Source organism: Equus asinus, chromosome 7, assembly GCF_041296235.1.
Source record: "Equus asinus isolate D_3611 breed Donkey chromosome 7, EquAss-T2T_v2, whole genome shotgun sequence".
Lineage (NCBI taxonomy): Eukaryota > Metazoa > Chordata > Mammalia > Perissodactyla > Equidae > Equus > Equus asinus.
The window spans coordinates 83,187,330-83,288,561 of record NC_091796.1 but is presented as its reverse complement, the minus strand read 5'-3'; the positions used below and the strand labels follow the sequence as shown (position 1 = coordinate 83,288,561).

Here is a 101,232-nt window from a genome sequence, read left to right as displayed (position 1 = left end):
TCTGTCAGTTCCTCAGACACACACACACACACACACACTCACTTTTCAAGTGTGCATATGTCTGCACAACATATACAGGCAGGGGCACTCTGGGAACCTCAGTTTCTTCATCTATAAAATAAGGTTAATAATCCTTTCGCCCCTGAGGATTGTGGGGATGACATAGGTGGAAGGGCCTGACCAAATGACTGTAGTTTCCGCAGAGGCCGCTAAGGTCACGAACCTCTTTTGCAGACGTTGGGCTCCACATCTGGATGCTCCCACTCCCGGTGGCCGGCCTAGAAGAGGGGAACAGAGCTGTGAACCCCTCTCCGCCGGCCGGCACTGCATGCTCTCGGTCCGGCGGGCCCCGGCGGGGCATTAAGGGTCGGCGTGCGGAGCGCCCCTTGCACGCGCTGCGGGGCCGGCGCGCTCAGCTCTGCGCCTCGGCCACCTCCGGGCCGGCCCGGCGCTAGGCGCTCCCTAGGACTCGGGTCTGGAGCGGCGTCGGCAGTGGGCGGGGCCGGCCCGCAGCCCCGCCCCGTTCACGGCCCCTGAAACCCAGCAGCCGAAAAGCTTCAGTCCCAGAAGGGAGCTGCTGTCTGAGAAGCAAGCCGCATCCTCGCTGCCAGCCATAAGAGAAGGGGGATCGCTCTGGGCTCCCGACGGACCCTCCCCAGGGACCCGCCTGCCCCCCGCCGCCCCGCCCCGCCGGGCGCTCCGCATCAGGTTCCCCAGCCGCAGCCTTACCTGCCGGCTCCCGACTCCCCAGGGCTTGCAGAAGATGCTCAGGCCACCGGCGGGGACCTCGAGGTCGCAGTGAGGGGGCATCCGGCCCCCCATTCAGCTCCTCTCCTCCTGTGCTAGGGCCTCCCCAGGGGGGCGAGCATGGTGGTTTTCCCTTGGAGCCTCCTGGCTTGGGACGTCTGAGAAGATGCCTGCCATGAGGCTGTTCACTTGCTTCCTGCAGCTCCTGGCTGGGCTGGCGCTGCCTGCTGTGCCCCCGCAGGTAAGACCCACCCCGCCACCCCCAGCCTGGCTCCCCTGACCTTCCCACCCCCAGCACTAGAAGCAGGGGCTCTGAAATCACAGACTCACTCTGGGGAGTGGCTCCTCCAAGGATGTCCACACACTTCCCAGGAGCCAGCTGGACCACGCCGTCTGGGAGGAGACCTCAGGCTGCACTGTCCCAGACTCTAGCTCCGGGGTCTGTCTTGGTGGGGGCAGGGAAGCCACAGGGAAGGGAGGGAGGTTTCCTGTCTGGCCCCTGGAGCTCTGGTGGCTTTGCTAAAAGCATCTCTCCACTAATCTCAGGCGGGTCCCTGGCCTTGTGGTCAGGGTCGAGGCCCCGTGACAAGGCAGGCGCCCCCAGGACCTCTGACCTGGCCTGACAGAGGGAAAGCCTGCTGAAGAGGCCATTGGTGGGGAGGCTGGGCCCTGCCCCCACCAGTGCTCTGGGCTGAGCCCAGGGCTCCTGGGTGGGCTGGGGGTGAGACAGGAGGTCATGCTGTGCCCTCTTTCCCGGGTGGGCAGCCGGAGGTCCTCAGTGCAGGGCCTGGGGAAGTGAGCAGGGCCCTTTTCCCAGGAGCCGGGTGAGTCTGGCCGGGAGCCAGCTTGGGCAGTGAAATCCTGACAAAGCCCATGAGCTCCCTTCCCACTACGCTGTCCTGCTGCCCCGGGAGTCCCCAGCCCCAGCCCAGGAGTGGGTGGGCTGGGCGGTCCCACAGGGGTGGAAGAGCCCCACCACCGCCACCCATCTGCTGGCTGCAGGATTGGCCAGAGGTGTAACGTTACCAGCAGCACCAGCTCATGGCGCCACCCGCTCCAGCCCCTCGGCTCCCACTAGCTGATCACCTCGCCCTGGGCTCTGGCACCCAGCCAAGGCGGGCTGCACAGGGCCCAGCAGGGCTGGGTGGAAGGGAGACCCCAAAGGATTGCAAGATCTTTGGGGCACAGAAAACAAAGTCTCCAAAGCCTCCAGCCTGCCACCCTTTCCAAAAGAGGAAACTGAGGCCAAAGAGAGGGGTGGGACCACCCAGGGTCCAGTGAGTTTTTAGTTGCACCTGGAAAGAGGCGGCTCTGAGACTGAGCAGAGAGTGTGTGCAGCAGGGGGAAAGGAGCCCAGAGGGGCCTCTACGTTCTTGTCAACACACTTGGCCCCAGAGCGCAGAGACCCAAGTGGTTCCCTCATCTCTGCACCTTTCTGTCCACAGCAGTGGGCCTTGTCTGCTGGGAACGGCTCGTCAGAGGTGGAAGGTAAGCCGGCTGGGCTGGGGGTATGTGTGCTCATCCAGCCCTCCCTCCCAGGCCTCTGCGGAGGATGGGAAGAGACTGGCATGAAGGGTGGGTACTGGCTGAGACTGAGTTGGAGAGAATCTGCAAGCTGCCTGACATCCTGGCTGATGAGGTTGGCAGGGCCTGAGAGCTCCCCCGTTGTGACCTAGAGGCCTAGAGAGGTGTATTCCTGGGCCGGGGTCACCCAGCACACAGAGAACAGGGCTGGGGCCAGTATGCCCAGGATGCATCCACTTGGCTCAGAGTGCCTTCCCAGCATGTGGAAGGGGCCAGATGGGGTCTTGGAGGGCAGTTCGGGCAGTGAGTGCTGGGGGCCACACTGGCAGTCTGGGAGTGGATGCCGTTGGCCATCAGTCAAGGGGATCAGTGAGGGCTGAGGGGACCTTCCCAGCAGCCCAGCCCTGGCCCGTCTGCAGCGATCTGACGAGGCCTTTCCATTGATTACAAACAGACAGAACATGAGTCGGGCCCTCCCTGACCCCTCCACTCCCCACCCCGGGTGGCATCAAGAGGAAATCTTCAAAGGGCAACATGTTTGCCAAAAAGGCATACGTGCAGAAGGCAGGAGGTGCATGCCAGGCCCCCTGCCTCGCTCTTCCCTCCCGGCCTCTCCGAGACGTGCAGCGAGTCCACACACCACTGCTGAGGCTTCCTACTGTGCGTGTAGGGGAGAGGGAGTGTGTAGCGACGTGCACACGCACGCGTGTGATAGCCTCCGCAGGCTGGGAACACCCTCTCTCTGCTGGCCTGCCTGCCCGCCCACCAGCTGCCTGCGGGCACTTGGGCACCGAGTGGTGGGGGAGGTAGCAGCCCTTGACTTCACTGACGCCCTCCCCCTCCCCTGCTGTGCCCTCTGGGGTTTGGGGAGGGACCCATCACCCATCTCCACCCCATGGCCTTTATGATGCTTTCAGCGTATTTCAGGCAACAGCTACCAAAGAAATCTGAGTCTCAGTTTCCTCATCTGTAAAATGGGAGCCTTAGACTACATGATATTTCAGGTTATTTTTCTAAGATTGTAGGATTATCTGACTCCCTAGAGGAGTCACAGGAGTATATATATCTCCCAGGGACCAGCGTGAGGAGGCCTGGAAGTGTCAATTCCTTAGGGCAGCTCACCTGTCAACCTCATCAGTCAGGAAGCCTCTATGGTGGCCAGGGGAAGTACCATGAGCTTTGGACCCCAGCTATCAAAATCTGAAAATGCCATGCCCTCCCACAAATGCCAGACAAGAGACAACGTGGTCTGCACTTTGCAGCCATGGACATTGATTTTTACTATTACTATTCTAATAATAGCGTTGGGCGTTTACCAGAATTCTATGCTGAGCACAGGCTGTGAACTAGGAAGGCATTTGTATTCTCCTCATTTTATAGATAAAGAACCTGATGCTCAGAGAGGCCCTTGGGGTCATCTAAAGCATCAGATACTCCTCAGTATATGTGGCAGAGCCGAGTGCATGGCACCAGGCCTCCCCATGGCTCATGGCAGGCTGGCTGTGTGCCCCGCCAGTGACCATGGAGAGCACACCTGCTGGGCTCAGGCTGATGGCCAGCAGCTCTGAGACAGCCCGAGGGCCCCTCCCCAGCAGCCTCTCCAGAAGCTTGCTCTCAGGATTAAACATTTCCCTTCTTGGGTCTCCTCTGTCCTGGGTGGTAGGCAGCTGGAGCCAGGTGGGAGGCCTATAGGACCAGCGGGAGAGCTGAGGGCCCACTTGTGGCCCTTGTGGGACCGCCTAGCCCCACTCAGGTGCCTGACTGGGCCACAGTCTCCCATTCCTTTCCCTGCAACCCCTGCCTCTGGAGCAGGTCTGGGGCCAGAGGAAGTGCATTCAGGAGCAGCTGAGCAGAGTTCTTTCCTGAGGGCTCAGCCCACATCTGGGAGCGGTCGCATGCTCCCTCAGCCGGCCCCTCGCCCAGCCCCCTTTGTTTCTCTCTCACACCCATGCAGCGGCCTCCACCGATGAATTGCCCTCTTTCCCGGGGGCTGCCAGGTAAACCAGGCCCAGCCCACCTTCTTTTCAGCCCTCCCCCAGCATGGTCTGGCCATGTGGCCCAGAAAGTGGTGGATTTCGGGGCCCTGGAGCCTGGGACCTGTTGACACAGTCTGCATGGTGGGGTGTGGGGGTGAAGACAGGAAATCTCTTCTACCGCCAAGGCCCAGCCGGCTCTGCTTAACCTGGCCCAGCCGGGTGGGAGTCTGTTGGTGGAATGGTAGGGGACTGGGGTGCCCCTTCTCTGCTGCTGTCCCCTCCCTGATGGCTGGTCCCAGGGCAGGAGCCTGAGCCTCCTGTGGCACTTTGGCAGCTGGCTATTTCTCTGCTGTTATTTATGTTTTCCAAGGCGGAGATTAAGCGCTAGAGTTACATGGTGCTCGTGAAGATTTTAGACTAAACACGCGCTCATGGAGTTAGGATGGGGAGGTGCTCCTCTGACCTCGCACTGCAAAGGCCGCCTTCCCCCAGGCTTTGGGGCTGCCTAGAGGGAGAGCGCCTTGTTTCCCACTTGGATCCAGGGAGAATGTCCCTGTGGCTGGAGAGGTGGGCTCAGGGGAAGCGTCTGGTCCCCTTCCCATTCCTGGACCTAGTCCTAGTGCCCCCTGAGCAGACAGGGCAGAATGGAGCAGCAGACGCTCAGATAAGCACGGTTTATTGCCTCTGTGCCCGCCTCTGCCAGCTCCACGTGGACATACCGCCTCCTGGGTATTTTCCACCAGCTTGCAGCCTTTCCCAAGGGCCTCTGCGAGGGCTGAAGTTTATTTTTCCTCTGAGATTACTCTGAGACTCACGTCCGCAGAGGCTCAATGGAATGGACTTCGGCCCCTTCTGCCTCCTAGGAAGGGCCGTGGAAGGAAGCGAGGGGCTGCCAGGAGAGGCCATTGCTCTAGGGCAGAGGCTGCAGGGTCCCCAGGTAGCCCAGCTTTCCTGCCCTCCCCCACCGGCTGAGGATGACCAGCAGGTGTAGGGCAGGATGACCCAGGGCTGGAGATGTTTCTCTGCCACAGTCTCAAGGCTGGGTTGGGATGTGTGCGCAAAGTCACAGACCGTCGTCAGAGCTGGGAGAGAGCTTAGCAACCATCTGCTCCCAGCCTTCTTTTTCCCCAGCTGAGGAAACTGATATACCCAGAGAGGTTAAGTGACTTCCCCACGGTCACACAGCCAGTGTAGGGCCAGGACTAGAAGCCAAGTCTCCTGGCTTTAGCTACTCACTTCCTGGGAGCCTCCATTTGGGGCCAGGCCCCAGGCCTTCCCCTGAAAGAGCAGCATCTTTTGAGAGGTTCCAGATCAGCCCCTAAAAGATCCTGGTCACAACCACCAGGACGTTGTGGTGGTCCGGGACATCCCTGATAATCCTCAGTGTACTGTCATCTAATCAATCAGTTCTTACTTAGCCTCTGTTTACCGGAGGCTTGGGGCCCTGTCCTCACGGAGCCTCAACTTGGTTGTAAAGGAGATAAGAGCCACCAGTGGGCGAGATAAAGCAAGCCCTCAGGGCCGAGTTATGCTCAAAGGAGGAACATCTGTTCCTGCTGGAAAAGTTGGAGAAGCCTTCTGGGAGGAGGTGGCGGTGGGCCTTGAGAAACGGCTGGTGGGCTTTATTTGGTTAGAAATGAGAAGGGGGCAAGGAGCAGAGCCCAAAGGTGGGAATTATGGTGATGCGGCATCCACTGGTGCAAGGGTTGGTCCGACTAAAACGGCGAGTGGGGATGGGGCACGTGGCTGGCTGGTCTTGGCTGCCAGGCAGAAGAGCTGGTCCAGGGCCGCTGGAGGGGCGGGGGGGGGCGGGGGGGGCGGGTGGGAAATAAGGGCTAAGGGGAAGGCTAACCCTCCCTGTGGGACTCTGCAAGCCAATCTTGCAGAACTCGCAGAACTGACTGCTGCAAATTCTCCAAGACCAAGGAAGCACCGGGTCAGGCCTGAGAAAAACCCAGAAGGCCTGGGGAGCTGCCAGAGCTGCTCCTCAGAGCTCCAGAGACACCAAGGCAGATGTGCGAGCCTGAGTTGAGAACAGAGCAGACAGCTCAGGGCCCCGAGAAATTCTGTTCCACTGGCATTTCCATCCAGCAGATGAGCCAAGAGGGAAACAGTCCTCCCAGAGGGATCACGTCAGGAGCTCGGAGCAGAGGGAGCTCAGATAGGCTGGGGGCTTCGTGGAGGAGGGGGTGGAGGCTGAACCTGGAAGGCCCTGCAGGACCTGGGGAGCTGGGGCTGGGGCTTCGAGGAGCAGGCCCCTCCTGGCCTGACCCAGCTGTCTGTGCCTCCTCGTAGTGGTGCCCTTCCATGAAGTGTGGGGCCGCAGCTACTGCCGGACGCTGGAGAGGTTGGTGGACATCGTGTCCGAGTACCCCAGCGAGGTGGAGCACATGTTCAGCCCATCCTGCGTCTCGCTGCTGCGCTGCACTGGCTGCTGTGGTGATGAGAACCTGCACTGTGCGCCCGTGGAGACGGTCAACGTCACCATGCAGGTAGGGAGAGTCCCCTCCTCATGCCCTGGCCTGCTCAGGGGGCCACCCAGCGAGGGAAGGAGGGCAGCCCAAGGTCACAGGACTGGAACTGACTCCAGCACAGTGCCCTCCTTCCTGAGCCCCCGCCCGGGGTTTGAGCCCACTCACCTCCTCCCTTACCAGCTTACTCAGGCCCTGGCTTAGCCCTCCCCCAGGACCCAGGATATCTGGTTGAGGTTGGAAAAGAAATCTGCTCAGATTCAAGAAGCCTCTGTTTGTACCAGGAGCATCGGGCGCCCTCTCAAGCCAGCTCAGGCCCTGCACTTTGCTTGCACGCAGGCACGCACACACACGATGGTTTGTCGAGTGCTTTCTGAACAATGCCAAGCACTGTGCCAGGCCCTTCATAGGTGTTACCTCAACTCTCATTCCTTCAAGACAAGTGTTCCCATTTCACAGATGAGGAACTTGAGGTTCAGAGATGTTATTTCACTTGCTCAGCAGGTGAAAGAGCTGAGATTTGAACATGGGTCTTTCTGACTGCAGAGCATGGGCCCCCTTCCTACACTATGGCTATGCTGGTGGCCCTGGGTGGGGAGGGACAGGGGTGTCCCTCAGATGGCCATGCAGGTAGGAGGGCTGTTTGCCCCACCCTTAAAGCAGAATGAGGGCCTGCATCCAAAGGCTGGTGAGGAATAGGGAGTCTTGTCCTCCCCCCACAGAGAGGATGGAGAGAGTGTTGGAAACCACTGGCCACCCCCCCAATCCAGGCATCCAACCTTTCTCTCCCTACAGCTCTTGAAGATCCGCTCTGGGGACCGGCCCTCCTACGTGGAGCTGACCTTCTCTCAGCACGTGCGCTGCGAGTGCAGGTAGGTCCTCAGGGTGGTAGGGACAGGACCCATGCAACTGGCAGCCTCAGCTGCAGCCTGCACTTCCTTCCCGGCTGGGAAACAGGGACTAATGGCCGCTGCCTTTTGTCCCACCATCGGCCGGTTTTGCCTGGGGAGGTGGTCCCAGCAGCTGGAGCACAGCTGTTGAGAAGCTACAGGGCTACAGGGGCAGAGGAAGCCTGGGTCCCTCCCAGACTTTCAGGGGCTCGGAGCATGTCACCTCCTCCCCGAGATGGGAGGCTGCTGCCCAGCCCTGGAAGAGGCACCTGGGCAAAGACGTTGTAAGCTGGGACTTCGTTCTGGCCAGGCTGGTGCCCCTGGGAGGGGGCAGCTGGGCAGAGGAGCGCAGAGAAGGACAAGCCCTGGTGGAAGGACGGGGCAGAAGGAAAGAGGCACTGGGCTTCCCTTAGAATTGAGTCCTCACCTGGCAAATCCTCTGCCCAGTGCCAGTCTCGCTGCCCATGCCCAGGGTACCCTGAACATTCGTTACCAGGAGTAGCCGGCCTGGCACCGCCAACCAGGCTGAGGGAAGAGAGAAATGGGCAGAGATGCTCTCCTGGTGCCAGTGGGCCACAATGGAGGCACCAGACTGGGGTCCTGAGCCCTATCCTGGGGCAGGAAGAGGGGAGGACTACCGCTTATTGTGCATCTACTCTGTGCCTAGCCCCACACGAGGCACTTTTCTCACTTATTCAACAAACATTTATTGAGTGCCTACCGCAGCCAGGCACTGTCCTAGATGCTTGGGATACAGTGGTGAGCAAGACAGACAAGGTATCTGCTCTCAGAACCACCCTGGGAGGTAGGTACTCTTGGCATCCCCATTTTACAGATGGGGAGACTAAGGTTTGGTCCGGTTGCATGATTTGCCACTGCTAGTGCACGACCCCCAGCCTGTCTTCCCCTAAGCCTGCCCTTTTTTCCTGCTGCCTCTCATGGCCATTACCACATGCTCTAGGAGCCCCAGTGCTGCCCTGGGCTTGGCCCTGCCTAGTGTCTAGGGCTCTGGCTGCCCTTTTTGGACCTGAACCCAGGCTCTAGGCCCTCTTTATTGTACTGCTCTTGGGGGCCCTGCCTCGATCTGTTTCCTCCAGTCCCTCCCAGCCAGGGCTTAGCCATATGACAGCCGTTCAGTAGTGAACCCCCCAAGGCACAGTGCCAGATGGTGACCTTTCACCTTCTACCTCAACTATGCCCTCATAGCCACTCTGTTGGGGCAGGCAGACCAGGAGACTGAGGCTCCAAGGGTGTCTCTGACTTGCCCAAGATGGCAGACACATGGCCAGGCCGTCCCAGGAGGCCCCAGTACCATGCCCTGGCTCCCAAGGGAGACAGCCAGCCCAGGGCAGCATTCCCTGGCCCCGAAGCAGACTGTTAATACACTGTCCCACGCCCCCAGCCCCGTTCCCAGGGAAGACTGAGGCCCTGTCCCCTTCCAATGGGCTGGGCAACAGGGACACCTTTCTTCTTGCTTCTGGGCCAACAGCCACAGTGCCGGGAGGCAGAGCCAGGACATGCCTGGTGACCATGGGGCTTGTGCTCACCTCCCCTCACCCTGCCCTCATCCACTCCCCGTGCTGTTGCCTGCAGCGTCACACATCCCCAGGGCAGGGGTGGCAGTTGTGCCCTGACAGGCAGCCTTAGCTCGTGCCAACCATCCTCCAGTCCATGGCCTTGGCCCTTATTCACTGTCCTTGAGGAGACTCCCAGAGTGCACCCTGGGAGGCAGGGCAGGAGCCAGGGAAGGAAGTGACCAGAGAAGGCAACAGAGAACAGGCTCACAGGTCCCCAGACTTGATGCCAAGATGCTGAGGAGCAGAAGGATGTAGAGAGGAGCCGGGAGAGGGATTTGGTACCTCTCTTGGGGAGGTCACCAGAGTCTTGAGTGGAGCTGAAGCCCAGAGCCCTCTGGCTGTCTCTCCCTCGCTAGCTCCATGCTACCCCCTAGTGGCTACATTGCCAACTGCAGGGCCAGGACTGGCCTGTCCGAGGCGAGCTACAGGGGTAGGGAGGAAGCCCCCACTTACCTCTCGCCTGATTCTCCCCTGCCTCTCTCTCTATCTGTTTTCCTAGGCCTCTTCGGGAGAAGATGAAGCCAGAAAGGTAAGTGGTCTGGCTGGGGCTCCAGGTTTTTCTCGGGCCTGCCAGTCCCTGTCCTAGCATGGGGGCCCCCAGCCACTTTGTCCTGACGCTTTTGGCTTATTGCAGGAGGAGACCCAAGGGCAGGGGGAAGAGGAAGAGAGAGAAGCAGAGACCCACAGACTGCCACCTGTGAGTGCGAGGGGGGACCATGGATGGCAAGGAGGCTGGGCCAGAGGGGAGCCCCGCCCTGCCAGCAGGGGTCAGTGGTCGGAAGGGGAAAGCAAGGCCCAGGCAGTGGACCCAGGAGTCATCAGGAGACCTTAGTTCTTGTCCTGGCTTAGCCCTGAGTCTCTGTGTGGCCTCCAGCAAATCATGTCACCTCTCTGAGTCTAGTTTTCCTCTGTGTGGAGAATGAGGGGTCAAGGGCCCAGCAAGCATTCAGTCAGTCATTCTGTGAATATTTACCAAGCATTTACTGTGTGCCAGATTCATCAGTGACCAAACCGACAAGATTCCTGCTCTCCAGTGCTTACACTGGAAAAGTTGTTGGAAAAGTCCAACAGCTGAAAACTTATCCATAGCTGCTTCCTGGCGGCCCTGGGAAAGGTGCAACCCCTCACTGGCTCCCAGGCCAGTATTTCTGCCCACCCCCAGGAGGCCTTGGGGTCCACTCACTTCCTCTTTCCCTTTCCATGTTACCTGCCTATCTTGGCTTCATACCTGGAGTCCCAGGCTGGAGTCCAGGCCGGGGTGTGGCTGAGGTAGAAGGACTAGAGAAGGGAAAACCCGAATCCATGGGAGTAAATAGTAAAAATAAAATATTTCATATGCACTGGAACTCACTCACACTGCCCTTCTCCTTCAGGGCCTGTCTCCTCCCCCTCTAAGACCCCAGGAAGGCATTTCATGCCGGGGGATTGGAGCTGACCCAAGCCCCACCCCATGAGCCTGCCCCTCCGTGAGCAGAGACTTCCACCCCACTCCCTGTAGACAGGGATTCTGGGGAAGTTGGTTCCCTGAAGACATGTGGCCCTTCTTTCTCCCCTGGGCCCAGGCAGCAACTTGGAGAAGGAGCTGGCAGTGTAGTCAATGCAGGGCTGCCCCCAGGCTGGGCAGCCCCACATAGAAAGTGTCTCATTGCTCCATCTGCCAGGACAGCATTCTTGAAAAGTCTCATTCAGGAATCTCCTGAAAGAATTTCAAAAACCTATGTGCTCCCTTGTTCTTTTTTTTTTTCCTTAAGATTGGCCCTGAGCTAACATCTGTTGCCAATCTTCTTTTTTTCCCTTCTTCTCCCCAAATCCCCCAGCACATAGTTGTATATCCTAGTTGTGAGTGCCTCTGGTTGTGCTATGTGGGACGCCACCTCAGCATGGCCTCATGAGCAGTGCCATGTCGGCGCCCAGGATCCCAACCAGCGAAACCCTGGGCCACTGAGGCGGAGCGCGCGAACTTAACCACTTGGCCAGGGGGCCGGCCCCATTCGTTTTTAAGTTGACATTGAACTTTTCCATCAAAATTGTAAATAGTTGCAAAGGATATCATTTCTCGCATGTTATATATAAATATAAAAATACTGTAAATATTTTTAAATGTTATAAATATTTAATATAGAGCCCCTATATAACTCTTCAGGTGTATCCTATGAATAGGACATCCTAATTTCCTACTTACCATCATGCACTTTTAAAAAATGAACAGCAACAACAAAAAAATATGAACACTCTCATTAATAGTTGCATATTCACATTGCTTCTTTTTTTCTTGAACTTGTATTTCCATTTCACTTTGCCCATAGACTTTTAGCTTAATGAAATATTTTTTTAATGTTCAGAAGTCTAATGTATCACCTTGCCGTGTATACCCACCACAACAATGGTATATAAGTCTGAATTATTTAAAATTTCCCTTGAACATAAAACTCTAAATTAAATTTTCTCCTGGAGTGAATTCTCACAATAATTACTAGTAGTACAGATTGATCAAATCAGCACAAATGCATCACATTTTAATAAATGCTAAACATGAAAGTGCAATCAGTCTTATCAGGAGTGGCTCTCAATGAGATGGATGTGGCCACCTCTTTTCAATTAGCTAATGAATGTTGCCTCCTGCCAGACAAGACAGCGTCCAGCGCTCCTTCCCTCCCTGTCCGTCCTTGTTTATAGACGATAAAGGATGAGAAACCGCACCCACGTAAATAAGTGAGTGGAACTAGATGTCACTCAATCACTTGAACTCCTTCCAAGTTCTTTGCCAAAAACCTCAAGGTGATGTGCCAACAAAAATGACTTCTCCTGACATAATTAGCTGACAATTCAGTCAAGTTGTTCTTCAGTTTTGTTGAAAGCAAGGACTCGGAAACCGCCTGACTTGTGAAAGGCTTGGTTGCCCAGTGGTTCGCCATATCTCCCTTCTCCATAGCTGCACCTCAAATTGTTCTTTTGTTCAGTGTGTCCCCCCAAAATACTTTTTTACCTTGGGGCAAAGTACGGTAGCAGGGTTTGCAGTGGCAAGATGCTTCCTTCCTTTCTTGGGGGAGAAGGGCAGGTGTGGCTCGGTGGTGGGGAAGCCGACCTCAGGCGGGGAAGATGGTGGGGAAGCAGATGTCGCGGGCAGACAGTTTTCAGGCAGAGCACACGTGGAGGCTGAAAACTGATTCCTTTAAAACCATCAGTACTCACATACACCTTGGGCAATCTTCCTGTACATCTAGGGGTACCTGAAGCCCCGTTTGAAAACTGCTGTCCCAGAGTAACCAGAGGCATTAGTGCATGGAGCCAGATTGGGTTCAAAGCTGGCTCTGTCACTGACTAGCTGAGTGACCTTGGGCAAGTTTCTTAACCTCTCTGAGCCTCAGTTTCCTCATCTGCAAAAGGCTGGTAGTAACAGTGCCTTCCTCATGGGATGCTGTTAAGGGTAAATGAGAGAGTGCTTGGCGCAGGCTGGGGCAGCTGGGTAAGTGCTTGGTGAAGCATAGCTCCTGGCTTCTTGGCGTCGGTGCAAGCAGAGGTCCAGGAGTGCTGCAGTCTCCCCACGCTGCCTGCTGCAGCTCCTGCTCCGGCCATCTGCCTGCCCTCCCCTAGGAGGGACCCCGCCCTCTGCAGTGGGCTCATCCCCCGTCTGTGTTTGTTCTCTGCAGGTGCGGCAATACTGTTCCCCGGAGGTAACCAGCCCCTCGGAGGAGAGAGAGACCCCACACCCGGCTCGTGTATTTATTACCGTCACATTCTTGGTCACCTCCCTGCTGGCACCTGCCCTCTATTTATTAGCCAATTGTATCCCTGCTGAATGACTCGCCCCCTCCGAGATGAGGGGCAGGGAGGGACAGGACCCTCAGGAATTCAGTGCCTTAAACAGAACGTGAGAGAAGGAAAGAAGGCAGCCACAGACCCGTGTGTGCCTTAGCTTGGGAAGAAGCAGGACATGTGGCTTTGTGAGGGGCAGGCCAGGCCCCAGGGGCCCTGGGGGTCTGCAGGGGGCTGGCGAGGGAAGGGGAGGGGGACCCCCTGCCACTACTGGTCCTTGGGCTCCGCTCCGACAGGCGGCCTTTGTTTTGGGAGCTCCTGCCCAGAGTGGGGGTGGAGGGGCCTGCTCAGGCCACCACAGTCCAGCTGGGCACAAAGGCAGGCGGGGTGCAGGGGGTCCCACTGCTTCCTCCTGGCAGCAGCTCCGCACCCTGGAGATCAGAACGTTCAGCTCTGGAGAACAGTGGTTGCCTGGGGGCCTTTGCCACTCCTTGTCCCCTATGGTCTCTCCTCATATCTTACCACTGCTTGTACTGGGACATTGTTCTTTGTGGCCAAGGCGTCACCATCCTGCCCCTCTCAGGGACACAGGCCAAGAGTGGGCCCCAGGCTGGACAGGGAGCAAGCTGCCCCTGCGTAGCTGTCTGACTGCCAAGCCAGATTCTCTTGAATAAACTATTCTAGTCTGGAAACAGCTTTTCCAGGGGAGTGTCTCTGCCGGATAGTGGACAACAGCAGAGAATGGAAGCCGGACAGAGGAAAGGCTCCTGGGCTCCCGGCCTGCCCTGGAGGTGGCTCCGGCCTGCTCTTGCAGCGTCCTGGGCTGTCTTCCTCCCAGCTGCTTTTGGCAGAACCCCAAGGTCCGCTCCTCCCATAAGGAGTGGTTCCCAAGATGTGATCTTGACCCCAAATTGGGGGGCCCTGGCCCCAGCCACCCCTGAACACCCTCAAATGCAGGAGCACAGACCCCTTCCCCTACCCCCAGTGCCACCCCACCCCCAGCCCAGTGCCAGGCCCTCTGGACCCCGCATGAATGGGGCCCCCAATCTCCTCAGGTCCTGGTCGCCGGCTGCTCAGGCTCTGAAGGCAGGGATCCCCAGGGGCTGCTCCATTTTTTCTTCCTTTCACCTCTCATCTTTCTCTGCCTTCTCTTGAACGCCTTGGCATGAAGCAAAAAAAAATTCCTTTTTTTCTTTCCTCAGTCCAAACCACTTACCATCAGACTCCCATGTGCCTGTGACCCACAAGGTGTGTTTGTTTTTATGTCATAAGTGGTGCAGGAAGGGGAGTTCCCATTTTCTGATTGGGGGCTGCTCAAGACAAACCCTCAGGGGCCCAGGGGGCAGGGGACCACCTTCAACTTTGGAGGGAAGCCATAGACAGTCCGGTGGGGCGGGGTGGGGTGGGGTGGGGTAAGGTGGCTCTGCTGAGGCAGCTCATGAGGCCTGGGCACCCCTGGAGGACACTCTGGTCAGAATGTGCTTCTGGCTGGTGATCACAGAGGGGGTGTGGGCCAGCCCCGGGGGATGCACTTTGCAGAAGGAACACACTTTCTCTCCTGCTTCTCCGCTCTTGGGCTGCAGCCATTCTGAGGCATTGCCTTTGACAGATTGAGAGCTGAGCAGAGCACCCCTTCCCCTTGGCCAGGCCTCCAGCTCGGCCCCAGGGACCCCAGCTCAGCCCCTGTAGCATCTCCAAGGCTGTCAGCCTCACAAGTCACCCACTTGGAGGTTAGCCTCCCCACCAAGGCCAGCAACCCTGTGGAGACCTAGATAGAAACCGGGGAGCTCCTGGAGGCCAGATGCAAAGATCTGCATCCATGGCCGGGAGCCTCACAGCGGACGAGTAGGAAAAGAACTGACTGGTCCATTTGACTGGATCAGTGGTCCTTTCAGGTCATTTGGGTCCTAGAGGGCCTGTCTCATTTGCTTCTTTCGTATTCGTAGAGCCCCACCTGTGTACCTGACGCTGTCCTGGGCACCGAGGATCCAGTGGGGATAAAACACACAGGGACCTGCTCTCACAGATCTTGTATGGAGTGGAGAGACACACTGTAGTCCTGTGTTACAGGATATTGGGTAGGCTTTATTCCTGCTCAAATTGGTGACTGGACCCAGAGCTGAGGAGAAAGGGGTCTTGAGTATCCCCCACTCTAAAACAAAGGAAAACCTGTTTAAGGCTGAACACATCTGCCTACAGGGTTTATTGAGAGATGGCTGAAGTGATTCCACTGGTCCCAAACATCACCCAGATCCCCCTTCCTCAGTCTCCATGAGCAGAAGACCAGGGTTTTGTGGGGCGTGGGGCTGGGGGGGTCACTGGAGACCTGGTTTGCTGGTTTCTCCCTCCGTGCCTCACTGGAGCTGGATTTGCCATTCAGATTAGCCCATGTGCTATCCAAGTGGGAACTGAGGGGAGTGGAGAACTGAAGAGTGACAGAGGACAGAGGGAGGGACACCTTGGAGCATCCAGCAAGGGTTTCCTGCAGGTCAGGGGGACATGGTGGGAGGTGAATGGCCATGAGCTGCCTTGCCCATGACATTCCCCTCCCAAGAAGGAGGCCTACAGGCGAGGAGACCCCACGGGCTGTAGACTGTGCATGTAGGATTGGGGCAGTGGCCGAGTAGGGGGGTTAGATGCGGAGCTGGAAAGGAGCACATCAGGGAACAGTGCTGTGGGGTGGCCTGCGGTGTGCCCACAAGACAGTTGGCATATGGATGCTCGTCATGTCAGGCACATTCATAGCCAGAGAAGAGATGGCCACAGCTAAGAGGGAATTTCCCCAATTCCTCCTTCCTGACCCTGGTTGAAAGGAGAGAAAGGGAATGTGGAGAGGGAAGCGGGTACAAGGGCAGACCATGCCCCTCTCCGCTCCCTTGAGCCAAATCCAGGTCTTGCCTTGGGGAGGGAAAGGGGTTGGTCTTAAATTGGAGGGACCAGCTAGATGGGGCTGGACCTTTAATGAATTAAAGTGACAGGAACATTAGAAGAACTGCTCAAGATGCTGTTAAGAGACAGGAAAAGGAGAATCAATACAGTTCATCTAGAAGCAATAATGAAAGAAAAAAACTGGTTTGTTTGTACTCCCACTCTTTACTCAATAAGCAAGTTACACACATAAACAAAGAAATTAATAAGAAAGTGTCTTATTGCCAAAGTGTGGTTCTGGCGTATTAGAGATGGCCTTAAATTCTCTGACATTCCTCCCCTTGAAAAGGGAGGTCTCTGTTCCCTCCCTTTGAATCTGAGTTGACCTGGGTCTGCTTTGATCAATATAATATAACAGAAGGGACCCTATAATAGTTCCAAGTTCTTTTAAGAGGCCTGGCAGCTTCTGCCTTGGTCTCTTGGAACCCTGAGCTGCCATGTAAGAAGTCCAGCTATCGTGAGGTCACCATGTTGGAAGGAAGCCCAGGCCAGCCATACAGAGGTGTGGAGAGAGAGAATGAGAGGGAGAGATGCTCAGCTGGCCTCCAGCTGTTCCAACTCCCAGCCATCACAGTCGAAGCCCCAGACCCCATGGAGCAGAGAGAAGCTCTACCTACTGTGCCATGTTGGATTTCCTAACCCATAGAATCATGAGATAGAATAATCACAAATCGCTTGGGGGCAGTTTGTTATGCAGCAATAGAGGCTGAATGGAAAATAAGGAAAGGGGATGAGAGAGTGTTTGGGGCAAGGTACTCTGGACCAGGAGGTCACAGAAGGCTTCTCTGTGGAGGTGACATTTATGGTGAAGTTTGAAGGACAAGAAGGAGTCAGTCATGCGAAGATCACTCCAAAACAGAGGACAAGAGCACTCCAAACAGAAGACACTGATGCAAAGGCCTAGAAGGAATTCCAGTGTGGCGGGAGCAGGATGGGCAAGGGAAGGAGGCACGTGAGACGTGATGTTAGAGGTTGGCAGAGGCCAGATCATGAAGGGCTTTGCAGGGTAAGGAGTTTGAGTTTTGTTATAATGTGGAGGAAAACCATTGGAGGGTTTCAAGCAGGAGATGAAGTGATATCATGTACATTTTTGAAAGATCACTGCCTTCTGCATGAAGAAATAGACCTTAGGGGCACAAGACTAGGGGTACAAATATCACTTAGAAGGCTGTAGCAAATCCTGGCAACCCATTATGGTGGCTTGGTCTCGGAAGAAGTACTGGAGATGGAGAGAAACAGAGAGTTTGGTCCTAATTTTGCATGTGGTCTGGTTACCCTGGTCATTCATTCATTCATGAGCAGTTTTGAGCCTACTAAGATGAGCCATTTTGTAGTAGACACTTGTGAGGAGGCAAAATATATTAGCATGTGAATGTCTTCCCAGTTTCTCCATTTACCAAAGAAAATCCCGTTCTGCAAGAAATAAGAGAATAAGGAGAGAGGTCTTAGCTGCAGAGGCTGAGTTGATCTACCTAAGAACTAAGAGAGAAGGTAAGCCCAGAGGGGGAAGTAGACTTCAGGGCCAGATCTAGAGAAAGAGCTTGGGGTTTCGTTGTGGAGCTTCTGATGATTTAAGACCACTTGGGGAAAGAAGGAGGGGTTTTGGGAAGTGCTGTTACATTTCCCTCATGTTGAAGGCCCTGATGTTCTCTGAGAGATGCTCACTCAGTGAGACACTAGGCAGAGACCAAGGCCTGTGGATTATTTGGATGAGCTAGAGTTACAGAGAGAAGTAAGACGTTGTCTCTGATCTCAGAAAGTTGGTCAAAGAAATCAGATATGCACAGGTGGTTATAAGAGAAGGAAAGAAGGCCACCTTGCTTAAGCAGATGCAGATGAAGTGCTACTAAAGAAATCACAGGTGTCTGAGATGATTCACACCTGGGGAAAATGAGGGCCGGCTTTGCAAAGTCCGTGGCATGTGAGCTGTCACTTGAGGAACGGGCAAGATTGAGGGTGGGGAGATGACCGGGAAGGCATTCTAGGTGGAGCAACCAGTTAACAAAGACCCAGAGGTGGAAAACCCATGGCTGCACGGGGATTTTCAAGTGTTCAGTTTGGCTGATGCTTAGGGCATGTGAAGCAGAAGAGTGATGGATAAGGCTGGAAGGTAGGCTGGGCCCTGGACACCGTCCTGGGGAGTTAGGGCTTCGCTAAGCAGTGGGAAACACTGAAATTTTTAAGCAGGAGAGTGACGTGATCTTGGAATTCGAGGCTGAAAGAAAATTTACAAATAATCCGTTTCCACCTTCTCATTTTACAAATGAAGAAGCTGAGGCCCAGACTCATGGCCCCAAAGCCATGAAAGTTAAGTGAGCCAGAATTTAACATTTTACCAGTAAGTGACTGAGATAGAATTGAATCCAGATCTGTCTCCAAGGCCTGTGCTTTCTACCCCTCACCACATCATCTCCTCAGGATGGAGAGCAGGGGAGGAGGGGAAAAGAACCGTGTCTGCTCCAAGCCCGAGAGGCAGGCCAGACATCTGTGAGGTGGGTCGGCGTGGGTCAGCAGAATAGGCCCCTCCACAAACTCTGGTGGGAAATCAAGGCTCCAGACAGGGCGGAGACAGGACAGAGCCGCAGTGTGGAAAGATGGCTGTCTGTCAGCACCAGAGCCCAGCAGCTGTTTTCCTAGTGAAGGCTGACCCTTCCCTTTCCTGAGGGAAGCCTGGAGCACCCCCCTTCCCCCCGACATTGGCTGTGACTGAGGCAGAGAAGGGCCTGGCCCCTGCTAGCCATCTGTGGGCCCCACCTCAGAGACCAATGGGCTCCAGGCCAAAAAGATGGTGTGTTTCTAATCCCTGAGGTGACTCTGTTACCATGGAAACCACCAGGCAGGACAGTCAGGGAGGGAAGAGGTTGAAGTCTTCCTCCCAGAGTTGGACCTACTCCCTGTTTCTGTCAGTGAGAGGGTGTTACCTGGGTGACAGGGAGAGGGTCCTGCTGCCATACTGACCTCTCATCGAGGCAGGAGAATCAGCCCCTGTCCTTAGACAGAGTAGGAGAGAACCCCCTGCCCTGCCCCCCCACCCCCACCCCATGCTCTGTCTTCCTTTTCTCCTTCTCTCTCCTCTAAGGCCCCTGCCCCCACCACGGCCCCCCCCCCACCCCCCCTCCCCACCCCCCGCCGCCCAGCAGTCAGCCTGGGCCACCCATGAGTTACCATGTGGGCAACACGGTAAGGGGAGCCCCTGGGCTCACACAGCCCCAGGCTCGCAGGGCTGGTTGTTTACAGACATGTGACCGCCTGACGCTCCCAGCTGGGGTCTGAGGTTTAGACTGTAATGGTGATATCCTTCCTTCCCTGAGCTCTTTATCCCTTTCAAAGCTGTCTCCGCCACAATCCCCTTCTGAAGTCTTCTCACTTGCGAGACAAGCTGGAAGGAAGCACTGAGAGGGTGAAAAATGTGCTCAAGGAATTTCAGCCCCAGAGTCTCTGGAGGGCCAGGGGGCTGACAGCTGGCCAGGGGGCTGACAGCTGGCCATGGCTGCCCCACGGCAAGGCAGACTGAGGCCTCTCAGGCTCCCATTCTCTTGTGGACCCAGGGCCAGCCTTGTGGGGTCATGGAAGCCATCACTCAGGAGGGAGGGCCCAGTCAGAACCTGGAGGTGCATCCTCGAGCTGTCCTCCCGGGTCAACTGGAAATACCACTTCTCACCAGACCTGGGCAGGCTGAGGAGGGGCTAGGACTCTTCTCTGGCAACCAAGCCCCACGTCCAAACCCAGGAGACTCTAGATGCCTTTGGGATCCTTCTTTAGAAACCAGCCCTGGCCTATCAAGATTAGCTCCAGCCGCAAAGGGTCTCCTGAGCTGTTTCCCTGAGACCTTTCATCTTTAAATATGTGTAGATGTGTGTAGACTTCCCTGCCATCCCCTCCCCTTCCCCCTGAGAAGATAACATTCCCAGCCTCTTAGGAAAAGACTCATTGTTATGTGGCCGTAATAACAAGTACCTCTTAGAACCAGTTATAAACCTGGTTTAGGTGACCACTCGTTTCAGTAACCACGCTCATGAAATCGCGTGCTCAATCAGTTATGAAAATAACCAGTCAGCACCAGCCTCGCTCCAGCCTTCCAGGGTCAAAGGTCAACTAATTCTTAAACCCTCTGAAAATTGACCCGTCCCTGAACTCCGCGCTTCCCCAAAGCCTGTGTGAGATCACCTCTCTGCCTCACTCAGACTGTGCCTTGCAAGCACAGCTGTCCCTTGCTGAAGCCAGCAGGAAACTCAGCCTCTTGTTTCAGATGTTGAGAGGTTACGTCTTCCTTCAGTTCTTCCTCCAAAAAATCTTTTTTATAATCGATCAGAAATTCTTCCAAAAGTCAGAACACAAGCAATACATTTTTTTCCAGCTTTGGTATAAAGTTGGCCTAGGCTGGGGCCAGAAGCCCCTTCCTTCTTATTCCTTTGTCCCCTCCCAACATCCCAGCTCCATCCTGGACCCACGTGCAGCATCCACAAGACAAGTAAACCTCTCTTTTGATAAAGTGGATCCCTTCCCTTGGCATAATTTTTATCATGTTGCATTACGTCAAAAGACCCCCCTACTCCCACCACCGCAAGGCATGAAGACAGGGAGAAAGGAAGAGGTGGAGGAGACATCCTGTCACGTACCCTTAATTTCTGATACCAAAACGAGATCATAATATACTCGTTATTTTATAACTTGCTTTCTAAACTTAATATCTTGTAAACGTTTCCCCATGACATTAGATATTCTTCCATAATATGACTTTTTGAGTACTGAATTGCATTGCAGCATTTGGATGTCCCACAATTTAATGAATTGACCCATCATTGAATATTTAGGTTCTCTTTTTTGTTGTTATTATAATAAACAATGCTATGATGAACATCCCTGTGGAAATGTCTTTCTGCATAGAAGTCTCTTCCGTCATAAAAATTACAACAGCAGCAGAAATCAAACCCACCCCTCAGTTGCACATCCTCCCTCCAGGGGCCTCCCTATCTTTCTCTTGTGCTTTGGATCTACACGTTTTGAGAGTTGTCTACACTCTCGGACTCTTTCTTGGCATTTCCACTCGCTAGCATAACACAGCCTTGTGAAGGTGACTCCAGGGATCTCCATGGTGACAATCAGCGTTTCCAATTTTCATCTTACTCAACAGTGTGCGTTGTTCTTAGACTTGAACTCACAGTCCCTTCCTCAGCCTGGAAGATTCCATGAGGTCTGACCTCTGCCCACCTCTCCAGCCTTATCTCATGCCATGCGCCCTCTTTCTCTAAGGTCCAACACATTTGTCTTGTCTTCTTAGTTCCTGGAATTTGTGGTGCCCCCTCAGGGCCTTTGCTCATGCTGCTTCCTCTGCCAGGAAATCCCTTCCCCGCCTCCCACACCCAACCCCTCAACCTTGCTGACTAATACACATGCATCCTGCATCACTCAGCTCAAAGGCACTTCCTCAGGAGAGTCTCCCAAACCACCCCCCTCCATGCCCTCCACCCCCCCATCAAACTGGGTCTAGTCCACATCAGAGCTGTATGGAGCACTGTCTACTTCCTTGTAGCACTGATCACTATATTCTGAAAAACAATGCTATAATTTCATGTACATATATTTAATATATATATTTAAAGTTAATTTTAATAATTTTGATTAATTTTAATATTAGCTTTTAACAAGTAATTTGCCAATTTACTTTGCTCTTTAAAAACAGAACATCACAGGTTTTGTAGAGCTTTGTTTGACCACTACCTGTCCCTCCATCAAGTCCAGGTCTGGGCCACCCTTCCCCGGATGTCACCACTGTTAGGAGCTTCAGGTGATCAGCATAGTGGTCCAGAGCTCAGGTTCTGGAGCTGAACTGCTAAGGTTTGATTCCTAGCGCTCCTACTTCCTGACCGTGTAAGCTTAAGCAGATTACTTAACCTCTCCCTGCCTCAGTTTTATCATCTGTAAAGTAAGAATTAATAATAGTAACTAATAGTGTAGTTTTAAGATTTACATAAGATGTTCCACGTTAAGTGATTAGGATAGTGCCAGGCTCACGGTAAGTGATGAATAGATGTTAGCTATTTCTATATGTGATGGTTGACTTTATGTGTCAGCTTGGCTGGGTCTTGGGGTGCCCGGATACTTGATTAAACATTATTTCTGGATGTGTCTGTGAGGGTGTTTCCAGATGAGATTAGCATGTGAATTGGTAGACTGGGTAAGGCAGATTGTCCTGCCTGATGTGGGTGGGCATCACCCAGTCCATTGAGGGCCTGAAGCGAACAAAAAGGTGGAGGGAAAATTCGCTCTCTCTGCCTGACTGAGCTGGACACTGATGTTCTCCTGACCTCGGCCTGAGATGTACGACGCCATCGGTTCTCCTGGTTCTCAGGCCTTTAGATTTGGACTGGAACTTATACAACCAGTTCTCTTGGTTCTCAGCCTTTCAGATTCAGCCTGGTTCTATGCCACAGGCTTTTCTAGGTCTCTAGCTGGCACATGGCAAACTGTGGGACTTCTTGGCCTCGATAACTGTGTGAGTCAATTTCTTATAATAAGACATCTATTGGGCCAGCCTGGTGGCCTAGTGGTTAAGTACAGAATGCTCTGCTTTGGGGGCCTGGGTTCGGTTCCCAGGCGCAGACCTACACCACTTGGTGGTGGCCATGCTGTGGAGGCATTCCACATACAAAATAGAGGAAGGGTGGCACAGACATCAGGTCATGGTGAATCTTCCTCAAGCAAAAAGAGGAAGATTGGCAACAGATGTTAGCTCAGGGTGAACCTTCCTCAGCAAAAAAAAAGAAAGGAAGAAAGAAAGAAATCTATTTATCTATCTATATATCGTATTAGTTCTATTTCTCTGGAGAATCCTGATGAATACACTATAATATATAGTATTGTTTTGTGTGTGTGTTTTAAAAATACAAATATAAATGGCATCATACAGTAGGTGGCATTTCAGAACTGACTTTTTACTCAACAATATATTTTTGAGATCTTGCATATTCACACACATAGATTTAGTTCTAGTTCATTCTTTGAAAATGCTGAATGATAATAATAATTCAATATATGACCATACCAATTTTATTAGATATTTCCATAAGATATTGAATTTGGATTTTTTTCTCATTTTTTGGTATTGCAAGCAATGCTGCAATTAATATCCTTATGTATCTGGGCAAGTGTTTTCCTAGATTAAATATCTGGAAGTGGGATTGTTAGGTCATAGATTATGTGTATTTCCACTTTAAATGGTTCTGTTAAATCACCCTCCAAAATGTACTAATTTACATATTCCTCCCCATGGGGAATATTTAAAAGACACTTTCTGCCTGAGGATCATGCTGACGTTCTTTGATACTTTCTTCTAAAAATTTGAAGTTGTTCTCTTTTTATAAATTTAAATTTGAAATTTGAATTCATTTTTGCATATGGTACAAAGTAGGGATCAATGCTTTCTTCCCATATGTTAAGTCAACTGTCCCAACACGTCTCATGAAGAATTTGTCCTTGCTCCACTGATCTGAAATGCCTTCTTTATCCTAAGTCAAATCCCCCTAGATGTGCGAGGTTGTTTTTGAACTCCAGTCTGTTCTCATCATCTATTTCTATGTACCAATGCCACCTGTTTTCAAAATTGCCGCTTTCTAATATGCCTTTTGATCTGATAAGACAAGCTCCTAACCCTCACCATTTGTTCTTTTTCAACGGGCTACTGTTGCACGTTTATACATACTGTGTAAAATCACATGAGATATTATGTATCTATATGTCTGTTTATTACTAGTTTTTCTCCATTAGAATGAAACCTCCGTGAAGGCTTTTTTTGGTTTGTTTTCTTCACTGCCAGATCCTCAGTACCTAGAACAGGGTCAGACCCTTTGTAGCCTTCCACAAGGTTTTGTTAAGCGAATAAATAAACATATGAATTTTAGAAGCATTCTGTCAAGTTCTATGAGGAGCCCTTTGGTATTTTGATTGGGATTACATTGAAGTTTTAAATCAATTTGGGGAGAAGCAACATCTTTACAATGGTAGTCATCCCCTTATTGAACACAACACATCTCTCCATGTTTTTGGGTCTTTTTTGTGTCTTTCAATAAACTTTTATTCTTTTCTCCATGAGGGTCTTATATATTTCTAATAAGTTTATTCCTAAGTATTTCATAGTTTTTGTTACTATGGTGAATGGGATTTTAAAATTGTTATTACATTTTCCAATTGTTATTGCTGATATATGGGAAAGCTCTCGATTTGTAAATATTGATCTGGTGTGCAGCCGCTTTGCTGGACTCACCAGTTGTTGCTGCGGGTTTTCCAAGTGGATAATCATATCATCACAAATGGCAGTTTGGCCTCTTGTTTTCCAATCTTTAAACCTCTTGTTTATTTTTAATTTCTTACTGTGTTAATTGTAACTTCCAGGATATTGTTGAAGAGTAGAAGCATTGGTTCATTTCTGACTGCACTGGGCGTATCATTCAAGGCAGGTCAAGAAATGCTGCAGTAACAATCCCCAAATCTAGTGACTCAACACAATAAAAATTTATTTCTCACATCACATGTCCAACACAAGGCATGGTACCAGGAAGAGCTCCTTTTTGTCATTTCTCAGAGCCCTAGGCTGATGGGGCCTCCGTGCCTCCATGGACATGAGCATCCATGGTCACGGAGGAAAGGGCAAGGGGGAGCATGCGCTGGCTTTTGAAGTTTCCACCCTGAAATGACTCACATTCCGTCCACTAGCATTTCAAATCACGTCCTGTGGGCAAGCCTAACTTCGAAAGGGGTAGAGAAGTGTGATGCTACCATATGCCAGAAGGACAACTGGACCATGGGAATGCTTCTAATGCTCCACCATTACAGATGGCGTTTGCTCTAAGTTTCTGGTAGATAATCCTTCTACAAGTTAAGAAGTTCATGAGTTTGTTTAAAGTTTAAGTAAAGAGTTTGTCCTTATCAAGAATGAGTGTTAAATTTTATCAAATGATTTTATGCCATCTGTTTGATGTGCAAATGTTATTTTTCTTCCTTAATTTGTTAAGGCATTTAGACATGTTGTTTCTCTTCCCAGAACACTCTCCTCCATTGCTCTCTCCAAACACTTTCTGGTTAATTCCTTCTCGTTTTTCAGAGTTCATTCATTCAATTCAGCAAATATTTATTGAGCAACACTCTCTATGTACCAGATGCTGTTCTAGGCACTTGGGATACATGAGTGAACAAAGCAGATAAAAGTCCTTGCCCACGTGGATCTTACACTGAGGGGAGAAAAGAAAATAAACATATAAACATAAATAAGTAAGTTATATAGCATGCTATTGGTGTTGAGTGCAATGGAAAAGAAGCAAGCTGGGTAAGGGAGAATGGAGGTGTGGGGAGGGTGTAGTCAGAGTAGGTCTCTCAAAAAAGTGACATCAGGGCAATGACTCAAAGCAGGGGCAGGGAGCTGCCAGGTATGTTCCAGAAGCCGTGAGGAAGCTCGACTGGCTGGAATTGAGCAAGAGAGGTTGGTAGGAGATGAAGCTGGAGAAACAGTGGGAAAGGGTTGCAATGAGGACCTTGGCGGTCACAGTAGGGACTTTCAGATTTCTTGGAATAAGATGGGACCCCTTGCAGAGTTTTGAGGAGAAGAGGGACAGAATCTGACTGGTATTTCAAAAGCACCCCTCTGAGATAGTGTTGAGAACTGCTTTTAGGGTGGCAAGGGCAGAAACAGGAAGCCAGGAGGCATCTCCAATAGTAGATAAGGTATGAGATGAAGATGCCCCTACAAGAGGCATACCAGTGGAGGGGTTGAGAAGTGCTCAGATTCTGGACATATTATGAAGGAAAACCTATTATGATACGCTAATAGATTAAATGTGGGGTGTAAGAAAATAAGAGAAGCCAGGATAGCTCCAAAATTTTTGGCCTGAGCCATTGGAAGGATGGAGCTGGAAGAGGCTTTAGGTAGGAAGGTTTCAGGTGGGGCAGGATCAAGAGCTCAGTTTCTTTTCTTTTTACTTTCATTATGATAATTTTTAAATTGAGATATAATTCACACATCATAAAATTCACCCCTTTAAAATGTGAATTTGGTGGTTCTTAGTATATTTACAAGTTGTACAACCATCACACCATCTAATTCTAGAACACGTATTGACCCCCCCAAAAGAAACCCATACACATTAGCTACTCCTGTTTCCTCCCTCCCTGATATCTACTTTCTGTCTCTATGAACTTGCCTATTCTGGAAATTTTTATAAATGGAATCATACAATATGTGGCCTTTTGTGTCTGGCTTCTTTCACTCAGCATAATGTTTTCAAGGTTCATCCATGTTGTAGCACAAATCAGCACTTCATTCTATTTTATGGCTGGATAATATTCCATTGTATGGATATATCACATTTTATTCATCCATTCATCAATTGATGGACTTGTGGGTTGTCCACTTTTTGGTTATTATGAATAATGCTCCTGTGAACATGCATGTATACGTTTTCATGTGGACATATGTTCAGGTCTCTTGAGTATACAAGTAGGAGGGAATTGTTGGATCATATGGTGACTCTATGTTTAACTTTTTGAGGAACTTTCTAATTGTTTGCCAAAGCAGCTGCACCATTTACATTCTGACCAGCAACGTATGATGGTTCCAATTTCTCCAGATCCTTGCCAACACTTGTTATTGTCTATCTTTTTTATTTTAGCCATCCTAGTGGGTGTGAATTTGCATCTCATTGTGGTTTTAATTGCATTCCCCTAATGGCCTAAAATGTTGAGCATCTTCTTAACTGCTTATTGGCCATTTGTATATCTTCTTTGGAGAAATTTCTACTCAAATCTTTGCCCATTTTTAAATTATATTATTTGTCTTTCTATTGTTCAGTTGTAAAATTTCTTTCTATATTCTGAATACTAGACCCTTATCAGATATTTGATTTGCAAATGTTTTCTATAATTCTCTAGGCTGTGTTTTAAGAGTTTAGTTCCAGGCTCGTTGAATTTGAGATGTTTTATTAGACTCTTAAATACTTAAGTTTGGTAGAGAAGGCTAAGAGATACAGAAGATATAAGATATCTGTAAATAGATATACAGAATCGTCAGTGTATGAAAACATACTATTTAACGTGAGATTAGGTGCAATCGTTCATCAAGAGAGCAAAGATAGAGAGACGGAAGAAGATGTCAAGGACTGAGCCCTGAGACACTCTAACATTCAGAAGTTGGTGAGGAGGGGAAGAGCCATTAAATGAGATGGAGAAGAGGCTGCAGCGAGACAGGAGGCAATCAAGACAGTATGGGTCTTGGGAGCCTGGGGAGAAAGTGCACAGAGAACAGGTTGTGATCACCTGGGTCGGATGCTCCTGAGAGGTTAAGTAAGGTGAGGACTGAGAAACAACCATTGGGTTTAGCAACTAGGAGATCATCGGTAGCCTGACCAAGAGCAATTTCAGAGGAATGTTGAGGAAGAAAGCCTCATCAGAGTGGGTTCAAGAAAGAGTAGGAGAAGAGAAACTGGAGACAGCAGGTATAGACACCTCTTTTGAGGAGTTTTGCTGCAAACCTAGGGTGGTAGATAGAGAAGTGAGGACAAAAGTGTTTTTTGTTTTGTTTTGTTTTTAAGATGAGAGAATAAGCATTATATTTGTATCAGATGGGAATGATCCAGTGGGAGCAAAAATGAACCATGTAGGAGAGGGGAGGATTGCTGGAGCAGTGTCCTGGAGTAGGTGACCAGGCAAGATTGATTCCAAGTGGAAGGCTGGCCTTCAATGGGGGCACAGAAAGGTCATCTATGGCAAGAGGTGGAGGCAGCATGTGGGTGCAGACCTGGCAGGTGATGGACAGCAGGCAGGGTAGAAGTCTGTGCTCCCATGTTTTCATGGGAAGGAGGAAGCAACGTCTCTGGCTGAGAGTGAGAATGGGGAGGAGGGGTGGGAGTCCGAAAAGGGGCGCGGTATGAGAAGGTGTCTCCGGGAGAGCAAGAACACCAGGGAAGGACAGTAAGACTCCAGGCAGCACTTGGGTGCAGGGAGGTCTGTGTGCTCAGCTCGGATGTCACTTCCTCCAAAGCCTTCTGACGCCTAGACGAGGTCTCTCCCTTTGTTATAAGTCTCCAAGCCCCTGTAGTGCTTCTCTCTCACAACTGTCATCACAACGGGGACGAAGTAGCAACTGTAGTCTTTAGTTCTTTACTCCCTGTATCCCTCACTAGACTGCAAACCCCGTGAGGACGTGAGCAAACACTGTCTACTCTCTCTCTGTATCTCGGCATCAAGCTCTCCTTGCATAGTAGTCTCTCAACACATAATTATTAAATAGGTGAGTAAATGAATGAAATAACGAATGAGAAAAGTCCTGGAAGTGGCATGTGTGCTTTTTTAGTCGGTCTAGATTTCTGAAGCAGTCTCTCCGGCATCCCTGGGTAATTACGGACCTCCTCTCTCTGCAACACTCTTTCCACCAGCCCTCGCCCTCGCCCCCGCCTTCGCCCCCCGTTTCGCCCTCACCCTACCCTTCCCCCCGCCCCCCCCTCCCCCGCACAGCTGACGCTGCGGCTTTAAGGGCCGGCAGAAGCCGAGCTGGACGCTGATTGGTGGTTTATTCTAACGGCTAGAGGATGAGCTCATCAGCAGCCAATGGCCGCGCTGCACCCGGCCAGACCCCTGCACCGGGCTGGAGGGCGCTAAGCAGCGGTCCGCGATGCACGCTTTCCCGTCGGGGTGACGGGACGGTGGCGGCAGGGGTAGGTCTGGCCGCGCGGACCGGGCTCCTGGCTCGGGCAGGTACAGTGTTTGCCCGGCTCCTCCCCCATTCCCCTCCCCCAGGGGAGGATGCCCCCTCTTCTCACTCCCCCACCCGCCTTCCTCGGCCCGACCCCAGCGGGCGGTGCACCTTGCGTCCCAGGGCCTCGCGGGCTGCACGCGCGGCTGTCTGTGTCCAGGTGCGGCCGTGCGGCTCTGCCCCGCAGGACCCGGCCCGGCGCAGTGGCCCCTGAAGCTGGGGCCTGACTCGAGCCGCCCAGCCCATCGGCCTTGGCACTCCCAACACAGGCTGTCCAAGCTGCAGGTCCGGGGTGGCTGGGCCATGCTGGGAGGGTGCGGCTTCCCTCCCTCCCTCCCTCCCTCTCTCCCGCTCCTGGCCAGGGTCCGGCTCCCCGCTGGCTTGGGTGTGTGGTTTCCCTCCCCGCCCCACTCCTCATCTCCCCTTGCTCTCTCCACAGAGGCAGAAATGGCCTGGGTTGGAAGTCTGGCCCTGCCCCTTCCCAGTGGGGCCTGAGAGAGCAGAGGTGCCGAGGCTGCGATGAAGGCAGAGGCAGCTCTGCTGGCCTCTGAGCGCTTTCCTTTCCCGCAGCCGCTGCTCTTGTCCCTTTGGCCGCTTGTATCACACACTGTTCAGGGACCAGCTGCTGTCAGGTCCTTGGAGGCCACGTGGCCTCCTGGCCTTCTCAAGTCAGAGCCATCCCCTCCCTAGGGCTGGGTTGGCCCTGCCCTTCTTCCTCTAACTCCAACCAGAATCTGCCTCTCAGTCATTTCATTTGCCCACAGGCTTTAAGGCCTGGCCTTGTGCCCAGCTCTCTGCCAGGCTCTGCTGGGGGTCCTCACTCGCTGACCACACTGACCTCAGCACCAAGGGAATCGAAATAAAGCAGGAGCAATCCATCCTGTTCCCAGAGGTGCCACTGAGCTGAACCCTGAAGGATAAATGAGATTCCCGCAGGAGGAGAAGGGAGGGCAGAACAGGCAGGATGAAGGGAACAGTGTGAGGAATGACCTTTGAGGCCGAGGCCCCTGCCTTGGCCTCAGAGTGTGTGGCCTCCTTATGTTTACTGTGTACACTGGTTTGTTCTACGGAGTCCCCGTGAAAGCAGCTCTCTCCAGGGCCCAACAAAGAGTAGGTGCTCCAGAAATACTTCTTGAACTGAATTTGAATTGAAAGGGAGAGCCCCAAGCGTGTTATTATTCTATTACCACCACCACTTAAGAAAGATCTGGCTCAGGGAAGGGACATTACCCACATTAGCTCTGATCCCTCCAGCCCTTGGAGGTGAGTATTAGTCTCCCAATATTCAGTGGAGGAAACCAGGGTGCAGATGAGGTGTTCCCAGCTGGGTCCTCCCTGGTGCATCTGTTCATTCCAGGTTGCAGCCGCAGGACAGCAGCCATGAGCCTGGTGGCCTGCGAGTGCCCACCTGGCCCTGGCCTGGAGCCTGAGCCCTGCTCACAAGTGCGGTCCCAGGCCCGCATATACCTGGAGCAGATTTGCAACCGGGTGGCTCCGGGGGCACCTGACATGACCAAGCGCGACTACCTGGTGGATGCAGCCACGCAGATCCGGCTGGCATTGGAGCGCGATGTCAGTGAGGACTACGAGGCAGCCTTCAACCACTACCAGAACGGCGTGGATGTCCTGCTGCGAGGCGTGCATGGTGAGGGCCGGGCTGGGCAGCGGCCTGTGGGGAAGGGCCAGCGGGGGGCTAGTCCCATCATCCCTGCATCTGTGCTGGGCGCGTCTGTGCAGGGCCAGCATAGAGCCCTGCAGGACTCTGTGAAGAACGATAATAAGAGCTAGCATTTACTGAGCAGTTCCTATACGCTAGGCCCTGGTGTGAGGTCTTTACCTGTGTTCACTCATTTGAGCCTCACAGTAATAGAAATTACTATATATGTTGTTGCACATAGTTCCAAGTATATAGGAACTATTTTTATTCCTATTTTCCAGATGAGTAAACTGAGGCCTAGGGCAGTTAAATAGCTTGCTTAAGGTTCCATAGCTATCAAGTGGCAAAGCAGGGTATGAAGGTGTTGGCTTGGGGCGGGGGGGCTGGGTGCTTCCGTGCCCTGGGCCTAGGCTGGGCTCCTGCCCTCTGGGACTTACATTATAATGGGGAAGACTGTTGAGTTGGTGATGGAAGAGCAATGAGGGAGGGAAGAGGGAAACTTAGGCCAGGCTGGGCCAGCAGAGGGTATTTTCTAGAAGTCAAAACTCAGATCTGATTACTACACAATGATAGGTGTGCTGTCCAGCTCCAGGGCTGGGTAGTGCTCCAGGAAGAGACAGCAAAGGCCTGGAGGGGCAGGGGAGGCCTGTTCTGGGCAAAGTGAGGCATTTCCAGGCTGGGGGAGAGGCTGGCCCTGAGGCCAGCTGGAGACCCCTGAGGGCTGTGGTGGCCCGGAGGTGGGTCCTGATTCACCTTCCTACCTTCCTGCTGATGAGACCCCTCAACACCTAGGCTTCAAGCCTGTCCAGTGAATTTCTTTGTCCCCAATCCTGATCCCCACTCTGGCCTTTTTCTTGGGCTTCAGAGATGGAAGAAGGTGTGCTCTCTGGGAGCTTCTGTCTTCTCCTTTGAAAATGGACATGGAAGTCCCCACTCTGTCCCTTCCTAGCATGTGATGGCAGCCAGCAAGGTGGTGGGGCCCAACTGTAAAGTGCTGTAGGCTGAGGGGTGTCGGCGGTTCCCAACCTCTCCTGCCATCTTCCTTTTTCCTCCTTCCCTGCTGGTCTCCCACCTAGAAGATGGGCTCAAGAACAGATGTGGGGTCAGAATCTGCTGACCAGCCTCAGAAAGTGGCGCTGTCTCCTGTGGAGGACAGAGGGTGGCCAATGAGAGCAGGAACCCCAACCTTCCAAGACGGGGGGTGGGTCTTGGTGACCTCTTTCCCCCCACAGTTGACCCCAACAAGGAGCGATGTGAGGCCGTAAAGCTGAAAATTACCAAGTACCTGCGGCGGGCAGAGGAGATCTTCAACTGTCACCTGCAGAGGACGCTGGGCAGCGGAACCAGCCCAGGCACGGTGAGGGGACCCCTCCCCAAATGCCTGAGGGCTCTAAGGGGAGAGAGCTGAGGCCCCCCTCATGGCCAGAGCGCCAGCTCCTGCTGTCCTCCTTCTGGCTTCCTCTCTCTCCCACACCCTCCTTCGTTCATTCACTTTCAGACACGTTGAGTGAATCATCTCTAGTCCAGTCTCGCGCCCTCACAGAGTACACACACACCCCCCCCACCCTTACACACAGCTTGTACACATGCTCACGTGTGTCCACAGTCTCCCAGATCTGTTTGTGTTTGAATGGGCCACAGTGAGTATCTGCAGCATGAATGCCCACGTGTGCATACACGTGTGAATGCACGCACACACAAATGTGCACAAGTGCTTTCCCCGTATGGCTTTTCCTAACCAGTGGGCAGTCAGAGAGGGTTTAAAATGCACGCACACCTCTCACACCCACAGACACGCACACATACTCCTAGGCTCGCTGCATCTTGTAAGTTGCCTTTCCCCAAAGTACGTGGCTGGGGCACATGCCTTGGTCTTCGGGGTGTGTTCCCTGAGACCCACCTGTTCCCAGGTTACTTCCCCACCCCTGGGGGCATCTGCCTCCTGTGGATGGGGCTTTCGAGGGACAGGACGGGTTCGAAAGCTCTGAGAACTCCCTAGGCCTGGAAAGAGGACTGGGTGGGGGCCGAGTGAAGAAGGCAGTGTGGCCACCCTGGACCAGCGTGGGCCCCCTGCTGGTCAGGGCCAGCTTCTCCACTCAGCCTGTCCCCGTGAGGTGGGGTCTGCCTGTACCCTAGTCCTGCCTGCTGTGGCCACTGCTCTCCTGCAGCCGGAGGCGCTGCCCACTGCCTGGTAAGAAGGCAGTGGCTGAGGAGGCCTGGGCCCTGAGGCTACATGGCCTGTCTCCACCTCCACAGGGTTTCAGCAGCCTGAGGCTCCGGCCCATCCGCACACTGAGTTCTGCCCTGGAGCAGCTGAGGGGCTGCAGGGTGGTCGGGGTCATCGGCAAGGTGAGTGAGCAGACACCTGTGGGTGTGGGAGGAGCTGGTGTGTGCCGTTAGGGGTAATGGGTGGGGAGAGCGCTACCCCCCAGTCCTCCAGTGGGGGCTGGAAAGGGCTCAGAGGACCCAAGAGGAGGAGAGCAGCTGTGTCCAGTGGTTTCCCACCCCTCCCCCATCCCAGCACACACTGTCAGGTCCCCGAAAAGGCAGATACCCCTCACCACAACCCTCCAGCTCAGACACAGAAAACCGCCCCCTCAGAGATTCAAGACGGAAGCCACAGGAGAAGCTGTGCCTAGGGCCCCCTGCCAGCACCTACTGCCCACTCACTCCCGCTTCCTGCTTCCCACAGGCCACCACCCTGCACTCACTCTGCACCCCAGGGCTGCGGCCAAGAGTCTCCCCACCAAGCACAGCCAAGAAGTTCCTGTGGCAGGAATGTGCTCATCTCCAGAAACCTGTCCAGCAGAGGGTCCAAGCTGGCTGGTGGCAACTCTGCCCCTCCTCCCCTAGCACCCCCAGCCTCATCCGGACCCCCTCTGGAACCCCTTCCCTCAACTCAAGGCAGACAGGAAGATAGGAGCTGACATTCCAATTCGTACCTGGGACACTCTTTAGAGTGGAAGAATCAGAAGGACAAACGGTTGGGTCAATTGGGATCTGAGCCAACATTCGATTGCCCTCTGCCCCAACGAGGGAGACCTGAGTACTCCCTAAAGCTGTTCTTTCCCAAACTGGCTGTTTATTAGAATCACCTGGGGAGCTTCCTAAAAACACAGATGCCCGAGCTCCACCCCAGGCCTGTTGAGTCAGAATTTCTAGGGTTGAGCCCAGGAATCTGTGATTTAAACACTCATCAGGGGATTTGATGTGCCTGGGAGCCCACAGAGAAAACACCACAGTGTGCTTCCTCACACGCCGGAGAATGAAGTGCTGTCCGGGCAATGCACAGCGTGGCCACGGGCAAATCCCTTCACCTCTCCGAGCATTGGTTTCCTCATCTGTAAGTGGGGTAAGAATTCTCCCCCCCATGGGGTGATGTGGGAACTAAAATGAAATCATTTTTGGGAAAGGCCTGGCACACGCTAAAACATTTCATACATGTTTGATGGCTCTAAATGCTGGTGACAAGAGCGAGTCAGGAGGCTGTAGGCTTCCCGTCCCCCAGCTTTGCTCCAGCTGCTTCTCCCGGGTCCCTGGAACAGGCCCCAGGCTGTCAGCCAAGGCCCAGCCAGCTTCCATCTGCGAGGTCCTTCCCACTGCACTGGTCCATGTGGCTCAACCAAGCACAGCCGCTCCCAGGGACAGGCTGGGTAGGAGACTGCCACCACCATTTACCTGTGTGGGATCCCACTGAACCATACCTGTTATGGAGAGAGGGGTTCCAGGTCAAATAAGTCTGAGAAACAGTGAGTTAAAGTTACTTTACTTTGTTTTTGTAATTATAGGAGTTTTCAGAGCTTTTAGGATGCAAATGTACACTGTGAGTTTCCAAGAGGGAGGTCTATGACAGAATTCCCCGAATTTATGTTAACCCCAGGACACGCATATGCAAAGCATTTTCATGTCAGAATCCAGTGTTCTGAGGCCTGTGCATATGGAAACCACAAATTTAGGCTAAGTTCAACCATTCTATCTGGAGCTGGCCGTTCTTTTCTGTTTCACCCTTTCTTGGGCATTCAACTTACCTACTCCACCTCCCTCCTGAGATCCTGCTTCCTTTTCCTGTATCATTCCCAAGCCAGGAGCACCAGCTTCCCCAAATTAGGAGAAGTGTTAAGGCCGATGGGCCCCAGTCCCTGCAGCCAGGCCTGGCTGTGTGGTCGCAGAGTTCCATTCCACAGCCCTGCCCAGGCAGATCCGGGCGGGAGGGCCCTGCCGGCCAGCAGCAGCCCGCAGAGCAGAGAAGCAAAGGGCTCACTCAGGAATCCTTGAGTGCCCTCAGAGATGCCCAGTTGTTAGGGTTAACTGGGCCAGGGAGGGGGTCTCTAGGGGCTGAAGAGGTACTGGCAGGGCTAGGGGGTAGCAGGGAACAGCGATCTGGGGGGCTCGGGAACTAGGTAAGCAGCTGGCCAGAATACCCCGGGGATTTGCTCTCAGGGAGCGTGGGGGTCCTGGGAGACATCACTGCGCATTTGCTGAGCCTTGTCCAGGAGCCAGGCTCTGAGTCAGGGATGGGGAAGAAAAAAGCCATCCAAGTCATGTCTTGTTTTTTGGCTCAAACACCGGGGTGTCTTTTTTTCATTCTTATTAGTTACCAACATTTAAAAATTGGCAGCTTTCATATAGAAGTCCAGATTTCCTGCTTCTCCTGAAAATGGGAAGATCTGGAAATGCTGGCTCACATTCCCGCATGGCAGCAGGGAGTGGAGGAGGGGCTGCTGCTTTAAGGGCACCAGCCCTCCAGTGGGTGCCTGTTCCTGCCCCGCCCACTTGGCTCATGTGCCCGGCCCCTGGGGGCCTTGGAGTTTGAGACCCTGTTTGAAACTTTTGGACTTGTTTGCTCCATGAGAGTTTCCTCCTGGGATTCTGATACTGTGGGCATTTTTAAATAAAGGGTTAATGTGTTTCACCAAAACTTTAATTGTCCCCACGTCCTAAGAACTCACCTTTTCTAAAAAGATGAGAGCAGGTCCCCAGAACCCGTCCACCTTCCCAACAGCCACACTCACCTGACGATCATAGGTCACAAAGCAGTTGCATTAAACCCTCTCAGTCGCCCAGGGGAAAAAGGCGTTATACCATGCAGTGTGCTAGAGTGGTCGCTAGCCACATAAGACTATTTAAATTAAAATTCATTGAAATCAAGTATTCCGTTTCTCACTTGCACCAGCACATTGCAAGGGCTCCATAGCCACCCATGGCTCTTGGCTTCTATTGGACACTGCAGATGTATAATATTTCCATCACGGCAGCATGCTCTATCGGACAGTGCTGCATTTTAATAATTGTCTTACCAAGAATGAAACTGAGGTTCATAGAGGTCAAGTGATGAGCTGGGGCTCTGTCCGTCATAGAATTGAGCAAAAGAGGAAGGGGATTTTTTTGTTTGCTTGATGTAACGGGAAAATGCTCCCTCTGCAACCCTTTTGAGATGTAATGAAACAGGAAAAACAAAAATTCCCCACCATCCTACCTAACTCCAAGACAATTACTGTTAATGTTTTGGTTTAATTCTTCCTAGGTAGGTAGGTTTAAATATGTGTGTGTGTATATATATATATATATGTACATATATATTTTAACACACGTTTTTCAGTATACTGATCAAGTTTTATTTCTGGCTTCCCCCACCATCACTGCTGGCTTTTTGGACTCTGTAAATGGGAGGACCTTGCCCAGGACAAGGTGGCAGGGAATCCCACTTGGCCAGGGACGTGGGGAATTATCTGGGCTGTCAGTACTTGTGGGAAACTCTGTTCTCCTAAATGACTCCAGAGTTTTCTTCCTTTCTTTTTCAAACATTGCACAAATTTAGTGAAGGAGCTGGAGCCGGGCTCCGGCTGTTGGAGGAGAGACCTCTGGTGGTCAGAAGGGCCGCCTCCCTCCTGCTGCGGAAAGGGCCCTGGCGCTCCTCGACTCCCTCACCTTCATTTCTCTGATGATGAGAAAACTGAGGCCCAGAGGGGAGGGCACATACCAAGGTCACCTGGTTGTGGCCCTAGTTGCAGTTAGGTCTCCAGGGCTCTGGGATCAGCCTGCCTGGATTCAAATCCTGTCTCTACCCCTTTTTAGCAGTGGGCTTGTAGGCAACATAACCTCTCTGAACCTCAATTTCTTCATCAATAAAATGGGTCACTAGTAACACTCACCTGGTAGGTCTGTGGGAGTAAAATTAAATAATCTAAGTAAAGCGCTTAGCACAGAGTAAAGGCTCTGTAGCCGGTGTGGGTTCCCCTACGATCATAATCGTCAGTACAGATTACTGAGGGTGTGCTGTGTGGTGGGCACCGGCTGCTGCTGCTGTCGAGTCGTCTGCTTTACTAGAATCCTCCTAGTGACCTTCTGAAGGAGGTACTGCCGCGACCCCATTTTGCCATTAAGAAGAACAAAGTTCAGAGAGGTGATGCGACTTGGCAAATGTGATAACTGGCATTCTTAAGATGGTCTTTACGTTCACAGAGGGCCTTCCCATTTATGGCCTCAACCAACCAGGGATGAGGGAAGCTGGGCATTTCTGATTCCTGTTTGATAGATGAGAAAATCAATTCACTCACCTAAGAGCTAAACCCAGTGCCCCTGTCCCCCCCTGATCCCAGGCTGCATCTTCATCACTGTCCTCCCACACGCCATCATGGGGAGTGTCTGCAGGGCCAAGGAGTCACACCACCAGGGTGCCGGTCTTGCCCCCGCCTGCTGCTCATCTGGGCTGAATCTTCCGCCTTTCTGCCCCAGTGTGCCAGCGTACCCTCTCCTAGGGCTGGGGTCCACCCCTGCCCACCATGGAGATGAGTCAGGGCCCAGCTCAAGGCCCTGACCCCTGCCTCTACCCCAAACCAACAAGGGTAGGAGCAGGCTGCTCTCCAAAGACAGCCTCCAGAGAGAGAGAGACTGTTTAAAAGGGGTGGGGCGGGCAGAGCAAGAGACCTGAAGGAGCAGGTGAACACTGCGTGCTCCCAGCTCAGCACATGGGTGAACTGGGGCCACACTCTCAGAGCCTCAGCTTGTTCACCTGTAAAATAAGAGATCAGAAGGGGTTGACTGAGGTCCCTTCCAGCCATGACACCTTCAGAGCCTGCAAGATGGACCACTCACCACGCATGCGTGGAGCCCCTACAACATCCCCATGCTGTGCAGGGCTCTGGGAATACAGAACCGGATAGTGTGGTCCCTGTCCTCACGGAGCTCACAGTCCATTGGGGAGACAGGAAATTAGATGCAGTGTGATAGCGCTCCCCTAGGGGCGAGCCCAGAGAGTACTGGAGACAGATTAGGGGCCCCAGCTCAACCTGAGGGTTGGGAAGGCTTCCTGACAGTGGTGGCACCTGAGCTAAGATCTGCAGGTCTAACAAGGGTAGATGAGCAGGACAGGATCAATGTCAACTTGGGGTCGGGAGACATACTTGGTACCACCAAAGCCTGCCCTCCCTGCCCTACCCTTGAAATGAGTCAGCCTCAGTGGAGGACCCAGGGGGCCTGGGGCTGGGACCATGGGGCCCCGGGAACTAACATGTGCCTTTACTGTTGCCTCTTGGACCTTGGCAGGTGCAGCTGGTCCAGGATCCAGCGACTGGAGGGACCTTCGTGGTGAAGGCAGGTGCCACCCAGTCCCATGTCACTCTGCATTCCCCTTGGGACTTTCTCAGAGCTCTTGGGAAGCTCACCCTCTGGAGAACCCTGTACCCAGAACGTGTATCTCAAGCCCCTGCTCCTTCCAAATCCAAAAGCTGCTTGTTCTGCCCCTGAGCATGCCCCCCGCCTCCCAGCCAGACACACACACACATCCTGCCTCATCTTTGGCCTGGAGGGTGGAGGACCTGGATGCCACGGTGGAAATAGGGTGAGGGCCAGGTCAGGAACTGGGGAGGCAGTTGCTCCTCAAGGTGGCTCCCATCCCTCATCCGGTTTCCCCTGAAGCTGGGGCCAGGACATCCCCCAGCAGAGCAGCCTCTGGACTGTCCCCAGCTGATCTGCCTGCCCCGTCCCCTCCCCAGAGCCTGTCCAGGTGCCATGTGGCAAGCCGGGAGCGGCTAACCATCATCCCACATGGTGTCCCCTACATGACCAAGCTGCTGCGGTACTTTGTGAGTGAGGACTCCATCTTCCTGCACCTGGAGCATGTGCAAGGTGAGGGGGCCTGAGGGCCCTGTCAGCTCCTCAGGCCTTTGGGGTGTTGTCCTCTTTCATCCCCTTAAAATGCCAAGCCCTGAGGAGGGGGGTGACTTGCCCCAGATGTGCAGCACAGAGTAGGGGACCCAGGCTTTCTGGAGGGGCATGGCAGGATCAGGCTCTCGTGGGCCTCTGTGGTGCCAAGGAGGCAGGGCACGTCCTGGGGAAGATGTTCACATCCTAGGCGGACAAGAGAACATTTACACAGATGTCCCCTTTGTCACCATTTCCTCCAATCTTGGCTGTCTTCATTTTTCTAGTCTGTGCCCATCCATAAGAATGGCCACATGGTCTGGGGGTGACTGAAGCTGTAAGGACAGGAACTGGGCCACGTGGCAGCTATTTATTGATCACCTATTAGAGGTGATTTTTTTAATGAGGTACATGTCCTTGGGTCATGACCTGTAGTCATCACAGCTCCATGCCTGGCCTTCTTTTATTTTATTTCGCTTTAATTTTATTATACTATTCTCCCCAAAAAAGAAAAAAAAATTGTAACATGTTGAACACCAGTGAACCTACCACCCAAAACAAGGACAGTAACAATGATTTACATCTGCTTAGGGGTTAAGCACCAATTTTATGCCCGGTTGTGGCACAGGGGTCCTCCAGATGAGTCGAGAGGAGGGAGAGAGCCTTCTAGGCTGAGGGAAGGAGGGAGCAGAGGGTCGATGCCACAGAGAGGGGAGGCAGGAGTGGGACAGGGACCTGGCGTCCATGCTCTTCTTCTCCCCTGTCCCCATGCTCGCCGCTCCCTCTGCATGGCCCAGGAGGCACTCTGTGGTCCCACGTGCTCTCCCAGGCGTGCCCCCAACAGTCTGGGCTCAGATCTGGCTCCAGCCTGGAGAGGATGAAGGCTCAGCTCAACTGCCCCCTCAGCCTCCGGACCCCAGCACTGTTTCCCCTGGGCCACACCCACCTGCAGGACAGAATCACCCCGGAGCCTCCACGGACTTCTCAGAGCCTTCCCCCAGCCAGGGATGCCCCATCCATCAGACCCCAGAGAGAGGCTGAAGGTGAACCCTCAGCCAGGACCAGCACCGCGTGCTCCTCGGACCTTCCAAAGGCCCCAAGTAGCCACCTACACCTCCAAGCCAGGTGGGCACCTGGCCAGAGCCCGGACATGGGGCCCTCTTGGGGGCTTCCTTGGGTTCGTGAGGGGGCTGGCCAGGTGCTGGGGGGCTGTGGCGGAGGCAGAGGTCAGAGCCGCCCCTCAGGGGATGGGGCCAGCCTGGGGTCTGCTGGAGGAGCCTGGAGCGTGAGAGAAGAGCAGGTGAAGCAGTGGGCGGCAGAGACGCTGGTGGCACTGGAGGCGCTGCATGAGCAGGGGGTGCTGTGCCGGGACCTCAATCCCCGGAACCTGCTCCTGGATCAGGCAGGTAGGTGCCCCAGGCCAGCAGGGAGGGGAGTAGGCCACCCTCCCCCTCCCCCCTCCCTGAGGTGGGGGCCCCTGAAGACAGAGAACGAGAGCTCCCCAAAGTCAAAGGGAACGCAGGGGCTATCTGCTTCTTGCCATGCCTCCCCCCAGCCTTTTCATGCTGGCCTCTGCCGAGTCTGGTTGGCAAGGTTGAGCCTGGGAAGCAAGCCCCTTTCCCCCACGAGTCCAGGGCAGCAGCTGCTAGGAACACCTGGTCATCTCTGGGCCTCAGGGGGCCGTGCCCCTAGGGAGGCTCTGCCCGGTGTGGTCACTGGCTCCTGCCCTGTGACTGCTGGCGGGAGCCCTGGAGTACCCTCCCCCATGCCAGCTGCTCAACAATGACCACAATTTTTGTCGCCCTTATTCTTCACTGCACACACTGGATGGAAGGTCATGTCCGGCTCACGTACTTCGGCCAGTGGTCTGAGGTAGAGCCCCAGTTCTGCAGGGAGGCCCTGGACAACCTCTACAGCGCCCCAGGCAAGAAGGGGGGTGCCGGGGGCCTCTAGATCTTGGGTGCCTTGGTGTGGGCTAAGCTGGGGGCCGAAGGAATGTGCCACGTCTGGGTGGGATGAGTAGGGTGGAGACCTGCCCTCTTGGGTGAGTCTGGGACATGTGTGTTCTTGTTCCCACAGAGGTGGGTGGGATTTCTGAGCTGACGGATGCCTGTGACTGGTGGAGCTTTGGGTCTCTACTGTATGAACTGCTGACTGGCACGGTGAGTAGCCGGGCAGGGTCTGGAGCCCTGGTGGGTGTCACTGAGTGCAGAATGGGCTGGGCTTGGTCCAACCAGCCAGTGTTGTGGCTGGGGCTGCCTGGTCTCCAAGACCTGGCCATTGGGCCGGGTGTCTTGCTAGCATAGCTGTTCCCCCCAGCTGCCCGCTCAGGCCATGAGAGATGCAGGAAGCCACTCCCACCCAGGCCATGGACACACTTAGCACCCCCACCACACTAGTGACTATAGCTAGAGCCTGTCAACTTATATGAATGAGAGTTGAGTTGGGATGGTCAAGGAAGGTTTCTGGAAGAGAAAACTCTGGCCTACGTCTGGAGGGAGGGTGGGGCTTGGCACAGCCCTTCTTTCCTGGAAGGCCACTGACTCATCCCCCAAGCTTCCTCTCCCCATCCACACCTTCCTGAGCTGTAACCCCCAGACTTTGGTTGGAGGACAGGAGAGGGCGTCCTTCATTCAGGCCAGCAGCTGCTCTGTCCAAGAGCTCAAAGTTCGCCCTGCAAACACCTGTGTTCAGGATGGCAGCCTCTGAGCCTCCTCCTTTAGCTCAGCACCGCACCTGGGACTGGTCAGGTCAGGCAGAATGGGAGAGGCCAAACTGCATCTGAGCAAGAAATGACAGGAGTGGATGCAGTGTGACCTGCAGCCCAGATACAACCAGTGCATCCTGGCTCCCTCTGGCTTCCGTCCCATAGCCCGCGCCTCTGAGAGCCCTGGATGCAAATCTCGCCATAGAGTGGTTCTCCCCCCTTGGTCTCCCGCCACCTGTCTAGCCCAGGGCTCCTGGCCTGCCTCCTGGTTGCTTCTTGCAGCTCTTCCTGACCTCCAGACAGACCTCTCTGCTCTCCACAGCTGCCCCCTTCTGGAGCATGGGGAGGTTCTGCCTTCTTCCCTTGTCTCCACCCTGCCTTGGCCCTGAGTAGCCAGGGGAGTTTTTTCTATAAGGAGACAAGTTCCATTGCTGTTCTTGATAGAGTGCTTGCCCTGATTGCAACCCAAGATTGATGCTTCGAGGAAGCTTAGAGCCAGAAGGACCTGGGTTCAAACCCTGAACTCAGCACAAGTCCTTTACCTCTCTGGGCTTACTTATTGTCTTTAAAATGGGGATACTCGTACTTGCTTTGGGGGTTGTTGTGGGAATTATGGATAATGGATGTCAGGCATCATCCACAGCCTGGCATACAGTAGATCCAAAGCAAAAGGCCACGATCAACATCATCATCATCATCATTCCCATGGGATGTGGCACTGGGGGGTAAATAAAGTCCTGGCTGCCACTGGAGTGTACGGACTTTCCTGGGGTTGTCTCCTCAGAGGCTCTTCACTATGTCTTCCTAGGCACTGTCCCAGAGCCATCCCTCAGGAATCCAGCCCCACACCCAGCTCCAGCTGCCCGAGTGGCTCAGTTGCCCAGCAGCCTCCCTGCTGACGGAGGTGAGGTACAGCCAGCCCAGAGGAGGCAGCTTGGCCTGAGGGCGGGTGCTGGGAGGGTAGAACCCTGTGTGTGAGCAAGCTGTGCTGCGTACTGGATGTCTGATGTGGGTGCAGGAGGGTAGTAGGGATGACAGATTTCTGTATGTTGGTGGCCAAACACAACCAAAGTCCCCCCAGGGGGACTGGGGGTCCTGTGGGCTGGGCTGGCAGGGACTGAGCCCCTGGGTCCATGGTGACTGGAGTCCCTGGAGGTCAGCCCATGCCTCAGCAGTGGGTGGGGCTGGGAAGGCCTGCTGAGTGCTGACCCGGGCCTTTCTCCGCAGCTGCTGCAGTTTGATCCCACTCGGCGCCTGGGCGCCGGAGGAGGTGGTGTCAACAAACTCAAGTCCCACCCCTTTTTCAGTACTATCCAGTGGAGCAAACTGGTGGGGTAAGAGGGGGTGGAGCAGGCGATGGAAGCAGCTGGACTGGTCTGGATCGCCTCTCTTCTCTTTGCCTTCACCCCGAGTGGGCCCCTCTAATCAGTGGCCCTCAGGCAAAGAACGCAGGCCAGCTGCCTTTCCTGCTCAGCCCCTAGAAGTAACCTCAGAAGTAACCATCGCCACTACCCCGGAAGGGCCTAGGGAGTGGCCCTGGCCAGCTCTTGGAGAAATCCTTTTTAGTCACTCCTGAGGGGGAGGGACAGGGGGATCTCACCTTGCTAGGCAGCTTGGACCCCTTCACCCATCCGTCCTCCACCCATCAGTCAACAGATACCTGTTGGGCACACACCTTGTACCTCGAACACAGACCTACCACGTTAAAGGGTGCCTTCCACCACATTAGCTCTGAACTACTGACCACCTGCTGAGCTGCCCAAGAGGTTTTGTGACTCACCATCTGCCATGTACCCAACTTGGGACATCTCTGGACACTCATCTCAGGATACTGGTTCACTGGCTCAGTGGACCCAAACCAGGGCTGTCCTGGCTGGTCATCTTAGCCATGCAACTAGTGGGCCTCTTCCACCAGGCTACTTCTGCAGAGGGTGGGGAGGCTGGGAAGCAGAGAAGAAGTCTGTAATGGGCATGGGGTGAAGTGGGGGACAGGATGACCCCGCCGCACCTTCCTGACCATGCTCTTTATCTTGTGATTCCAGACTTTGGAGAGCAAAAGGAAGGGAGGGGAGGACAATAAGGATAAGGAGGAGTGGGGAGAGGGAGGGATGCACAGCTCTGTCGTGTCGAGCAATTCTGAAAACAGAATAAAGAGCTCCCTTCTCCAGCTAGCCCACTGGTGTGGAGAGAAAGGGGAACCTGCCCCACGGGTCTGAGGTGTCAATTCTGCCTCCAGCCTGCTGAAATAAGTTGTACCTGTTAGGATTCCCTTCTTGGACACTAGTCCTGTTTACCATTTTGCATTTTAGTCTTGAGGGTCCACTCAATTCACTGCCCACTGTGACTTCATCCCTTTTTGAAATGAGAACCACAAAACACATGGAATGATTGCCCAAGCTTTTAGCCAGAAGCAAGATGTTTCTGGTCTCTGAAGAGCTGGGGTAAGTAGTTACCCCCAAAGACAGTCCCAAGACTGGGGGCCTCTTCCTCTCAGGACTCACCCTGTCATTGGGGTGTGGCACCTAATACAGTAACTTCCACTAGCTCTGCTCCCAACTCCTTCCTTCTGGTGTGTCTCTACCACCACCAGGTGGCGCCTCTGACACTGTCCTCCAGTCTGGCTGTGAAGGACCAACTCTAACTGGGGCTAGGGGGCCTGTGTTATGGGGAGACCATGACACTCCTGGGGTCCCTAGGGTGACTCTGGACAGAGAGGACATGCGGAAGTGCAGCCTGTGTATGGTCCTGGCTTTCCCTGGGGCTTGCCCACACCACCCCCCCCCGCTCCCCGCCCCAATAAAGCCTGCTGTTGCCTATGGTGTCTTTGCCTCATTAATGGAATGAGAGCGGCCCTGCCCAAACAGTGAGATTGGAAGGCAACCCCAGGGAAGCTCCATGATAGGAGTGAGCTTGGAGTCTGCAGCAGGGCTGGTGGTGAACAGCATGCCAGCCTGTGCCCTGCAGAGCAGCTTTGAGCCCAAGGGAAGTGCTGGCATGTAGAGGGCACTGGGCTCTGTGGGAAATAAAACAGGAAGCGAAGTCTTAGAAGAGGGTCATGGTGCCTCAGAGGAACACGTTTAATCCTCACAGTGACCCCTTGCGACAGGTGGTGGCTCCTGTTCAAAGAGGTTACTATTGGGACCTGCTCAGAGCTGGTGGAGCCTATTCAAATCTGCATTCCTTTTGCTACACTTCCTAAGTCAGGCCAGACCACTTCCAATCACTGTTGAATGAAGTGCGAGTTGCTTCTGGAACTTCTGGGCCCCATGCATGCAATAAACACTGCACATCTGGCACTTTGCTAGGCCCCGAGTTGTGAACACTGTGGTCCCACAGTATACCTCCTCTGTGTAAGATATAATACGGATACCCCCTCTGTAGTCTACTAGAGAAATCAGGGCTGCTAGCACCATGCCCCAGACCTGATACATAATTCTAAAATTCTTCCCTTCATTGAACTAGAATTTTTCTACCAACTCTAGTTCTACCCTCTGAGAGCCACTTCATGCTTGTGACACCTTCACATAGATGGCATCACTTCAAGCAAGTTCAGCAGGCAGGGAGTGTGAAAGACCAGGCTGTGATTAAGCCTGGACACCAGCATTAATGCCTGTCACCTGTAGTCGTTCTAGGTTAGCTCCCAACCCTGTCCACTTACCCTCACAGGTCACTGCTCCCAGAGGTGATCCACCCTCATTTGTTCTTACTGACCTTGAGCATCTTGGTACACACGTGGCAATAAAGTCCAAAATTGTATGAAAGAGTCGCCCTACCTCTCCCCAGTCCATCCCCAAAATAATGCAAGTCCTCAAATATGTTAATGCAAATATGTTAATGTTTGAAGGGGCTTCACAAAGGAGGGAACCAATTTCTAGTCAAGCACATGGCCTGCCAGGTCAAGGGGTGCAGTGGAAGGAAGCCAGGGCACTTCCCTGGACTTCTGTCAAGTTAGTAGTGTTAACTTATTTCAGAAGTCAGATACCACAGGGTAGTCTACAGGACATTATGTGGCTTTCAGTGCCAATGACAATCACAGTCCCGGAGACTTGTACCACCTCAGTAACCAGAAGAAACACAGAAGCAGGAACCCTGTTTGAGAACATTTGCCCTTTAATTTGCATTTAAAATCAGTTTCTTTAAATACTTTAGTTACAGGTTCTGAATAGTGAAGACATAGTAGATGCTGCAGGCACTCAGTATTGGCTCCCATCCCTTCCCCCCACCCCACCCCCCAGGCCTAGCTTCTTCGCTCAAGATACAAATGGGCACTCTGCACTAAATAAATGGCTCCTGGTGTCAAGGGTCAGCAGTCTCAGGCCTGGATGCAGTTGGATACAAAGGAATGAAGTCCAGTAGCTTTCATGACAAGATGTGTGCATTGAACCATACTCCAAGGAATTCCAATGATTGTGTCCAGACCTAACAGGCAGGACCTCAGAGGTGACAATGGCCATCTCCCCACTGTACTAGCATCTTGGGGCTGGTTTCCACCACAGTCCATCTTCCCCCGACCTGTTTTCTACCGAGGAAGAGCTAAGGCCCCACTCCCTAAGGGCCATGACGTAGGAAGGAACAAAACTGCCTCTCAGTCCACATGCTTATACTGGCGGAATTTAAGAGCCCAAGACAAGCTGAGCCAGTCCACAGCATCTTGCACCCCAATTTCTACCAGGCTCCAGCCCTTGGTTGTGACCATGCTCTGTCCCACTGCCATGATGTGCTTGAATCTGCTCTAAATGAGAACAGCGTACTCGAATGGTTCCTAGCAGCCTGGAAAGGTTGGCATGAGCACAGCTGTGTGTGACTGTGCCAAAATGGGTCTTCCTGGTGCAAAGCTATGATGGAGAGTGAGGACAGGCCTGTGTTCTGCTCCTGTGTTGTTTACAACATATGACCTCAGGGAGAACCTGCCCTCCCCCTTTCAACACTGCCCACCCTGCTCCCAGCCAGATCCCCTGGCCTGTGATTCCCGGAAGAGGTAGAAGAGGCATCTTGAAGTCAGTGACAGCTGAGAATGAGGGTGCCATTTAAGAAGCAAAGCAGCACCTCTTGGCCTGTGGGCAATACCTCCACACAAGTGGAATGAGCGAGAACATGCACAGCCAGGTCAGAGGCTGCTCTGAGCTTGGGAGGCACATGCCCCACTACACATCTCCGGAGACCAAACTTTCAAATGGTAGCAACTTAATCACATGGTCCTACAGTGTACTCGCACTGGGAAGAAGCAAAGTCATCTCTGCAGAAGGCAGCAATATTAACGAGCATCCATTAAGGCTCTCTCTTTCCCTCAAGCCTAAGGATATAAGATATTTGAGTGTTAAGAGAACGGTGCAGAGAGGGAGAGAGCCTGGCAGGAACACCAAGAAAAGACCTGCTGGTTACATAGTGCCCTGGCTTCCTTTCGTGAGGCCAACAGCATGTGCCTGTCACCAGGCTAACCTGGGACCCATGAGGGGACAGGGAGAAGACTGGTTTTCAGTTCCTGCATGGTCGATGTGTATGGCACGTGGCTTCCTCCTAGAGGTCCAGTAGGAGGACTCTGGGATCCTCTACCGCTGCCTTGATTTTGCGGAGGAAAGTCACGGCCTCTCTACCGTCGATCAGCCGGTGATCATACGTCAGTGCCACATACATCATGGGCCGCACCTCCACCTACAGAGAGAAATGAACAAGTTTGTCTGCAGCAGGGCAGAGAAAGCCCCGCTGAGGGGGAAGATGAGAAAGCACAGCCCACAGGAGAGTTCCCAGTTCCAGAGCCTTTCCTATTGCTATTGTTTCTAGATAGAATATTTTCAAAGACCAAGGCTTACGCTTAGTGCAAAGCTCCCAGACTCCGAAACAAAGCTTAACCAGGAAAATATGAGACTCCTCACAACCGCCTTTTTTAAACACGTTCTGCCCTCTTATTGATCTGCTGTCTACACAAAGTTTATCCTTCAGTTCTGGCTGTCTGCAGCTTCTTTTTTAGGGTTATAATTTAAAAAAAAAATTTTTTTAACCTGGGGTCAACAAATCGTCTGAAATTGTATGCAAAGTTGGGTGTGTGAACATTTTCAGGGAAGAAGATCTATGATTTTCGGATTCATGAAGGAGTTAGTGACCCAAAAACGTTCTAAACACAGGAGTCCCGGAAAACATATTCCTACCAACATATCTTCCAGGGCCAGCTCTAAACCCTTTGACTCATTCCCTGAACTCCTGGAGAACCTCTAAGTCTTATCATACAACTTGACAGCTTGTAGACTGCTCTGCATGGTTGTCCTGTTTCCTGGGGGCAAGGACCACGTCTCCAACTGTATCCCCCTATAGCAACCTGGAGAATGAAGCTTGTTGACTGATCCCAGATGAAGGAGCAAGCTTTCTTAGCTCAATGGTTCTCAAACTTTAATGTGCATCAGAATCATCTGCAGTTTCTGCTTCAACAGGTCTGGGAAGGGGTCCAAGAATTTGCACATCTAACAAGTTCCCAGATGATGTGAATTGACACACAATTTGAGAATCAGTGCCTTAGGTACTAACTAGAAACTATGAGATGGAACTTATGCCTGAAATTACAGCTAATCTTTTATAATTAGCATTTATATTTCCCTCTCCTCATCACCTAGCTGGTAGGATGTTAGCAGTGATGGTTCCTACCTTGCCTCCCACGGCCACTGGCCTATCAAAGATGCCATGCATGCCCAGGATGGCAGACTGAGGGGGGTTGATAATGGGTGTTCCAAAGAGCGAGCCAAAAACGCCTCCATTGCTAATGGTGAAAGTACCACCATCCATATCTTCAATGGCAAGTTCATTCTTTCGGGCCTAAAAACAAAGATTTCATAAGTGAAAAAGTGAATCCAGCTTTCTTTACCTAAATGAAGTCCAGTAGGGCTTGGATCTGAGATCATTTTGATCTACTGTGTCCAAGTTCTAGCTTCAACATGAAAGATGTTCAGCTGAGATGCTTGTGACCAGTGTTCCACCAGAGGAAAGGCATCATGCCACAGAGTTGAGGACTTCAGGACCTTTTCTTTTCCCAGCAGGTCTCACTTGATGAGATCTTCAGTCATGAGAGCAGACTAAGCTCCGCCGGATATCTGTACTTTGGCTCTTGGGGGTGACTGCTGTTCTCAGGGGCTACACACTTCTTACAGAACAGAGTGAGGCTCCAGCTCCCTGAGCCGTGCTCACTGGGGAGCCCAGCCTTCTCCAGGCTCTCTTCCCTGACCTGCCCACTAGCTCATACACATACTCCTTTCTACTTTACCTTCTCTCCAAGTTCACTGATGATTCGCTCAATGTCGGCGTAATTCATAGCTTCTACATTCCTGATGACGGGAACCACCAGACCCTGATGAGAGTGGAAAGCTGTGTTCAGTTGCAAATTAACAGTACCCTTTATAGTTATAACTCCCTTGACTCCAGCCAATGGTCTCCCCTCTCCAGAATATCTTAATTACTCAATGTGATTAACAGAGTCTAAAATATTTAGGTTTGACATTCAGATAAAATAATGTGCTATGGTCAAAAACAGGTTACTCTTTTACTAACTCCCTTCTAAAAAGACAGCATTACAGAAAGGATCTCTCCCAGGGGTCCGCTTCTTCACACAGATAAGGAGAGAGTCTAAAACCAAAGCTGCCCACTTTCTGCCCCAACATACCCGTGGGGTGGCCACTGCAACACTGATGTCAATATAATCCCTATACACCACCTCTTTGGTTGCATCGTCAATCACTATGAGAGAGAAAACACATGTTACATACAACTCCACAGGCCTAGGCTAATGGGGTAATATAGGAATACAGTAAAAATCTGCAGAGCTTGGTACGATGTGGCCTGACCACCTAGTACAAAAACTACTGCATTACAAGTGGAAGACACTTCTTACTCCCATGCCAACCAGTTGTAACATCTCCCAAGTGCCCTGACTGACTGAGCCTGAGTGTAGGAGTATCCATTTCTTTGGCAGCCCTATACAGTGGCTGCCACGGGATCGGAACACATTAAGTTCTTGTTAACGAGCTCTACTCAAGCCTTCCCTTAGCTAACTGCTAGGTTTAAGAAGTGCTCCAAAAAAGGCAAATTAGCAAAGGCAGGGGATGCTGTCATTCTGCTGCCCACTCTCAACAAGGGGTGAGACTCAAGAGGAAGCAGGGTGGTCTGGCTTTTATATGCTAGCTTGAGAGAGCAAACCAGCAGCTGAAAATTTAGGTCTAGTGCTCATGAGAAAATACTCAAGAGAAAAGGCTGGGGAATCATTTTCCATAGAAAGTCTATGCTGTATTGTTAGATCAGACACACAGGAAAAGCATGTGAAGGGAGAAAGAGGCCAAAAGAACGCTGAGAAATGCCTACACGTACGGGCAGACAGAAGAAAGAGATGGAGAGAGCCAATCAGGAAGATGAGAGGATCGGAAGAAATAAGGAGGTACACATCTGGACAAAACAAAGATAGCCCTTCTACCTAGGGGACTAAGATGGAAGGGACTAGTGTTTCTATTTGTGGATCTTTAGGGACCCTGGCACTGTTAAGGGTTGCAAAAGTGTCACTGTCCCTTCTCTAATCTTCCAGGAACAGAGAAGTGATTCAACAGGAAAGAGAACTGCCTGTTAGGTCAACATTTCAATGAAGCGGTGAGTTAGAAACAAGGAAAATGAGCACCAAGTCCATGAAAGAAGGGCCAAGCCCAAGACCTCCCAATGAGCTCCAGTGATCAGAAATCAAAGGTCACCCTGGAGCCTTGCCTAGTGTGGAAATCAGGCCCAAGATCTTAGGGTTTATGAGAGGGCAGGTGCTAGCCAGAACATGAGCTTCCACCTTGACAATGTGAAGCCTGGAGAGCTGAGCTGGCTCAGGACTGCCTGTTGCCAGAGCAGCTGCGAAGCTATCCACTGGGAAGAGAAACTGTTCTGTCCAGCTGGTAGGGAGAAAGTAATTAGGAAGCCATTTCAGGAAGGTGAGTCAAGAAATCCCTGGGGAAGATACTCATGTTTGCACAGACATGAAATAAAAAGCCTTGGTCTGTTGACCCCCATCTTTGTGTGTGTTGGAGCAGGTCTGTGTTCATACTCATACTTCCCAGGACCTCTGTGATTCTGGCCACCACAAACTCACCTGCATTTACAACAGGCTGCTCCTGCAAGGCAAAGGCTGAGGCCTTCACAAACGCCGACATGAAACCTAGTTTGAGGTTATGTTTCTTCAGAAAAGCATCTCTGTGCCGAGCCCTCATCTCCTGGATGTTACTGAAAAACACATTACAAAACAAACTGATCACAAACGAAGCCTTACTTTTGACTTTCATACCAATTTCTAACTCCACGGACACAACTGAGTAAGCTTTTTTCCCTCATTCTGGACCATCTACCTAAGTTCAGGTTTTTAAATAGTCCACTAGAGGTCGACACAATAACCTTGTTCCTTCATAAACCAGGATACAAAGGAATCAGGTCCAATCTGTCTCTAAGGTGGGTCGAGTCCTTTACAGGGCTCCGTCATGTGCCAGAAGTCACAAATTTCAGTAACAGATAATATGAAGAAGAGATCACACAGCACACCAACATCCTTGCCTTGGATGAGAAAGTAATTTCTGGCTACACTAAAATCATGAGCCATTTATTCTGGAAAAAAAAATTTAAGCATAAAAAAAGTTCACAAAATAAGCAATATTCTTTTTATTTGTTGTTAGAATTAGTTTCACAAAATCTGATTGACTTCCTTATGACATTCCTCCTATCTCTTAATTGGGGGGGTTGGGTGGGGGAGTAGAGACCAAACCCCACAAGTGTATGGGCTCCATGTGAGCAACAGAAGTCATGACTATATATGGATGAGTATACAGCATTCTTTTAGGCTCATGGGATAGCCAGCAGATTCATTCTTCATCTCCCCAGACTTAGCAGTTCCATCTGCTTGGTCCTTCAAAGAGGTGCTAACACTCACCACACGTGAGCGTCAATGTCAGGCACCAAGATACAAAGATAATAAAGACACAGCTCTTGCCCTTGCAATTAGTTTAATGGATGTGGTTTCTTTGGTTTTAGAGAAGTGGCCACGTGTGGACATAAGCTTTTTTTTTATTTTATTTTATTTATTTATTTATTTATTTTCCTTTTTCTCCCCAAAGCCCCCAGGTACAGAGTTGTATATTCTTCGTTGTGGGTCCACCTAGTTGTGGCATGTGGGACGCTGCCTCAGCGTGGTTTTTGATGAGCAGTGCCATGTCCGCGCCCAGGATTCGAACCAACAAAACACTGGGCCACCTGCAGCGGAGTGCGCGAACTTAACCACTCGGCCACGGGGCCAGCCCCTGGACATAAGCTTTTAAGGTATGAGCAGCAGGGTCTCTGAGAAGTCTTTGCAACAGGAAGAGCCTTTGTTCCTTTGGGGGGGCGTTGCTCCATATACATACTACAGAGTGAATGGGAAATGGCTTTCCCATCATTTTGCTGCAGAAACCTCCGTATTGATGGGAATACATACAGTTCCGTGATGGAAATTGAATTTAACTTTATCTCAAGTCCAAATGCTTAGTTCTCCCTTTCTCCCCATAATGGCCTAATTCGACATCAGCATGAAAGATAAGATGGTATAACTTTAACTCCCCTCTTTAGACCTTTTGTTTTTGAAAAAGGAAGTTTTCCTGGGGGGCCTGATTGGGTTTAAAATGTTTGTTTTCCTGAATCTAACCATATTTAGTGCTAGGATTACCACCCTAAAGACATTACTGATTCCCAAGACACAAGAGCTACATAAGATGGAAAGAGAAGTGATGAACATCTCTGCTCTCAAAACTGTCCAAATGCTATTGTCTGGTCATTAAGCAGTTTCTATTTCAGAGCTCTGCCCTTGGAGGCAGAGGCTGGGACAACAGAAGAGAGAAGACGGTCTCAGACAGGCCCCTTATGGGTTAGCCGATCAGCACAAGAACCAAAGGGCACTCAATCTAAACCAGATTACTGACTGCAGCGAGACCCCAGGCCATTGTTAAGTGACACCTCGATTAGCTGCTGAAAGGGGATCCAGCTATTGCATTTACCTTCCAAACAAAGCTGTTAAGCCAACTGCATCTTTCAGGGCCACAAATATTTACATGTTTTGTCTTAAGGAATTGGGTAGAATTTCAAAGTCCAATTCAATTTGTGTACAATTTAGCCCTAATGCACTGAAACATAATCTGCAGCCTTTGTGATTCATCAGTCAAGGTCCTTCCCTACATCCTATGGATAGGAGAGAAATCTTTGGCTTGAATGGCAACTCAACTTTTTAGGAAGCTTCAAAATAGAATGGATGACATCAAGTGAAATAGGCCACAGAGCCCTACTCTGTGAACAATGTCACAGTACACTACCAATAAACCACTGCTTTCTCTTTACTTTTCAGACCCCTTCCAAAGGAAGACAAATTTCCATAATGAAAAGTGGATTAGCAGGGGCTGGTCCAGTGGTGTAGTGGGTAAGTTCACATGTTCCACTTTGGTGGCCAGGGGTTCACGGGTTCGGATCCTGGGCATGGACCTACACACCGCTCATCAAGCCATGCTGTGGCAGAGCCCCACATACAAGACAGAGGAGGACTGGTGCAGACGTTAGCTCAGGGACAATCTTCCTCAAGCCAAAGGAGGAAGTTGGCTACAGATGTTAGCTCAGGGCCAATCTTCCTCACCAAAAGAAAAAAATAGCAGATTAGCAGATTAAACCCTTAGGACAAAAAGAAGCAGAGAGGAACTGAAGACTTGTTGATTTACCTTCAGAATTAAACATAAACTCTTATCCTGGCATTCAAAACATTCTGAAATATGGATCCAACTCTACCATTCTTTCCTACATGTTTGTCCTCACAGCAGATACTTCTCAAATGTGTCTTGGACTTTCCTGTCTGTGTCAAGTCCATATTGTTAACATTGTCTGGAATGACCTTCCTCCAAGATGCTACCGGTGTCAAAATGCTAATGGTCCCTTAAGGCCTATTAAAACTGGTCTTCCGTCCAGGAAGCCTTTCCTGACCCTACCCTCCCCCTCCTTCTGCCTCCCAGCTCAAAAACAAATGATCTTATCCTCTTCTCCACTTCATGCTCTTTGTATCCTTCTGATACTTATTTTTCTTTACATTTATCCAAACCAAACAGTAAGCTCTTTTTCACTTATCTTTGTATCCTCCCTAAATACAGTATAGTATCTTATACCTACAGTATCTTTTGAGCACAGTAAGCGCTCAAAAAATGTTTGTTATATTTAACTACATTCTCTTCCCTACAGTGCTGATACTTATAAACATCAAAATCTTGAAGAAAATGGGTCAGTCAACAATTAGCTCACTACAGAAATGGGTATAGTGAATTAGCCCCTGTAGTTAATATCCTAAGGTTTTTCTTTAAAAACATAATTTGCTTTCCATTTCACTACCAAGCCGGGAAAGGTGAAAGATGACAAGCCTATGCCTTTTCACCCCCCTCATTCTGAGGCGCTTAGGAACACGCATAGGGAGCAGTCACTGTGAGAAAGAGCAGGGTGTGGTGCCCTGGTTTTCAGCATGCTGTCAACTGGTTCTCTATCCCAAGGGGTAGGCCCAGGCACAAGCCTTGTTGGCCTGGTTGCCCTATCTCTACTTGGCAACATGACATTAGTCCTCAGATTATTACTAGCCTCATTTATCAGAAATCACAAGATTTAGGTATAAAAATCTAAAAGGCTAAGTTTTTTAAGTTACAGAGGAGGCAGACACAGTATTAGGAAAGTCAATCAGAGAATGACACCAGTGCATCACTCTGCGTAAGTCAACAAGCAGTGCCGAGCAGTACCTCTTCCCTGTTAAGCTAGTTTTGCAATCAGCAGTAGCGACTGGGTTAAGTTCAAGTGTTTTCCAAAGGAAAGGGCGTGGGGATTACGAGGACCAGCGTTCTTACCTCATGTCAATCTCATTGAAAGTGGTCAGCATTGCACATGTATTCTGGGCCTCCTTCAGCCGCTGAGCGATGCGCTGCCGCATCCTGTTCATCTTCTCCTGAAAGTGAAAGTGGGACACGTACTGAGTGTGTCTGGTCTGTGTGGATCAAGCACTCCCCACTACTCTGAGTGAGCACTCGGCTTGCCAGGACGGGATGGTCAAGGACTACAGTATCTAAGGACAATGAGAACTCCTGGCTTTCTCTTTCCTGGGGTGGTCCTGCTCCTGAGCAAGAATGAGGAAACTGAGACAAAATCTACTCTCTCAGATGTGCCTAAAGTTTGACCAGGAATGCAGGCTCAGGAAAGGTTTGATTTAAAAACCAAAACCCATTTATGAAAAGGAAGAGTGTAGTACAGGGCTAGCCAGCCCAAGAATCATTACAGAAAGGGCAATTTCTGGTGATACAGCCTTGCATGAGAATAGCTACCTGTGGGATGGAAACTCACAAGCAACAAACTTTTGAGGCTATAGTATTTTTAGGAGATAGTCTCAGGTAGAGGAACCCACACTCTTGACCATACTTCCTTGAGGTTTTATGTCTGCCCTTGACAGCCACTGCTAATGTGTAGCCCTCAGCCAAGTATCCAGGAAGTACAGGAACAGAGCTCAGCAAACCAGCTCTCTGAAGTGGGAAGGAGGGGGTGCGTTACTAAGCTACCATCCCCTGCAAATACTTTATTCACCCAAGGCATTTCAGTGGTAGCTTAACACAGTAGGAAAAACCACTGGACAACTATTTAGAAGACCTCAGGGTCTAGTCCTATCATTTGATAGTTACATGACTATGAACAAGTCACTTCCTAAATTCAGTTTCCCTGTCAAGACCAAGAGGGTGAGGTGCACGCCATTCAAAGGTAAGCACCACCATACTCCCACCCCACTAATCTCAACAACGCCCCCTGCCTGTTTCCTGGATCGGTCCTCAGTGGCTTACCCGATGTTCTGAACGCACACCTTTGCCAGCTCCTGGCTCAGCTACTGGAGGGGAAGGAGTTGGTTTTACTGCAGACACTGAAAACCAAGAGAGAGGGTACAGACGCATCAGAAAATGAGAGAAACATTTACTGAGTATGTGCCAGTGCTTTCATACTGTACTGTCACTTAATCCTCAAGATATTCTGAGGTGTATTAGTACCATTCCCACCTGGGGAATGAATGATCTGTATCAGAAGATCTGGTATTAACAATGTGCTCAGAGAAGTTAAGTAGCTAGCCCAAAGTCACACAGCTATAAACAAAAAACTTGGGTGCAAATACAGGTCTTCTGATAACAAAGTCTAGAGTTCTTTCTACAAAGCAGCCAATGAAGCCATTCATTCTGAAGTCTGTTCAGAGCCATTATTACCCTCAGACCTTGCCCTGTGAAGGAACATGACATTAGATGAAATATTCCTCTCCCATCTAAGACACATGGGAGGTAGAGGCTTACCTGGTTTGCTAGCAGGAGGCTGTGAGGGAGAGGGCACTGGTGGCATCTGAGTGGGTATGGATGCTGCAGGCGGAGGAGGAACTGCTGCTGCGGGAGGCTCTGCTTTTGGGGCTGCAGCAGCAGGAGCTTCGGCTGGCTTGGCCTTGGCAGGAGCAGCTGGAAAACAAGAAAAATAGATGCCACTGGCACTGTCTGGAATGGAAAGCAACCAAACTGCAGATACTAAGCAGAATTTAGCAGCAAAAGCTCCATCTCTGACCAATTAACAAACATTTACTGGGTATTTGTTTTATATGCAAGGTACTATGAGATATACACACTGATATAAGGCACTGTTCTTCTATTCCCCAGGGCTCCTACATGTCCTAAGAAGACAACTGACTGAATCCAGCTGCCTTTCTGATTTCACAAACACTGATTGATCATCAAAGTCAGCAACTACTTTCAAAGCACCTACCAAGCCCATGGAAATGTAACTTTCAAAGCACCTACTAAGCCCATGGAAATGGAAACTTCCAGGCAATTTAAGATGTTGAAACACATACATAGAAGTAACATATTTCTAGTTATGGTAATATTCACAGTCTCATCTATTTTCACATTACATGTGGAAGAATACTCAACTATTAAAAAACAAAAGTTGTAAATAATCAAGGGCTCATTTAGACTTAAGAGTTCAAAGCATTTCATCTAGGATGTTTCTCATAAATCAATACAGGGGTTAAGTAATAAACCCACAACTTTATTTTTTGTTTGTTTTTTAAGCAAGATTAGCCCTGAGCTAACTGCTGCCAATCCTCCTCTTTTTGCTGAGGAAGACTGGCCCTGAGCTAACATCCACGCCCATCTTCCTCTACTTTATACGTGGGATGCCTACCACAGCATGGCATGCCAAGTGGTGCCATGTCCACACCCAGGATCCGAACCAATGAACCCCGGGCCGCCGAAGCGGAACATGCAAACTTAACCGCTGGGCCACCAGGCCGGCCCTAAACCCATAACTTTAAATTAGATGTTTATTTTGAATTTACCCATCTGGACACCACAGCTGGTTTTATATTTAAATTAGACATTCTTTTAAGGAATGAATGATCAGAAGATAGAATTCTTCAACTGGAAGAATCAATCTTATTTCCTAGCCTTCTACTGTACATTCTTTCCCTTTTGGGCTTCTGGTCTTGCCATGATCAATCTCAATGATGCAATCTACTACTTATCTGCTTAACTATTTTAATAATGAGAAGTAGATTTTAGTAGTTACAGCATTTAACTAAGAATCAGAAAAAGTTATTTTCTTTTCTAATCTCTAATAATGACTGTGAGGTCCAGTACAAATTCATTTCCTTATTTCTTCCCAAGAGAAATACCAATCCTCTCTAGGAATGTTATGAGAGAACATATGTGAAAAAACTACACTGAATTCTCCATAACAGCATCATGAAATATTGCTTCTTCTCACTTTAAAACAGTAGCTCTCAGCCCTGGCTGTGTATCAGAATCATTTAGAGAGCATTAAAAAAAAACCCACAAAAACTATGCTAGATAACCAGGATCTGATAATTCCAGATATCAGAATCCCTGGGTCATGGAGTCCAGGCATTTGTATTATTTTTAAAGCCCCCAGGTGATTCTGATGCCACGACTGAGGAGAAAAAAACCAATAACTGTCTTTAGAATCTTCTTCATTTCTATTACATCTTTAAGAAAAGGTCTAGCACAAGAAACATACATAGAAAGAACAGAGCATTATAAGGTCTATTTATTTACTTATTTTTTGAGGAAGATCAGCCCTGAGCTAACATCTGCTGCCAATCCTCCTCCTTTTTGCTGAGGAAGATTGGCCCTGAGCTAACATCTGTGCCCATCTTCCACTACTTTATAGGTGGGATGCCTGCCACAGCATGGCTTGATAAGTGGTACGTAGGTCCATGCCTAGGATCCAAACTGGTGAACCCCAGACCGCCAAAACAAAGCATGCAAACTTAACTGCTATGCCACCAGGCCGGCCCCATGAGATTTACTTTTTTAGTATCCTTTTCTTCTAGAACTTGACACTTAAAATTTACAGTATATAAATATCACCCCTCTTATTCCCTCAACTAAGGGCAGCTGGAAAGCCAAATAGTCTTTGAGGTATCAAGGAATTAGGAGATTAGGCTCAGCTCCAATTTCCAGGGGGAACACTGGAGACCTTGACAACCAGGAGAATGTCTTTACCGCCAGTTTTCCTGAGTGTGAAAAGAGGAGTGCCTCCTTCTACTTTTCCCCCATCAGGTACCAAAAGAGCTTCAATCACGCCATTTGCTGGTGCTGGAACCTGCACAGAAGTCTGGAAAAGGAAGACACATGGACAGAGAGTCCAATTTTCACTCGGCATTAGAAAGTTAATTGTATAGAATCTCAAATATGAGTCACAGGAGTTGCAACACTGATACAGAAAACCCTGCATACAGAAACGCCAAGGCCACACTTTCAGAGTAAGAGTACTGACAGGTCAATGCTACTGTGAAGATTCACCCTTTCTCAGAAACATTAAAGCAATATTCAGTTAATGTGCCTCCAAGTGATAATGAAAAACAAAACTAAAGCTACTAAAATACACAGCACATACACCTAGAACGATCTAAAATTATAAAATTAAAGCTCTTTTTTTAAATGAGCTAGCCTAATACTTTTTTATTAAAGATTGGCACCTGAGCTAACAACTATTGCCAATCTTTTTTTTTCTTTCTGCTTTTTCTCCCAAAATCCCCCCAGTACATAGTTGTATATTTTAGTTGTGGGTCCTTTTAGTTGCGGCATGTGGGACGCTGCCTCAGCATGGCCTGATGAGTGGTGCCATGTCCGCACCCAGGATCCAAACCAGTGAAACCCTGGGCCACCGAAGCAGAGCGCGTGAACTTAACCACTTGGCCACAGGGCCGGCCCCTAACACTTTTACAACTCAGGTTAGAGGCAGTTAAAAATTATCTTTACACATTAACAGTCAGTCCCTGTTTCTTTCATTAGGTCAAGAAACCAATAGGAGACCATGAAAAATTGGTACTAATATAGGACAAACTTACCTTGTCAGTTTCAATTTCACAAACCACTTCATCTTCTGCAACTGTGTCTCCAACAGCTGAAAAGACAGTCAGAGGCTACCTGTTAGGGGGGAACCTCCAGTAGCCACAAAATCTCTTTCCTATAGGGCCAGGAGAAAGTACACTGCATGTAAAGAAAAGGGTGGAGCCATAGGTTCCACTGATTATCATGGCCGGAGAGGGGACTTGTAGAAAGCGTTTAAACTTAAGAAGTGAGAGGGCACTAAATCTTACCTTTCTCCCACCTGACGTCCCCCTCTGTGACAGATTCTGCAAACGCTGGGGTTTTGACTGTAACCACATCATCCTCTAGGAAAAGAGCGAAAAAGAAAATCACAAGTCGTCCATATTTTTCCTTTAAAATGTTTGTTTTTCTTTAGTTAAACTCAGTCAACTATTGTTCTTCCCACTGAAAGTCCATTCTCAAGAAGGCAGGTACTTACTGCACACAGCTGTAGTTCTGAAGAAGCGAACGCTGAAGACGCCACTGCTGTTAATGCTGCAAAAGAAACAAACATAAACTCCTTTAGCAGGTGAACCACTCACATGTTAGTCTAGATAAGGCACCAGAGATCATCTTCCCTTTCAATCAGTGGTTCTTGACCAGGGGTGCCCATCAGTGTCACCTCAGGGAACTTTTTCCAAGCATACATGCCCAGGCCCCATCCCCAGCGATTCTGACTCGGCAGGTCTAGAGTAGAGCCTGGATGACTCAGGTGCCTTAAGTAGTGAGCTCCATGGGTGAGTCCAAGACCCTGTGCTGCAGTGAAATGCCAGCTCTCACAAAAGAAAGACTTACATTTGGTTCTTTGAAGAAAAAGATAAACATTTTGGTCCTTTTCCACACCCACCAAAAGGACTTAGCTTCCTGATTAGGTTTTTCAATTAACTAAATCCAAGTAAGAGAAATTGCGTGCCCTTGGGGTACACGCCATTGTGCCAGATACAATGGAATTTCTGTACCTAGGATTACAGATTTAGATCAGACGAGGCAGGAAGATGAGACAGTTAACTTGGAAGTAAAACAAGGGTTATACGCAAAAAACTCACAAAAACACACCAAAAAACTCATGGTTATCTCCTAGTCTGTTCTCTTAGTAAAAGGCAGCACATCAGTCCATTCTGGACTCATTCAGGAGGAACCTCAAAAGACTAAGGTAATTTTGATATGGCACTAACTTCAAATAATGGAAACTGGAGAATGATATCACCTCCTATGCTCAAAGCCATTAGGAGTGGTTTCCTCTGCACAATGGGACACAGCTATCTACGGTACCTAAGGTTATCCATTATATATATATATACATTTTGGGAGAAGGACTGGGACTGATGGAGACTTTCACTTCTACACTTCAGAATTGACTATTCTACAACAAGCACCATTATAACAGAAAAGCACAATAGATTTAAGTTGCCTTTTGATATTTTAACCTTTATAACATCAAAATGATCATAATATCTATGTTGAATCTGGGGAAAAAATGTATGTTACAGAAAAAATACGGAACAACATTTTCTGCCTAAAGTTTATAACCATATATAAGTACAAGCTCATGGGCAAGAACTAATGGGTAATGTGCAAATATAGAGAGTGCTCTGCGAAGATACTCAAGAACCTGGAGCACTGGCCGCCTCTGGGAAGAACCTGGTGGCACTGGAGGACAAGGACACTCTTTTTACTTTTGAACCATGTAAATGTATAACCTATTAAATAAAAATGTAAACCAAAAATAGTTTTACAAGAACAGATTTTTAAAATAAAGTGGGTACCTTATTCACAGAAAAAAGACAATACATAACACAAAACAGATATTAGACTAGGGTGATACCCTACTCTAATGTGTGACCTCACCCTTCAAAGTTCAGGGTTTTTTTTCCCTTAACAATTTACTTTCCAACAGTAAATTGTTGTATTTATTGCACAGAGATTTGTGGTTTCCAATTTTCATTTACATTGTAGATGAGTAGCACATTTTGAATCTAAATAATTTTTTAAGTTACAGAAGTATTAAATGTTCACTGTAGAATATTTGGAAACAGCAAAAAGAACTTTTATAATGGGATTATACTGTACAGCAGAAAATGAAATCATTTTATAACCTGCTAAATTTTCCCACTTATCATAGTGAAAACACGTTAACATGGCATAGTTTAACCAATCCCCTGTTGTCTGCAAATTTTGAGAGAAATCTGGATATACCAGGAGTTCTTCAGTCTAGATTCCTAGAAATGGAATTGCTAGATCAAAAGGTACACAAAGTTCAAAGATTTATGAATGCCAAATTGCCCTCCAAAAATAACACAAGAACTCATAGTTCTAATACAGTGTGCATCATTTTCTCAATGAGAAAAAATCCCACTGTGATGCATAGTGAAGGAGCTAATCTGCTGACCCTTCATTTTGAAGATTCTCCCTACAAAGTAGCTTGATAGCTGCTTAACAGGTAACTAGAGAGCATCCTCTTACCACCACCCTGAAAATACTTGTAATACAAAGTAGCAGTAAGCAACATTCATAAGCAGAAGTTAATCTGAAACACACGTGTGGCCTTCCTCCAAACACTGCATTATGCAATAGCAGTCCCTCCAAACTAGTCAAAGTCCCAGGACTCAAACCCACTAGTCTTTTGCTTTTACCAGTTAGAATATGCTACCAAGAGGATGCTCTCAATCTTAATACCAAAATTAATGTAACCTCCAGCCCTTCAGCTGCACTTGTATCCAACCAGAATATTTAGAAGCACCTTTCTGTATCTATTCCCATAAAAACAGGGTTCCAACTTCACCTTCACTATAATCTAAACACCTGAGGACAGGCACACTCCTGGTCCAGCACTTGACATGGGGCTGAGGCCCAAGGTCCATAACATGTAGTAAATTAACATCAAGGTTAGGTCTAGGGACTCAGTATAACCACCTCAATTTCAAGGCCTGGAAGCTGGAGAAGAAATCAGATGGTCAAATTGAGAACTGGTATCTTAAATACCCCATGGCCATATATCTGTGCTCCCCAGAGATACTTACACAATCTTCCTGCTGTCAGGGTAACCTGGTCCCTGACATAAGGAGACCCCTGCAAGAAACAAAACAACTCTTAACCAACAACTCTTATCTTATACAGGATACTTGCAGAGATGGAAAAGAAGTCTATTCACCCCCTAACTCTGAGACAGAGCAGGAACAACTGCAGGCAACAATACAATCTTTATCACACAGAATCCTGCTTCTCAAACTTTTCCACCAAAGTAACCATAATGGCAGAGATCAATGGATACATGGGGTTGAGACTGGATATGTGTCTGAGGAAAAGGGAGAATTCTAAGGGCAAAGCCAGAAGTAGTTTTATAATCTTATTTACCTTAAAATACATAAACTTTCATTATTCCTATATGTTTTCATAATAAAATTGAAGCTGGAGAAAAGCATAGGATGGCTTATCCTGTGACTACACACAACCTAATCTGAGAAGCAGGGGGAGTATTTGGTCTAGGTTTCTGCTTCCCTAGTTATTTAAAATGCACTGAGCTGGAAGTCTTATTGCCTGAACTCTGTTAGCAAAGACTGGGCTACTTTAGGCCCAGGGTCCCCAGCTTGTTGTAGGACTGAGCAAATCATTATCCCTCTTTTCAGTTTAGTATTCCCACCCTCTTCCTAAGGTCTTCCACTCTGGTCACACTCAACAAGGTGGGAGCCCCGTTTCTGCCCCACCAACTATCCTTATCACAGATAACTGCACTTCCCCAACTGACAACTAATTATTACAGCTGCTTCACCTAAACATATTCTTTCATACGTCTTATTTTTTTCAGATTTATTAACAACTCTTTCTCAACCACGGGCTCAGGAGACACCAAATGGGAGACAACTCTCTTGTGCCCACCTCCTCGCAAACATCCCCAGAGTGTCAGAGCCAAGTAAGCCACCTCTTTGTCCAGCAGCCAATGACTCTGCAGTACAAATCCCAAGTATGGCATGTCTTTGAGCTAGAATGGCCAGCAGACAACAGTGATTTTTGGAACTCCGAGTCCAGCTTAGAATTATCCTACAGCAAGTTTCATTTGTACCGTGCTTTAGAATTTATAAAAAGCTTTCACATAATGACCTCATTTTGATTTTCGTGTCTCACAACTCCCTGAAGCGGAACGACCATCTGCCATCATTCCCCATTTCATATATAAGCAGGGCTTCCAGAACTTAAGTTGACCAGCCCAAGGTGCAGCCCTGAGCCACGATGCAAACTTCAAGTACAAAGCTCTTTCCATCGTCCCGCCAGTCTATGAAGTGGAAAAATGTTTCCTGACATTTTTTAGGATTCCCAGTTAAAAAGAACATCTATTATTGAGAGTCCTCTGTGAGCTAACATTCTGCTAGGTGCCTATGTTTTCATGACTCTTAGGATAAAATCCAAAACCTCTGCACTTTCCTGTACTGTCAGCCCTCTCTATCTTTCCAGCCAGTCAGGCTGCCTTTCCACGTCTATGACCGGTCAAGTCCCTTCCTGCCTGAAAACCTTTGTGCAAGTAATTCCCCTTGCCTGGAATATAGTTCTCTAGGCCAACTCCTATGTATTCAAGACTTGGCTTAAATGTCACTTCTTCGGGGAAGTCTTTAGTGACATTCCCACCGTTCTCTCCACCCTCCCAAGCTGGGCTACATCATCCTACCCTCTCATTACACCCTACATTTCTCTTTCATAGTCATCACAATGTAATTATATCCTTATGTGTGCATAAATGTATATTTGCTATCTCCCCAGGTAGCACCTAAGATCCTTGAGGGAGAGACCATCTGTATCGCCGTCCCCTAGCACAGAGCCTGGCACGCAGCAAGAACTCAATAAATAATCTGTTGGGTACATGAGTAAATGATAACATGATGGGTTAGGAGTTTAGGTTAAGAAGACAGGGAGACCTGGATAGACCAACAGTTGGCTGAGTGACCCTGATCAAGGCACTTGACCTCTCTTAGCCTGGGTTATGCACTTGTAAAACGGAACACCTCTCCTACTGTTTCTTGATGATTAACTGAAAAATGCACAGAAAGCTCTCAGAACAATGCTTGGCACGTAGAAAACTCACAATAAGATCGACTCATTCAACAAATATTTATTCCAAGCATATAAAAAATTGAGATACAATCTAAATTCCTTCCAATAGTCTCTACACCATCGTCTATCTCATTTAATTAAAACACTCTCCCTTAATTAAAATGCCCTGGCCAAATCACCTTTTTTCCCAGTTCTGAAACACTGCCAAGCTCTTTCCTTCTAAAAGGACTTTGTACATGCTATTCCCTTCCTTCTCCCTCTCTTCAGCGGGCTAGCCTCTGTCACAGCCTCCAGGTCACAGCTTTAACGTCACGTACTAAAAAGGCTGCTTCTGTTCACCTTCATTTGTTTCCTTCTCAGCACTTAGCCAAAGTTCATCATCGTCCAGCCAAAATTCATCATTGTTCATTTGTTTAGCGATTTACACTTTGTCTTTCCCACGGGACTGTATGCTCCAGGAGGGTAAGAGCTGTTCACTGCTGTGTCCCGAGTGAGTGCCTAGCACAGTGCCTGACACGCAGCAGAAACTCAGTAACTGTGCGCTAAAAGAATAAATGGCAGCTGTTACTGCTAAATAGCATTTCGTTTCACGCCTATCTATCTGAAAACGATGCCGAGAAACACAGGCACCCCGATCTCCTCACAAAACTGCTCTGCCCTCGAGGAGAGCATTTTAGGCGACGGCAAGGGCAGAACTTACCAGGCAGGGAACGTCTCCCTAGAGGGCAGTTCCCCTGTTGAGAAAGAAGACATTATCGACGTCACCCAGGATGAAAGGAAAGAAGAAACAGCTTTCTAAGCACAGACTCAAAGCTGTCCAGGTGCCGGTGACAGGTGAATCTCCCGACTCCAGAAGGGAAACGCAACAGCCAGGGCTCTCAGTCCCAGTCGGCACACGGGGCCTCCAAGCTCTTCCACTGGACTGACTCCTGCCGCCTTTAACAGGAGAGGGGCCGGCCCGGTCCTGGGGGGAACTCCGTGGCGCCTCCTCCAGAACTCTGAGTCTCGTGCCGGGGCGGGCGCGGCTCTGGGCGGCTCCTCGGCCCCGGCGCGGAGGGCGAGGTGCAGCAGGAGACCGGGCGCCGGGGGCCTCGGGAAGGCGAGGGGCCGCGGGGCTCCGCAAGACCGCCCCGAGGGCAACGCCGGCCCCCAGCCGCCCGCCCGCGGCCTCCGCGTCCCGGTGCCCTTGGTGCCCGGCCTGGCCGGCGCGCCCCTGCCCCAGGCCGCCCCCCTGCCCGCCTGCGGGGCTCTCACCCGCCAGGGCCCGGGCCGACTGGCCCGACCGGCCCGTACCTTCTGGAAGGCGGAGAGCGAGCGGCTGAACGCCCGGGACACGCAGCGGGACCGGGACAGCATCGCGGCGGCAGCGGCGCCGAGGGCGGGCGGACACCGGATATAGGGCTCGGCAGCAACCGGAAGTGGGGCTGGCCGGGAACCCGGCCGCGCGGGGAGGGGGTGTTCGGAGCGAACCACTGGCGGGCCGTGGGGGAAGCCGGCGAGCCCGCCGAGCCGTCCGCGCGCCGGCCCGGCAGCTGCGGGGCGCTCGTGGGGCTTGCTGTGCTGCCTGCTGGCCGCGCCGGCTCTCCCGAAGGTGCCTACGACCTTCCGGCGACCCCCCGGTCCGGCCCTTCCCGGCCTTTCCGCGGAGCTGGCTCTACGCTTGGCGCCCTTCGCCGCTGGGCGCCGCGCCATCCCTCCTCCGGGCTACGGGAAAACAGCGGGAGGGCGGGCACGGGCTGTAAAGTCAAACCTGGCCGGGCATGCCTTCCTGATCTTACACTGTGTGGCCTTGGGCAGGTGACACTGCCTCCCAGAGCCTCAGGTGCCTCAAATATGAAAAAAGCAATGGTCATTTCCCTGCCTCCCGGGCCCCGGAACAAAGAAACAGAGCCCCAAGGAACCTCTAAAGGGCTCCCACTGCCCTTTTACCAAGCCGAAGATCTTCACCAAGAAGCCTTACTTCTGCTGCGACATCTCCTGAGCGTCCCTAGTTCCTGCTCAAACTCTGTCCAGCCAAGCTACTTGTTTCCCATACGTTCTGTGCATTTTGGAGGCTGTTCATTTGTCGCTTTACCCTGGAATATAAACTCTATGAGATTAGGGACCTTGTCTGTTTTGTTCACCACTGTATCCCCAGCACTTAGAACAGAGATTGGCATAGGTCAGGTGTGCAATAAATACTTGCAGGCTGAATTTGCGCCTCCCAGCTTTGGGCATCCTATTCTGCCCGTTTCAAAGTGGAAGCACATGACCTCCCACGTCCCTTCAGTTTCCCTTTCCCTAAAGTCGCCAGGCCCCTAAGTAGTCACCTTTATAGCTCACTTCTCTAAAAGAAAAGGTTTTCTATAAGCCTCTGGCTGAATTAAGAATGAATGAGTGAGCCACTTGGTGCCTGCTCATGTTGGTTTCTTTAACTAAGTCATCTTGCCTGGTCCTCAGGACCTTTATGGTACCGCCACTCATCCAAACTCTGAAAGCACTTCCACTAGAATTCTGAAGGGATGGGCAGAAGCCCTAACTAGAAATAAAATATCCTTGCCTTGCTGCTGCCCCTGATCAAGTCTTCAGCGTTCTCCACCTGCATTACTTCCTAAACAGACCGGGCCTCCACTCATACTGTCTCTAACCCATGCTCCACACCTGTCAAAGATCCCTTTGAAATGCAAATCTAATCCTGTCACTCCCCTGCTTAAAGTCTTTCAATTGCTTCTCCCTGTTGGTAGGCTACAGCCCAAATGCCTCAACTGCACCAGGTGCACCTGGTAACCTGGCCTCTGGCTATATTGTGATCCTTGCGTCCTCTTTCTCACAGGTGCTCAGCCCTAGTCCTACCACACTACTGGCCATAATCCCGAGGTGCTATTTCCCTCCTTCAAATCTTTGCGTGGGCTGTTCGCAAGTCCTCTTTGCCTAGAGACTGGTCTCTTTTGAATGCCTACCTAATTGCTTCTGGCAGAACTAACAGATACCTTTTCTGTGCTTCCAAAACAGTTTGTCTGTATCTCTACATCACATTGTAATGTCCTGTTTACCTGTCTGTCTCCACTACTGGGCAGAGCAGCAGGAGGAAAGAGATGACTTTGTTTTCCTGAATCCCCTGCACAGAACACAGTGCCTGGTACTCTGTAGGTACTCAATAAATGCAAGTGGAATGACCAAATAATGCCAAGCTTACAACACTGCTGGATGTAGCTAGAGTCCAAGAAGAGTAATCAGGAACTATGGCAATCCCTTGCAGGGGTTGCTATTAATGTTTCTTAGATAGTTACTTAGTATTTTCAGTTTTAAATAATTAGTTTTTAAGATTCTTATCTAAGAAGCTCAGGCTGGATGATGTGGCAAAGCGTTTCTCCTGGAGTTTCAGTGAACACTAAAGTTAATCTTAGGTGTTACAGTCTTAGACACCACACGCACCCACCCACACGTGCACAGTAGCATGCAAAGTCCCTCTCAGAGGATAAAAGTGGAAACTGATTTCTTTGAGATTCACATATGAGTTTCCACGGAATCTAAGGTGCAACCTAATAAGCTCACGCCCTCTTCTGTATTTAGAGCCTCCCGGATCACAGTATCATCTATTGAGACAGCAGTTCATGAATACAAGTTCATCAACTTGTGGTTATGGCAGGGTTCAAAAGAGAATTTTTAAAAAACCACTTTCCTTGTAACATAGATATTCAAAAGGGTGTATAAATATGTGTATATGATTTAAAGGAAATGATAAAAGGAATACCTACACTCGCCACCCAGCTTAAGGAATGGAAAAGCCTTATGTGGCCCTCCTTACAGGTCCTCCCAGAGTTAGCCATTGCTATACTAAATTAAATAGTAACCATCCCCTTGCTTTCATTGTAGCGTCAAGAGATATGTATCCTAAACTATACACATTTTTGCCTATTTTTTAAATTGAGGAAAAGATGTATTTACTTGCAAATTATGTAAGAAAAATTTTGTTTCTAGGAAGGATAAATGGCTCAGTTAATGAAAAGTACCACAGAGTGGGCAGCTCACCTTAAATAATACACACAGCATTCTTTTCCCTTAACTGAAATCCCCCCATATTTGTATGTGTGGTCTGAACTATACACTCACATCTTCTCTTACATATTTTTGAAGAGTATTGACCAGATGGTAGATGGGGCTACAGAGTATTCTTCCATCTCTGGGCTCCTTAAGACAGAGACTATACCCCCTATTCACTTTGTATTGCTCATGATACTTAGATTCCATCTCTCTGCCTGTCTCTCCATTCAGTTGTAATTAAAAATAATGGATAGATGGGGCTGGCCCAGTGGCATAGCAGTTAAGTTCACATGTTCCCCTTTGGTGGCCCAGGGTTCGCTGGTTCGGATCCTGGGTGCGGACATGGCACCACTTGTCAGGCCATCTTGTGGCAAGCATCCCACATATAAAGTAGAGGAAGATGGGCATGGATGTTAGCTCAGGGCCAGTCTTCCACAGCAAAAACAGGAGGATTGGCAGCAGATGTCAGCTCAGGGCTGACCTTCCTCAAAAAATAAAAATAATAATGGATAGATGAATGCTGGTGAAAATCTAGGCATTGTTTGGCCTATTTTTAAACGTAATGTTTAAATGAGTGTTTATTATGAAATGTTTATGATGAATGTTTATTATGAAAATTTTCAAGTATGCAGAAAAGTGAAGACACTGGCAGAACAATACCCATCTATATATCCATCATCTAGTAACATAAAAGTAACATAAATGGAATGACAGTGCCTGTATTGTTCTGCGACTTACTTCTTTCACTCAACATTGTGTTTTGAGGATTTATCCATGTTGAGTTGAACTGTAGCTCATTGATTTTCATTGCTGTATTTCGTAGTATTCACTCCATTTCCCAAACTGAAGGAGGATGAGATGATACAATTCGGCTGATGTTCAGAGGTAGGTGATTTGGCCAGTGAGTTCTCGCAGTTCTGCCAGACATGGGGGCTTTGGGCCCAGCAAACAGCCTCCCCAATAGTGTTTGGACCTCTGCTGGAGGAAGAGGCCACACAGCTGCTCCTTCCTGCAGAGCTGAGATGCCCTGTTTTGGTGCTGGGCTGGTTTCAGTATCCTCAGGATGCTTGAAGGACAGGGACAAAGATGTTCGCTTTGGAGCTGCCTCGCTGGGGAATTTGGAAGCAGAGGTCAGGCGCTCCCCACTGGATCCCCAGTATAATGGGAGAAGCTGGGTAATTCAGTCTCCAAATTTTCAAGGGGCTCTGTGGGTCCTTAGGCAAGGACAGAAGATACATCATCTCAGGAAGGTCCTCTCTGAGCTGGCTTTTCTGGCATCTGAGTTGGGGTGGGGGTGGGAGATGGCAGGGGGGCAGCCAACCAGCTCTGGCCTCTATATGAATATTCATAAGGCCCCCACACTGGTTGGCTGTGCTGGGCAGCCCCCAGTGTCCTCAGTGCCAGTGGCTGCAGCAGGGCTGGGTCTGTCAGATGGTGCCTTGCACTGAGAAGGGGTGGGAGGCCAGCCACAGGCACCAGGCCTGCCTGCGGAGGAAGCAGGGAAACCAAAATCACTTCCTGACCATGGCTCTGTGTGCCCAAGGCTGATGAAGAGTGGGCTGCTCCATCTTCTGGGGTGGCGGGCCCCACCTGGCTGCAGAGCCCGGGACTTGGACCTCCCTGAGGGCACCTTCTCCGTGAGTAACACCATTCCTTCCATTTACCTTGCCAGGGCACTTTTTTTAATGATGAATGTTTATTATGAAAATTTTCAAGTATGCAGAAAAGTGGAGACACTGGCATAACAATACCCCTCTATGTATCTATCACCTAGATTTAACCATTGTTAATATGTTGCCATATTTGCTTCATCTATTTTTGTTGGCTGAAATACATTCAAGTAAATCAGACAACAGGACTTTTCACTCCTAACACCTCACTCCCTAATGCTCTGGTATGCATCTCTGGAGCACTTTTGAAACTCTGCTTTCGTTAGGTTCTCACACCAGTGTTGAGTGAGGGGGCAAGATTTTAGAAAAGTGGAAAAGGCAAAAAGTATGGCTCAGGAGCAAGTGGCTAGGAATAGAGCCCAGATCTCCTATCTTCCAGCCCAGGACACCTGTCTTGGCCACCCTCTCATGTCCAGGGGTTTTTCCTAGATAGCAATGAGACATCACAGCCACTGTGTGACCTTGGGCATGTCACTTCACCTCTATGGGCTTCGGTTGCCTCATCTGTAAAGCAAGGACATGGCATGAAGATCCAGGGTACCCTAATTTTGGTCTTGGTGTTTTCATTGGTTTTCAGAAAAGACAACATAAAGAGATTTTTACACAGCTAAGTTTATTTGTATATTATTCCCCCATCCCTTTTTTTAAAACAGGGTGGTTAAGATTTTCTTCTTTTATGAAATAAAAATGACAGTAGATTGTAGTCTTTTGTATACTTACTTTTTGTTCGCTTACCTGCAAATAAAATGTCAGCAACTCTCAAGCTGTTCCAGTTGTTTGTTTTTTGTGGTTTTTTTAAGGAAGATTGGCCCTGAGCTAACATCTGTTGCCAATCCTCCTCTTTTTTGCTTGAGGAAGATTGTCACTGAGCTAACATCTCTGCCAATCTTCCTCTACTTTATGTAGGATGCTGCCACAGCATGGCTTGACAAGTGGTGCTAGGTCCGCACCAGGAATCCAAACCTGCGAACCCTGGGCCGCCAAAGTGGAGTGTGCTAATTTAACCAGTAGGCCACCGAGGCGGCCCCTGGTCTAGTTTTTTTTTGTTTGTTTGTTTTTATTAACGATTGAAATCTAAAAGTCTGGAAACCACCCCCTGTACCAGGTGGCCTTTAAGTCCCTTCCAGAGCTAAAGTTCCAGGGCTGTAGGGCTCCCAGACCCATCCCTGGGGGAAGGAAACTGCAATTGAAGGAGTGCCTGTTGTCAGTGCTGGAGAGTGCAGGCCCTGGGCATGTTATCACGTGAGATCCTCTCCACAACCCTAGAAGATGGCACTGTTATCAACCCCATTTTACAAACAAACTGAGCGGGGAAAGAGGCAAAGTTAACTAGCGTAAGATCACATCACAGCTAGCACATCTGACCCAGGTCCGACACCCGGTAGGTCACTCTGTAGTTCATGGGCAACAGTGATGCAGACCACCAGGGCTTCTGACTTGGTTGTATCTATGTCTGTTGATGGACAGGATCATGTGGCCCGGACTGTCAATCTGACCGCCTCTCCTCATTTCCACTGTCAGCCAGTGGGGCAGGGAGAGATGCTCAGGGCTGGACCAGAGATGGAAGGGGCTGCCTGTGGCCCACAGCCACATGGGGATGATGCAGGGGGCCCCCCAGTTGCCTCACCTAAGAGAACGAAACAGAGATGAGGTTGTATATGAAAATGCCTTAGCAAAGTGTAAAACTGCTGTGTGACCTTGAGATGTGCCACCTTGAACAAGTCTTACACTGACAGCAAAAGTTTGCTGAGCCTGCTAAGTACTCGGATGGGAGACTGTTCAGGAATACTGTGGGTCAGACAAAAACGTATTCATATATAAATGTGTGATTAAGTGGTCACTATTATGAATTGCCAGTGGTGGACTGTTAGATCCCATGACATCCACACAGGAGTGGCTGTGTCAGGATAAAGCATTTTCCTCCACATTTCTCCAACCATTTGTGGGTGGTTATCTGCTAGGCACAAGGCTGGTCCAGTTGAAATCCAACTGACTCTGGGAAATGAATGAACAAAATCCTGCAAAAAGACACACTAAATTTTCCCAACAAAAACCTGGCAGGAACTTTATCAAGGAAATAACAATAGACCTTCTTGTATACATCTGGACTGGGTGTCACTGACAGTGATGAGAATGAGTTGGCATCTCTTGGGCTTCGCGTGGTGCCTTTTATCTAAGGACTCCCCATAGCCCACCGGCGGCCCTGCCAGAGAGTGTCAGAAGTGTTTGCTGTTCCCTGATGTGGACACCCCACAGAATGGGACACACAGCCTATGAGCCACCTCAGGTGGTCTGGGGGCAGCCTTTCCCCTTTGCCCTCTTGGACACACAGACTCGCAGGCAGCAGGGCTCCTGTGTTAGAGGTGATCTGTGCACTTGCTAACACCACAGACACTGGCTGTCTTTTCAGCTTGTGCCCACCGCCTCTAACACTTCAGCTGAAAAGAGGTGACACACAGCTTCTTTCTTATGTCGATTATTTACTTTGAAATTCAACCTCACCCTCAGTTTATACTTTCTAGCTCTAAAATCCTACATAACTTTGCAGTTATCTCATGAGTCCTGTGTTCTCTACTCATGTTTGTAGGTAAATTTGCTTCTCTGATGGGGCTTTTTATGTCTGGTGCCCAGGAACATATATCTGGGAAAGAGTCAATGAGAGAAAATGCGAGCTTTGTTTTTTTGTTTTGGTTTTTAATGGACTTTAATTTTTAGAACAGTTTTAGTTCACAGCAAAATTGAGCAGAAGGTACAGAGATTTCCCATATATCCAATGCCTCCACATGTGCATAGTCTCTGCATATATGCAAGTTTTTAATTATCAAAGGCAAGCGTTGCCTTTTTTTATTTACACAAGTAAAAACACACCCATTGAAAATATAGAAAATACAGAAAAGTAAAAAGAAGTAGAGAAAAAAATTACCCATGATTCCATCACCTGTAAACAACTATTGCTGACATTTTAATGTATTTCTTTCTCATCTTTTTTCTTTGCATTTTTAATAAGTAATTTTCACTCTGCCCGCTTATTATAAAATAATGTTCTATAAACTCTTCTTAAACATGATTTTTTAAAAAATGGCTGCATAATTTAGCATCACATAGAAGATATCATACTTTATACTTTATTTAACCAGTCTCTACTCTTAAAAATAATACTAAGATGATCATTTTTAACATAAATGTGTGGGTATAGTGTCATTTTCTAGGTTTTACTTCTTAGACATAGAATCATTGACTCAAATGGTATAAACATGTTTACATTTTGTAGTATATACCACATAAATATTTCCCCCAAAATATATGGAAAATGAGCAAGATCACTGAGAATCAAAGAAATACAAATAATGAGATAACATTTTCACCCATTTGTATTGGCAAAGATTAAAAGACTGACATTGCCCAGCGTTGATGAGGATGAGGGGACACGTGTTCTTTGATAGCTATGTTGGTAAGAAAGCAAGTGGATTTCTTGGCTATTTAAAATTATATATACAAATAACGCATGAATGCATCCTTGTAAAAATTCTCTTAATACAGAAATATACAGAGTGAAAATTAAAAGTTCTCTTCCAGTCACTCATCTCCACTCTCAGTTGGTTGGCACATTTCTGGAGGGCAGTCTGGCAACAAGTATAAAAGTTTAACATATGTCTATTCTTTGACCCAGAATTTTCACTTCTAGAAATATATCCTAAAGAAATCATAGGGTAAGTTTCCAGGAATATAGAAGGATGATTCATCCCAATATTATTCATAATAACAACAGCTGACCCTTATCAGCATTTTGCTATGTGCCAGAAACTGTTCTAAAAAACATAACATGTTCACTCACTGGATTCTGACAACCGCCGTGTGATAACAGTAAGTATTATGGTTATTCCCATTTTATTGATGAGAAAGCTGAGGTCCAGAGAGGTCACAAAGCTCGTAAGTGGCTCTAGGGATCCAAATCTAGGCAGCCTGACTCCGAGGTCCTTGCTCTCAACCTCCACACTCTATTGCCTCGACTACTATAATGGGGAAAACATAGGAATACATTGAACTGTCTTTCAGAAGGGAATGTAATAAATAAATTATGGTACATCCACACAATATCATCAGCTTTCACAATGTTGCTGTAGATTGATATTCATTGACATGAAAGAGAAAAAAAGGAAGCAATGCAACTATGTATTTATAACTCCATTTCTGTTTTTTTATTTATGTAATTATGAGGAATTATGTAAATTTATCTGTACCCAAGGAAAAAAGTTTGGAAAAAAGGACCAACACCAAAATGTTCACTGTCATTTTTTTGTGGGAGGCAGCATGATAGGTATCTTTTTTTCCTCTTAGTACATTTCCCTATTCAGGAAGTAAAACGATCCTGTATTACTCTTACAATTTTACTTTTACTGAGAAAAGCAGTCAAGCTATTTTTAAAGGGTTGTGACAATTGCTGCTTTTGTCAGTGAATGTGAGAGTGCTGCTGCTTATTTTTCAAACAGAAAGCGGAGCTGCTTCACGCCACACCCAGATAAAGGGCTCTGGGCGGCACTCTGGCCCCTGGCAGCACAGAGGTTTCCTGTTTCTCTGCGGCCCAGATGCATAGCCTCCACGACTGTCCTACAGAGCGGGGCGTAAACGTCTCTGGGCACCCAACCACAGCGCCCTCTGGCTGCATTTCCAGTTTCTGGCCTCAAGACATTCTGATTGTTGCTTCATTCAACACACCGAGCCCTGTCTCTTACCCTGGTAGTTCTGCCTTCTAGAACACACCAACTACCTGGAACCTCAGAAACAATACCTTAAATAACCCATGAGGGAGACTTGGCAAACTTGGTGGTTCTATGCCCTCTCTATCTACCTACCTATCTGCCTCTCTGTCAGTGTCTTTATTGATTTTGTTCCATGAAGTTGCAAGAGGGATCTAGCATAAAGTTTCTCTAATAAGGAGACAAAAATCAGTCTAAATGAAGTACATCGAGAATAATGTATTCAAGTGAGTCACAAACATGGATTTGGTGACACTTGGCAGTCAGGCACTACTTGGGGACACATAGAGGGAGCTCACAATCTACAGGTGAGGAGACATCGATCGCTTCAGAGAGAAGGTGACATTTCAGTTGGATTTTGAAAGAGGAGTAGGGGTTTGTCAGGTGGAGAAGTGGGAAAAGGGCCTTCCAGGCAGAGGGAACAGTAAGTGCGAAGACGTGGAGGCAGGAAGGAGTTTGGCATGCTCAGGGAACCCAGAGCCCAGGACAGCTCAACTGCAATACCTACACTAGGTAAGTATTGAGGACAGTGGCTCCGGAGCGGTTAGATTAAGACCATGTTTATAAGGAGCTGAGACATCTGAACCTTATATTCAACAGGAAGCTAGCAAAGACTTTGATTCCATGGAGGGCCATAAGCAGACCCACATTTTAGAAAATTAATGCTAGCCACAAAATGTCACTGAAGAAACTGAAACAATTAAAAGGGAACTTCCACCGATTCCCGTCACCACGTTTCCCTATCTGCCGGCGCCTGACCACACACACTGCCTTCTGCCGGCTACCATGAATGAACGGAGGGGTGTCCCATCTAAGTCAGTCCCTCCACGTGTGCACAACAGTTCATTTCCTCCTTCCTCCTCAAGGACTGGCTCCAGAAATTCTCCACCTCTTGCCTACATTAACGAATTTTATCTTTCTATGGCATCGTTGACATCAGCCTATAAATATGCTGTTATTCTTCCTCTCTTGACCCCACTTCTCCTTCCAGCCACTGAACCATTTCTTTCTTTACAAAACCCTTTGAAAGAGTTGTCATAGTCAATGTCACCAATTCCTCGTCTTGTCCTTTCCCTTACATCCACTCCCATCAGGCTTTTTCTCCCTCTGCTCCACCAAAACTGCTCTGATCAAGGTCCCGAATGACTCTACATTACTAACTCGAATGGTCAATTCACAATCCTTATATGACTCGACATCTCCCCCTTCCTAGAAACACTTTCTTCACTTGGTACCCTGGACCTCACACACCTAGATTTCTTCCTACTCATTGATGCTTCTTCTGTTTCCTTGATTGATTCCCCTCCTACCCCAGCCTCTTCACGTTGTTATGTCCCAGGATTTGGACTTTGGCCCCCTTCTCCTCTCTATCTATGTTCACGCCTTGGTGAGCTCATCCATCTGCATACTGACAATCCCCAATTTCGTATTTCTAGCCCAGATCTCCCCACTGAACCCCAGGCTTATTTATCCAACTGCTTTCTCAACATCTCCATTTAGATGCCTAATAATTACCTCGAACTTAACATGTCCAAAACTGAGCTCCCGATCTTCCTCCCCAAATCTGCTCCTTCTGCAGTCCTCCCATCTCAGCCATGCAATTCTATCCTTCCAGTCACTCAGGCCAAACACTCTGGAGTCATCATCAGCAATACTTTCTTTTCTCTTGCACCTCACATCTAATCTGTTAGCAAGTCCCATTGGCTCCAACATCAACATATATCCAGGATCTGACACAACTTTCTGCTTCCATTGCTGTGACTCTGATCCAAGACATCTCACCTAGATTGTTATCATCCAGATTATTGCAGGAACTTCCTAAGGAGTCTCTTTGAACCCCTGCTCCTCTCCTTCAGTCTATTCTCCACTCCTAAAGAATGATCCTTTTAAAACTAAGTCAGCTCATATTGCTTATAACCTTCCAATAGGTCCTCATGCATTTCAGAGCAAAGGCCAACATTTTCACAATGGCCCCCAAAGCCCTATATAACAGCCTTTCATTACTTACTCAGTATGTTATTGCATCTGCCTCCCTTTGCATGAATATTAGCTCCACTTGGGCAGAGGGTTTTTGTCTGTTGTCAGCACTCAATCCATGTTTTTTGAATGAATAAATGAATGTAGAAGAAGGATCAGAGTGAGGAGAGGCTAAAAGATGGGGGACCAGTCATGAGGTGTTGGAATTGTCCAGGTAAAGTTATGAAACCCTGAATCAGGAACGTGTAATGGGAAAGGCATGGTGGAATGTAGTTCAGAGCCATTTTGTGCCATAAATTTACCAGACATGGTGACCAAATCAATGTTGAGGAGGAGGAGTTGAGCAGATGTCAAAGAGAGTCCTCAGCACCAGCTTGAACAGCAAGATAGGCAGAGGGGCAGCTGTAGAGTTTTAGTTTGGAAATGTTGAGTTTCAGCAGGAGATGTTCAGTAAGCAGTCAGAATAACCATAACCAATCCTCTCTTCTTTTTGGAAGCTACTAAACTGAAAATATATATGGTTTGTATTATTGTTGTACAGTCCTTCTTGGTTAAAATATTAATTCTGCCAGTTTAGTAATTGTTATTAGTTAGAAAGCAGCTAATGTATGCTCCAGGATCCAGTTAGGCTTATCAGATGATAAGATCTGATTTAAAAATAATTTTTCATATTATACGAATAATATATATTCATTTGTCAAATGATCTTGGAAGTTAAATGTTTCTCTCTCCAAGAGGTGGTAAACCATCCAAACTGTGGGTATAAACTTGGTGATAACAAATTCCTTAATTTATATTCATTTGGCAAGTCATCCACATTTATTTTAGTAGTTTACAAATGTCTTACTGACTCAGAGCAGGAATTGTCTAATTATTTTGACCCAAGAGCCTAGCCTTCTTTTTGCGGCATTTTCCCCATGTTGGCACTGCGGCTGTCACTGCTCCCCACCCTGGGCCCTGCCACTTGGAGTGACATTGCTCTCCAGGAGCTTATGTTGGGGGTCTCTGCTAGTCACCCGGCAGCTCCAGGTGCAGGCTGTGGCCACGTTTACAGACTAGAACCCACGGGCTACAGAAGATTTGAGATTTGCCCGAGGTAGAAAATTCCAAGTAAGCTTCAGGATGAAAGCGGGAAGAGGACAGCAAACCCACTCCTGCCAGCATGTGTGCAAGAAAAACAAAGGAGCGTGGAAATTGGTAGAGGAAAACAAAATTCATCGACCTCTTCTAGGAAAGGATGATCTGGCTTAACAGAGAAGTGGATCTCTCGTGCAGGTCTTTTCACCTTCAGGGAGGCAGCTGAGTTGTGGTTGTGTCAGAAGAGTTGGAATCTTAGCAACTGAGAGCCACTCTTGGCCTCACTGAGCCTCAGTTTCCTCATCTGTAAACTGGGAGAATCACACTGACTCCCAAGGCTGGAGTGAGGTCCAATGAGGTAACGTGGATGAATGTTTTGTAAACTCGAGGTGCCTCATACCTGCTCTCAGAAGCCTCCCAGTGAGGGTGCAGTGTATTTTGATCCTTCATGGGAATAAAACAGCTTGAGGCAGCTTTTCCTAAAATTGCTCCTTCCTTCTCCCCACACCCGCATCCCATTTTCCAACCCGTTCCTGTGCTTTTTCTTCATAGCCAGTATCACGGCCTGAAAACATGCTTGTTTCTTCTCTCTTCCCCAGCAGACGGTCAGCTCTGGGAGAGGAGGACTCTGCCGTCTTGTTCACCACCGTCTCTCCAACTGCCCAGAAGGCCTGATGTATATAGTAGGTGCTTAATAAATAGTTGTTGAATGTTGAACAATGGGTGAATGCATAATCTGATTCTTCCAGGGGCAAGATGGGATAGCAGTCAAACAGCTGGTTCTCAAACTTTGGTTTGCTTGTTTCAGGTGCAGTTTCCCCGCCCCAGGGGGATTCTGATTTAGCAGGACGGGCGGTCTACTGAATTTGCTACTTTTAACAAGTGCCCGGGGTGATTCTGTTGCTAAGTCACTAAGAAAGTTACTGTGAATCAGAGAAATCTTGTTTTGACTCCATCCTGCCACTTTCTAGCTGTATGACCTTAAGGAAGTAACTTAACTTCTCTGAGCCTATTTCTTTATCTGTAAAATAGGAATGACAGCATTCTCACAGAGTTGTTATGAGAATTAAATCAGGTAATGGATGTAAAGTTTTTGGCATAATGCCAGTTATGCAGTTAGCTTTCATTGTTATTTTTATTATCATTATTATTTTATGGTTATGTCCTGGCAGGAGAATTTTCTCCCTGGAGGATCCCTCTGGGGAATCCCCTCAAAGTGTGGTCTGGACCAGCAGCTCAGCATCACCTGGAGCTGGTTAGAAATGCACACTCTCTGCCCCACTCCGGACCTGCTGAATCAGAATCTGCATTTTACTAAGATCCCTAGGTGATTTGTTTGCACGTTCAAGTTTGAAAAGCACTGTTCAAAGTCACCTGTACTGTTTTCTTCCTGTCTCTAATTTCAGAGCCTGCCCTGAGGTTCATAAGCCCTGGCAACCCAGAGACCGCTTGATCCTGGACCCAGCTCACTCCAGCTGAGGACACCAGGAGGAGGGATACCCTCAGTGAGCCCCAGCTAATCCCACAGGCTCTGAACAAGTGACTGTGGAGCCAGGGGATGGACCCAAACTCTGGTGTGCTTTCCCCTCCATCTCCGGCCTGCTCCCATCTGGCAGAACTCTGTATGGAAGGTGGGAGAAGCCCATCCGCTCAAGAGCAGAGCAGAGACTTCCCTTTTCCCTGGAGCCCGGTCCCCAACTCCAGCCTCGCTGACCCTGATTGGTTTTGGGATGAGCACATCCAGGCAAAGAGAGCCAGAGTGGAGACCATCGTCCGAGGCATGTGCCTCTCCCCTAATCCTCTAGTGCCGGTCAACATCCGAGCCAGGGACAGCCCACGCTGCCCAGAGAAGGCCCGGGAGCGGAAGAGGAAGCAGAGCCTTCCCACGCAGCAAGGGCCTCTGAAGCCAGGCCCTGCCAGGGACCATGGCAGCAGGAAGGGGGGCCCTCGGGTGAGAGAACAGCTTCATCTGCTGAAGCAGCAGCTAAGACATCTGCAGGAGCACATCCTACAGGCTGCTGAGCCCAGAGACACGGCCCAGGGCCCAGGAGGCTCTGAGAAGGGGAGGGGCCCTCTGAGTGTAAAGCAGAGGAATGGCTATGGTTCTAGGCCCTGGGCTAAGGGCAGTGACCACCAGCAGGGTTCCAATGGGGACTTCTCCAGGGTGGAAAAACACAGAGTATCTCAGGTTGAATACCAGTCTGAGGAACCCAGGTTCATTCCTTCTGGAACACGGGCTTTGCTGGAGATTCTGAGGAAAGAATTGACCGGGGCAGTGTCCCGGGCTGTGGACTCAGTATTACAAAAGGTTCTATTGGATCCTTCAGGCCATCTGACTCAGCTGGGCAGAAGCTTCCAAGGGCTGGTGCCAGAGGGTAGAAGTGAGCTCTCACCTCCTAAGGGAGGTGCCTGTAAAGATCCACTTCCTCTGGCTACCTTGTCCAGGAGGGCTCAGCCACAGGCTGGGGTCCCACTGGGAAACGTATCACTGGCCAAGCTTCTAGATTCTCCTAGGTACCCTGTCTCCCCAAGAATGATCCCTAACCCCTATCAGGGTGCCCCAGCAAACTGTCCCTTGACTGTACCTTCCCACATCCAGGAAAATCAGATTCTTAGCCAGCTTCTGGGTCATGGACCCAATGGTCACTGGAACAGCTGTCTTCCCCAGGACTCATCTTCCCAAAGTCACCCCTCCTCAGAGTCTGCCCTGCAACCTTGGGGTGCTGTCAAACTGCGACCGTCGGTTTTGAGCCAGCAGCCGTACCCTCTGCCCTTCACTTCCACCCGTGTGGAAAGACTGCCCCTTCTTCCCTCGGTGAAGATGGAACAGGGCGGCCTGCAGGCTGTCACAGATGCACTTCCTTTTCCTTCCGTCCACATATCCTTTACTAGTAACTGAAGTTCTCATTGTCGCAGCCCAGAGAAATAGGAAACCTGAAGGATGAGGGGAGGTGGGGACAAATAACTATGTGGCATAAGGAATAGCTTTGCTTTCCCGATGGTCTTCTTAATGTTGCTTCTAGGCCTTCCTTCCCTGTGGCTCCTACTTATTAGTTTCCATGAGAAAGTGTGACCGCACTGTGGGATTTAAGGATGCTAGGAAGGTTTATTTACCTTCTTCTGTGACACAGATTCTACCATTACTGACTTATTCCTTTGGGTCTGAAAGGGTGTTGTTTGTTTGTTTTTAAAGTCAAATGGGCTTCCCAAATATGATAAACACCCCCTAGAAGGAAGAACCCCATAATTTGGTTGTCAGCTGCTCACACACCTCGGCAGAGAAGGTCAGAGGAGTGAGCTCATCGGAAGCTCCTCCAACCTGTTGGATCTCCAGGCAGAAAGCCTGCGCTGTCTCGATAATTCATGCGGAAGACAGGAGGGACTTGAAACTCCCGGGGTGGATGGGAAAGGGGAAGTTTTCCTCAGGGACTAGATCTGAGAGGCAGCTAGAAGGGCTAAGAAGCCGTTAGTTTAAGCAACAGCTTCTAAGCTGCAGCTGAGAGGACTAGAGCCTGGGGGCTGAGCACATGGAGGGAGAGGAGGCCCTCATGGGGAAGGCTGAGGGGCCCAGGCTGGTCTGCAGGGGTCTGGATCTTATCGCATCTCCTTTGCAACCCTTGGGCAGGAGCCACTCTTAAATAGTGTTTCTCAGAGTAACCCTCCCTCAGGATATTAATAGTTGTTGAATTAAGAAAAAAAAGCAGCTTGGGTAAATCCTTCTTTACTGCAGGACTTCTCAGAGCCCTTAACGTGCTGAAATCCAATGTGAAGCTCTAAGAGGAGAATGTATGCAGCCCCAAACTCACACCACCAAAGAACTCTCTTCCAACAAGCATCTTGTAGGACTAAAGTTCCTGACAGATTTTGGATGTTGCTTTTTAAGCGAGCTGAGCTCACACAGCTGCTTCTCCTGGGCAGCCTTGGATCTGCTTTCCAGAGGTCGATGTGTCTGTGGAGTCGCATATCCAGGTGTGAATAGTCATGCCCTCTGCCTGGCGAGCTGTAGTGAGGGTGGTAGGACCAGGTGGGACCAGCTTACTTTCCACTAGGGCCGGCTCTTGCGCCCTAAATGCTATGAGTGCCCCGTGCTGGTCACAGGTGTTGGGAACACCCCCAAAGCTGGGGCGCTGCTGGGTGTTTTCCCCGCAGGCAGTGAGCAACTATAAAACTATCGCCATGAACACCTTGCCTGCCACGACTGCCTCTTCAGGCAGTAGGGAATCTTCTTGGAGGTACAGAGATAGCAACATAGACATTTTCTTATCAGATGATCTCCCTGTGTGAGAAAGGCTACCTGTCTGGGCCTTCGATAAAAGGCCTCTGGTTGAGACTCCCTGTTAAAGTCAGGCAATGGTGGAAACCCTCAAGAACTCAGGTGCCAAAGATTCTCTGCTATGCTTCCCTTGGGAGGGGCATGCTGATATTTCTCAGGCACCTCCTGTGTGCCTGGCCCTGCCCCGTGAAGTGAGGACTGGGCACAGAGAGCCTCAGGGCCCATCCTCAGGGCCTGGCTGCCCGGGTGGCAACCTTTGGAATGATTTGGGGCCCCGAGGCAGCATCCTGGCCCCCTAACTATTCCCTCATTCCTGCTGCCTATCTTCCAGCGTTAGAGATTTGTTCTGTGGGCCATGAAAGCCATCTAAGAGCAAGCTGCTTTGAGATGCAAAAGAACTTTCACATTCACACAACATCCCCGTGAAACAGGCAGGGCAGGTGTGACGAGATGGGAACACGGGGAGCAGTGACTGTGCACTTTCTCTGCGCAGGCCCCGCTACTAGCCGTTCACACGGACAAGTCCACCGCCACCTCGCCAAAATTCTGAAACTCCAACTGCTCTGATAATCCCTATGATTTCTCTTCTTAAGGTTGATGGCAACTCTTTTGGTGGCAAATCCAACCTGCACTGCTTGGAGGCTATTTATAGACTATCGCACTTGGTATAAATGGTCATCCATCTTGCTGTGGGAATATTAATGTATTGGATTACAGGCTGCTGCCATAGCCCCCACTGCGGGTGTTAACTAACATATGGTACAAATAACGTATTACTGTTATAACAAATTCTGAAATCTGAACCCCTTTGACCCAGCGTTTCAGATCAAGGTTGTGGGCCTGTGTAACCTCACAATCCTCAAGCGTCTGTTCTAGATTAGGTATCTGAGTGGCAGACAGAGGGAAGCAAACTAACTTGCCCAAAGTCAGGAGAAAGACACATGCAGAGCAGGATTCAAACCCAGGATCTGACTGCCAAGCACAAGCTTGAACCACTACACTCTACATTTTAGAAATGAGGCCCAGAAAAGGTCAGTGGCTTGCCCAAGGTCATACAGCTAATAAGTGGCAAAATCAGTATCTGAAACTGGGTCTTTGGACTCCCAAACCCAGGATCCTTTCCACAGCATTTATGAACCTGTAAGAAGGATGACAAATAGGGCCAAGGAGACAGGGGCATGGGTCTTCTGGGTGGCAGCCTGGGCACCAGGGCCAGCTGTAACTGTAAACAGTTGGCTTGGTTTCCTTTGGCTAAACTGCTATGTCCCACTGAGACTCTGAATTGTCCTAAAGCTGCAGCTCTCAGCCCTGAACTCCAAGGTTACTCTGTACGCTGGTTCTCCCCCAGCCCCAGGATTCCCCTGGGACGCTGAGTCAAGTCCCTCCCTGGTGCTAGGCAGTCACCCCACAGCTCCCTGCTCTTACAAAAGGGGAGGGAATCTGTTCCCAGAGTGAGGGATGGGTTGGAATGTAACTTCCCTATTTGTGTACGGATTAAGGTGGACCATGTAATCACTCACTCACTCCTTCATCCAACGTACATTTATTGAGCACCTACTATGTACCTAGCACTGGGCCAGGCACATGGAATACAAAGATGAAAAGATAAGGTTCTCGCCCTCACGGAGCTCACAGTCTAAATAGGGAGACACACATGCAGTAAAAATTCCAATAAGGTCATTGCTACAACAGACGTTTGCAAAAGAGCCTTGGTAGCCCAGGGTGAGGAAGGCCTCATTCGGCATGGAAAGGTTTCCCAGAGAAAGCGTCTGAGCGGAGGCAGGAAGGACGAGGGAAAGTTCTGCCAGGCAAGCAGGGAGCAGGTGCAGCCCAGCAGTTCAAGCTGTTGAGCCAAAGCAGACTGTGATCTGGTCCTTAGTCTGGGAAGATGCTTGTTGGCTTAAACACTGCAAAGGCAATTGTGAGAACCAGAATGGGGACCACCTAGTTGACTCCTCATGTTTTACAGAGGAGGAAACTGAGGCAGAGAGGAAAGGAAAGCTCTACTTGGAGTTTAGGAATAGTTTATCTGGGCCAGAACTGCCATCTTTTCCTATCCTATTTGGAAAGCACACACACACAAAGTACAACGAACTGTGTTTGATAGTACAGATGCCACAGAACTTTTACACATCAAAAGGTTTTTCAAATTTTGCAACTTTACTGTAACATATATGGTATTCAGCATCCAGAAAGATAAAGCTTATCTGCTCAGACTTGCTCGAGACAGAAAAATGGAGCAAATACACCATTCACTCAGAAAAAAAGAAAATAGAATAGAAACTGTAAGGGACAGGACAACTGACTATTTGGATTATTTGTCAAAATTATTTGATAAACTGGTGCTGGTTTTCCTTGACGCTGGGATAAATCCAGGAGGGCCTAAACCCTGGTCACTTGAAGAAGGCCAAACTAATGTTTTTCTTCACGCGCTACCCCAGCTCCAACCTCCTGAAGGCTTATTTCCCTGACGTTCAGGTAAAGTCATTCATTGGGGTTCAGCCTCTGCAAAACTCCCCAGTGGCAGTGGGTTTGCCTGGTGTGAGGCAAGTCCGAGGTCATCATATGTGCACATTCGCTCCCCTTCATGTTGTTGATGGACTCGTGCAATTTCCAGTCTGGGCTGAGACTGCCTGAATAATTGTGATTAACTTTGGGCTAGGAAGGCTGGGTAGCTGAATTTTTAAGCTTCTGAGTTTGAGATATACCCAGAAACACATGGAGAGGGAGGGTAGGGGGAGAGAGAACCCTTAGTAAATGGCATCTTTGGCCTAAGGTTCTGTCTCTGCTGGGGACAGTATGAAAAAGAAATAATATATAGGGCCAGACACTGTCAAAGTTACATTCAAATTGCTGTGTTTCAAAACTGAGTGAAGGCGCATACAGATCAAGAGTGACAATAAGGAAAACCAAACTCTGATTGTTGGAACCAGACCTTGCCTGTTCCCATAAAGCTTCTGGGGGCCCCTTTACCCTGGGCGTTGGGTTAGGGCTATTAATACTTTATAGTTATATCATGCCCTTGCATTTTCCAGGTCTTTCCCTCATAGTTAGCTGCTGGGTTGATCTCTGCACCAAGCTCTGATTTTGATTCATTCTGCAACTCCAAGTTGCCCATAAACTGGTCTCTGAGTTATACCCTCACCCCTTCCCCTGGCCCCTGAGCTGGGAGAAGGCTCTGGGGCTGCCTTGCAATCTGCCTGGGTGCAGCAGAAGCTGGTACACACTGGCCTTGACCCTCGACCCTCCCAAAGTCACAATTACACACCGTGGAAAGCTTTCTGTGGGTAAAAAACCTTCAGAAATCTAGTATATACAAAAACAATTATTTTCTAATGGGCATGATAGCTAGTTCAGATTTTTCTGTGTATAAGTGAATAGGCTTGGAAAAGAGCTGTGGTTTCTTTTGTAAAGGAAGTCCTTAATGTTGGTTGAAGCCATTCTTATTAAACCCAATGTTGAACTGGAAGCTGACAGTTCTGACTCTGAGCACCTCCTGGCAAACGTCTGACTTGATGGACCCCTTGTTTGTACAGTTCAACCGCTGCATTACCTCTCAGATGATCAAGTGGTTCAGCAACTTTCGTGAGTTTTATTACATCCAAATGGAGAAATTTGCCCGGCAAGCGATTTCAGATGGTGTCACAAATCCCAAAATGCTGGTGGTACTCCGCGACTCAGAACTTTTTCGAGCTCTCAATGTGCACTACAACAAGGGAAATGACTTTGAGGTAAGACCATGTAACTGGGTCCCATGAGGTCTCATGGGTACCTTCCCTTTGTGATTGGAGTTTTGGAAAAGATCCCCTTCTGTGTCTGTCCTTAAGTCACTGAGAGCCAGGGCAGCCTGGGGCCAATCCCTGTATTATCCACAAAGATTACAGCCTCCATAGCTTCTCTTAGGCAACAGGTGGATGCTGCAAACTGAATATACAGCCAATCTTCATTCTGAAACTTAAGCAGAGGTCTGCAGCTCTTCTGCCATTTTAGACTTAATACTCTTTATTTACCAAGTTATATAACTTGTTGACCTTTTTTGCCTGAGTGCCAGGAGGCCCAGGACTGGGCTCAGTCGCAGCACCTAGTCTTGGCCTTGGTTTTCTCTACAACATTTTCTGTTCTTTTCATCATTTTGTTCTTATCTTTATTCTCGCTTGAACAGTTTCATTTGTGGGCCTTCTATGGCAAGTCACCTCAGATCCTTTCCAGAAATAATGAATAAACAGTACTCAAGCTTCTCTGTCCTTTGGGGATCTCAATGAAGGCACACTGGTGGCACCTTAGAGGTAAAGTGTCAGTAAAGGGTGAGCAAGTGGCCTAAGTGTCATTTGTAAGAACTCCTAATCCAGACACACGTTTCCTTGTGTGTGACTGACAGCTCTGTGAGGCTGGCGTCTTGTTCTGCAGGTGCCAGGTGTGTCTGGCCGCCTACTACAGTTCCTTCTTCTTGCCTTTCTTACTTGACTGTGATCACAAAGAGCAGTCTATCGATACCTCCAAGAAAGGGAAGAACTGCTGGCATCCACTAGTCGGATGTTCCATCGGAATACGTTTGGAGACCTAGCCCTCCTTCTGAGGCTCGTGGGGTCGGGCCACGTGGGAGTGGTAATGCTGCCACATCTTTCCATGTGGGGGTGGTCATTTGGCATGCAGTGGTGGCAAGCTTCAAGCCAGGCAGGGTCTGGGGGACCTGTGGGACTCCCCACCATTTACGGTGCCAGTCTGGGTGAAGTCCTGGAACATATTCTTGACCCTCCTCAACCTCATAGTTGGCTTTGGAAGCAGGAATGATTCCAAGTCCTTTGAATCCAGCCTCACAAGATGATGGGATGAGGTACGACAGTCATACACTTGGAGGCACTCCTTTCCACATTAGGCACCAAGGAAAAGAATACTAAAAAACTCTTTTGAACCACAGGTTTAATTTCAATCCGAGTCAGAGTTTCCCCCTGAACATCAGCCATTAGTGGAATCAGCTCCTCCTATAAACGGAGTGTCCCTAATATGCTTTCTCCCAGGGCCATCTCATTGGTACCACCATTTTAAGGTTTGTATTTGATGAGGGAGCAGGGGATTCCTAGGGCTGCAAAATTCACGGTCCAGTAGAGCAAAGATGCTCTTATCAGCCCATCACCAAAGGAACAGGCAGCATCAGGCAATAAGGTCTGTATGGCGCCAGTGCTTCACAGCCTCACGTCTTTTCTTTCTTGTGGGTCTCTTTGGGAATGCAGGTTCCAGATTGCTTCTTGGAAATTGCCAGCTTGACGTTACAGGAGTTCTTCAGGGCTGTCTCCGCAGGGAAAGACTCAGATCCTTCCTGGAAGAAACCCATTTATAAAATTATTTCGAAACTGGACAGTGACATCCCAGAGATATTCAAATCTTCCAACTATCCCTAGGAGTTGATTCGGAATTAAGATCCCACAAAGTGAGGAGCAACTGGCCAGGGTTTTCTGAGTTTGTCTTAAATGGCAGTTAGTATAGCTGTAGTCATATAAAAAGGGCATAAGAAGAAATCCCCCAAATAAGTACTATTACCATTTCTGATCATTTATTTCCATTTCCAGAACCATCTAGAAGTTTAACTTTAACTATAAAATATATCAACCAAGTGTAATGGTGTGTTGGTAGCAACAGTTTGGAATCAGAAGACTTAAATCTCCGCTCCACTGTTTCCAGGTGTCGTGACCCTGGGAACTTGCAGGTATCTCTGCACCTGTCAGACGAGGCTGTAAGGATTAAAAGATGATATGTCCTAAAGTACTCTATGAAATGTTACTCACTACACAAATGTTAGTTTTTCCCCCTTGGCTTTCAATAAGGTTATCTTGTTTGGATTTTTTACAAATTGCTGGTTTTAGTTACCTATTTATCAAGCTTTACCTATTTGCTAGACACTTTCAAATATATTCTCGTTAAGCTTTTCATCCTGAAAAGTAGACATTATCTTCATTTAAAAAATAACCAGACAGAGTTTTAGAACTGTGAGGTAACTCGCCAAAGTATAAGGCTAGGGCATTTGGGTTGGTAGGGATGATCAGGAGTGTGGAGGAACCCAATGCCTTCTGGTACCAGGCTGTATGCAGGACCACCTCATGCTGCCTCTCCTGATCTCAAACAGGCCACCAGCCCCAGTAAGCATCCAGCACTGATGGGGCACTGTCATCTGACAACCTCTGCCTAGCACTTAGAAGTGCTTCATCACACAGGATTTCCCCTGATCATTCCAGCAAGCCCAACACAAACTTTCTGCAGGACTTGAGTGTTGCTGTTCATTCCCATTCTTCTGCTGGAAGAGTTTATCAGCTGGACAACCCAAATAGTATTTAATTGACCAATGCGATTGGTGCCCCAACCTCCTATGTGCAGAAGAAACTGATCTTCAGACTGTGAAAGCTAGAAAAGGCCTTAGGAGATCATCTGAGCCAACCTGCAGAAACTAGGAAAGAGGAAACGGAGGCCCAGACAGGAGACTTGCAGAGCCTGTGCATAGCCTCACAGACAATGAATGGGATAACTGGGACAAATACAGCATGACACACAGGAATGGAAATTCTCCCACTCCATAAGGAAATCACAGTCCATGGTCAATCTTTTACAGATAAAGGAATTCATGAAATCAACGTTTTTTTCCTTCCAGCCCAACACAAATTGTGACTCACTCTGAGCATACAGGCAAGATGTCTGCAAAGCTGAGTGCCTGAATCTGTCTTCTAAGCTAGTCAGAATCAAGTCTTTGCCAGCCAGAGGCCTGCAGGCTGGGGTGGGGGTCACACAGGGCTCGGGCTCCGTCGTCCTGAGGAAGGGGTATCTGGGACTCCATTAGCTTACTTCTTTCCCATCTACATAAAACAAGTTTCCATATTTGACTACCCCACTTCCTTGACTTTCTGGGTGAACAGGATCAGATGAGATAAAATCTCTAAACTATTGCAAGATGTAGCAACATAAAAAAGTATGAAATATGACTTTGTTTTGAATTTTCTCTTCAACCAGCTGAGAAGAAAAACAAAACAAACATACTCAGCCCAAACCAATCTTTTCAGTTGTTTTAAGGTTATTTTTAAGTGTCCTTAATACACCCAATTGCACTCAGATGATCTTGGCCCTATTTTCTCCCACAATGTTCCCTTTACAAAAATAAAGGAATCTGCCAAATCTCAGTTTTAAGAGTAGGCAAGCACTGAGTACCTTGAAAAGGGCAATCAGTTGTCTGTGTTTGGAGATGCAGAAGCACCCACCGTCTAGACTGACAGTGCAGAGCTATTTAAGGCATTCACGGGAAACGATTCCAAGTTCACATGATTGTCTGATACAGAGCAGCCGTTTTCTGTTCCGAACCTGAAATTCATTAGTGTACGTTTTAAAGACCGAGCCAAGCCACCTCCAGGGCAGTGAACCTTGTCCCCAGGACCAATGAGATGAAATGCACAAGCTCAAAATAGAAAGCATTTGTGGCCTGCAGTCTTCCCAGGCAGTGCTCTCTAACCACTGAGTTAAACACAGAAGAATGTATAAATACATATGCTCTGCCAACAGAAGAATTCTATTTTATTCTGTTTTTCTCTTTCTACCGAGTATATCTCTCTTGTTGGGAACACAGTCTGGGTGTAAGCTGAGAAGGTGATCACGTTCTTGTAGCAGTCATAACATTGCCAAAGGTCTGGTCATTCTTTCCATTAAGGTAGATGTGGGCACTATTCTTTCCCAAATTAGACATGTTTAGAGTCTAGTCAAATACTGCATAATTGTCTAATTCTTCGGTGGTGGACAGTAGGGCCTGGACTGTGGTTTTTGATGATGGCACTATTGAGGAGTTAATGCCCAATTATCGATTAAAAGCAGGCAGTTAATGGGCATTCCATGCAGGAACACAGCTCCAAACCAGATTTGTACAGTGAAGAGGCCAAAGGCATCACCTGGGCATGTGAGGGTGCCTGATCGTCTCCTTTCCATCCGAGAAAGGGCAAAGTACAAACGGCAGAGGTGACACAGCACTCTTTAAACAAGCTCTGCACCCCAGTGCCATCACTATACTGAGGTCCACTTTTAAAAAACTGTCTTTGTTTTCAATGACAAAATATAGAATTCTCAGAAAAAATAATAATTTAAAATAAGATTTCCATAACATAACCTTACACATGCCTTTAGAAAATATCTTTTTAAAATTCTTATAAAATTAACTAAAATTTTGTAACCAGTTTCCTGGATAAAGTCCTATATATTCTAAATTTTCATAATCTTTGATTCTAGCTCTTTTCTTTATAGTTTTAACCCTTTCTTCTGTAAAGCAGATGAAATATAGCTTGACGATGCATGCATTCAAAACAAAATAGAAATTTAAAAAGTCTTTCAATGTTTTTACACAAACTGTATTAGGCATTTACATCAATTTTACATAATGCAAGATCCATTTCTCAAAATCAGAGAACATAATGAAAGAGTGATGGGTGGGAAAGAGATAAAGAACATGTTACCTAAAATAAGTTATAGCTCTATCAAGCTGATGTTAAATTCTGTTCATTTGAATTTGAAAAGTGCTCTACAACTCTTAACAATTGCTTCAGTGTTTGATGCTATGGGGGAAAAGATAAGCTTGTGACAATATATGGCAAATATAATACTTCCCTTGAAAGTAGAAAAACATTCTTGGTCAAATTTAAGTATAAACAACACACGTCATCGAGAATGAGCTCTGATTACCTGTTTGAGAGTACTAATAATGTATGCTGTATATCTGAGGTAGATCACAGTACCTATACTTAAAAATATGTATTAAGCACACATATGCGGAAAACAATAATTGACGAAAAGAATATTTCTGAGGGTAGACAATTCCTGTAGACCAAGAAGCAGCTCTTTCAGACTAAACAAACCTAAATAGTATAACTAAATGCCCAGGGGTTGAGTGCCCAGTCATATTTTTAAAAACCAGATGCTAGCTTCCAGAGGAAGAAGGGAAGGTCTGATGAAATGTTGAGGGCGGAGACTGACAATGAAAACAGTAGAGGAACATCCGCCCCAAACCTCGCCGGTTTTACAGTCTACTCAGCGAGGAGTCTGCCTTCTCTTTCACCAAGTCTTTCAGGGTTATTGCGTTTCTCACAATCTTACCCCTTCACGCACACAAACTCTGTTCTCCTCTTTTCAAATTCTCCAGAGTCACCCCTCAAACAAACATCAGGCCCTAGTCTTCCCTTAGAAAACTCTTCTTCTCCCCATATTTACTGCTTTCCGTGGCTCAGACTCCTATCTCCATGATAACTGCTCTGGCTTGGAAATGTAGCGTTGGGCAAGATTGCTGTCTCTCTCTTACCTTTCCCTACTTTATCCTCAGTCATCTGATCTGCTGCCCCCTACATTCACTTTCACCCTCCGCCAATACATTTCCTAAGTAGAGTACCATGGTTAGGTTACTCTCTTGGCCTCAGCTGTCCCATCTGTAAAACAGAGAGAATAAAATAGTACCTACCCCATAGTACTTTTCTAAAATAATACATAGGAAATTCTCAGCACATTCCTAGTGCACAGTATGAGCTCAGTAAATGTTAGCTATATTTTCACTCAGCAGTCATAAACTGCTAGCGAAGTCATGAATTTGTACTCCTTTACAGTGAAAAACAATTATTGCTTAGCTTAAGAACAGCACTGACGTGTGACATTACTGATATAAAACATATTCTGAATTTTGTTTTTACTATAACCATGCAGTAACATGCGCTGATACCTGTGATAACAGCATAAAACTTGGCTTTAAACTGATGTTAATGTTTTCTGAGAGGCACAGAAAATTCGGCTAAAAAGAAGCCTTGTGCTATAAACTCTATAAGCATTCCCTTTATAACAATCCTATGTTGACATGTTTACTTGACACGATATAACTCTTATTGCTATTTGCTAACTGGTTGCTAAGACATCGACCAGCTTCTGTCTTTTATAGGCCAATACAATACACTGCATTTTTTTTGTTTTGTTTTGAGGAAGATTAGCCCTGAGCTAACATCTACCACCAATCCTCCTCTTTTTGCTGAGGAACACGGCCCTGAGCTAACATCCGTGCCCATCTTCCTCTACTTTATATGTGGGACACCTGCCACAGCATGGCTTGACAAGTGGTTTGTAGGTCCGAACACGGGATCCGAACCAGCAAACCCCGGGCCACCGAAATGGAATGTGCAAACTTAACTGCTACGCCACTGGGCTGGCTCCAATACATTGCATTTTTGACACCCTCTTAATTATAAGCATAGTGACTAGTGTGGTATTTCTAAAAATATTCAACTTGCCATCTTTAACAATTGCTTTTAGGGGCTGTATCAATGTCCATCGAATAGGCTGTTTTTGGCTTGAATATTTTCTTGATTAACTTCTGTATAGTTATTCAAAATATCTTTGTAGTTGTTCCACCTGTTAAAAGAGACTGGTTCAGGGTCCGGCTCTGTGGCTGAGTGGTTAAGTTCTGGTGCTCTGCTTTGGTGCCCCGGGGTTCACTGGTTCGAATCCTGGGCACAGACATAGCATTGCTCATCAATCCATGCTGAGGTGGCATCCCACATAGCATAACCAGAAGGACCTACAACTGGAATATACAACTATGTACTGGGGGGCTTTGGGGAGAAAAAGAAAAAGAAGGTTGGCAACAGATGTTAGCTCAGGTGCCAATCTTTAAAAAAAAAAGAAAGAGAGTCTGGTTCATTGTTTTCTTGATGGGGTGGGTATGTAGGAGGAGCATATACTGACACATGGCTTCCTGGCTTTCTTCTCCTAACATTTAAAATCTGTGTTCAGGACTATATTTCCACAAAGATAAGCTTACTTTTTTACTGAAAATAATCTGGCCTCTTTTCTGGTCCTTTTCATTTTATAGTCATTAATGTTGGTTACCTTCCTCCTCTGCTCTTTCATGAATGTGGGTTGGCAATTATCTTTTCCAGAATATTTAAGACTCTCAATGTTTTTTTGGCTGCTCTGTTTCTAAATAAACTGACTTTTTCAAATCAAGCTTTATGAGACAATGGGATTATCAATTTGACGCTTTGCTGAACTCTCACTATAATAAATCCATAACAAAAACCCCACAATTATATCTGGCAGAATGTATTCTTTATAAATACCCTAAAGCCCCTTTGGCTCAAGATGACTATCTTGGTGTTTAGACACTTCATTTCTCATCACATATCCCATTACTTCATCAGGGCTGAGCTTACTGACTCTGGACCAATCAGAACAAATTCCAGAACTGTTATCTTCTATAAAACTGTTGCCAAAAATAGTGTTGGAAATAAGACAGTGGGGTGCAGATACTAGAACAGAATACAAATACAGTTTTGCTAGATTGTCGATTTCTCAGCAAATCCTGGGAACAGAAAGTTTAGTAACAGTGGACTTACATTCCTAAACACCTTGGTTTTGATATACCAGGTACAAAGACAATTAAAATCCTCACGCCATGTGAATGGTAGATATGATTATGTGTCCTTAAGCTCTGGAGACAGTAATTACCTAAAAAAGTGAGGCAGATTTTAATACGTTGACAATGCTTAGAATATGCTATTAAGTGACTGTGTCCATTTCTTTATTACAGAATCACACCTATTCACTTCAAACATACCAGGACATTTCTCTGGGAGGTTGACAGTCTTCTCACTGTTTCAGGAACTAGAAAGATGCACTATTTATTGAACAAGTCTCAGATGTTCTAAAACTTCAGAGAAAAAGAACTTCCTAAGCATTCAGTCCATTGTTGTGCCAGAAGTGGTGGATTTGCCCCCAAAATGAAGATCAATAATAGATTTTTATACTTTGGGTATATACTTATCATTTCACTTCCTTCAAATAAAGTGACCATGATTTACCTCCTCAAAACATAGTTACTGAGAAATGCAAGTTTAATGACAACTTCATGTAAAAAAGATGAATAAAAAAGCCACTTTATGTTGCAAAAGCTATGCTACCTACCCCCTCAAAGCAGCAGTCCCAACAATACAAAGTCCGGAACTCAGCTTGGTGATGTGACTACAAGAAAAGTGACTCATTCCATATCCCTGAAGAGGTTTTCAAAATCCCATGTGGAGTACCATGTCTTGATTGCGGTGGTGGTTACACAAAACTACACATGATCAAATTGCATAGAACTACACACACACACACTTGAGTCCTGTAAAACCAGTGAAATCTGAATAAGCTCTGGGAAGTATACCAATGTCAATTTCTTGGTTTTGATACATAACTACCTATATAAGATGTTACCATAAGGGGAGGCTGGGTAAAGGATGCATGAAGACTTCCCGGTAAATTTTTTTGCAGCTTCCTGTGAACCTATAATTATTTCAAAATTCAAAGCAAAAAAATCCCACAATCCATGTAGAATCAGAATCTTTGAGACAGAGTTCTATTGAAGGAGTCCTATCCCCCAAGGAAGAAGCAAATAAAACTTCACACCACCCAGAGATTATAATGCTTCTATAAGGACACTTAAAACCACAAATACCTAATTATCTTAAATGCCAAAGCAGATTAATTTTCATTTTGTTAGAGTTTGTTTGGTTTTGTTCTGTTCTGAGTACACAGATAATCAAAACTATCAGGTAGTTCTGCTCTCCTTGGAATCATAAAGAAGTCATAGAAAAATATGCCATTTCTCCTTCCTGTCCATGGCTCTTCTCTTCTCCCATCTACAACCTCCTCCACAAATCAGATTTCTTATCTAAACTTTCAAGTTTAAACAACATTGTGCCACAAGTCATTTCTATCTATTGTTAGGAAACTTCACCACAACTATGAAGATCTTAGCTTGTTTGCAGGCCCTGGGGCGCATAAGTGTTTTAGATTAAAAGACACTTTAAATCTTGGCTTTATTTGCTCCCAATAAGCCAGATTCTCCCTGTGCCGAAACTGTTCCTTGGCTACCAAGCACCTTTGGAAACTGCATTAACTCTTTCAGGCTAGGTGGATTTTATTTTGCAGTTAAAGAGTTTGTTATTAACAAGTATCCTTCCAACATCTCCAACATCTTCCACACCTGCAAGGTTACTAACAAACCAGGGCCTTTGGATATTGTGATTAATGAGCCTATCTTCAGATGGAGATGAAATAAAATTTCAAATCTCCTTCAGACTCCTGGTTCTCAAACTTGGCTGCACATTGGAACTACTTGATAGCTTTAAAAATTACTGATGCCTGAGTCCCATCTCTAGATTCTGATTTAATTGCTATGAGGTGTAGCCTGAGCTTTGGCAGTTTTAACAGATCCCCAGGTAACTCTTATATGCAAAGTTTGATAATTATTGCTTTGGCACACAACTCTTCACATGGAGCACTTTTCATATTTCATCATTCTTCCAAACATGCAGACATAAAGAAAAGAGTAATCATATGTTCAAGCGCTTAAGGAATCTAAGCACTTATTCAACTAGAACCTTAACAGTTCTTGGGTTAGGGCCTCCACTGTCGATACCCTTCCCTGACAATAAACTTTGAAATGCCTTTCAGATCTTGTAGAGGCCCTACTGACACACTCAGATTCAAATCTAGTGAAAGCAGAAGGCTCATATGAAAAACAGAAAATCCTCAAAGCATAGCTTTTGTTTTTTTAAACCAGACTTTAGTTTTTAGAGCTGTTTTGGGTTCATAGCAAGATCCAGCAGAAGGTACAGAGATTTCTCATGTACTCCCTGCATCTATACAAGCACAGCCTCCCCCATTATCAACATCCCTACCACAGTGGTACATTTGTTACAAGTGATGAACCTACACTGACACATCAGCATCACCCAAAGTCCACAGTCTTCATTAGAGTTCACTCTTGGTGTTGTACATTCTCTGGGTTTGGACGAGTGTATAACGACACGTATCCACCATTATAGTATCACACAGAGTAGTTTCACCGCCCTAAAAATTTCTCCCTTCATATTAACCCACAACAACCACTAATCTCTATTGTCTCCATAGTTTTGCCTTCTCTAGAATGTCATATAGTTGGAATCACACAGTGTCTAGACTATGATTCTTCTTTCATTTAGTAATATGTATTTAAGTTTCCTTCATGTCTTTTGATGGCTTGATAGCTCATTTCTTTTTAGTGTAATAATATTCCATTGTTTGGATGTACCAGTTAATTTATCCATTCACCTACTGAAGGACATCTTGGTTGCTTCCAGATTTTTGCAATTGCGAATAGAGCTGCTATGTAAACATCCATGTGCAGGTTATTGTGTCGCCATAGTTTACAACTCCTTTGGGTAAATACCAAGGAGCATGAATGCTGGATTGTATGGAAAGTGAATGTTTACTTTTGTAAGAAACTGCCAAACTGTCTTCCAAAGTGGCTGTACCATTTTGCATTCCAACCAGCAATGAATGAGAGTTCCTATTGCTCCGCATCCTTGTCAGCATTTGATGGTGTCAGTGTCCTCAATTTTAGCCATTCTAATAGGTGTGTAGTGCTATCTTGCTGTTCTAATTTGCATTTCCCTGATGACATAGGATGTGAAGCACCTTTTCACATGCTTTTTGCCACTGGTATATCTTCTTTGGTGAGGTGTCTGTTAACATCTTTGGTCCATTTTTAAACTGGGTTGTTTTCCTATTGTCGAGTTTTACAAGTTCTTTGTTTATTTCAGATAATAGTCCTGTATCAGAAATGCGTTTTGCAAATATTTTCTCCCAATCTGTGGATTGTCTTTTTATTTTCTTGAGAGTGTCTTTCACAGAGCAGAAATTTTATTTTGCATGAAGTCCAACTTATCAATTCTTTCTTTCCTGAGTTGTGCTTTTGGTGATCTAAAATCATCACCAAAACCAAGGTCATCTAGATTTTCTGTTATCTTCTAGGGTTTTTACAGTTTTGTGTTTTACATTTAACCCTGTGATCCATTTTGAGTTAATTTCTGTGAAAGATGTAGGGTCTGTGTCTAGATTCACTTATTTACATGTTGATGTCCAGTTGTTCCAACACCATTTGTTGAAAATCTATCTTTGCTCCATTGTATTGCCTTGCTCCTTTGTCAAAGGTCAGTTGATTACATTTATGTGGGTCTATTTTGGGCTTTCAGTTATGTTCCATTTATTTATTTTTGTCTGTTCTTTCATCAGTACCACAGTCTTGATTACTATAGCTCTATAGTAAGTCTTGAAGTCAGGTAGTGTCAGTTCTTCAATTTGTTCTTCTCTTTCAATATGGTGTTGGCCATTCTGGGTCTTTTTGCCTCCTATATAAACTTTAGAATGAGTTTGTAGATATCCACAAAAAAAGTGCTGGGATTGCACTGAATCTATAGATCAATTTGGGAAGAATTAACATCTTGACAATATTGAGTCTTCCTATCCATGAACATGTAATATTTCCACATTTAGTTCTTTGATTTATTTCATCAGAATTTTGCAGTTTTCCTCATATAGATCTTGTACATATCTTGCTGGATTTATACCTAAGTATTTCATTTGGGGGGGTGCTGATATAAATGGTATCGTCTTTAATTTCAAGTTCCACTTGTTTATTGCTGGTATATAGGAAAGCGATTGACTTTTATATATTAATCTTGTATCCTGCAACCTTGCTATAATTGCTCATTAGTTCCAGGAGTTTGTTGACTCTTTAGGATTTTCTACATAGACAATCATGTCTTCTGCAAACGAAGACAGTTTTATTTCGTCCTTCCCAATCTGTATATCTTTTGTTTCCTTTACTTGTCTTATTGCATTAGCTAGGACTTCCAATATTATGTTGAAAAGCAGTGGTGAGAGTGGACATCCATGCCTTGTTCCTGATCTTAGTGGGAAAGCTTCAAGTTTCTCATCATTAAGTATGATAAAATACATTGGTTGTAGGTTCTTTATAGCTATTTTTTAATCAAGTTAAGGAAGTTCCCCTCTATTTCTGGCTTACTGAGGTTTTTTATCATGAATGTCGGATTTTGTCAAATGCTTCTACATCTATTGATATGATCACATGATTTTTCTTCTCTAGCTTGTTGATGTGATGGATTACATTAACTGATTTTTGAATGTTGAACCAGCCTTGCGTACTTGGGATAAATCCCACTTGGTTGTGGTGTATAAAACTTTTCAATACATTGTTGGATTCAGTTTGCTAAATTTTGTTCAGGATTTTTGCATTTATGTTCATGAGAGATCTGTAGTCTGTAGTTTTCTTTTCTTGTAATGTCTTTGTTTTTGATATTAGGATAATGCTGGCCTCATAGTATGAGTTAGGAAGCATTCCCTCTGCTTCTATCTTCTGGAAGAGATCACAGAGAATTGGTATAATTTCTTCCTTAAATGTTTGGTAGAATTCCCAGTGAACCCATCTGGGCCTGGTGTTTTCTGTTTTGGAAGATTAATAATTATTGATTCAATTTTTAAAACATATTATATAGGCCTATTCAAATTGTCCATTTCTTCTTGTGTGTGTTTTGACAGATTGTGTCTTTCAAGTAATTGGTCTATTTCATCTAGGTTATTAGATTTGTGGGCAAAGAGTTATTCATTGTATTTGTTTGTTATCCTTTTTATGTCCATGGGATCTGTAGTGATGTCCCCTCTTTCATTTCCAATATTAGTAATTTGTGTAAAGAATATTCTTTTAATAAAAGTTTTCATACTTACATAAATCAGCTAGATCCTCTAAAGAAAAGTGAGTATTCCAGACTTTACTACTTTTTTTTTTAAAAAAAAACTTGTATTTTCTAGGATTATTCAAACTAGCATTAAAGAAAATGTGTGATGTGAGAAAATATTTTCATTGTACCTGTGGATCTAGTTGTTATAATTCCAAAAGGAGCAGAGGAAGACTTGGGGAAAAAACCTTCATGATTAAAGGAGATTATCTTCTCAATGGACAGTTTAATTTCCCCACCATTGAAACACAGCACCTATTCCCCAAAGCTTTTTAGTTTTGAACTATGGCTACTACTTAGAACATATTTTGCTTATCCATATCAATTTCAAATTGACTCAAAAGGCAGAATTCAAATGAGAGTAGCATATAAAACTGGAATTTTTAAAATACCAAGAAAAGAATTTCTTTTGATACCCTGGACATTTAAGTTAGGACTCTCTCTAAAACACATATAGAGATAATTATTAGGAGGACATAAAAGGAGAAATTGTTTCCCTATGGCTTAGTAATTAAATTCCTCTATATTTTTCTTGGAAAATTTGAAAATATGCCCCAAAGGGGCATTTATAAGGATGTTCAATGCAACATTGTTATGAGAGTGAAACACTGTCACAAATAAGGGTAAATAATCTATGTTATATACATGTCATGGAATATACACATACACATATGTACGTATATTTATATATTCATATGTATATGTGTGTGAGGGTGTGTGCGGGTATACACACACAAGATTAACAGGTCTGTAGAACAATATGTAATGAATATCACTCATGTAAAAAACAATAAAACCATATCCTTGTACGTACACATATATGTATATAAATGCACAGACAAAGGTTTGGAAAGCCATAATCCAAAATGATAACAGTAATTATCTCTAAGATTTTAAGGTGTTTGTTGCTCAATGGGAGTTTTAGTAGCATCCACAATATTTTAAATTTTTTAAAATATTGAGAATGAATTTACATTTTATGGCTGAAATAAACTTGAGAAGATGATGTTCAAAAACATACTTTAAGAAATCCAATACAGCAAAAGTATACCCACCTTAACACTGACAGATGCCAACAAAGAAGCTTTAATGACATGCATCCTCTTTCCCCAGTGGAAATAGCAGAAAGCAATGGAGAGTTAAGAGCGGAACATTCTGGTCAAATTCACATCTGGGTATGCTGCTCAGCTGCTCCACTTAACCAAGGGAATTCTTGCTGTCTTCTTTCTCTGGGATAGGTGTGTGCCCATTATTTAATTGTGCACAGACAAGGTGCTTACCTGCATCTTGATAAACAGAGGCACTGGAAGGATGTCACCCAAGGAGGGGGCATATACATGCCTCAATGTGAAAGCAAGCAATGGACAAAAATTAACCCATTGCAAATTCAGCATCAGTATATTATATATGTTGCCATCTGGCTCAACGAAAACAGAATTGCTCATTCCAAAATATCAGTTAAAAGGTGCTGGTCAAGATATTTATATCCAATCTATGTAATATGACCTGATGTTTCCTCTCCTATAGATATATTCTTTGTAATAACTGTCTTTCAGAATTGTCGCCATCCTTTCTGGTATATGTCGAAAGTCCCAAAATGATGGTCTGCAGGTAACATGTGGCCTCCACCTGTGACTTGTTTTGCCTTTACTCTATTGTCCCCATAGTATATTGAAAAGTAGTATTTTATATTTCACATAAAAATCCAGATTTGCACTTTATCGTCATCTGGTAACACTCGGTCTACCTTGCTTCACGGCAACCACTGGCTGGAGAATTGTCTCACTGAGACAGGGCAAACACTCTGCATCATCTCAGTGCCCACCATGCCCTATTTCCTCCCTAACACTGAGACTGAGAGTCAGCTGCCCTTATCATTCTGCTTCTGCTGTTGTTTTTCTCACAGTAAAGAAGAAAATTGATTAATACTTATACTTACATCTCTACCAAAAGTAGGAAAACTAAAGACACACAGAGTATCAAATGTTTCGAGAAAAACGGGAAAGAGGATATTTTCCCACAACAATGAAGAATATTCCTACATATCTAATTTGCAAAAAAAGTATGTTTCTGATGAAAGAATATAACTTATACCATTATGAAACTACTGGCCAATTCTCTCACTTATGATATCTTCCTGTCCATAGCAGGCATTTGAATTTGTGATGCCTTGTTTATATAATACTTATGAATATGCCACCAACCACATACAGAGACAGTGAAAAAGCAAACACAAGAATTAAGTTTTGTGAATTACACAGATATTGACCTATATGAATTAATTTTATACTTAAAATTCATCACACCATCAAATTTAAATATTCTTGTTGGGCACCAACTATACATAATGGGTATTGCATATTAGGTGTTGCAGGCATGGAAGATGAGTAAAATATAGTTCTTACCCTCTAGGAGCTTGCATTTGGATGGGGAGAGTTATGGAGAAGAAAAAATAGATGGATATATGTTACTCTACCAGAAAGGCAAATTAAGAAAAGATCATAGGATAAGTACAAGCAAAGCCCTGTGAGAGCTGGAAGGAGGGAGCAAGACAGGAAGATTAGGAACAGCTTAAGGCAGAAGGTAGCACGTGAGCTTGGCCTTAAGATAGTTATAATTTGTAAAGTAGGAGATAAAAAAGAGGGAGTAAAACAGGAAATTTTAGGGAGTGTTGAGGGAACAGTAAGCCACACAGTGCACCTGCAGTGTAGTGTATGTGTGGTAAGAAGAGTGGAAGAGGAAGCTGGAGAAGTAGTTGGGATCGTGTTATTGACAGACTTCACTGCCAAGTTGATGAATTTGTCCTTAAGAAGGTGTGTAACAGGGAACTTCCAAGTGAAGTAGGAAAGATGCTTGACACTGGAGCTAAAGAAAATAGGCTAGTCACATTACACAAGAAATTAAAGAAAACAAAATTACTTCTGTAAGCTATCTGAACAGCAATACATGAATGATTTTCTCTATTCTGTGCAGAAAAACCCTACTATTCTTGTACAATAATTAATACTCTTGTCAAAAATTCTAGCATCTGTGATTTACAAAAAGTATCAATTTAACAAGTAATAAGTGAGATCCTGGGTGTACAGCTGACTGATACTTGTGAGAGTTCAAGTAAGATGGTTTCAGAGGTATCAACTGAATCACATTCCTCCTGATAGATATATTTAGATCAGAAGGTATCTCCAGGTCACAATACCGGAAGATTCACCATCCTAGAACTTATGAAGGCCTC

General features: G+C 47.9%; 4 protein-coding genes across 8 annotated transcripts; 3 read left to right on the top strand and 1 right to left on the bottom strand.

The window, feature by feature from the left end:
* The first annotated feature begins 519 nt into the window (after positions 1–519).
* Positions 520–15,024, top strand: PGF (placental growth factor). 4 transcript variants are annotated; one of them, XR_011504679.1, is made up of 9 exons: positions 564–988; positions 2,193–2,235; positions 6,543–6,739; positions 7,514–7,590; positions 9,685–9,714; positions 9,820–9,882; positions 12,836–12,904; positions 14,144–14,189; positions 14,888–15,024. XR_011504679.1 is itself a non-coding variant. In XM_014835796.3 (7 exons), exons 1-7 carry the CDS (start codon positions 914–916, stop codon positions 12,861–12,863), a joined length of 513 nt encoding a protein of 170 aa, XP_014691282.2. In that variant the 5' UTR covers positions 560–913; the 3' UTR covers positions 12,864–13,630. The 4 variants fall into 4 exon arrangements, 2 of the variants coding, with proteins under 2 accessions (XP_014691283.2, XP_014691282.2); XR_011504680.1 differs by lacking the exon at positions 9,820–9,882 and having other exon boundaries at positions 14,888–15,017; XM_014835796.3 differs by lacking the exons at positions 14,144–14,189; positions 14,888–15,024 and having other exon boundaries at positions 560–988; positions 12,836–13,630.
* A 13,428-nt stretch (positions 15,025–28,452) lies between these two features.
* On the top strand, positions 28,453–43,933 carry RPS6KL1 (ribosomal protein S6 kinase like 1). 2 transcript variants are annotated; one of them, XM_044774021.2, is made up of 11 exons: positions 28,453–28,570; positions 29,966–30,253; positions 31,498–31,622; positions 32,522–32,614; positions 37,811–37,858; positions 38,260–38,392; positions 39,205–39,813; positions 40,242–40,331; positions 40,487–40,569; positions 41,923–42,018; positions 42,342–43,317. In XM_044774021.2, the coding sequence occupies exons 2-11, from the start codon at positions 29,989–29,991 to the stop codon at positions 42,450–42,452; spliced, it is 1,653 nt and encodes a 550-aa protein (XP_044629956.2). In that variant the 5' UTR covers positions 28,453–28,570; positions 29,966–29,988; the 3' UTR covers positions 42,453–43,317. The 2 variants fall into 2 exon arrangements, with proteins under 2 accessions (XP_044629956.2, XP_044629954.2); XM_044774019.2 differs by having other exon boundaries at positions 28,509–28,610; positions 42,342–43,933.
* A 1,273-nt stretch (positions 43,934–45,206) lies between these two features.
* On the bottom strand, positions 45,207–65,428 carry DLST (dihydrolipoamide S-succinyltransferase). Its single transcript, XM_070514071.1, has 15 exons — positions 64,901–65,428; positions 64,308–64,341; positions 61,585–61,633; positions 59,004–59,059; positions 58,795–58,869; positions 58,543–58,598; positions 57,695–57,806; positions 55,478–55,633; positions 54,983–55,059; positions 54,005–54,102; positions 50,215–50,345; positions 48,760–48,833; positions 48,364–48,447; positions 47,751–47,918; positions 45,207–46,766 (listed from the first exon to the last, which is right to left on the bottom strand). The coding sequence occupies exons 1-15, from the start codon at positions 65,297–65,299 to the stop codon at positions 46,632–46,634; spliced, it is 1,704 nt and encodes a 567-aa protein (XP_070370172.1). The 5' UTR covers positions 65,300–65,428; the 3' UTR covers positions 45,207–46,631.
* A 12,845-nt stretch (positions 65,429–78,273) lies between these two features.
* Positions 78,274–86,914, top strand: PROX2 (prospero homeobox 2). Its single transcript, XM_044774017.2, has 5 exons — positions 78,274–79,983; positions 81,069–81,080; positions 83,761–83,862; positions 84,921–85,115; positions 86,616–86,914. The coding sequence occupies exons 1-5, from the start codon at positions 78,670–78,672 to the stop codon at positions 86,781–86,783; spliced, it is 1,791 nt and encodes a 596-aa protein (XP_044629952.1). The 5' UTR covers positions 78,274–78,669; the 3' UTR covers positions 86,784–86,914.
* The last annotated feature ends 14,318 nt before the right edge of the window (positions 86,915–101,232 follow it).

What these genes read in the sequence shown, in the direction of transcription:
- DLST (XM_070514071.1), bottom strand. Translation starts at nt 65,299, where the DNA reads ATGGCGCGGCGCCCAGCGGCGAAGGGCGCCAAGCGTAGAGCCAGCTCC. An exon ending in AGGGAGACGTTCCCTGCCTG is followed by an intron (nt 61,634 to 64,307) that starts GTAAGTTCTGCC and finishes TGTTTCTTGCAG; the next exon opens with GGGTCTCCTTATGTCAGGGA. An exon ending in TTGCAGTGGCCACCCCACGG is followed by an intron (nt 48,448 to 48,759) that starts GTATGTTGGGGC and finishes CACTCTCATCAG; the next exon opens with GGTCTGGTGGTTCCCGTCAT.
- RPS6KL1 (XM_044774019.2), top strand. Translation starts at nt 29,989, where the DNA reads ATGAGCCTGGTGGCCTGCGAGTGCCCACCTGGCCCTGGCCTGGAGCCT. An exon ending in GAGGGACCTTCGTGGTGAAG is followed by an intron (nt 37,859 to 38,259) that starts GCAGGTGCCACC and finishes TCCCCTCCCCAG; the next exon opens with AGCCTGTCCAGGTGCCATGT. An exon ending in ATGAACTGCTGACTGGCACG is followed by an intron (nt 40,570 to 41,922) that starts GTGAGTAGCCGG and finishes ATGTCTTCCTAG; the next exon opens with GCACTGTCCCAGAGCCATCC.
- PGF (XM_014835796.3), top strand. Translation starts at nt 914, where the DNA reads ATGCCTGCCATGAGGCTGTTCACTTGCTTCCTGCAGCTCCTGGCTGGG. An exon ending in TGCCTGCTGTGCCCCCGCAG is followed by an intron (nt 989 to 2,192) that starts GTAAGACCCACC and finishes TTCTGTCCACAG; the next exon opens with CAGTGGGCCTTGTCTGCTGG. An exon ending in CGGTCAACGTCACCATGCAG is followed by an intron (nt 6,740 to 7,513) that starts GTAGGGAGAGTC and finishes CTCTCCCTACAG; the next exon opens with CTCTTGAAGATCCGCTCTGG.
- PROX2 (XM_044774017.2), top strand. Translation starts at nt 78,670, where the DNA reads ATGGACCCAAACTCTGGTGTGCTTTCCCCTCCATCTCCGGCCTGCTCC. An exon ending in CTTATTTCCCTGACGTTCAG is followed by an intron (nt 83,863 to 84,920) that starts GTAAAGTCATTC and finishes TTGTTTGTACAG; the next exon opens with TTCAACCGCTGCATTACCTC. An exon ending in ACAAGGGAAATGACTTTGAG is followed by an intron (nt 85,116 to 86,615) that starts GTAAGACCATGT and finishes TTGGGAATGCAG; the next exon opens with GTTCCAGATTGCTTCTTGGA.